This window comes from Archocentrus centrarchus, chromosome 16, assembly GCF_007364275.1.
Source record: "Archocentrus centrarchus isolate MPI-CPG fArcCen1 chromosome 16, fArcCen1, whole genome shotgun sequence".
In the NCBI taxonomy this organism is placed as follows: domain Eukaryota; kingdom Metazoa; phylum Chordata; class Actinopteri; order Cichliformes; family Cichlidae; genus Archocentrus; species Archocentrus centrarchus.
Genome location: NC_044361.1, coordinates 13,920,228 through 14,064,406, shown reverse-complemented (window position 1 = coordinate 14,064,406; position 144,179 = coordinate 13,920,228). Strand labels below are relative to the sequence as shown.

Here is a 144,179-nt window from a genome sequence, read left to right as displayed (position 1 = left end):
ACTGTTTACAGAACTGGACTTTATCACTTTTATCACTGTTCAAACATGAAGAAAGCAACTAAAACTGCTGTTTTCCCTGTTTATACACACGACTTTGGGACAAAAAAGAGTTGGGCATCAGTTATTTCCTGAGGAAGTTCATTGCTTACATTTCAAAAGACTAACATGAGCTCACTGTACCAGGAATGATAAATCAGAGACTCCATATTACAGCTGTGTGGCTTATACCAATACATATAATTACAAAGCTGTCTTTGATGATAAAAACTAGACTTTTTGACACAGACTTAGTCTGACTGACCTTTCTCATGCAGTTATGATTACTTCACTTCTTCTTTTGTTCTCTGCACACACATTCTAATATAACATCTTTATTCAACCAGACCCTAAAAAATAATGGATAAAGAGCCTGTTCAGTGGTATCATTGCCACAGTTCACTTTCATGTTAGTCTTACTAGGAGCATGGTGAAGGACGACTGTAAAATACCTTGTTGTAGATGTAAATGTGGGACAATTAGCATTCTCCATGAGCCTGAGTGAATATAAGGAGGCAGAAGATCATATGAGAAATGGAAAAGAAAAATTAATGATGACAGATGAGGAGGATATACAACAAAAACACTAAAATGCATTCGAAGCGGGTGGTATTAGGGATATAGTGTGTGTTTTAACTATGTTGTAGACGGTGATCTCCTTCCACTGTTCTGCAGGCTTTTGTTTCCACTGCAGGACAAAACTTGTTATTGGAGTTCCTCCACTGGCAGGTGTGGTTTTCAGTGAGAAGCGGACTGAGGCTGGACCTGAAGAGGCTGACAGGTAGAGAGGTGGACCGGGCTGAGCTGATGAAAATAACAAAACATAAATCAGTAACATGCGTCAGAGTGTTTATAAATAAAGAATAAAGACACTTCTTTTTCATTTAATTGTTCATCAGTACAACGCATTTCCAGAAGCATTGATGGCCATGCAGGAATACAATCCACCATCAGAGGGCACTACCTCATCAATCATCAACATCATCCACCACTCGGACACGGCCTGAAGTTGAACCCTGACAGAGAGAAAGACACAAAAGATAAACATAAAAGTTAAAAACTACCCATGCAAATTGCCATATAGTCATATAAAGGTCCATAACTACCACTGTGGCTCCATGGTCAGAGCAGGAACACTAATTTATGATTATACAGTTATATTTGTATCAAATTTTTCAATTTTGCACTTGGTACTAACACATTTCCTTGAATTGAGGTGTACTTTTTCCTGCATGAAACTGAGTGTGCACTGTTGTGAGTATAAGTATATATGTTTACACATTCATACCAGTGTACGTCCATTTCACTTGTTGAGCCAGTGTAATTCAGGTTGAGGATGACCAGTCACCTTACAGGACACAGATGCAGCCTGTCTGTATTTAAGATAAGGTTTAAAACTTTCCTTGTTGATCAAGCTCAAAGTTAGGGCTGAATCAGTTGACCCCAAACCCTCCCTCAGTTACTTTGCAATAGGCTTCGACTGCTGGGGGGCTTCCCATCACACACTGAGTTTTTTCTTCCTCACTTAACTGTTTTCACTCTCTGGGTTTATACGCCACTCTGCATTTAATCATCATTATTAATCTCTTAATCTCTCTTCCACGCTGTGGAAGAGAGATTTCACTGTCGAAGGAGCTGCAGGCAAAGGTTATATTTTAGTAAATTTTCTGCTGAAGTGAGAGAGGAAACAGAAAAAAATAGCAGAAAGTATTCATGTCTTTCCTTCCATTGTCCACATTTTCTTCGCCTGTGGGTTCTGCTTTTCCTGGTCCTATGTCCATTGTTCTCTGGCCTTTAACTGTCCTTCAGTCTTTATGGCAGGCTCACTATTCTTTCCCATGACCTACAACAAGCCCCTAAGCCTTATTGCAGACCAAGTGTTGTCTTTCAAAACCTGCAATACCCCCATAATCGTTATCAAAGGTTTTTCTCTGTCCAGGTTCATCTTTATTTCTCAGCTTCAATCTGAATCCCTCACTCAGCCCCTCTTTCCTTACCATATTTCCTTCGGTTAGTATTAATGTCAATATTCTGAGCCTTTCATATCATGCTGTGGCTAAATTGTCTTTATTTTCACTCGAAGCTAACCTCCTTGCTACGGCAAGACTGTTTTTATTTCTTTTTGTCCTTTTTGTTGGGACTCTGCTGTTTTTGGTCCTAACCGAAAGATCGTCCTCTCCTGTTTTCATCACATGTGGTTTAGATGAATTTGACCCACATATTTGTTCTGATGTGAATCAGATTATACTTGTTTTCCAATTTAGAAAAAAAAAAAAGCTTATAAATAAACTAAACAGCCACTGACATTATGAGCCGAAGGGGAAGTTTTTAATTCCATCCCAGCTTAACAACTCAATTACGAGATTTACCAGAATGGGGTCCTGTTTATTTTGACTTGAAGTTTATTTTGGTTGCCATTATATGAGTGAATGAATTCATGCCCAAACACTGTGCTTTGCCAGCAGCTGATACCAAAGGTTGCAAAACATCTCAGAGAGAGAGAAAAATAAAGTGTGTTTTGAAGAATTTTAACATCTTGATACAGTGGGGAACTTGTGAGTGCAAGGTTTGCTAATGCTAACAGAGATGCAATCCCATTTAGATTGTTGCAAAATCATCACTCAATGCAGACGTGGTGCATTTACATGTAGGAAGTTAGTTAGTCGAAGTGGAAGAGACACAGAGTTTGCAAACCGGCACGTAACATCATGCAGCATTACTGTAAGTTGTTTGCTGGGGTATTTTTGGGGGGTCTTATCTCTGCCACTGCTATTGACAGAAGCCCTTTCTTTTGTTGGGCTGCTGCCTTTGGGACATGATGAAAGGAAAAGAGAGGACTTAACAAATAAACACATTCAGTAAACCAATTTTCTTCACCACGCTCTCACACATAGTAAACATATCAGATCAACTCAGATACAGTAACAAAGTCCATTCCACACAACAACAAATACTGGCCACCATCTGCGGGACTGATAACCTTCTTATTAACAGTGTATTCTCATTGTTCAGTACAAAATATGGATTCACATATAACAGACATATTACCCAAATCATTTCTAGAGCATTTTAAAAAAAATGAAAACAGTCCTTTTTTCCCAATAAAATATAGTTTGACAAAACAAAGTAGTTCAATAAAGTAAAAATTACTCAAAATAAAAGACTTCAATTAAATTACCTGAATGGAAATGAAATGAGGTAAAATAAAGGAGCTGTACAGAGTTAAGAAGTAAGAAAGGCTTTTTGTATCTGTCCTTGTAACACTAGTCAAATCAGCCTGTTATTGAAGGAGCTCTAATATGTTCAGTGAGCTTCAGTGTCAGATGTGTGTAGTTATCAGATAGTCACACAGCCTCACAGATCAGTTTATCCAGTCTGTTGGTGTCACCAGAAAGTCATCAACATTTTACCGCACACATTGTTTCCTAAGCAGATGATTTCACTCAGACCACTCCACAAAATCATCAACTAGTGTAGCGCTGCACTGACAGTCTGAAGTGTACAAGGTGAACAGGAATGGAGACAGCACAGTTCCTTATGGTGCTCCTGTACTACTTACCACCATGTCAAACAAAGCATTGCCCAGTGTAAAAAATCTCTGGCCTGTCTGTTAGATGATGATGATGATGATGATGATGATGATACTTTATTGATCCCACAATGTGGAAATTACAGTTAACAGAACACCCATCCAAGAAGACAAAACAAACAAACATGGGGAGATAGGTGAACTGTGGCCATGCTGCCCCCCCTTCTGGAGGTGCTGCCATTAAAAAGACAGAAACAATAGTGAAAACATTTAGGGATGAGTGAGGAAAAAAATCATCTCATACTTTGTATACATACGCACATACACGGTGTAAGGTTACAAAAACCTCTGCGATAGAGCAGAAACATAAAGCATGGGAGCACTAGGGTGGGGAGGGATGGAAAGGGGAGCCAGCGGAGGCGAGAAGGGGGGGTCGGGCTACTGTGGGGCTGACTCAAACTCCCTCCTCAGCTAACAGTTCTGATAAGATGTAGAGTTCATCAGCAGCTAGGTCAAGGAGATCAGTCCAACACAGGTCAGAAGAAGACAGGACAGCGGGGGCGTAGAGCATCTATTTACAAAACATCCTGGAGACAATTTGATAAGCGGCAGTCCAAGGCCGCCAGGGAGCCAAATTCCTGATTCTACGACTTGTTTTGGTACAGACTGTACTGATTAATTTGTTGACAGCCTTTAGTCTTTCTGGCACCTCTCTGTGGCGAAAAAATCCAATTCATCCGAATCTTCTTGGTTCGTTCCTTCGCCGTGCAGAAACAGATACATACATCTCCAAGATCTTACTCCTCCGAATCAACTCCAGATATACAGAGTCTGAGTTTGAGTCTGTACCTTCCTGTATTCCCGTCATGAGCAGCCTTACCAAGGCCAGACAGCTGCCTAGACTTCCTTAATTGCAACGACAAGCCAGGTATCTCCAGGTCCAATTCGGAGAAATCCCAGTGTCAATAAGCCAAATGTGTGTGTCCTCCATTGACAATATGACCAGGCACATCATCTTCCACACCACACAGGAACCACAATGTAGGCAGCTGGAATGTCAATTAATAAGAGGGAATAGGGTTTTCCTTCCCCCAATGTCCTCGTGGTGAAAATTTGATCAAAACAATGGCATTGAGAGACCAGCTGAACAGATCCATAATTATAAATTCCAGTTTGGAAGTTGTGTGAAGAGAGGCTCTAAAGCAGCAAGCAGCAAAGCAGGGTAAAAAGGAAGGGCTGGGGAGAGAAGAAAAGTGCGACCGTCTCCGCTGAGAACTGAAGAGAAAAAAAAGGTAGTGGGTAATCTGGGAGATGATGGACCAATCTCATATTGTACAGAACAAACTGCGCCATCATACTTTAGCTAGTAGTGGGCATTTTTTCATGCTAATCAAATTTACCACTACACAGCATTGTATCTGCAGTCAAGCTCACAGCTTGAATTTTTTTCTCTTCGTTTTCTTGTCCCGAGGTTTTCTTCAGTAGTATCCAACAGTTTAAATACCTGGAGTTGATCTCTTCCTAAATGTTCAAACACAAAGAAAGCAACTTAAACTACTGTTTAATCAAGTTTAATGGAAAGCTGCATTTTGAGACAAAAAAAAAAAGAGTTTGATATCAGCTACATTTTATTTCCAAAAGAATTCACTCATCTGCCTTCACACACATATGAACTTGATCCCATTCTTAATCCATAGGGTTTAATATGATGTCGGCCCACCCTTTGCAGCTATAACAGCTTCAGTTCTTCTGGGAAGGCTTTCCACAGGGTTTAGGAGTGTTTATAGGAATTTTTAATAATTCTTCCAGAAGCGCATTTGTGAGGTCAGACACTGATGTTGGACGAGAAGGCCTGGCTCACAGTCTCCGCTCTAATTCATCCCAAAGGTGTTCTCTCGGGTTGAGGTCAGGACTCTGTGCAGGCCAGTAAAGTTCTTTCACACCAAACTCGCTCATCCATGTCTTTATGGACCTTGCTTTGTGCACTGGTGTGCAGTCATGTTGGAACAGGAAGGGGCCATCTCCAAACTGTTCCCACAAAGCTGGGAGCGTGAAATTGTCCAAAATGTCTTGGTATGCTGGAGCATTAAGAGTTCCTTTCACTGGAACTAAGGGATTTAGCCCAACTCCTGAAAAGCAGCCACAATCCCCCCTCCACCAAACTTTACACTTGGCACAATGCAGCCACACAAGTATCGTTCTCCTGACAACCATCAAACCCAGACTTATTCATTGGCTTGCCAGACAGAAAAGCATGATTCATCACTCCAGTGAACCCATCTCCACTACCAAATCATGCCTTCAGAGTCCAGTGGTGTTGTGCTTTGTACCACTGCAGCTGACGCTTTGCATTGCACTTGATGTAAGGCTTGGATGCAGCTGCTTGGCCACTGAAACCCATTCCATGAAGCTCTCTATGAACTGTTCTTGAGCTAATCTGAAGGCCACGTGAAGTTTGGAGGTCTGTAGTGACTGACTCTGCAGAAAGGTGAACTCTGTACACTATGCACCTCAGCGCTCGGTGATTTTACTTTGTAGCTGAGTTACTGTTGTTCCCAATTGCTTCCACTTTTTTATAATACAACCAACAGTTGGAATATTAAGTAGCAAGGAAATTTCATTCCTGCACGGTACCATGCTGGAATTCATTGAGCTCCTGAGTACAGTACACAGTAGTTATAGGTAATTCTAAAAGGCTCAGTCAATAAAGAAAAAAATGTTTTTCTCTGTGTTCATAATTTTACTGTATGTGATAAATATGCTAACAAAAGGTGAGCAACATTCATTTGGTGAGTAAAGAGACATAAAACTGCTTTACAAGTCAAAGTTTTTATAAAACACAAAACAGAAGTAACATGTATATACAACCATGCACAGTGGAAAATACATAATCACACCATTTCAAAAACAAACATGCATATCTCTCAACCAGAAGTTACTTCAAAAATGTTATTTGAACAGCTTTTCTGCAAATATTAATTTGGTCATAGATACAAAAATGACTGACATCAGTCCACTTTGCTGCAAGTGACTATGTCATACACATCAGCTATTATTACAGGTACTTTAAAGAGGGGTCTCATTTAAAAAGTTACTTTCATTTAAAAGTCCCCTAAGTGGTCAGTGTTGTAGCTGCAGAGCATTAAAAACCTTTCACAAAAAGTGCTTCAGAACAAAACTGGCTAAAAAGTCCAATTATGCTTTTAATTTTCACAACTGCTCTCATTTGGTTATGATATGGCTGAAAAACAATAAATATCAACACATATTAGCATACTTTAAATTAAGGCCAGGTATGTCTAGGTTTAGTAGGTATTGCCAATTAAATGATCCACATGGTAAAGCTGCAGTAGTCAGTGTTGTATAAATAAGATATCTAGTCATAGACATAAGTTAGTAGAGCTGCCACAGTGTAATAATAAAAAAGTTAGTAACAAAAAAGAAATCTGAAATAATGTGGAAGGTAAACCTCTGTTGTGCCTTTCAGATTTTTTTTTTTTACATAAATCAAGTGGAAAATTACACAGTAACAACAATGATTTTACCCTGTAAACCACAGATATGAGGATTACCCTGTTAAAGAACATTTATTATGAACTAGTCTAAATTAGAGCAGACATAATAACAAAACAAAACAAAACAAAATTCCGACAAAGTTGCCTGCCTGTAGTCAGCCTATGAACCATCAGGTCAGCCACAAGCTTGAGGAGAGGACAGTGCTGTACTCAGAATCACTGTCCTTTGACTGCAACAGTTCAGAGGTTTGGATCAGGCCAAAATCAGCCAGTCTTCTATGGAGCGTAAAGATGTTTGCCCTTTCCCATTGCAGTTATGATTACTTGACTTCTTTTTGTTGTTGTCTGTACATCGGATTTTATCTTCCCTTCTTTATTTTCTTGGCTCACGCATTAACAGTGGACAGGTCTGTATCTGGTTGAATTGTCCTGTGAGACAGAAATAATTAATCGGTGAGATTTTCAACAGGTTTGGTTCCACTCAAATTTATGACATATCCATGTAGATTTACAGTGCATGGGAATAAAAAAACTTACTCATGTTTAGTGAGGGGCGCCTTGTCGCATTTCCCCTCCTTGCTGAGTGTTGGAACCCCCACCTGTTGCATACTGCTTTTCAGGGTGGATAGGCCCTTCAGCTTTACTTCTCTGGAGCCGGAAGACAGAAATATTTCAGTTATGATCATGGAAAAAAAAAAAATATATATATATATATATATATATATATATATATATATATATATATATATATATATATAATAAACTTGCCCCCCTCCGGGTTATTCTAAACACGTACCCGTTTGCGGTTTCACCTCCTTCTTCAAGCATTTTGATTCCTGGAACTTTCTGTCCAAAGAGCTTCACAGCAATGGACATGAGCAGGCCGCAGTGGTTTCTGTAGCAGCAGGTGGCGTCTACTGCCAGGAATACCACCAGGAAGATGACCATGACAATGCCGACCACGCTGCCTTTGGTCATGCTGCTCTTAGCTGGTGGGAGAGAGGAAGAATTGATGAATTCTTGGCAGCTGTAACTGCTGAAACAAATGATTGTCTGAGCCAAACATCTGGCTCAGTGCACGGTGCAGAGTTTATGAGGCCACATACCAGGCTGTTCTGCAATGGTGAAGTTGAATGTGGAAGGTATAGAGGAACCATTGGCATTAACTGCTGCAACTTCCAGTTGATAGGTTGAGCCGAAAGCCAAGTCTTTGAGGGAACGGAGTTGGCATCAGGTGACAGCTGCATTTCCTTCCACTCAGCCTCTTCTTTATCCTGGTTAGAGAGCACAGAGGAACCAAAGGACTTAATCAAGAGAAATGGGCTGATGGAGGCATATACAAAGGCAAGCTCATGCTGTCTCTTACCTGTCTGTATCGAACATTAAACTGCAACACAGCGGTGCCACCATCATCCATCTGTTTGAGTGGGACAGAGAAGGTGTTGCCCTCTATTTTTCTCTCATCAGAGTACAAAACTGGACTGTCAGGTTCACCTGCGAGAAGGAGGCAGGAAAAAAGTTTGCAACAATATTTAAAACCCACCATTTCATGTGACTGTATTTATTTCAGGGCAGCATGGTGGCGCAGTGGTTAGCACTGCTGCCTCACAGTTAGAATAACATCTGGAAGGCCTGGGTTCGATTCCACCTTGGCCCAGGCCTCTCCCTCTCTCTGTGTGGAGTTTGCATTTTCTCCCCATTCTTGTGTGGGTTCCTCCGGGTACTCTGATTTCCTCCCACATTCCAAAGACATGCACTTACTGGGGTTAGGTTAATTGGCTAATCTAAATTGCCCATAGGTGTGACTGTGAATGTGAGTGTGAAAGGTTGTCTGTAACTCTGTGTTGGCCCTGCAACAGGCTGGCGACCTGTTCAGGGTGCACCCTGCCTCTCGCCCTATGACAGCTGGGATAGGCTGCAGCCCCCCCGCGACCCTTAACAGGATGTGCGGAAGCGAATGGATGGATGGATGGATGTATTTATTTCAGCTGCATCAGCTACTTTACCTTCTGAGGATGGATAACAGTTGATGACATGATGTGAGCAGCAGCGTGAGTGAATATCAGGAGGCAGAAGACGATGGCGTGGAAATGTTATGATGATCGTATGAGATATGGAAAAGAAAAAGTAATGATGACAGATGAGGAGGATATACCACGAAAACTCTAACATGCATCCTGCATAGTGTGGACCAATGAATCATTCACACAGACTTCAAGCAGCACATAAGTGGCATGTGTTAGGAATATAGTGTGTGTTTTAACTAATATGTTGTTGGTGTGTGAAAAACTTACGTATTCCTTCAGTGAAGACGGTATTTATGTCTGAGAACTGTCCACGTCCCACTGCATTCAGTGCAGCCAAACGAACTGTGTATGAAGTGTATGGCTTGAGGGTGCTGATAACAAGAGGATCTACAAACACACACAAAAACAAACACATCATCAGATACTATATGTATTTACTAATTCATGAACATTTAAGTTAAAGTATAAATGATGATGATTGAGGCAAATTGACAAGTGGAGAGAGGAGGTGTTTACCTGTAGCTGGGACGGTGATCTCCTTCCACTGTTCTGCAGGCTTTTGTTTCCATTGCAGGACAAAACTTGTTATTGGAGTTCCTCCACTGGCAGGTGTGGTTTTCAGTGTGAAGCGGACTGAGGCTGGACCCGAAGAGGCTGACAGGTAGAGAGGTGGACCGGGCTGAGCTGATGAAAAAAAACAAAATATCAAAACATAAATCAGTAACATGCATCAGAGTGTTTATAAATAAAGAATAAAGACACTTCTTTTTCATTTAATTGTTCATCATTGTTCAACAGACAAACTCTTACTGTATATTGCAACATCTCTCGATGCGTTTCCAGAAGCACTGATGGCCATGCAGGAATACAATCCACCATCAGAGGGCACTACCTCATCAATCATCAACACATCATCCACCACTCGGACACGGCCTGAAGTTGAACCCTGACAGAGAGAAAGACACAAAAGAAAAACATAAAAGTAAAAAAAAACTACCCATGCAAATTGCCATATAGTCATATAAAGGTCCATAACTACCACTGTGGCTCCATGGTCAGAGCAGGAACACTAATCTATGATTATGCAGTTTAAATTTTTATCAAATTTGTCAATTTTGTACTTCGTCTTACACGTTTCCTTGAATTGAGATGTACATTTTCCTGCATGAAACTGAGTGTGCAGTGTTGTGAGCATAAATATATATGTTTACACATTCATACCAGTGTACGTCCATTTTGCTTGTTGAGCCAGTGTAATTCAGGTTGAGGATGACCGGTTACATTACAGGACACAGATGCAGCCTCACCCACTGACACACGCAGCTGCTCAGCCGAAACAAACACCTCCGGGGCCTCTGAAATGAAACATATCAATGACCATGACACGCCTATCCAAGAGTTTAAAAAGAGCTACACTATATTTCCAGTGTGAAATCTCTGTTTCCAAGATGACACAGAATCAAACCAACCAAAGACATGAAGCTTGATGGTAGCGCTGCTCTCAGAAATCTTGTTGGTGGCCGTGCAGACGTACTCCCCAAAGTCCTCCCGGGCAACAGACTTTATAGTCAGCTGGCTGCGGTCTGAGTTGAAGTAATGACGAGAAGGGTTAAACTGCACAGGCCTGGAAAAAAGAAATGAATATATGATAGTGAGATTCGGTTCACATATTGGGAAAGGAGAAAAAACAGGAGAGGGAGGCTGAGACAAAGCTGGAAATCAAAATTAAGTTAATGAGGAAATTTATTTTCCTCACACACACACACACACACACACACCACACACACACACACACACACACACACACACACACACACACACACACACACACACACCCTCCGTCAGGCACACGTGTGCTTTGCTCCCTCCACCCACTGATGCACACTGTAGATGTTACGCTACATTAGTGACACAGAGTCAGGGGGACTAGTCTAAACATCAACACAACGTGACCCAATTTCTTTGCTGACTGTAAATTTTTCCACAGGCAAGCTTGTGATTAAACCCAATAAAGACAACAACAACAATCCTTTTTACATTTTATGACATTCGAGTATTCATATTTACTGAATAAAAAGGAAAGAATGAAGTGTTAAAGCTCTGTGAAAAATTAGATGTTTATCTTCACAGGTTTGGTTTGCTGTTAGAGAGAGGAATGGAATATATTCAGATCAGCTTTTGTGCCCATATTATGTTTGATCTTGTTTATTAGCGCATAACATCTGGTCTTACATGGTCCAGGTGATGTTGGGTTTCGGCAGACCATCCACCAAACACAGCAAAGAGACGTTAGTGTCAGGTCCAGCCAACACTTTCTTCTCCTCTTCTCTCAGTTTCGCCATTGGAGGAGCTGCAGGCAAAGGTTATATTTTAGTAAATTTTCTGCTTCTTTGATTATTATTATTTATAATCCAGTTCTTTAGCCAAATTAAACTAAATGAGAAAGTGATGATATTTCAGTCTCGTGAATGTCTTGTTGCAAAACAGTTACTCACCATTGACAACAACAGAGACAGAGAGTTCCTTGTAGATCATTGGCCTTCCTCTGATCTGAGCTCTACACACATATTTCCCAGCATCCCCTCTCTTCACATTTTCAATTTGGAGTGTGTTATCGGACAGCTTACGCCTATGCATTCCTCCTGGAGTGAGAGAGGGAACACGGAAAAACAAATGTTTTAATTAGAAACTATTTGGATGCAGAAATATTAATTAGAGCAGCTTTAGTTATAACAGTAGCCCACTGACTTCTGCTTATTATAACTTATTATAACAGTATACAGAAGAGTTTACTCTTCATCCTGAATGCAAATTAAATATTTAGTGTGATGCATACCAAATTATAGCGATATATCTAGTAATTAATACACGTATGTACATTTCTGAAACCAGTATACCAGCTTAAATAACCCAATCACAGCAGACTGATACCAGAGAGAGCTGCACTGAGCTGAGCTGTTCAGTCACCACCTGAAGGCATTTCAGCTTTCCCACCAGGATGGGTTTTAGCATTCTTCCCACTTATTGTAAAGTATAAATCAAAACTCAGCAAACTCATAAAATGTTCTTCTTTAAAATCATAAAGCGAGCATTCATGCTGAGATGCAGCCTCAGGGCCTATGTTTTACCCTTACCAGTAGAAGGGATTAGGTGGTTGTCTCTAAACCACTGAACATCCACAGCTGGCTGTCCAGACACCAGGCAGGGCACCATCCCATCTGTACCCTCTAGAAACTCATGGTAGGTTTTAGTGCTTCCAAATGACGGCCCATCTGACACAAGACGAAAAGGTTAACAGTGAAGCAACATGTCCTTATATGCACATTAGCGAGTTTAAGTGGAAAAAATGTTGCAGGTTCAGCAAAAAGAAGCATTCAATATGTGTTCGCAGCCAGCTGTTACTTACCATAAACAAACAGCTGTGCCTGAGTATCATCGTTATGCCCGTTATCAAAATCGCAGTGACAGGTATACCTGCCAGCATCCTCCAGCTTAGCCTTCTTAATGACCAATTTAGAGGAGGTCTCATCCAGCTTAAACACAATGTCTTCATCATCAATGTCCTCTCCATCCTTTCGCCATGTTATTTCTCCCTCTCCTCCAGCTGAAAGAAGAGATGAGAAGAGCAAGAAGAAGAAGGAGAGAGAGTAAAATACAATTTGCAGGCTTATTTTAAAACATTAACAAGAGTATAAAGCTGATTACAGTGGCTATGTTCATATCTTTATTCATGTGAGAAAATTTAAATCGCTCACCTTTGCATAACAGTAAGATCTCTTCTCCAACCTCAATATCTTGCTTACTGGAAATGATGCTCATTTTAGCATCTAGAGGAGAAAACAGGAGAGGAGACTGGTCTTAGTTTTGGATCTGTTTCCTTTCTTTGAAAGAAGAACACAGAGCAACGTTTCACCCAAAACAAACATGATCATGTAATAATACCAATTCTTATACACACACCATGGCTTTTTGGCTCATTGATAAAAATCAAGCAGACATCAGTTGAACCACATTGACAACACATTTCTCCCCAGTAAATCCAGTTTAAAGACTCCAGCATGCTGTGGACATGTTTCATGTAAAAGCTGTCCTGCTTACGCTTCACAGCTTACATAGACCACAGTCTCAATTAACACTTTCATTACAACACTGCATTTCCATTAAAATATCTTTAATAACATCAGCAAATCTTACCTGTGCTGTACATCATCTGCAGGAGCAGCACGGCCAGTGTCAGCATGCAAGCTGATTGATTCATCATGTTCACTTGGCTGCAAGTTACCGACTCTGTAACACTTCAAATTAGAACTGTTCTGTCAGCACAACTAGAAATAATAGTCAGATCAAATAAAACCCACAAAAAAAAATCAACAAAAATCTGCTGTTCAACAAATAAATCTGTCAATCTGAGTTTTAAACCGACACCCAAACACCTGTTTCCTATCCACTGAGCACCACTCACTCTGAGAGAAACAGGGTTTATGTCAGTGGTTATATAGAGGCCCAAGAGCAAAGAGATGAGAGGAAATGAGAAGGAGGTGGGGGGGGGGGGGGGGGGGGGGGGGGGGGGGGTGGTAGGACTTCTAGTCTCTCATCCCTCCTAAAACTTCAGGTTACTTTGGGCCATTCGGGAAGAAAGTGGGATGTGGTGACTGAATGACGTCATTCCTCCTGTCATCTTTTCCTAAATCTCTCTCTTTTTGTTTTGCTCAAAATGGTCCCCAACGTTCTATTATCTTTATCTCTTTTGTTCATTTTTTTTCACCCTGTTCCTTTTTCCTCATCTCCTTTGCTTCCAGTTTCCTCGCCCAGTTCACAATTCAATTCAGTCTGCTTATCAGCACAGTTTTGCCACGAATGACACAATTAAGAAATGGTGTGCGACAAAAGTAAAGTACAATTTAATAAGTACAAATAATTAATGACTGGGCATTGACAGTCGGGAAAATGACAATATAGTAGAAATACTTTTATCCTTTTTAGAATAATAGAATATTTCTCTCTTTATTTTTGCTTGTTTTTCAACTTGCTGTGTTTTACTGGCACAAAGATTTAAATGAACACACCCCAAAAACAATGGCATTTTTCTTTACAATAAACAATACACACACACACAACACTGATTAATATTTAAGTTAAACATTATGATTAGCATAAATTAATTATGTACAGTATTTACAGTACGCAGTATATCCATCTATGTATCCATTTTCTCTATATATATTTATAAAGAGAAAATGGTGTGTGTGTGTGTGTGTGTGAACTTTTTTTATTATGCTTTTTATTGAGATGTTATTAAGTTGTTTAACATCTGCAGTTACAGAATTAAATTTGTTAAAGTTCACGTAGCTCTCTTTCTCTCTTTCTCTCTCACTTTCTCCGCCCTGTTCCCTGGCTCTCCCTTCAGGCTCCCGGATGAAAGCGCAGGGAGGCAGCCCTCAAGGGAAAGAAGAGATGGAGAAAGATATTTTTATCATTCCATCGTTTGTTCCTCTCATTTAAAGAGGGTTGCATTCTTCTCAAGAAAGCGCACCAGACTGCACATACAGTATGGCACCGTTCGCATTCACAGACATTTTACATCCTGCAGGAAGTTGAAATCAACAAACCACAGTGATGCCTATTCTACTCCAAAGAAAACAATTTCTTAACTTGCAATGCAGCTAGTGGTCTTTGATTGCCTTTCATAGTTTTAATTGTTGCTACATTTGATCATATAGTTTAAAAAAAAAAAAAGGTTTGTGCAAGTTGTCAAGTCAACGTCAAATTCAAGGCGTGAAGTGTATACAGTAACAAGGTGACATAAATGTTATGTTTTCACGAGAGAATGTCTTTTTTTCTCGTAACTCTCACAATGAGACATGCCACTGAGCAAGCGTGTCCTACTTACTCACTGTAGATAAACGCAGGAATAAACAATCATCAATAAGCAATAGCGAGCCAGCAATAATGATGGCTCAATTTGATTTAGGTGTTTTGTTTTAATGTATTGTTGTAGATGCTGTAGGAGTCTATCATGGCTTATCGAGATACTGCTGATTCACTGATGAGGTTCTTAACACCTGTGTTTGTGATATGTCAAAATTTAAATGCACGAGAGCTGATGAAAGTTAATAAAGATCATCTGTTCAGTTTTATGAAGACTTCAAACTGTGCATTGTTAAAGGTGCACAAAGGGTCCTGGCCAAGCATCAGCATGTGACAACTTGGGAGTGGCAGTTCCATTGGTGACTTTTGGGTTGTTTTTTTAATGCAGTTATCTGATAACAAGTCTTGCTGTAACTGTTCTAACCTCCTTTTTTCTGCGTTCAGTTTTTTATTTGCTAATTTATTTGAGATTGCTGTAACAATAGTAGACCAAACTGATCAGTCCCGGTTCCAAGAAACAACACGACTGTGGACATCACCGTCAATGTGTCGAATTCAAAGGTTCTAAGCGTTGGTCCATCATCTTATCCCATGCACATGGTTTACATGCAACATATAAAAGCACTGGGCCACCTACATTACACCTAGAGGAGCTGCTCAGCCATAGAAAGCCATGCCACAAAGCTCTCAGTGCAACAGTTTTTGTGCTGATATTGATGTCGGAGGAAGTTTGGAACTCTGCATTGAGTCAGCAGAGAGTTGGAAACTTTTACACAACTGTGTGCCTCAGTGCCTGGAGACCCTCTTGTTCCTTTACATGGGCTTCTACTTTGTGGCTGAGTTGCTGCGGTTCCTAAATGCTTCCACTTTACAATAATATGACTTACAGTGGATCATGGAACATCTAGGAGGGAATTTTCACAAACTGACTTGATGCGATGTAGCAACATGATGAAATTCAGTGAGGTCTTTAGAGCAACCCTTTCTAGAGGCAGACTGCATGGCTAGGTGCTTGATTTTGTACACCTCTGGCAATGGGACTGAAAACTCCTGAACTCAAAAACTGAGAGACCGGTGCAGTCCAGTACTTCTGACCATGGAGTGCAGTAGAGTGTAAAAAGTGATCGGATGAATTGATCTCACCCATCATTAATTTTATTATTTACACCTGTGTTTTCCCACTATGATAAAGCAAAACAAGGCCACAGGAAACAATTGACTTTTGATCACAACCAAAAAGATCATAATGATGAACTATGAACTTAAACATGCCTCAGATTAAAGCGTTAATTAAATGGCCTTCACAGAATAAAGCACACATGCACCCATACGGTTTATGCCACTGTGTTTTCATCTCTGTGATGTTAGTCAAATCATGTTCCTCTGGGTCCTATCTTCCTACTACTGGCCAACCGCCAGCCTGCCCCTCCTACTTTCCCTTGATAGCCTATCAGTGTCTCCACACCAACGTTCAGCCAGCCAGTCAAAGGTCAGAGACCCCAAAGGGGACACCTATCAGGTTGATTATCAGGAGGTGTTATTATGGCTCATTAGAACAGAGTGTGCTCATAATGAGGGCGTTTAACACACACATACACACACACACACAGCGTCAGCGTCACATTTATTTGATCTTTGTTTTGTTTTTTTAAACTTGGTTACTAGCAACATTTATGAAATTGACAGTTCTCTTGTTTTAATTCATGCTGCTGCTAACCGTGGGTTAGCACAGGCCCGGGACTGAAAACACCTTTCTGTTTCTGTGTGCAGTTTGCATGCTCTCTGGTACTCCGGCTTCCTCCCACAGTCCAAAGACATGCTGGGGTAGCTGGTAATGCTAAAGTTTGAAGTCTATAGAATAAGGCAGTGCATGCATGTATGGCTAAAAAATAACTTGTAGTCTAAAACACTTAGAGTAGTCAGTAAAGTACTAAATAAACGCAAATATATTTTATTGTGTGAGCGCATTACTTGGAAGAGGACACATGCTTTCTACTTTTCTAATTATCACACTGCTTTTATTTAGAGATTGTTTTAAATGGAAAACTTCATTATAGCAGCTTTAAATACATAAACGTGACAGTTAACTCAGAGAGACACTAAAACATCACCCAGTAACTTTATTGTTGTTGTGGGTTATTTATTCACCCAAGACAACATTCTTTAACATTGTCTCTAGCATCATCTGCAACTCAGAATTTTCAAAACTCCCTTTTTTTGTCCTTGTGGCAGATAAACAAACAAACTTAGAACAACTGGACCGGCTGCTGTTGTCAAAAACAACACATTAAGATCTGGAAACACCAAGTTAAAATTGGAGTTTGTACTGTACTTGTCTATGTGCCATTATTTACTGAAGACAACATTGTTCGATGAAGACACACCACCCACAACTCACAAATGTGTACACACACAGCATGGTAACAGTGCTCACATCCTCTGTTTTGTCCTTGTAGCAGATAAATAAACAAAATTAGAACAATTGTTCCAGCTGTTGGTGCCAGAACCTCAACATTAAGCTTATTTATAAGAATTATATTTATAACGACAAACTGTCTCAGACATACATGCAAATTCACAACAAATGGCAGGATCAATCCAATGAATAGCTGTGTGTGAAGAGATAAACTAAACACAAAGTCAAGTTAGTCAAATATCAGGGGAAGAAGTATAATAGAACAGATTAAATTATACTTTGGGAAAAAGAGAGGGCGCTAAGTATGCTGATGGTATGAAGCCTTTGCTGGTGTAATCTGTAGGTGTGTTACAACACGCTATTGCTCCCAAGTTGTTTTATGTCAATGTTTGATTGGGTACCTCTTTGCATCATTTTCGAATAGAATAGAATAGAATGCCTTTATTGTCATTATACAGGATGTACAATGAGATTGTACAATGATTTTCAAATCATTTTCAGCATTTGTTGCATAAATACACACACTGCACTAAGCTAAAATATAAACCAGGTTGTTGAAAAACTGGCTCCAAAATATTATATAAAATAGCTCTCGAGAACTCCCCAAAATGGCAACAATTGAAAACTTGGGCAAAGCAGATTGTAAACACTGTTTAAATTAATTTAAGAATTATCTGAAATTGAATGAATATTTAAGTAATTGGTATGAAGGTGACTATCTTTAATTTAAAAGTCAAGAATTTATTAAACAGTGCTCTTAAAATCTACTTATTCAGGTTCTGGAGTATTGGTAACCAAGTGGTGTCAAGCATAGCAAACAGTAAAAAAGTAAGAGGTGGACAAATCAAAGGTCAGTATTTTACATTTTTGAAGCCTGAATTGTCCTCCAAATCTAGAATGACCCAGCTGTCCCCAAACCTAACCAACACAAAAACAAAATGAAAGCTTAAAAAAACGGATTCCAGGATGTAAACTGTCTTTGGCTTTGGGTGCCACACATGATGGCCAGCCTGCCTCCTTTGTAGGTATCTCAGATCAGAAAATGATGCTAAAGGGGTATTCCAGTGGATTCGAAAATAACACTGAGGGGCTACCTCTCACATTAAAATATGATGATACGGTAACTGTGGCCAAGAGTCATCAGTATAGCAATTCTTTACCAATAACCAAAACCTTTTTTTGTTGGAATTTGAAATAAAAGGAAGGAGGAATTAGAAACTTGCTGTTTGTCTTTAAAACATGTTAAATAACATTTATGTGGTTAGGCCCCCAAACCGCTCTGTGTTTCTGTCTGTAATAACAAACAGGTCTAATTATGACTGATTAGCACTGAATTCAGTCTCTACTGTACAGTCATAATTTTCTCACAGCTTATCTTCATGCTGACTCTAGCACAGAATGACTTGAACAGCTTCAGCTTCACTGAAGAACAAAATTTTCAACAGCAAATTTAAAAGCAGACGAGTCTGTCTGCAAAAATGTCTGCGTGTCGTCAGCTGATCCAACATATATCCCAAGATTCTTGTTTCTGTTAACTCAACTATATTTACCCTTATAAGTAAAGTAAATTAAGATTTTATAACGTAAATTTTTATGTATCTTTCCAGATAAATATCACAAAATGTTTCACAACCAAAATGATGACCAAAAGTTTACTTTGTACTAATATATCAACCAAAGTGCCGTTAACTCACATTTGTGAGACAGCAGAGGATCTTGTATGTGTGGACAGATAATGCACATAAAGCTGTATACACAAACATGTACAGACTGACACGAACGAGAACAGCTGAAGACATGAGGACGAGACAGGCAGGAAGGAGTGAGAGACAGACAGACTCTCGTGACTGAAGAGGGCCACCCTCACTCTCCCCTTTGTGTGAACAAAACAGACCTGTGTGTATGTGCTTGTCCTCAAGTGTCTTCGCTATACCGAAACAGACTCCAACTGTTCAAAGTTTATTGTCCCTGTTTGAAGAATGTTAGGTTATGTATTTATGTTGTACTTAAAAATGTTAAGTACAACAAAATAAGATTTGCCATTTGCCAGGTCAGATCATTTGAAAACTGTGAAATGGAGCAAAGCAACAGATAATTTTTTTTCCAAATCCATCAGGACAGTTGTTGAGCCCCAGCACACATTGGTCCATCTGAGTTTGGACTCACCTTGATCTGATCAGACATATTGAGCTTGAAAGATGGACAAACTGCGTAAATGGTTCCAGATTCTTGGGATTCATGCACGTCTCTTCTTTAGAAAAACTTGATTGAAATTCCTCCTGTACACACTTTCAAAGTTACAGACAAAAATTAATAGACAATACGATGAAGTGGAATCCTGTTATCATTGCCAAGAAATCTATTCGTTTGGTCATCGTATTGTTGTTCTCCAACAACACGATACAGGAAGTACTTAGTGCTTGCACACAAGCGAAAACGGATGCTTAGCCAGCGCACGTACAGCACTAGAGGGGTTTGTGTAAATGTCTGTGTGTGCACAATAGTAGACATAAACTACAGACCAGAGCCACCACATGCTGTCTGAGGATGTGTAGCTTTATTGTGTTTATTAGTTGTAAATGTACTGCATGTATATTGAAAGACTTTATTCAAGTTTGTGTTTCATATATCAGACAAAATAACAGTGCAATCTTTTATCTGTAATATTCAACCTGAACTCCAAAAAAGTTGGCACACTGTGTAAAATGTAAATAAAAACAGAATGCAATAATTTGCAGATCTCATAAACTCATATTTTATTCACAATCAAACATAGAAAATATTTCAAACATTTAAACTGAGAAAATTTTAAGAGTAAAGAAGGTAATTTTGAATTTGATGGCTGCAATGTGTCAAGAAAGCTGGGACAGGCCATGTTTCCCACTGAGTAGTATCTCCTCTCCTTGTAACAACAGTCTGTAAACATGTGGGAACTGAGGAGAGCAGCTGCTGGACCTTTGTGAGAGGAATGCTTTCCCACTCTTGTCTGATAGAGGATTCTGCTGCTCAACAGTCCAGGGTCGTCTTTGTTGTATTTTTAATTTAATTATGCTCCAAATGTTTTCAATTGGTGAAAAGGTCTGAACTGCAGGCAGGCCAGTTCAGGCTCTTCTACAAAGCCATGCTGTTCATAACAGCTGAAGCATGTGGTTTAGCATTGTCTTGTTGAAATATGCAAGGCCTTCCCTGAAAAGGATGTCATCTGGGAGCATGTGTTGCTCTAAAACCTGTATTTACCTTTCAGCACTGATGGTGCCTCTCCAGATGTGCAAGCTGCCAATTCAATGGGCACTGATGCACCCTCATACCATCAGAGATGCAGGCTCTTGAACTCAGTGCTTATAAAAAGCTGAGGCCTCCCTTTCCTCTTTAGTCATGTGGTGTCCATGTTTTCCAAAAAGAATGTCACATTTGGATACGTCTGACCACAAAATTTGCCTCAGTTAATTTTAAATGAGCATTGGCCCAGAGAAAATGGTGGTGTTTCTGAAACATGTTCACAAATGGCTTCATCTTCGCATGGTACAGCTTTAACCTGCATTTGTGGAACTGTGTTCACAGGCAGTGATTTCTGGAAGTGTTCCTGGGCCTGTGCAGTGATTTCCATGATAGAATCACATCTGTTATTAATGCAGTGCTGCCTGAGGGCCTAAGATCACAGGCTTCCAACTGATCTTTGGTCTTGTCCTTTGTCCCTTGTCCCTTTTTCCAGTTTCTCAGAATCTTTTGATGATATTATGTACTATAGATGATGAGACAGATCACAAAATTACACTAAGGAAAGTATTCTGCAATTGTTCCACAATTTATAGAGACAGTTTATTGCAGATTGGTGATTCTCTTGATGCACTCTTGAAAAAACTGCTTGCAAAATCAGGACCATAACTCTGACTGACATCATTTTTGAACTGTGGGCTTTCCAAGGAATTGCTCAACACATCACTGTTCTTTTGTGTTCAGAGTGTCACACATCTGGTCTGAAAATTATAATTCAGTCTGACTGTCACACTGCGACAGAGAAGACCGATTATCCTCGTGAAAAATTTATGCCTGCCGCTAGATTGGAGAGTCACTCCACTCTGGCTCTGAACCTTTTGCCCACTGATTTGAACAGGGATGCTTGTGATAAACCATTAACTAGAGCATGCCTGAGCTCATGCAATGTACTGAAAAATCACTGCAAGGATTCAGGGACACTCACACAGCACTGCATCCACAAATGTAAGTTAACACTCAAAGGAAAAGAAATAATCAAACAGATTCAAAAATTTTGTGGTTTGTGTCCATGTGTATAAGTCAGTCATTGTTACTAAAATAATACTGGACCAGGATCCAAACAAAAGAAACTGTTCCCTTCTCCTCTCTTCTGTTTATTGTCATAAGTCCAAAAGTGATAGTAATGCAGCTTCTTGCTATATTTATCCAAAGTGTATTTATACACCTTGGATATATACACAGAAAGAACACACAGAAAGATGCCCGGAGGTCATGAAAAACTGTTTACGCCAGCCATTGTTGTCACATAAATATCTAATAAACAAACACTGCAGTGTACTGTCTCTGTGTGTAGCACTTTTTTACGTGCATTGTGTGTGACTCTTCTGAACTGCTCCAGCATTTGTTCGACCCCGTACCTCCACGGATTTTCACCCCGTAATGGGAGTGACACACCCACACAGTTTCCTGCTCGGTGCTCCTCTCTTCCTGACCTCTTTTCCATACAGGAAACTCATAGTGAATACACAGAGGACAAATACAGGTGATACACATGACCTTCTAATATCTGATTGCTTGGTTTTCTCTGATCAGATGTGATGTCATGAAAGGCCTGGGTCAAAGGCACAGCACTACAGTTATACTCGTGTGACCCCAGGACAAGCCACGGGAAATATTTAGATGTTTTTCCTAAAAGGTATTGACTAAACAAGTACTCCAAGAGATGGTTTTTCAGCCAAAGCCATGTCGCTCATCAAACAGCTGCACAGTCTAAACAATCTTGAATGTCGCCATTAAGTCTCTCATCAGAGCTTTCATCTGAACATCGAGAACATCCAGACCCAGTCTGGCAGATCCAGCTGCAGATGAGCTGTTGATGTTTCCTCGCTGTGATTAAAAACGGTCCGCAACACCAGAGCATTGCGGTTACGTCATTTTGAATTTGTCGGTATTGGCTTAAAAATAGAGCCGTTTCCCGATGAAAACGTCAAGATATATATTTTTTTCCTCTTAAAGATGTCAGCATATCAGGCATTCTTTCTAATAAGTCAGAAGTGTTCAGTATTCTTATTTGTTAGTATTCTTTCTCACTCACACAGTCCATCATCAGTCTGTGATTTGAAGCCACTCTGCTGGATTTAGTTTGACCATAGCCGAGTCTGTCAATGGTACCGTACGTCACTGAAGTCCAAAATACAATTAGTCCCAACAATAGAAGGAAGACAGATGGTAGGCTGCTCTGCAGACAGTTCATCTAAAATTAAACATCTTTAGACTAATCAGCTATTTTTGTACACACTCAGAGGGACATACCTTACCTATCTACAAGCAGCTTCTGCAGCTCACACACAGACTCACTTTGGCCCCAAATGAGCAAACTTTCTCTCCATTGTTTCATTACATGCAGCTTAGATGGATTTGACTCACACATTTGTTCTGACATGATTCAGATTATAATTATTTTGCTGTTTAGAAAAAAAAAGTTTACTTATAAATAAATAAATGTGTGTAAACAGCTGCTGACATTCTGAATTGACAGGAAGTTTTTAATCCCACCACAGTTTGAAAACTCAAATACAAACTTTACCAAAAAATGGAGGCCTGTTTATTTGACTTGTAATTTATTTGGTTTTTGTGATTACATGAGTGAATGGATTCATGTCCAAACACTGCACTTTGCCAGCAGCCGATATTTTACTAGAGCTTCCGTCGAGGATGCTTTCTGACAAACATCCTCTTGTGAAGCTCTGATCTAGTCAGTGTGAGAAAAAAAAATAATACATTTTAAAGAACTGATCTTTATACAGTGGGGAACTGGCTTCACCGAAGGTTTCGGTTGGAAAGTCATCCCATTTAGATTGCTGCGGGGTAGCAACACTCAACAAAAACACTATATATTTATATGTGAGAAGTTAGTCGTAGCGGCAACAGTAACATTCATGTACTTTAGAGACAGCGTTTGCAAACTGGCACGTAACATCATGCGGCATTACGGTAAGCCCTCTGTTGGGGGTATTTTGGGGTCTTATCTCAGCCTCTGCTATTGACAGAGGCCTTTTCTTTTGTTAAAGTGCTGCCTTATTGAGACGATGAAAGGGGAAAAGAGAAGATCTGACAAATAAACACATTCGGTAAACCCATTTTCTCAGATTGCCTCAGAGAGATAACAAAGGCTGCTTCACACAACAGATTTGCGTCCACAACAACAGGCCACTGTATGTAGCATTGATAAACCTTCAGATTAAATCTGTAGTCTCACAGTCGAACGCACAACATGGATTCACACTATGAGGCATATTTTTCAAAACGAGCTTTAGAAGATTTTTCTGTTGTTTTTATGTGCATATTTACCTTTCTTCTGAGCAACAGTCAACTCATATTATCTCATGAATCATATTAACCTGTCCTGTCCAGCAGCTTAAACAAGCAAAACTATGGTCTGCATGCTCTGTTGTTCCCAGCACATTTGCTTTGCCAAGAAGAGCTCTATATAGGCTCTTCTTCTTACACTTTTTTTCTCCTGTCTTTCTCTTTATTTATTTATTTATTCACATTAGTATGATATAGTTTTTTGATCATTCCAGATGTTGACCCAAATCCTGCAGAGCCATAAGTTCACTGTGTGCCTGCCAGTCTGATGATGTGACCTGGAGCTGGTGAACGTGACTGTTTGTTGTGCCTGAGCCTCATTCAGGGATTTCTTTGTTTATTTTGTTTAGTTTTTTTTTTGGGCCTCCCTGACCACATCCTCTTACGCCTTTTCACTCCTACCGTCATCCCTGTCGCCTCCCTGCAACACACACCCGTGCACTCCTAGGCATGTGCACAGTGTCATGCATACAGGAAACGGAGCGTGCTGCTGAAACAATAGTGAGACATCGCAGCTGCAGCCAGGAGCCAGGCTGCAGACGAAGCAGTGGCACATAGACAAGACATTAGGTCATTTTTGTCAAATTTGAGGAATAATTTGTGCTGAGCTCTAAGCTTATTGATATGTGGCGATTTTGAAAGTTATCTTAATAACAGTATTAACAGACTCTTTGGGACAACACCTGGTTTTCTCAAGTGTTATTTCTAATTTATTATACAGCCCAGCAGATGAATAATATAGATGTCCTTTCAGGCCATTTGCCTGAGGGCTTTCTTACTGTTCCACCTCCTCCTCCTCCTTCTGTCCAGGCTCCCTGTCTGACTGTCTGTGTCTCTACGTGACCGGTCCCGGGTCTTTCAGTGCCAGTGGAGGCCGCCGTGGCAGAAGATAACACTAACTAGCTTCCTGCCATTATTCCTAATTGCCCCACGGCCCGGAACTGTGCAGACACCCTGGGTGGGGCGTGACTGAGGAGTATGTGTGTGGCTGTGAAATGTAAGTTTTTATATATCTACAAATGCCAAAAATGCTTATGAGTTTGTGTTTAACACCAGATGCATGAGATAGAAGTGCAGTTTTAGCAGAAAGAAAACAGAGGAACAGAGAAGGACGATAAATGAATTGAATTCAGTCTTATTTATCAACTCAAGGTGCTTTATATCACAAGATAAATACCCTACAATATTAGAGAGAAAACCCCAACAATTAACAAGCACTTGGCGACTGTGGGAAGGGTGAACTCCTTTTCAACATAAAGAGACCTCTGGCAGACTGAGGCTCAGTGACTGACAGGCATCATCTGTGACCAGTGTGGGAATGAAGTAAAAGAGAATAAAAAAGGAGAACACAGAGGGACAAGGATAGAAATGCAAACTAAAGACAGACAGAATCTAAGCCTAACAGAGAAAGTAAGGAAATTTGCATTTAGTCAATTATTTCTTTGTTGTAACAATGCTTATTGGCAATAAATCTTATACTGCTGGAAAGCCTGTTTATTTCCCCTTAAATGGTGCCACATTCGTAAGGAAAATACATTTGTGGGTTGAGCAGTAGAGTTGAGTATGTGGGTTACATCCATTAAAAACATCTTCTCTGTCAATGCCAAACAGCTTATTCTGCTATTCTGGTACCCTGGGTGCTCACAATCAGGTTTTTCATCACTGGAGGCAATCTCAATGCAGGGCTATCAAGATGAGATTCTGCAACCAGTGGCAATCCCATATCTCCACAGTCTGGGCCCAAACTTCATCCTCCAAGATGACAATGCTCCCCCCCACAGAGCAGGCTTATCAGGGACTACCTCCAGAATTTGGGAGTGGAGAGGATGGAAAGGCTTGCCTGCAGTCCTGACCTCAACCCCAATGAACACTTGCAGGATCAGCTTGCGCATGCCATTAGAGTCAGAATGACCAACACTGGACAAAAAGGGCCTGTATCTGAAAAGATCCAGAATGCTCCGGAATGATCCGTAGAAGATCCAACTTTATGGATCTGCCACCTATCCGTAATGTTTCTGGAGAGAATACAGAAAGATCTGATCTGTCACATATGTTTAAATGGATATTATCCGGATATGTAACAGATGTTCATTCAGAGTTAGGATTTTTCAGGGTCGAATCTTGTCCGGTTATGGAGAAATCTCCAAAGTGTATGCGTCAAAGATCCGGTGTGCATTCGTCAGGATATTGTCCGTATCTGTGACGGATAAAGAGGTATCATACCTTGGATAGTACTGTATTATAGGGATTTTATTGCAGTGCAACACAACCACACTGGCTGACTTGCGACAAATGCTGGTTGAAGAATAGGATGCCATCCCACAGCCGTGTGTGACCAACCTGGTGACCAGCATGAGGAGGAAGTGCCAGACTATTGTGGCTGTGTATTTATTAAATTAATAAATTGTTAAATTGCCAGTATTGTTTCTTCAGACTTCAATCATCCAATCCAATAAACAACACCAAACAAGAGTCAATAGCAGAATGAGCTGTTTGGCATTTGCTCAACACACAAATGCATTTTCCTTACAAATGTGGCACCGTTTAAGGAAAAATAAACAGATTTTCCAACAGTTTAAGGTTTATTGCCAAGAAGCATTGTTACAATAAAGAAATAATCAACCAAACACAAATTTCCTTCCTTTTTATGCTAAGTTTATGTATTTATGGCTGTGTCTTTCCCAAAGCAGAAGACAAGTTAATAATCAAAAATTACTAAACAGTTCTGGGTTGCTAAGTCAAAATACAGAAGAGCAGTTGTATGCTGTAAAATAGATTCATGTACTAAGTATAAAAACACTCACAGATCTCAAGAATATCCTCAAGTATTAATACAATTAAGCTCTAAAGTAATAAAAATGGAGCCTCTAATAGTGTGTCTATATACTGATTTGAAATATGATGTATTGTAATGCCTTGTGCCATATATCACACAGCAGTGATACTTCATTGGCTTTTCTGCGACTGGGTCATACAGACTGGGTGGATGTTTAGATGCACTGTATGCTATCACTGGTCTATCTGCAGATGTCTACAGTAGGCTATATGACCCTGGGGAGGGCTGGTGGCATGTGTCTAATAAAGACACCAACGGGAAATTTATGTACAAAACCGCTTGTTAAATGGGAGTTTTTCAAATCAGGTGATTAAAAAAAAGGTCACATTAAACAGTAAGCTGTTTTTATCCTTCGTTTTTTTCTGCAGATAAAAGAAGATAAAATGCATTAATGAGTGAGCTGCTGGTATTATCTCACTTTGTCAGCTTTGCATTACTTTTTAGTCACGTTCACATCTATTCCATCTAATGGTTAGTGCTAGATGTTATGTCAAAGTAACTTCCTCTAAATTATTGTTGCAGGTTGATAGATAGGCTAAGCAAAAAAAGTTTCACTGACACTTGTGCCAGATTGATGTATGAAAAAAAAAGGTTCACCAGAATCAGTTTCATATTTTTAAGCTGGTTCACACACTACGGCTGGTCAAGAACACTTTATCAGATTAGTGTGAGCATTGCTCTGGGTGATGGAAGTCAGCAGACTTAAGACTTTGCTGACTGCTTGTCACAAACTTTATACAGATTACAGGAACTTCTGAGGGACTACTGGTTATCTTGTGTACTGTATGCTGTGTGTCTATGATGAGAAGACAGCATCAAAGCAGGATAGCATCCTGTGGGCAGCCCAGGGCAGGACCAGTGGGCACAAGGCGGCAGCGAGGTGGGTGTCCTGGAGCACATCGTCTGCTTTTAGAGATACACACACATGCACACACACCCAATTCCTCCCCTTGGCACAAAAGGCCACCATGTAATTGAAATAGTGTCAGAACTCTGGGGAGAGGCACTAACATGTACACACACACACACACACACACACACACCACACACACAACACACACACACACACACACACCAAAATGGATACATGGACAGATATATGTACTGTAAATACTGTACATAATTAATTTGTAACCTTAATGTTTAACTTAAATATTAATTAGTGTTGTGTTTGTGTACATTGTTTATTGTAAAGAAAAATATCACTGTTTTTGGAGTGTGTTCATTTAAATCTTTGTGCTAATAAAACACAGTAAGTTAAAAAAAAAAGAAGCAAGAATAAAGAGAGAAGAAGATATAGAATTATTACACAAGCTGTTCCAGAAATGTCAGATTAATGTCGATAGTGATGATGATGATCATCATGAATTTTAATGATCCCACAACGGGAAGATTCACGCATTACAACAGCTCAAGTACAGAGACAAGAATGAGAGCAGCATTTAAGGATAAAATAAAATAAAACTATATACATAAAATACATTAACAGATATCAATGAGAAAAAACTCATTGTTATATAGTACTATGAAATGACAAGAGCAATAATTAAAGAAGGTGCAGCAACATCTCAGTTAAGGTGGCTCAGTGGTTTAAATCAGTGACTACAAAAAGTTATATTTTTTAGGATTTAAAGCTTTTTCTGTTAAAGTCTATATTTGCATTTTGCAGATATAGAGTAAAATGACTATACGGACAAATGTATCATTTTCTAAAAGTTAATTCTATTTAAATGATAGTCACTTTATTTATTAAACGTTCCTTCCACTGGATAATACAGGACATATCTGAAGTGATTCATCTGAAGAACCTGTTTGAATCATTTTGATGTTTTATGCCAACAGAAAAATAAAAATGAATCCAAAACTCAAAGAACATGAATAGATTTTGTGCTACAAATTACAAATGCTAACATACATTATTTTGGGTTTACTCAGTAAGAGGGCCCATCATGTGGTAAAAGTGTTGTGCCTCTCTGTGTGCATGTAGAAATGACAGCGAGCAACCCGTGGGCTGGATAGGACAGTTAGAGTAGCTGTTGGATGGAATGAAGTCATTACGTGAAGAAAATTCAAGCTTACATATTTAAAAACAATAAATTTATGAATATATTAATATCAAAACTCAATATTTGGATTAAAAGCCAAAGAATAAAAATTGATTTGTTACATATATAAGAAAAGAAACCAGAAGAACACTCAGTGTAGTGTTTACCTCCTACATCCAAAATTGTCTATGTGCCGATACTACGCTGCAATAGATACCACCAGTGTTGTCGTACTCCATCATAAATTACTAGATCACAAAGATGAGAAATTAATTTTATTGGCTTTTAAGAATTGTAAAATATTTTGTATTTTCATTTAAAAATGAGATCCACATGAACAGACAAAGGTATATGTAATGGGGATATATTTTATTCAGTTCATGTACCCTAAAAACGTCCTCTAAAAACCAAAAAAATATAATTAAAAAAAAAAATTTTTTTAAAGATTTTGGTGACCTTTGACCTTGAAAATAAATTCATGTATTCTTGGGCCACTAAGGAATATTTCCATAATGTTTGATCATTTTTGGTTTAAAAGTTTTCTTTTTGAGTTGTATTGCTGACAGACAAGGCTGAAAACATAACCTCCTGGGTGAGGTAATAAAGTGTTTTCATGATGACACGTTAGATTGCACTGGATTTGTAGAACCATATGAATATCCAGTGCTGTTTGAATATCCAGTGCTGTTTGAATCTGTTTTAATAATACATGAATTCATAACTGGCAACAACATGGTAACATGTAGGATTTAGAAAAGAATGTGCTCTATCATAAGTAAAAGAGAATTTTTGGTTAAATATTTGAGATACTGAAATATTTTGAGAGTTTGACTCTGCAGGGCAGTGGCAGCCCTTGGCACTAATTTACCCGGCCCTTGAATCAGACGAGTAAATAATTCCCTATTGTAACTACAGTCTAGTGTTGAGGTAACTAGACTAAACCTTCCTAACACTGAGAAATACAGCTTGTGTCAGGTAACTAAAAGGCCCCCTGATAGATAAACAAGCATAAAAAAAGAATAAGACAAATAAATGGCAGAATAACATACCCTATATAGCCTAATAACAGTGTGCTTTTTTCCAGCTCATATCCTGGCTTCATAAATTGGCACTCTGTCATCAAAACTCAAAGAATTGCTGCTTTTACTGAAAGATCAAGTTGCAAAAAAAAAAGTGGATGCAATGAGGGCACTTCATTTTGTTATCTGTGTTACAAGCTAAAAGAAGTTTGCATTGATGTGGATTTTATATATATATATATATATATATATTAGGGGTGGGACTTTAATGCGTTAATTTCGATTAATTAGTTACGGGGAAATTAACGCGTTAAAAATTTTAACGCATTTTAATCGCACTTTGCACCGTGGAACGTTTCTCAGTGCACGAGTTCCCGGCATACAGATTATATCGACGCACAATGTCCAAATTAGGGGCCGCATCCTGCGAAGGACCCGGCCCACGTCTTTCGTAGCCCACGAAGACCACAAAGGCCGGAAGTGAGCGGCTAGCCTTCATATCAGCGTCACCTGCCGTCACCTCTGCATAGCTCATGTCGCCTAGCAACCGTGAGTGCGAAGCACAGCTGTGTAAAAGCAGCTGTTAAACGGAGAACGAACTTTTTCTCCTTTTTGTGGTTTAATTTTAAGTCTTTAATTCAAAATAAGCTGTTAAAACAAGCATAACACATTTCAACATCAAGGAATACAGCTGAGAGAATGATTAATTTCCAACTATAACAAGTGAGACATTAATTATGAATAAAACTATCCAGTTATGATGCTTAACTTTAATTTCAGGTGTTTGCTTATCACAGGAGCACTTCCACCCTTCATTGGTCTGTGTAGTAGACTGGTGGGAAAATGAACAAAATTTTGAAGTTTAAGCTTATGTATATTGATTCATTCATCAACTAAACTTAAATTAATATTTCTCATGTCAAATATTGAAATGCGATTAAAATGCGATTAATTTCGATTAATTAATTACAAAGCTTGTAATTAATTCGATTAATTTTTTTAATCGCTTCCACCCCTAATATATATATATATATATATATATATATATATATATATATATATATATATATATATATATATGCACAATGTTAAGGTCAGCATGTACAAATCAGTAATAAATCAATTTTTGTCAGTTTCAGCTCACTGACAAATTTGGCTTCTTTTCCATTACCTTGCTCATGGAGTCCCCTCAGGTGTAAATCCCAATGACAAACAAAAAATATCCCAAAATAACAGACATACAATGATGTTTTTATAAAATGTGTTTTGTTAAATGTTTTTGTTTTTTTCTGGATTTTGCTGCTGTTTTTCACGCTGTTGTACTGGGCCACAAAAGTATCAAGATGAGTGTGTCTGTATTTTGTGAGGAGCTGGTTGCTATAAATGGAGCATTTCCAGACCCCATAAAGATGTTTGGATGCCATCTACTGGTTGAATCAAATCATTGCCAAGTGAAGACATAAATCGGAACATTTGTTTGATTTGCTTTCTAGTACTGTATGAGAATCTTGACTTAGTTAAACACTAATGGGTTGTTATGAAGTAGCTGAAATATAAAGGCCTTGATTTTTATTTGTTGTTTGCTCTGTGTGTCTTTGTTTCAGCTAGTGAAACAAAGACACACGCTCCATTGCCAAGAGAAACTCATCCTCCAGCTCTGATGTGACCTAACAATAATGAAATTCAGTATCAGTGTATTATATTATTTATATAGCACCAAATCTCAACAAACAGTCACCTCAAGGTACTTTATATTGTAAGGTAAAGACCATACAACAATTTTAGAGAAAACCTAACACTCAAAACGACCCCCTATGAGCAAGCACCTGGCAACAGTGGAAATTAAAAACTCCCTTTTAACAGGAAGAAACCTCCGGCAGAACCAGGCTCGGACCCATGGTTTTAAAAAAAGGAAATGCTCCAAAATAAATGCAAAAAATAATCAAACACATCAACAACCATCGACAAAAAGGAGTGTACAGCGAGAGGAGAAAAAAAAAAAAAGAATGGAACGCGCGGATGGTCTATTTTGCTCGCTCGTAATTCAGATATTCGCTCGCAACATAAAGCAAAATTCGACCAAGCGACCGATCGTATCAAAAAATTTGTTACTTGGGACACTCGTAAATCAAGGCACCACTGTATAGGATGAGCAAGTTAGGGGTAGGAATTAATAAGCATTTGCTTCCTCCTACTTCTTTTCGAACAAAAAAAAAAAAGTCACTGATTGGACTTGTTTTTTATGTGTATTAACGTACATGTTTGAAATAAAGATTGATTGATTGACTGAATGCTGGAAAACGTGTAAAAAGAAATATGTTGTTTACTATTCTGATCGATCTAATATAAAATTCACAGGCCCAATCTCATTGTACATTCTGTATGATGACAACTAGACTGACACTGAGACTGATGTGGTATTAGCTTCTGATTTATGACAGCTATGTTTGGACTTCTTCAATGCATCACATCTTTATTCACTCAGGACTTATGAGACAGATAAAGAATTGTCAAATTCTTTATCTGTCTCATAAAGAATTGTCAAATTGTAACAGTGACTCTTCAAACTCTGTGGTGTTGCAGAGAATGTTCTATTAAGTCTCAGACATAACAAGAAACAGCGCATTTACAGTTATAGTATATATTTATAGTTATAGTATATATGTTGTAATTGTGAACCAAATTATTTAGGTGCAAAAAAATCAATTTCTTGCAGTTAGACACAAAAAAGATTTACCAGTAATTTCACAATCATTATTAGAGATTTGGAAGAGGTAATTACAAAAATAACAGGTTTTATCAAACTACCACGTTAACCCTTGTGCGCCCCGCAAGGGGTCACCCGGACCCGTCCCCCCATCCCACTGAGGCTGGGAGACCTGGGGTCGAGGGGACCCCAGGTCTCCCAGCTCAACGGGACCCCCTGTGGCCGGCGACATTCATTGCATGCGTGTGCTATTGCCCCCGCCCCCCAGTGGCCAGTGATAGTCATTGCACCGCGTGTGATGGGGACACTCGCGCGCACACACAGACGCGCACGCACGCATGCGCACACAGACACACACTCGCACACACTCGCGCGCGCACACACACACACACACACACACACACACACACACACAGACACACACACACAAGCACGCAAGGCTACGCAAAGGCCGCTGCAATCGCAGGTCGAGGACTCGACGACGCGAACCCGGTGGATCGCAATCACGATCGCCATCGTCATCGACTTCAGCTTCGCCAAACAACCACTCGATCGCGATTGCGATAAAAAAAAAAAATCGCACTCGTGGGATTGGCCGGCTTCGTTTATCGGTGAGGCGACACGACGCGAACCTACGATCGCCATCATCATCACCATCATCACCATCATCACCATCGCCAAACAACCACACTCGATAGCGATTGAGATAAAAAAAACAAAAAAAAACCCCAAAACCGCCCAAAAAAACACGCACCACGAGCGCGGACTTCGCAACGCGATAGCCCCAAGCCGAGTTTTGCTTCCGTCACCGCGTAACAAACGACACACTAAAACAAACAAAGCGGTGTCACGTGAATCGTAAAGGACCGTGACCGTCGACACAGCAGGCAGAGGAAAGTCGGGTCATGTCGCGTACGCGAGCGTTCGATTACCGGCGTGCGACGCGACCGCCGCCACCGGATGCCGCGATCCCGTCACCTCGGCTAGCTGAGGCAATCGCGGCGATCGTGTCGTCTCGCGGCCACGCCGCCTCGGACGATCGGGGTTCCTCTGGGGTCGGAGTTGCGGATTGCAGTCTACCGGCGAGGACCGGGCCGGGGACGGAGGGTACTGCGAAGAGGGAGATTACGATACCAAAGAAGAAGAAGAAGAAGAAGAAGGGGGGTAGAGGGTGCCAGAGAGGCAGGATGAGGAGAGATATCGCGACGCGAAGGGAGTTTGCGACAGGAGGATGAGGATGATGACGAGGGAGATTACGATACAGAAGAAGAAGAAGGGGTAGAGGGTGCCAGAGGGCAGGATGAGGAGAGATATCACGACACGAAGGGAGTTTGCGACGCGGAGGATGAGGAGGGAGATTACGATAAGAAGAAGAAGAAGAAGAAGAAGAGAAGAAGAGGGTGCCAGAGGGCAGGATGGGGAGAGATATCGCGACACGAAGGGAGTTTGCGACGCGGAGGATGAGGATGATGACGAGGGAGATTACGATACAGAAGAAGAAGAAGAAAGAAAGAAGAAGAAGAAGAAGAAGAAGAAGAAGAGGAGAGGGTAGAGGGTACCAGAGGTCAGAATGAGGAGAGATCGCGACACGAAGGGAGTTTGCGATGCGGAGGATGAGGATGATGACGAGGGAGATTACGATACAGAAGAAGAAGGAAGAAGAAGAAGAGGTAGAGGGTGCCAGAGGGCAGGATGAGGAGAGATATCGCGACACGGAGGAGGAGGAGGAGGAGGAGGAGGAGGAGGAATTGATGGCGTCGAATCGAGGGACGGTTACGTGGAGATCGACTCCGTTCTCCTCCGATCGCCGGCATCGTTCCTCGCGACGGCAGCGGCGCGTCTCGTCATCTTCGTCGAACCCGGGTCCCACGGAGCGCGCCCGCGACGCCGTGTCGCAAAACTCGCCGGCTTCGGCGTTCCTGGCGTACTTTGAACCCCAGCTCGAGGACCGGGTGATCGCGATGACGAACCTGGAGGCCGGCAGGAGGGCCGGGGCGGGGAGGGGGATGACGGCTGGCGACCCATGGGTCGAGCCGAGTTTCGCGCGTACGTGGGACTGCTGATCCTCGCCGGCGTGTACAGGTCGAGGGGCGAGGCGTGCGAGAGCCTGTGGCACGTGGAGACCGGTCGCTCGATATTTTGCGCGACCATGCCCCTCAAGACGTTCCGCGCATACTCCGCGGCCCTGCGATTTGACGATCGCGACACCAGAGAGGCCAGGCGCCTGGCCGCCGGGCACGACACGCTGGCGCCCATCAGGGAAGTGTGGGACGCGTGGTGCGAGAGGCTGCCTCTCCTGTACGAGCCCGGACCCGAGGTCACGGTGGACGAGAGGCTGGTTCCCTTCAAAGGTGCGTGCCTGTGTGTGTGTGTGTGTGTGTGTGTGTGTGTGGTGTGTGGGTGGTGTGTGTGTGTGTGTGTGTGTGCGTGTGCGGTGTGCGTGTGTACGACGGAGGCGGTGTGCAAGGTTTTACGCGTAATGAAGCGCTACCCAAAAAAAAAAGGAGAAAAAAAAAGAAGAAAAACAAAAACTCCTATTCTACACCCCACCCCCACCCCCCCTCACCCCAGGTCGATGTCCCTTCAGGCAATACATGCCCAGCAAGCCGGCCAGGTACGGGATCAAGCTGTGGGTGGCGTGCGACGCCAAATCCAGCTACGCGTGGAAGATGCTGGCGTACACCGGGAAACACGACAAGCGAGGTCCTCCCGAGAAAAACCTGGCGTCCAGAGTGGTGCTCGAGCTGACCGAGGGACTGGGACCGGGCCGCAACGTCCCCTTCGACAACTTCTTCACGTCGTACGAGCTGGTCAGGAGGCTGTTCGTCCAAAGGGGCCTCACCTCGCTGGGGACCTTGCGCGCGAACAGGGCCGAGATCCCCAGGCGACTGCTCGAAGTCGAGGGCAGACCGGTGCCGTCGTCGCGATTCGCGTTCTCGTCGACCGCGGAGCCTCCCGACGCGGCCGTGGTCTCCTACCTGGCCAAGCGCAACAAGAACGTGCTGATCCTCACCACGCACGAGCAGCACGTGCGCGCCCCAGGGCTGAGCGGGCGGGCAGACGGGAAGCCCCTGGCGGTGCTCCACTACAATCGCACCAAGGGAGGCGTGGACAACCTGGACAAGGTGTTGGGCACGTACAGTTGCAGGAGAAGGACGACTCGCTGGCCCCTGGCCCTCTTTCACAACATGGTGGACGTGTCCGCGTACAACGCCTTCGTGCTGTGGAGGGAGCTGAATCCCGCCTGGATGCCGGGCAAGTGCAACAAACGCAGGCTGTTCCTGGAACGGCTGGGCAAAGAGCTGGCGGCCGCCGCAGCCGCCGCGGAGAGGGAGAGGAGAGGGACGAAGGAGAGGGCGAGGGGTAATGGCGGCAACGGCGACGGCAAAAGCGACAATGCGACAGGGTCGTCGCGCGACGGCAGGTGCGGCGGCGAGTCCGAGGCGAGGAGGAAGAGGTGTCGCGTGTGCCCCAGGAGCAGGGACGCCAAGACCAAGACTCTGTGTCGCGGCTGTCGCATGCACGTGTGCGGCAAGTGCGCCGTGGTCTACTGTCCAAACTGCGCCTCGGCCCCGTGTCAGTGATAAACGCGCGTGCGCGCGCACGCACGCACACACACACACACACACACACACACACACACTTGGCCAGTGCGCCACTGCCCAATACGCCTCGGCCCCGTGTTAGTGATAAACACACACACACGCACACACACTCACACACGCACACACACACGTGGCCAGTGCGCCACTGCCCAATACACCTCGGCCCCGTGTTAGTGATAAACACGCACACACACACACACACACACGTGGCCAGTGCGCCACTGCCCAATACGCCTCGGCCCCGTGTTAGTGATAAACACGCACGCACACACACACACACACACACACACACAGGGTCTAAGCAGCACTATGGAGATTCACTCTGTCAGGGGGTCGGTTCGACCCCACCTGAGACCCACGTATGTATCACGCGTTTGCGAGTCCCCATTGCAGAGGGGGTCCTTCGTGCCCCGGACACATTCTCGTGAATTCAAACGCAGTGGGAGCACAAGGGTTAAATGACCGCAAAAAAACATCTGTATGCAGATGATGGTCAGTCCAGGCTCCATGGCAGAGAGAAGCTCTCACCCTCCAGCTCTTTGGAAATCACTGATATGAATCGGGCCAGTTGCTCTGAGCTGAAGTGGTTTTTCCAGTCTCCAACAGTACCTGATAACACACACCAAGATGGAGTCACACAAACACCAAGAAATTTTAAAATATAATTTTAACATGTCCAGGTTGGTGTACTGCGTTCATTCAAAGTGATTTTTCAACACAGTCAAATGTGTCACAATGGGAGATTTGGAACCTCACCTTTCCTTAGGAAAGGAGACTTGTCACTGTCCATGTACACCTTGGGCATCAGACTGAAGTTAGACATGTTGTTGGTCTTCATTGTCTTGAAAGAGCAATTCTCTGCTATCTTCTGGATGACTTCTTCAGTCAGATTACGGCCCAGGAAATCTGAGATACGCCTGAGAGATGCAGGCAGGTCCTGGAAGAAACATGGTTGTTAATTATTTGAAACGTGGGTGTTTCTTAAATTAGCTTTTAATGAAAGCTCACTCTGGATTGATTTCTGGCAATACAAAAGTCTAGGCTTTGTTATTTGGAGCCTGATAGAAAATCAGCAGGTAAATAGTAAGTCTCAAAATAAAATATTAACGCAGGTAAATACAACTGGTGACTGGAGACTCCATCCTTTCAGTGGAAATAATGAAATACAATGTTTACACAAAATCACTTTAATGTTTTACCTGAACCATTTCTTCATATGTAATATACATGATTCTGTCTGCTAGTTCACTGCTTCTCCAGCTCTTCACGTGGTCTGTCCATTTTCCAAACATAACTGCAAATAAAACAGATGTTGGTTATACAGCCAACCACTGTTCTTCTAGAACATAAATCACAAATGCTGATTTCATTGTACACATTCAGCTGTGGGTAATAAAAGACTTAATGTGCAGATAAGATGTCTGACCTTCACCCTCGAGAAATTTATCCATAAACTCATCAAAGGTTCCTGGATCCTCAAGGAAACCGGCCATCTGATGGAAGTAGTATGAAGACACCATGATGTCCTTTGGGTTCCTCATGATGTAGATCACCTACAGCACAAATACAACAGACAGAGTACAAAAACATAACATTTACTTTATGTAAAATGTCACAAATAGCAATATTGCACAGTCATTACCTTGGCTTTGGAGGTGTAGAAGGAAGGGGGCATGAGGTTGTAGGGAAAATGTGTGCCCAGCATCCGTGGAGATGCCAGCTTATTGACAAACAATGCAAATCTTTTGGTCTGAATCAATGGGACTCTCTCCCAGTTAGGAATGGTATGGATGACGGTGAGATCCCCCCCATTCAGCACCAGCGGGAGGATCTCCTGCATCCAGATTGTACCTAAAGAAATAATAATAAAAAAATAAATGAATGGAAACTGATGCCTAGGCTCAGCAACACTTCTAAAAAACATTTCAGTCATTGTGAACACAGTTTGTTGCTGTATCACAACTGCAAGTTAAATCACATGGGGGAAAAAAAAACATGGGAAAAAAAATAAAAAAAAAAGAAGAGGCGCCTTTGCGAGATCTCGCAAAAGTTTTGTGATATCCCGAGTTATTTTTGCGATATCTTGCAAAAGTTTTGCATGTACAGTTTTAGCGTGGTTACGGCCAACAGTAACAAAACTGAATTATTATAAATAAAGGCGACTTTTGCTGGCAGTCTCTCACCAAACCTTTCAATCTCATTGACACTGCCACCTCAAGATTAACGCCGTCCTAATATTAAAAAGTTTTGCGAGATCTCGCAAAAGTAACTCAGGATCTCGCAAAACTTTTGTGAGATATCGCAAAAGTGCCACTTTTTTTTTTCTGTTTTTTTTTTCCCCATGTCCCTTGCGGGGTTCCATAAAATGTCCAACCTGCAAGGAAAAAAACACATGAAATCCAAAAAACTGTTGCCTTCTTTGGGTCTGACTTCATCTAACAAGGACTGAAGTGAGAAACTGTACATCAACTAATAAATAATAAATAATCTGTCTCACTGATGGTTACAGCACTGTGTAAGATAATTATAAGTGTACAACATGACACAAAAAACTTATCTGCTTTCAGCTGCTCCCTATTTTACATGGGCTGGCCATCATGAGCACCAGGACAATTTCCAGTGGTCATATAGTCATTTTGGCCTGCTGTGAACTTTCAACTTTATCAGCAAACACTTAACAGACCGCATAGAATTCACTCTTTAACTTGAACATTTGCCATCAGCTGCAGACTGTGTGCTCTGTCTCTCATACCAATTCCACACATAAATGTTCTCATGCACTCTCTCTCTCTCAGCAAGAAAGGCAGCATTTATGAGGCCATGTTAGACACATAAGGTTAGCATGTAAAATTAACAGCCCGCTGGTCTACATGAACAGAGTAGCCTGTGATGATAGCCCAGCATGCATTATTGTCCATTTTCACTCCAACCAATGTCCATGAGCCTCAGACATTATCTGTGTGTAGGAACTGGTGTTACCTCAGACCACCAGTCAAAGTATATTGTCACCAAACAGAGCTGTGGAATAAGAAAAAAAATTTGTCACCATAATTTTTTCATAGTGGTTGATTTCAATATATAAATCAAGCCAGTCTGTCAAGGTTAAAGGTTAATTTTTTACTCCTAAATGAAGATGTAAAGTTCACTTTTTTTCCCACTTTAATTTTTATTAACATTTTCATTTTACACCAACATGTAAAGATACACCACAGACATTGTACAGTGTTGTAGCCTATAAAGACCCCCCCTCCCCGTATCCATAAATAGAACATAAAGGAAAGAGGGGTCATTTGATAATGATGTTAGATTTCCTTAAGTCTCTTCTTGGGTGTCGTATAGTGTCCATTTTTCCCACTTATTCATAAAAAATGTTTTTTTAGTCTGAGGAGGTCATTCCTTCCATCACATAAACCTTAACAATATTCTGTCATGGTCCTGTAAACATAACAAACAAAACATTAGATTAATGATTTTCTGAAATTGAAACAAATATACTAAATATGGTACAGCTCAGACTTACTCTTTAGTTAAGAAAAAATATAGAGAAGTGCACTGAAGGGAAGAAATTCCTTATTTTTGTATTATTTTATTTTATTGTTCGATTTGAAAAACCGAATAAGTTTTAAACTGTTTACAGTATTTGTTGTGGTGTGTTCATTTTGTTGTATTGTGGTTTGTCAGCCCTCCACCTCAGGAGATTTTGTTTTAAGTTGTGTTGATTTTTTTTTTTACACTCTGTTTAAGAACAAACTGGATTGCACTAAAAGGAAGAAAATTCTTTATTTTTTATTGTTTTTCCTAAGAACAATTCTATTTGAAAAAAGAAACAACGAAAGAAGGAACTAGAAAAGATGTCTGGTGAGGGGAGAATTTTTATTTTATTTTTGTATTGTGGTTTCTCCTTTTCTACCTCAAAAAAGATTTATTTTCACGGGATGCTATTCCCACACTGCAGGACTATTTTGAGACAATAGTGTAGGACATCTTCAAGGAGGCAGCCACAAATGACAGGGGACTTGGAGGAATATACTGAATCAGTCATCAGCTACATCAGGCCTGGACTGGGACAAAAAATTGGCCCTGGCCTTTTTGGCATCCTGGTTTTCTTCATTTTTCACACTGTCTTGCTCTTATTCAATGTGAGCATACCTTTTGCTAATAACACTTTTATGCATTTTTACACTTACTTCAGTAATGCTTGAATTGCAAAGCTTTTACTTATCATTTATCAGTTTTAAAATCTGTTATTTCACTTGTTTGAGTGCTTTTTAAAACATGTTTAATTAACAGCATAGAGGCTACAAATTCAAACTAATATGCAGCCTTTCAACACACCTTTAACCTAAATATCTAAAATGCTATGATGTAGCCTAAAATGGACACTTGTTGCTCATCCAACACTTCTGGCCTTGACCATTTGCTATTTTACCAGATAAAGGGGCTATGGCTGCCAGATTTTGGGAAGTATGCAAATACCAATAAATATTGATACTAATCAATCACCATTGCTCATCATTCTCATGTAATAGAGCTAACGTTACCGCTGCTGCTATCTTTACCTACAGCCTGCTGTTGCTGGAGCATTGCTGTTACAGAGGACGTGGAGGCTACAACAGCAAACACATCTGTGATCTTTACACATTTTGTAGCATCTACAGTGACACTCTTCAATTTCTTCGCACATAGCGTCTCCACACCCCCTTTCTGCTGCGTTGGTTTCTCCATGTTGCCTCCGTGTGACCTGCCGGAGCGCCGGTGCTCCTGACTGCCAACTGCTTTTGAATGCCAGTAAAATTGAAAAGAAGGCAGTAGTGATGGGTCGGTCGCGAACGATCCGGCTCTAAGAGCCGGCTCCTGATAGTGAGCCGTTTCTTTATTTTTTCGTTCCGTTTTTGTAGAAGCCGCACATGATTGGTTAAGAAGCTGTAGTGCCTAACAACATTCCTGGGCACGTCCTGAAGTACTGTGCTGAGCAACTAAAAGATGTGGTCGCAAACATCAACTCTGGCATCTGCAACTGGGTCCTCAGCTTCCTGATACAGCGGCAGCAGACAGTCAGGGTAGGCAAAACCCATTAAACCCATTAAAAACCCATTAAACCCTATTCTGTTCCACTTGGCAACCAATGAGCATTCAACATTCAACAAAATAAAATAAGATGTGTAGATGAACTGTTAACTTAGTCTGATACAATGGTTAAATTAGGCAGCTTTCTGAAGGCTGATGCCAGCTGTCCTGCTTTCTGTTGCAGTGATACCTGCAGTAAGGAGGGGTGAGTCTAAAGGGTGGTGTATGAGACCATATTTATTTAAAAGTGTTAGCAACATTATTTAACAGATTTAGACTAATATATAAATAAATAAATTATATTAATATTTAAAATATAAAGTTCTGTTTAGTGGCTGATAGTTTGTGCATGTTGTTATAACTTTCAAATGATGTAAGTCGAATCATATTTGACTTTCAAAATAAAAGCTAAAAAAAATATTAAGCTGCTTTTCTGGAGTTTAGAAAAATGATAACAATCAAGCATAACATTATGGCCACCTATCTAATATTGCCTTGATCACCAGTAGTATATATATATATATATATGTGGCACCATAAAACCGTCAATCATGATTGATGTTGACAGATGTGTGGCAGCGATAATTTAAAAAAGCAATGCGCGTACATGAGCGTCCTCATGCGCGTGCGTGTGTCCGTGCGTGATCGATTGATTTATGATTATCAGGTGCGTGTGTGTGTGTAAGTGGAGGAGTGTCCTAACAAATGATTCCCACAGTCTCTCCCATTATCTCTCAAGAAGGGCAATCCCATCCACACTGTTTGTGAAGATGCTTAAATAAACTCTTTAACAGGTGGATATCCAAGCATAAAAGGGTAATTCTCCACACGCAATTACACCATCTGTTTTTACTAAGCTTAAGCTGACTGGCGTAAAAACAGACCCACCACCTGTTGAAATCCTGCCGAATTCTGTTTCCCACACAACACCATATCTCTCATTACAAAAAGACTTCAATCAAAGGAAAAGGGCAATCCCCATCCATACTGTTTGGGACGATGCATAAATAAACTCGTTGTTAAACAGGTGGATATCTGAGCATCAAAGGGTAATTCTCACACGCAATTACACCATCTGTTTTTTACTCAAAGTCGATGCAGCGCAAAAATAAATAAATAAAAAAAAATACAGATATCACTACAATTCCCATCAGCCATATAGCAATGTGTCGCATTTACATCACAATCAGCGACAGGGGGTCGAGGTGACTCCAGGCCTAGCAATGGCGGCGGTGGTGGGGGGTCAAGGTGACCCCAGGCCTAACAATGGCGGCGGCGGGGTCGGAGGGACCCCAGTCGTCCCAGTGGCGGAGTCGGCGCCGGGGGTCACTGGGACCCCACGCCTCCCGGCTCACTGACACGGGGCCCCTGCGGTGGGGGGGGGGGGGTCGAGGTGACCCCAGGCCTGTCAATGGTGGTGGCGGCGGCGGCGGTGGGGTGGGGTCAAGGAGACCCCAGGTCTCCCAATGGCGGTGGCGGTGGAGGTGGCGGCGGCGGCGGTGGGGTGGGGGTCAAGGAGACCCCAGGTCTCCCAATGGCGGCGGGGTGGGGGTCAAGGTGACCCCAGGCCTCCTGGCTCAACGGGACCTCCCCTGCGGTGGGGTCGAGGTGACCCCAGGCCTCTCAATGGGGGGGGGGGGTTGGGGGGGTGTCAAGGAGACCCCAGGCCTAACAATGGCGGTGGTGGTGGCGGCGGGGGGGGGGCGGGGGGGACCCCAGGGCTCCCAGCTCAACGGGACCCCCTGTGGCCGGCGACATTCATTGCATGCGTGCTATTGCCCCCGCCCCCCAGTGGCCCAGTGATAGTCATTGCACCGCGTGTGACAGGGACACTCGCGCGCACACACAGACACGCACGCACGCGCACACAGACACACTCGCACACCAAACGCACAACACAGACACACACACACACACACGGACACTCACACACACAGACACAGACACACTCAAGCACACGAGACCGGACCAGACCGGAGCGAAAGCGAGGCTACGCAAAGGCCGCTGCAATCGCAGGTCGAGGACTCGACGCGAACCCAGGGATCGCGATCACGATCACCATCATCATCATCATCATCACCATCGCCAAACAACCACACTCGATCGCAATTGCGATAAAAAAAAAAAAAAAAAAAAAAAAAATCGCATTCGTGGGGTTGCTGGCTTCGTTTATCGATGAGGCAACACGACGCGAACCTACGATCGCATCATCATCATCATCATCATCATCATCACCATCGCCAAACAACCACACTCGCAATTTGCGATAAAAAAAAAAAAAATCGCACTCGTGGGGTTGGCCGGCTTCGTTTATCGATGAGGCGACACGACGCAAACCTACGATCGCCATCATCATCACCATCATCATCACCATCATCATCATCATCATCATCATCACCATTGCCAAACAACCACACTCGATAGCGATTGAGATAAAAAAAACCCCAAAAAACCCCAACCGCCCAAAAACCCGGCGCCCCCCGAGCGCGGGACTTTTGCCACGCGATGGCCCCAAGCCCAGTTTTGCTTCGTCCACTGCGTAACCAACACACTAACAAACGCGGGTTGTCATGCGAATCGTAAAGGACCGTGACCGTCGACACGCAGGCAGAGGAAAGTCGGGTCATGTCGCGTACGAGTGTTCGATTACCGGCGTGCGACGCGACCGCCGCCGCCGGATGCTGCGATCCCGTCGCCTTGGCTAGCTGAGGCAATCGCGGCGATCATGTCGTCTCACAGCCACGCCGCCTCGGACAATCGGGGTTCCTCCTCGGGTCGGAGTTGCGGACCGCAGTCTACCGGTGAGGACCGGGCCGGGGACGGAGGGTACTATGAAGAGGGAGATTACGATACCGAAGAAGAAGAAGAAGAGAGCCTGTGGCACGACGGAGACCGGTCGCTCGATATTTCGCGACCATGCCCCTCAAGACGTTCCGCGCGTACTCCGCGGCCCTGCGATTTGACGATCGCGACACCAGAGAGGCCAGGTGCCTGGCCGCCGGGCACGACAAGCTGGCGCCCATCAGGGAAGTGTGGGACGCGTGGTGCGAGAGGCTGCCTCTCCTGTACGAGCCCGGACCCGAGGTCACGGTGGACGAGAGGCTGGTTCCCTTCAAAGGTGCGTTGTGTGGCGTTGTGGTGTGTGTGTGTGCGTGTGTATGTGTGCGTGCGTGTGTGTGTGTGTGCGTTGTGTGTGTTTATGAAAAAGGTGGTGTGCAAGGTTTACGCGTAATGAAGCGCTACCCCAAAAAAAAGGAGGAAAAAAAAAGAAGAAAAACAAAAACTCCTATTCTACACCCCACCCCCTCACCCCAGGTTGATGTCCCTTCAAGCAATACATGCCCAGCAAGCCGGCCAGGTACGGGATCAAGCTGTGGGTGGCGTGCGACGCCAAGTCCAGCTATGCGTGGAAGATGCTGGCGTACACCGGGAAACGCGACAAGCGAGGTCCTCCCGAGAAAAACCTGGCATCCAGAGTGGTGCTCGAGCTGACAGAGGGACTGGGACCGGGCCGCAACGTCACCTTCGACAACTTCTTCACGTCGTACGAGCTGGTCAGGAGGCTGTTCGTCCAAAGGGGCCTCACCTCGCTGGGGACCTTGCGCGCGAACAGGGCCGAGATCCCCAGGCGACTGCTCGAAGTCAAGGGCAGACCGGTGCCGTCGTCGCGATTCGCATTCTCGTCGACCGCGGAGCCTCCCGCCGCCGCCGTGGTCTCCTACCTGGCCAAGCGCAACAAGAACGTGCTGATCCTCACCACGCACAAGCAGCACGTGCGTGCCCCGGGGCTGAGCGGGCGAGCGGACAGGAAGCCCCTGGCAGTGCTCCACTACAATCGCACCAAGGGAGGCGTGGACAACCTGGACAAGGTGTTGGGCACGTGAAGTTGCAGGAGAAGGACGACTCGCTGGCCCCTGGCCCTCTTTCACAACATGGTGGACGTGTCCGCGTACAACGCCTTCGTGCTGTGGGGGAGCTGAATCCCGCCTGGATGCCGGGCAAGGGCAACAAACGCAGGCTGTTCCTGGAACGGCTGGGCAAAGAGCTGGCGGCCGACGCAGCCGCCGCCAGATAGGGGACGAAGGAGAGGGCGAGGGGTAACGGCGGCAACAGCGACGGCAAAAGCAACAACGCGACAGGGCGTGGCGGCGAGTCCGAGGCATCGTCCGAGGCGTGGAGGAAGAGGTGTCGCGTGTGTCCCAGGAGCAGGGACGCCAAGACCAAGACTCTGTGTCGCGGCTGTCGCGTGCACGTGTGCGGCAAGTGCGCCGTGGTCTACTGTCCAAACTGCGCCTTGGCCCCGTGTAAGTGATAAACGCACACGCACACACACACACACACACACACACACACACACACACACACACACACACAACACACACACACGTGGCCAGTGCACCATTGCCCAATACGCCTCGGCCCCGTGTTAGTGATAAACACGCACACGCACACGCACACACACGTGGCCAGTGCGCCACTGCCCAATACGCCTCGGCCCCGTGTTAGTGATAAACACGCACACACGCACACACACTCACCCGTGGCCAGTGCGCCACTGCCCAATACGCCTCGGCCCCGTGTTAGTGATAAACACGCACACACACACGCACACACACACACACACACACACACACAGGGTCTAAGCAGCACTATGGGGATTCACTCTGTCAGGGGGTCGGTTCGACCCCACCTGAGACCCGTATGTATCACGCGTTTGCGAGTCCCCATTGCAGAGGGGTCCTTCGTGCCACGGACACATTCTCGTGAATTCAAACGCAGTGGGAGCACAAGGTTAAAAGGGTTCCGGTTGCATCCTCCACTCCCCTGCCTGTCCTGTAGGCAAACTGAAGTGGGTCCAGATGTTCTCTAACTCTAGATAAAAGAATTCCGTTAATAATCTTTTCAAATGTCTTCATTGCTAATGAGGTGAGGGTAACAGGCTTAAAATCATTCAAGGACCGAGTGTCCTTACTTTTGGGAACAGGAACAATGGTTGTGGCTTTCCAAACCTGAGGGACCCTGTGAGTATTAAGAGACATGTTTAAAAGAAAACTAAAGATATCTGCCAGCTGCAGGGCACAGTTTTTAAGAATACGGCCTCCAATGCCATCAGGACCTGAGCTTTTTCTCTCCTTAGTCTTCCGAAAGAGATTAAAAACAGTTCCACTATCAATGTGTACTGTGTTTGTGACATCTGAGGGCACACTCTTAAAACCAGAACCAGAACCAGGCACAAGCCTCCACCGAGTGATTTACCTGTCACCGCGGAGTCTCTGTCCAACCGAATGGGCTCTCCAAACCACCCAATCTCTAAGTCCGACTGCAAGTCATGATCCTTTAGCCATGTTTCTGTCAGTGCCAAGACACAAGCACTTTTGTATTCTGCCAGATACCTGACATTTGCCTGAAGCTCCTCAATTTTCCCACACAGTGACTGGACATTTGCCAACATGATAGTGGGAAGTGGCATCCGACGATGGCCCTGCCACTTCAGCCTCTGACGCACACCACCGCGTCTCCCCCGTTTTCTGACCCCAGACAACCTGTGCTCCCAACGTCGGTTCTCCGTGGAGTTTCCAATCCGGAGAATATCCGTGGGAAAAACTGCAGAGGGTTCCACAAAGCCCACACCTGAGTCCCGCAGGAAGAGAGGAAATCCCGGCTATAATGCCGACGTTCTTGGTTCACACAGAGTCCGCCCAAAAAGTGACACAAAAGTGTCAAAACGATAAAAAAAAAAAAAAGTGCACTAAGCCAGCGTAAGTCATCATGATTGTTGCTTTTCTAACATTTGCCCTATAACAAAAATAAGAAATAGTATAAAATACGAATACACAACGCGCTCAACTACTGCTGCCTGTCGCCATTACCTGCAGCTTTTTCACCAGGGCCTCCATTTCCTCTGAGAAACTCATCATTGATATTTTCAGGGATGTTTCTCATAGGTTTAAGGCAATAGAAGACATTTGGAAATCCAAACTTCGAGCTCTGACTTTCGCTGTGCACTCACAATAGAAAGACAGTGAAATGACTTCTGCTTTGGAAGTGTCAGCTTTATAATGAGAAAAGTCCTGTGATCTTTAGAATGTTCTTTCCTTTCATACATTATCATTCTATGGAACTCTCAGCATGCAGATTGATGAGGTCATAATGAAACACAGTTTGTTTCCTTTTGCTTTTGTTACTTTTGTTACAAAATACTCGTGTATTGTATTAAACTTGTAGCACCAAGACTGAAAGGGACAATTCCAGGGCTTTTTCCTATTACAAAAAATGTTGCCACAATACAAAGAAATTCAGCAAAAGAATAAATATAGTCAAGCAGTATTTAGGTATTGTGATTCTAAATTGCCCATAGGTGTGAATGTGAGTGTAAATGGTTCTCTCTCTCTCTCTCTCTCTGTGTGTTAGCCATTCATTTTGCCAGACATCCAGGATATGTATAAAAACACACATAGTTATGCTGCTATAGGCCTAGGCTGCTGGGGGGGGTTCTTGTAATGCACTGTTTTCTTTCATTGACCTTATATACTTGTTATACTCCACTCTGCATTTAATCATAAATTATTTTAATCTCTGGCTCTCTCCACAGCATGTCTTTTTTCTCTCACCTCAGCCCAACCCGTCGCGGCAGAATGACTTGCCCCTCCCTGAGCCTGGTTCTGCTGGAGTTTTCTTCCTATTAAAGGGAGTTTTTCCTTCCCACTGTCACCAAGTGCTGCTCATAGGGGGTCGTTTTGTTACAATCTTTTTTTGTAGCCTTGATTATGTGTACAGCCAGGTTGCCTCTCTTTGTGGTCAGTTTGCAACATATTAGGATCATTTCAGGTCTCATATTTGGATTGACATCTCGTTATCAAGCACGTCACAGGGACCACGTGGATAGCATTACTTACTGTAGTCTAACAGGGAACTAGAATATTGTCTTGTCTGGTCAGGCACTTAATAAACTGTCTATATTTGGGGCACTTCCAGTCTGAGGTTTCCTCTGTACAGTCACCAAGTACAATAACTAAGGAGTGCCACTTTATCTGCTCCAACCTTGCCAGGGTTTTTGTGCCCTCCAGATGTCTTAAAATCATGTTTAAAAGGGTTCCCGTTGCATCCTCCACTCCCCTGCCTGTCCTGTAAGCAAACTGAAGTGGGTCCAGATGTTCTCTAACTCTAGATAAAAGAATTCCCTTAATAATCTTTTCAAATGTCTTCATTGCTAATGAGGTGAGGGTAACAGGCTTAAAATCATTCAAGGCTGAGTGTCCTTACTTTTGGGAACAGGAACAATGGTTGAGGCTTTCCAAAGCTGAGGGACCCTGTGAGTATTAAGAGACATGTTTAAAAGAAAACTAAAGATATCTGCCAGCTGCAGGGCACAGTTTTTAAGAATACGGCCTCCAATGCCATCAGGACCTGAGCTTTTTCTCTCCTTAGTCTTCCGAAAGAGATTAAAAACAGTTCCACTATCAATGTGTACTGTGTTTGTGACATCTGAGGGCACACTCTTAAAACCAGAAAGCTCCTCGGTAAAATCATGAATATTAAAACAATTGTAAAAACTATTAAAATCATTAGACAACTTAAAAGCAGGCAAAGAATTAAAATTAATCCAAGTCCTTTTGGTTGGCATCCCCATCATAGATTTAAGCCATCCCAAGCCAGTCGAGAATTATTGGACCTAAACATATTCTCCACCCTCTCCTTATAATTCTCCCTGCTATTTTCAGTTCCTTCCTCACTTGTTTTTTGACTAACTGATATCGAGCCATATCCCCATTATTAAAACTTATATTTCGCAAGTTATTAACTTTTTACTGATTTGGAAATCCATGGTTTATTATTGGGAAATATAGTGATGGATTTCCTGGGGATGACTGATTCTTCGCAGAAGGAGACATAAGATGAGACGGTGTCTGTGAGCTCATCAAGGTCAGTGCATGCACTTTTAAACATTCCCAGTCAGTGCAGCTCAAACAGTCCTGAAGACAGCGGATAGACTCCTCCGACCACACCGGAAACAAACGTCGCTCCGGCTTGTGTTTCTTCAGGGCAGGTTTGTAGGACGGAACCAAATAAACAACACTGTGGTCCGATGAGCCGAGCGGGGCTCTGCTTAAGGATTTATAAGCGTCCTTCACCGTCCCATAACACAAATCCAAGGACTTCGTAAGTCGAGTGGGGCACGTCACATACTGATAAAAGTTGCCGAGTGACTTCCCGACCCTGCAAACGATTAAAATCCCCCATAATAAAGTTCGGAGCGTCTGGGGAAATACCCTGAAGGCGATGCATGGTCTTTCCAATAGCCTGAGAAGCTAAATCCACATTGGCCTTAGGATGAATGTAAACAAGAGTAATAAAAAGCTGTGGAAATTCCCTGGGCAGATAAAAAGGGCGCAGTGACACAGCAAGAAGTTCAATATCGGGAGTACAGTGCGTCTCCCTGATGACAATTGTGCTGCACCATTTTTTATTCACATAAAGGCACAAGCCTCCACCGAGTGATTTACCTGTCACCGTGGAGTCTCTGTCCAACCGAATGGGCTCTCCGCACCCCTCAATCTCTAAGTCCGACTGCAAGTCATGGTCCTTTAGCCATGTTTCTGTCAGTGCCAAGACACAAGCACTTTTGTATTCTGCCAGATACCTGACATTTGCCTGAAGCTTCTCAATTTTCCCACGCAGTGACTGGACATTTGCCAACATGATAGTGGGAAGTGGCATCCGACGATGGCCCTGCCACTTCAGCCTCTGACGCACACCACGCGTCTCCCCGTTTTCTGACCCCAGACAACCTGTGCTCCCAACGTCGGTTCTCCGTGGAGTTTCCAATCCGGAGAATATCCGTGGGAAAAACTGCAGAGGGTTCCACAAAGCCCACACCTGAGTCCCGCAGGAAGAGGAGGAAATCCCGGCTATAATGCCGACGTTCTTGGTTCACACAGAGTCCGCCCAAAAAGTGACACAAAAGTGTCAAAACGATAAAAAAAAAAGTGCACTAAGCCAGCGTAAGTCATCATGATTGTTGCTTTTCTAACATTTGCCCTATAACAAAAATAAGAAATAGTATAAATACGAATACACAACGCACTCAACTACTGCTGCCTGTCGCCATTACCTGCAGCTTTATCACCAGGGCCTCCATTTCCTCTGAGAAACTCATCATCTTGTTAAAATTTTTAGGGATGTTTCTCATAGGTTTAAGGCAATAGAAGACGTTTGGAAATCCAAACTTCGAGCTCTGACTTTCGCTGTGCACTCACAATAGAAAGACAGTGAAATGACTTCTGCTTGGAAGTGTCAGCTTTATAATGAGAAAAGTCCTGTGATCTTTAGAATGTTCTTTCCTTTCATACATTATCATTCTATGGAACTCTCAGCATGCAGATTGATGAGGTCATAATGAAACACAGTTTGTTTTCTTTTGCTTTTGTTACTTTTGTTACAAAATACTCGTGTATTGTATTAAACTTGTAGCACCAAGACTGAAAGGGACAATTCCAGGGCTTTTTTCCTATTACAAAAAATGTTGCCACAATACAAAGAAATTCAGCAAAAGAATAAATATAGTCAAGCAGTATTTAGGTATTGTGATTCTAAATTGCCCATAGGTGTGAATGTGAGTGTAAATGGTTCTCTCTCTCTCTGTGTGTGTTAGCCATTCTTTTGCCAGACATCCAGGATATGTATAAAAACACAACATTAGTTATGCTGCTATAGGCCTAGGCTGCTGGGGGGGGTTCTTGTAATGCACTGTTTCTTTTCATTGACCTTATATACTTTGTTATACTCCACTCTGCATTTACTCATAAATTATTTTAATCTCTGGCTCTCTTCCACAGCATGTCTTTTTTCTCTCACCTCAGCCCAACCCGTCGCGGCAGATGACTGCCCCTCCCTGAGCCTGGTTCTGCTGGAGGTTTCTTCCTGTTTAAAGGGAGTTTTTCCTTCCCACTGTCACCAAGTGCTGCTCATAGGGGGTCGTTTTGTTACAATCTTTTTTTTGTAGTCTGTTGTGTATGATATTGGGATCCCATAAACACTTTTCAAGCAGACAACTGGAAGTTTCACACAGCAACCCTGATTTATTGTTTTTTTCACACAGGCGGTTCTCTACCCCAAAGCGCCCTCCCGTGGCGACTCGTTATTTTCTTCCAACTACAACTTAACAATACAACCAACCTCCACCACACAGGAGCACCGTCACTACAACATTAACTCAAAACCCTCTTTACTCTATGGGTTCAATGCTTCTGTCTGGAACACCACAGCTCTTCCCCTGTAAAATCAATACTTCTCCATCCATTGAACATTTTCAGTTATTGATTTTTTTTTTTGTCTTTTCTTTTGTTTTTTTTTTTAACACAAACAGGAAAAAAACTTATTTTTACTCTTCCTTTCTTTCTCACATTTACAATCTCAATTCCAAGTTCAGTCTTTCAGGAGGCCGCCGGTTTCTCACTGGGCGAGTGTTCCCTTCGACTGTAGGTGATGGCAACTCAGTTGGCTGTGTTCCCACAGTGCTTTCTTCCCTTTGTTGATCCACATCTTCGTTTGTATCGAGATCATCACAATCCCAAAAAGTTCCACCACAAGAGTCTGTTTTGGTCAGCTGAGCTGCGTTTCCATTTACCCCCAACATCTGATTTACATGCTTTTTACACATTTCCCATTCAGTTCAACACTGTAAGTTACAGGACCCAGAATTTCTTGTACAACTCCATTCAACCACTTCTCTCCCCTCCCCTGTAATTCTTTACCAAGACAGGTTGACCTACAGCGAAGACCCTGACACGGGGCAAAAGTGGGTCTGTTTTGTTTTGCATTCTCTGGGAAAACTGAGGTCTTATTAGTGACAGTCGCGTTCGAACTTGTCTTTTCAGAAACACTCCGCTGGAGTTTTCCTGTTGTTGTGTGGGGCATGTTTCTGTACCCTAAGAGAAAATTTGCAACACAGTGCTCCAGTGTCATGCCACCAACAGCTCGATTCTTTGCCAGTGACTTCTTAAGATTTTGGACTAATCGCTCAGCTAATCCATTACTGGCAGGGTGGTATGCAGGCGATTTAATGTGCTGCACTCCATTTTTTTTTGGAAATGACTCAAACTCTTGCGACACAAACTGAGGCTCGTTATCTGTTACAACTTCTTTGGTAACCCGTAAGCTGCAACAACGTTCTCATGTTTCAATGGTTTTAGCAGATGTAGTAGTATGCATAGGAATAACCTCTGGCCATCTAGCATAGGCATCTATCAGTACCAGGAACATCTGCTTGCGGTCCTCTGCAAAATCAAGATGTATCCTTTCCCACGGACTGGAAGCCCATTTCCATGAATGTACTGGTGCAGTACAAGGCACACTACGTTGCTTTTGGCAAATGGCACACTCACTGACTTCCCTTTCAATGCACTCATCTACTGCTGGCCACCAAAACAAACTTCTGGCAAGGGATTTCATCTTAACTATTCCCCAGTGGTGTTCATGCAGTTCAGCGAGCAACTGGTTTCTGAATCTTTCAGGAACTACGACACGTAGCCCCCACAGCAGACAATCATCCTCAACTGTAAGCTCAAATCTTCTCTGAAATAAGGCTTCAGCAAATCATCCTGTACATGTTTAGGCCAGCCAGTCAACACCAACTGTTTCAACCACTTTCAATACAGAATCTCTGTCTGTTTCTTTCGCTATCTCCCTTTCAGTGAGAGGTAACTCTTCAAGGTAAGATACTTTGTAAATGGGGTTTGACACCACATCTACATTCAGTTTCATTGGTAGCCTTGATAAGGCATCTGCATTACTATGCTGTTCAGATCTCTTGTACTGAATCTCGTACTTGTATGCAGCCAGGATTAGAGCCCACCTTTGCAACCTAGCAGCAGCTAGTGTAGGTACACCTGTTTTTGGTCCTAAAATTTTCAGTAATGGTTTGTGGTCTGTCACCAAAGTGAATTTCCTTCCAAAAAGGTAGTCATGGAACTTCATAACACCAAACACCAACCCAAGTGCTTCTTTTTCAATCTGAGAGTAGTTCTGTTCAGTCTTGGTTAACATTCTTGATGCAAATGCAATCGGTCTTTCACTTCCATCTTTCATTTGGTGACTGATTACAGCACCAACTCCATAAGGAGATGCATCACATGCTAAGATAATTGGCAACTCTGAGTCAAAATGCACCAAAACTTTGTCAGATTGCAGTGCCTTCTTTGCATTCTCAAATGCATCTTGACAGTTTTTCTGACCAAATCCAGTCTGCATCTTTGTGCAGCAATGCTGACATCGGCTGGATCAGGGTGGATAAGTTTGGAATAAACTTCCCATAATAGTTTAACAGAGCCAAGAACGACCTAAGTTCAGTTACATTTCTTGGGACTGGGGCCTTCTGAATGGCAGTTGTCTTTTCCTTCATAGGATGAATACCTGTGGCATCAATGACATGTCCTAAGTAGGATACACTGTCTTGCATGAACTCACATTTTTCTTGCTTTACTCTGAGATTGTAGCCTTCTAGCCTCTTAAGAACTTCCTTTAAGTTAGCCAGGTGGCTTTCTGCATCTTTACCAGTTATCAAAATATCATCAAGATAGCAGATAACTCCATCCATGCCCTGAAGCACCTGATCCATTATTTTCTGGAAAATTGCAGGGGCACTTGCAACACCATAGGGCAACCTGTTGTATCGATACAACCCCTTGTGAGTGTTTATTGTCAGGTAATGCCTAGAGCTTTCCTCCAACTCGACTTGCTGTAGGCCTGGGATAAGTCTAGTTTGGTGAATTTCTGACCTCCTGCTAATTTTGCAAACAGATCTTGAGTTCTTGGGAGTGGATACTGATCCACTTTTAACCAGGGATTTATGGTGACCTTGTAGTCTCCACATAATCTTGCACTGTCATCCTTTTTAGGTATACACACTATTGGAGCGGCCCACTCACTGTAATTAGTAGGTGAAATAACCCCTTCCGCCTCCAATTTAGTCAGTTCCCTTTCCACAGCTTCTCTCAGTGCATAAGGCACATTTCTGGGCTTGTGGAACTTTGGTACTGCTTCGGGTGCTACATACAACTTGGCTTTAATACCATTCAACTTGCCAAGCTCAGGTTTGAACACTGATGCATACTTGGTGCATACGTCTTCCACTGTTTCTGGAGCCACTCTATTCACTTGTGACCAGTCCAGCTGCAACTGGCTAATCCAGTCTCTACCCTCAAAGTGGGGCCGCTTCCTTTTACAACTAGCAGTTCTAGTTTTTTAGTGGTCTCTTGACATTTTACTTTTGCCATAAATTTACCCATCAGTTGCAATGATTCTTGGCTGTACGTTTTAAGTACACAATTTGCTGCACTAAGTTTAACTGACTTAAATCTGCGCTTGTACAGCTTTTCGGATATCACTGACACTGCCGCACCAGTGTCTAGTTCCATTTTCACTCTTGAACCATTTATACTGACATACACGTAATAAGGTTTTACAACATCACCATTACCTGTGTTAATTTCAAACAGACCAAAATCGGGACTGTCTAATGTCACAACTGGATCATTGTCAGAGTTCGGTGCAGCCTCCATTTTATCCTGCACCAAAACATCGCTGGCCACTCTGTCTTCTCTGTTGTGGTGTGACAGGAGTTGCATGCCATCTCGATCTCCCTGAAACTTGTGAGCGCTGCCTCGATCTGCACTCTGGGGCGGCTTAAGATCACTGACACCAAGGCAGGACTGGTGCGTGAAAACGCTGGGACGCCTTTTCTCCATATCCAGATGCATGGCTCCCTTGGTCGTCGTGGAATAGCCTCCTTCCTTGCGTGAGCGACAGGCTTTGGCTATGTGTCCTTTCTTTTTACACTCATGACACTCGCTTGCCTTAAACCTGCAGTCGTTCGGGCTGTGACTCTTTCCACCGCAACGATAACAGGGCTTCCCGACAGCTGCACATTTCTCCGTAGCTTCACGGTACCTTGCCTTAGCTTTCTTGTCCACTACGTGAGCCTTGAAAGCTTTCTGTGCAAATTGCTGTGCACTGTCCTTGGTTACCTCAAAAGAGAGCGCCATTTCTACAGCAAGCGGGAGTGTCAAGTCTTTGGTGTGCGCGGTGCTGAGCAGCCGATCTCTCAGCTCACTGCTCTTGACCCCACAGACAAATCTATCACGCAGTGCTTCATCTAAGAAGGTCCCAAACTTACATGTAGCCGCTAACTTTCTTAAGCTGGCCACACACTCACTGATCGTCTCGTTGTCTTTTTGGTTTCTCCCGTGAAACTTGCACCTTTCTGCAATGAAATTGGTCTTCGGTACGTAGTGCCGCTGAAGCAAATTCACCAACTCCTCGTAGGTTTTTTCCGACGGTTTATTTGGTGCACATAAATCCATCAACAAGCTATGTGCTCGTTTCCCTACCACTGTGAGAAACACCGACTTAGTTTTCACCTCTTTAGTGTCCAAGCTGTTTGCTGCAAAATACTGCTCGAGACGTGCACGGTAGTTGTCAAAACTTTCCTCACTTTCCTCGAAGTGAAAGTCTTCTGGCTTTCCAAACGCCATTTTCTTAGCTCCGGTTCGGCGGTCCTTTCACTCACCAAAGCTCGGCTTTTCGTTTTACAGTCCTGGGTTGCCTCGATGGAGTCGCTCCGTCCGCGGACTCTGTGTCTTCCAACTTGAAAATCCATCCTCGTCGCCAAAAGTCTGTTGTGTATGATATTGGATCCCATAAACACTTTTCAAGCAGACAACTGGAAGTTTCACACAGCAACCCTGATTTATTGTTTTTTTCACACAGGCGGTTCTCTACCCCAAAGCGCCCTCCCGTGGCGACTCGTTATTTTCTTCCAACTACAACTTAACAATACAACCAACCTCCACCACACAGGAGCACCGTCACTACAACATTAACTCAAAACCCTCTTTACTCTATGGGTTCAATGCTTCTGTCTGGAACACCACAGCCTTGATTATGTATACAGCCAGGTTGCCTCTCTTTGTGGTCAGTTTGCAACATATTAGGATCATTTCAGGTCTCATATTTGGATTGACAGCTCGTTATCAAGCACGTCACAGGGACCACGTGATAGCATTGCTTACTGTAGTCTAACAGGGAACTAGAATATTGTCTTGTCTGGTCAGGCACTTAATAAACTGTCTATATTTGGGCACTTCCAGGCTGAGGTTTCCTCTGTTACAGTCACCAAGTACAATAACTAAGGAGTGCCACTTTATCTGCTCCAACCTTGCAAGGGTTTTTGTGCCCTCCAGATGTCTTAAAATCATGTTTAAAAGGGTTCCTGTTGCATCCTCCACTCCCCTGCCTGTCGTGTAAGCAAACTGAAGTGGGTCCAGATGTTCTCTAACTCTAGATAAAGAATTCCCTTAATAATCTTTTCAAATGTCTTCATTGCTAATGAGGTGAGGGTAACAGGCTTAAAATCATTCAAGGACCGAGTGTCCTTACTTTTGGGAACAGGAACAATGGTTGAGGCTTTCCAAAGCTGAGGGACCCTGTGAGTATTAAGAGACATGTTTAAAAGAAAACTAAAGATATCTGCCAGCTGCAGGGCACAGTTTTTAAGAATACGGCCTCCAATGCCATCAGGACCTGAGCTTTTTCTCTCCTTAGTCTTCCGAAAGAGATTAAAAACAGTTCCACTATCAATGTGTACTGTGTTTGTGACATCTGAGGGCACACTCTTAAAACCAGAAAGCTCCTCGGTAAAATCATGAATATTAAAACAATTGTAAAAACTATTAAAATCATTAGACAACTTAAGAGCAGGCAAAGAATTAAAATTAATCCAAGTCCTTTTGGTTGGCATCCCCATCATAGATTTAAGCCCATCCCAAGCCAGTCGAGAATTATTGGACCTAAACATATTCTCCACCCTCTCCTTATAATTCTCCCTGGCTATTTTCAGTTCCTTCCTCACTTGTTTTTTGACTAACTGATATCGAGCCATATCCCCATTATTAAAACTTATATTTCGCAAGTTAATTAAACTTTTTACTGATTTGGAAATCCATGGTTTATTATTGGGAAATATAGTGATGGATTTCCTGGGGATGACTGATTCTTCGCAGAAGGAGACATAAGATGAGACGGTGTCTGTGAGCTCATCAAGGTCAGTGCATGCACTTTTAAACATTTCCCAGTCAGTGCAGCTCAAACAGTCCTGAAGACAGCGGATAGACTCCTCCGACCACACCGGAAACAAACGTCGCTCCGGCTTGTGTTTCTTCAGGGCAGGTTTGTAGGACGGAACCAAATAAACAACACTGTGGTCCGATGAGCCGAGCGGGGCTCTGCTTAAGGATTTATAAGCGTCCTTCACCGTCCCATAACACAAATCCAAGGACTTCGTAAGTCGAGTGGGGCACGTCATATACTGATAAAAGTTGCCGAGTGACTTCCCGACCCTGCAACGATTAAAATCCCCCATAATAAAGTTTGGAGCGTCTGGGGAAATACCCTGAAGGCGATGCACGGTCTTCCCAATAGCCTGAGAAGCTAAATCCACATTGGCCTTAGGATGAATGTAAACAAGAGTAATAAAAAGCTGTGGAAATTCCCTGGGCAGATAAAAAGGGCGCAATGACACAGCAAGAAGTTCAATATCGGGAGTACAGTGCGTCTCCCTGATGACAATTGTGTTGCACCATTTTTTATTCACATAAAGGCACAAGCCTCCACCGAGTGATTTACCTGTCACCGTGGAGTCTCTGTCCAACCGAATGGGCTCTCCGAACCCCTCAATCTCTAAGTCCCACTGCAAGTCATGGTCCTTTAACCATGTTTCTGTCAGTGCCAAGACACAAGCACTTTTGTATTCTACCAGATACCTGACATTTGCCTGAAGCTCCTCAATTTTCCCACGCAGTGACTGGACATTTGCCAACATGATAGTGGGAAGTGCATCCGACGGTGGCCCTGCTCTTCAGCCTCTGACGCACACCACCGCGTCTCCCCCATTTTCTGACCCCAGACAACCTGTGCTCCCAACGTCGGTTCTCCGTGGAGTTTCCAATCCGGAGAATATCCGTGGGAAAAACTGCAGAGGGTTCCACAAAGCCCACACCTGAGTCCCGCAGGAAGAGAAGGAAATCCCGGCTATAATGCCGACGTTCTTGGTTCACACAGAGTCCGCCCAAAAAGTGACACAAAAGTGTCAAAACGATAAAAAAAAAAAGTGCACTAAGCCAGCGTAAGTCATCATGATTGTTGCTTTTCTAACATTTGCCCTATAACAAAAATAAGAAATAGTATAAAATACGAATACACAACGCGCTCAACTACTGCTGCCTGTCGCCATTACCTGCAGCTTTTTCACCAGGGCCTCCATTTCCTCTGAGAAACTCATCATCTTGTTGATATTTTCAGGGATGTTTCTCATAGGTTTAAGGCAATAGAAGACATTTGGAAATCCAAACTTCGAGCTCTGACTTTCGCTGTGCACTCACAATAGAAAGACAGTGAAATGACTTCTGCTTTGGAAGTGTCAGCTTTATAATGAGAAAAGTCCTGTGATCTTTAGAATGTTCTTTCCTTTCATACATTATCATTCTATGGAACTCTCAGCATGCAGATTGATGAGGTCATAATGAAACACAGTTTGTTTTCTTTTGCTTTTGTTACTTTTGTTACAAAATACTCGTGTATTGTATTAAACTTGTAGCACCAAGACTGAAAGGGACAATTCCAGGGCTTTTTCCTATTACAAAAATGTTGCCACAATACAAAGAAATTCAGCAAAAGAATAAATATAGTCAAGCAGTATTTAGGTATTGTGATTCTAAATTGCCCATAGGTGTGAATGTGAGTGTAAATGGTTCTCTCTCTCTCTGTGTGTGTTAGCCATTCTTTTTGCCAGACATCCAGGATATGTATAAAAACACAACATTAGTTATGCTGCTATAGGCCTAGGCTGCTGGGGGGGGTTCTTGTAATGCACTGTTTCTTTTCATTGACCTTATATACTTTGTTATACTCCACTCTGCATTTACTCATAAATTATTTTTAATCTCTGGCTCTCTTCCACAGCATGTCTTTTTTCTCTCACCTCAGCCCAACCCGTCGCGGCAGATGACTGCCCCTCCCTGAGCCTGGTTCTGCTGGAGGTTTCTTCCTGTTTAAAGGGAGTTTTTCCTTCCCACTGTCACCAAGTGCTGCTCATAGGGGTCGTTTTGTTACATCTTTTTTTGTAGTCTGTTGTGTATGATATTGGATCCCATAAACACTTTTCAAGCAGACAACTGGAAGTTTCACACAGCAACCCTGATTTATTGTTTTTTTCACACAGGCGGTTCTCTACCCCAAAGCGCCCTCCCGTGGCGACTCGTTATTTTCTTCCAACTACAACTTAACAATACAACCAACCTCCACCACACAGGAGCACCGTCACTACAACATTAACTCAAAACCCTCTTTACTCTATGGGTTCAATGCTTCTGTCTGGAACACCACAGCTCTTCCCCTGTAAAATCAATACTTCTCCATCCATTGAACATTTTCAGTTATTGATTTTTTTTTTTTGTCTTTTCTTTTGTTTTTTTTTTAACACAAACAGGAAAAAAAACTTATTTTTACTCTTCCTTTCTTTTCTCACATTTACAATCTCAATTCCAAGTTCAGTCTTTCAGGAGGCCGCCGGTTTCTCACTGGGCGAGTGTTCCCTTCGACTGTAGGTGATGGCAACTCAGTTGGCTGTGTTCCCACAGTGCTTTCTTCCCTTTGTTGATCCACATCTTCGTTTGTATCGAGATCATCACAATCCCAAAAAGTTCCACCACAAGAGTCTGTTTTGGTCAGCTGAGCTGCGTTTCCATTTACCCCCAACATCTGATTTACATGCTTTTTTACACATTTCCCATTCAGTTCAACACTGTAAGTTACAGGACCCAGAATTTCTTGTACAACTCCATTCAACCACTTCTCCCCTCCCCTGTAATTCTTTACCAAGACAGGTTGACCTACAGCGAAGACCCTGACACGGGGCAAAAGTGGGTCTGTTTTGTTTTGCATTCTCTGGGAAAACTGAGGTCTTATTAGTGACAGTCGCGTTCGAACTTGTCTTTTCAGAAACAACTCCGCTGGAGTTTTTCCTGTTGTTGTGTGGGGCATGTTTCTGTACCCTAAGAGAAAATTTGCAACACAGTGCTCCAGTGTCATGCCACCAACAGCTCGATTCTTTGCCAGTGACTTCTTAAGATTTTGGACTAATCGCTCAGCTAATCCATTACTGGCAGGGTGGTATGCAGGCGATTTAATGTGCTGCACTCCATTTTTTTTTAGAAATGACTCAAACTCTTGCGACACAAACTGAGGCTCGTTATCTGTTACAACTTCTTTTGGTAACCCGTAAGCTGCAAACAACGTTCTCAATGTTTCAATGGTTTTAGCAGATGTAGTAGTATGCATAGGAATAACCTCTGGCCATCTAGCATAGGCATCTATCAGTACCAGGAACATCTGCTTGCGGTCCTCTGCAAAATCAAGATGTATCCTTTCCCACGGACTGGAAGCCCATTTCCATGAATGTACTGGTGCAGTACAAGGCACACTACGTTGCTTTTGGCAAATGGCACACTCACTGACTTCCCTTTCAATGCACTCATCTACTGCTGGCCACCAAAACAAACTTCTGGCAAGGGATTTCATCTTAACTATTCCCCAGTGGTGTTCATGCAGTTCAGCGAGCAACTGGTTTCTGAATCTTTCAGGAACTACGACACGTAGCCCCCACAGCAGACAATCATCCTCAACTGTAAGCTCAAATCTTCTCTGAAAATAAGGCTTCAGCAAATCATCCTGTACATGTTTAGGCCAGCCAGTCAACACCAACTGTTTCACCACTTTCAATACAGAATCTCTGTCTGTTTCTTTCGCTATCTCCCTTTCAGTGAGAGGTAACTCTTCAAGGTAAGATACTTTGTAAATGGGGTTTGACACCACATCTACATTCAGTTTCATTGGTAGCCTTGATAAGGCATCTGCATTACTATGCTGTTCAGATCTCTTGTACTGAATCTCGTACTTGTATGCAGCCAGGATTAGAGCCCACCTTTGCAACCTAGCAGCAGCTAGTGTAGGTACACCTGTTTTTGGTCCTAAAATTTTCAGTAATGGTTTGTGGTCTGTCACCAAAGTGAATTTCCTTCCAAAAAGGTAGTCATGGAACTTCATAACACCAAACACCAACCCAAGTGCTTCTTTTTCAATCTGAGAGTAGTTCTGTTCAGTCTTGGTTAACATTCTTGATGCAAATGCAATCGGTCTTTCACTTCCATCTTTCATTTGGTGACTGATTACAGCACCAACTCCATAAGGAGATGCATCACATGCTAAGATAATTGGCAACTCTGAGTCAAAATGCACCAAAACTTTGTCAGATTGCAGTGCCTTCTTTGCATTCTCAAATGCATCTTGACAGTTTTCTGACCAAATCCAGTCTGCATCTTTGTGCAGCAATGCTGACATCGGCTGGATCAGGGTGGATAAGTTTGGAATAAACTTCCCATAATAGTTTAACAGAGCCAAGAACGACCTAAGTTCAGTTACATTTCTTGGGACTGGGGCCTTCTGAATGGCAGTTGTCTTTTCCTTCATAGGATGAATACCTGTGGCATCAATGACATGTCCTAAGTAGGATACACTGTCTTGCATGAACTCACATTTTTCTTGCTTTACTCTGAGATTGTAGCCTTCTAGCCTCTTAAGAACTTCCTTTAAGTTAGCCAGGTGGCTTTCTGCATCTTTACCAGTTATCAAAATATCATCAAGATAGCAGATAACTCCATCCATGCCCTGAAGCACCTGATCCATTATTTTCTGGAAAATTGCAGGGGCACTTGCAACACCATAGGGCAACCTGTTGTATCGATACAACCCCTTGTGAGTGTTTATTGTCAGGTAATGCCTAGAGCTTTCCTCCAACTCGACTTGCTGGTAGGCCTGGGATAAGTCTAGTTTGGTGAATTTCTGACCTCCTGCTAATTTTGCAAACAGATCTTGAGTTCTTGGGAGTGGATACTGATCCACTTTTAACCAGGGATTTATGGTGACCTTGTAGTCTCCACATAATCTTGCACTGTCATCCTTTTTAGGTATACACACTATTGGAGCGGCCCACTCACTGTAATTAGTAGGTGAAATAACCCCTTCCGCCTCCAATTTAGTCAGTTCCCTTTCCACAGCTTCTCTCAGTGCATAAGGCACATTTCTGGGCTTGTGGAACTTTGGTACTGCTTCGGGTGCTACATACAACTTGGCTTTAATACCATTCAACTTGCCAAGCTCAGGTTTGAACACTGATGCATACTTGGTGCATACGTCTTCCACTGTTTCTGGAGCCACTCTATTCACTTGTGACCAGTCCAGCTGCAACTGGCTAATCCAGTCTCTACCCATCAAAGTGGGGCCGCTTCCTTTTACAACTAGCAGTTCTAGTTTTTTAGTGGTCTCTTGACATTTTACTTTTGCCATAAATTTACCCATCAGTTGCAATGATTCTTGGCTGTACGTTTTAAGTACACAATTTGCTGCACTAAGTTTAACTGACTTAAATCTGCGCTTGTACAGCTTTTCGGATATCACTGACACTGCCGCACCAGTGTCTAGTTCCATTTTCACTCTTGAACCATTTATACTGACATACACGTAATAAGGTTTTACAACATCACCATTACCTGTGTTAATTTCAAACAGACCAAAATCGGGACTGTCTAATGTCACAACTGGATCATTGTCAGAGTTCGGTGCAGCCTCCATTTTATCCTGCACCAAAACATCGCTGGCCACTCTGTCTTCTCTGTTGTGGTGTGACAGGAGTTGCATGCCATCTCGATCTCCCTGAAACTTGTGAGCGCTGCCTCGATCTGCACTCTGGGGCGGCTTAAGATCACTGACACCAAGGCAGGACTGGTGCGTGAAAACGCTGGGACGCCTTTTCTCCATATCCAGATGCATGGCTCCCTTGGTCGTCGTGGAATAGCCTCCTTCCTTGCGTGAGCGACAGGCTTTGGCTATGTGTCCTTTCTTTTTACACTCATGACACTCGCTTGCCTTAAACCTGCAGTCGTTCGGGCTGTGACTCTTTCCACCGCAACGATAACAGGGCTTCCCGACAGCTGCACATTTCTCCGTAGCTTCACGGTACCTTGCCTTAGCTTTCTTGTCCACTACGTGAGCCTTGAAAGCTTTCTGTGAAAATTGCTGTGCACTGTCCTTGGTTACCTCAAAAGAGAGCGCCATTTCTACAGCAAGCGGGAGTGTCAAGTCTTTGGTGTGCGCGGTGCTGAGCAGCCGATCTCTCAGCTCACTGCTCTTGACCCCACAGACAAATCTATCACGCAGTGCTTCATCTAAGAAGGTCCCAAACTTACATGTAGCCGCTAACTTTCTTAAGCTGGCCACATACTCACTGATCGTCTCGTTGTCTTTTTGGTTTCTCCCGTGAAACTTGCACCTTTCTGCAATGAAATTGGTCTTCGGTACGTAGTGCCGCTGAAGCAAATTCACCAACTCCTCGTAGGTTTTTTCCGACGGTTTATTTGGTGCACATAAATCCATCAACAAGCTATGTGCTCATTTCCCTACCACTGTGAGAAACACCGACTTAGTTTTCACCTCTTTAGTGTCCAAGCTGTTTGCTGCAAAATACTGCTCGAGACGTGCACGGTAGTTGTCAAAACTTTCCTCACTTTCCTCGAAGTGAAAGTCTTCTGGCTTTCCAAACGCCATTTTCTTAGCTCCGGTTCGGCGGTCCTTTCACTCACCAAAGCTCGGCTTTTCGTTTTACAGTCCTGGGTTGCCTCGATGGAGTCGCTCCGTCCGCGGACTCTGTGTCTTCCAACTTGAAAATCCCATCCTCGTCGCCAAAAGTCTGTTGTGTATGATATTGGATCCCATAAACACTTTTCAAGCAGACAACTGGAAGTTTCACACAGCAACCCTGATTTATTGTTTTTTTCACACAGGCGGTTCTCTACCCCAAAGCGCCCTCCCGTGGCGACTCGTTATTTTCTTCCAACTACAACTTAACAATACAACCAACCTCCACCACACAGGAGCACCGTCACTACAACATTAACTCAAAACCCTCTTTACTCTATGGGTTCAATGCTTCTGTCTGGAACACCACAGCCTTGATTATGTATACAGCCAGGTTGCCTCTCTTTGTGGTCAGTTTGCAACATATTAGGATCATTTCAGGTCTCATATTTGGATTGACATCTCGTTATCAAGCACGTCACAGGGACCACGTGATAGCATTGCTTACTGTAGTCTAACAGGGAACTAGAATATTGTCTTGTCTGGTCAGGCACTTAATAAACTGTCTATATTTGGGCACTTCCAGGCTGAGGTTTCCTCTGTTACAGTCACCAAGTACAATAACTAAGGAGTGCCACTTTATCTGCTCCAACCTTGCAAGGGTTTTTGTGCCCTCCAGATGTCTTAAAATCATGTTTAAAAGGGTTCCTGTTGCATCCTCCACTCCCCTGCCTGTCGTGTAAGCAAACTGAAGTGGGTCCAGATGTTCTCTAACTCTAGATAAAAGAATTCCCTTAATAATCTTTTCAAATGTCTTCATTGCTAATGAGGTGAGGGTAACAGGCTTAAAATCATTCAAGGACCGAGTGTCCTTACTTTTGGGAACAGGAACAATGGTTGAGGCTTTCCAAAGCTGAGGGACCCTGTGAGTATTAAGAGACATGTTTAAAAGAAAACTAAAGATATCTGCCAGCTGCAGGGCACAGTTTTTAAGAATACGGCCTCCAATGCCATCAGGACCTGAGCTTTTTCTCTCCTTAGTCTTTCGAAAGAGATTAAAAACAGTTCCACTATCAATGTGTACTGTGTTTGTGACATCTGAGGGCACACTCTTAAAACCAGAAAGCTCCTCGGTAAAATCATGAATATTAAAACAATTGTAAAAACTATTAAAATCATTAGACAACTTAAGAGCAGGCAAAGAATTAAAATTAATCCAAGTCCTTTTGGTTGGCATCCCCATCATAGATTTAAGCCCATCCCAAGCCAGTCGAAAATTATTGGACCTAAACATATTCTCCACCCTCTCCTTATAATTCTCCCTGGCTATTTTCAGTTCCTTCCTCACTTGTTTTTTGACTAACTGATATCGAGCCATATCCCCATTATTAAAACTTATATTTCGCAAGTTAATTAAACTTTTTACTGATTTGGAAATCCATGGTTTATTATTGGGAAATATAGTGATGGATTTCCTGGGGATGACTGATTCTTCGCAGAAGGAGACATAAGATGAGACGGTGTCTGTGAGCTCATCAAGGTCAGTGCATGCACTTTTAAACATTTCCCAGTCAGTGCAGCTCAAACAGTCCTGAAGACAGCGGATAGACTCCTCCGACCACACCGGAAACAAACGTCGCTCCGGCTTGTGTTTCTTCAGGGCAGGTTTGTAGGACGGAACCAAATAAACAACACTGTGGTCCGATGAGCCGAGCGGGGCTCTGCTTAAGGATTTATAAGCGTCCTTCACCGTCCCATAACACAAATCCAAGGACTTCGTAAGTCGAGTGGGGCACGTCATATACTGATAAAAGTTGCCGAGTGACTTCCCGACCCTGCAACGATTAAAATCCCCCATAATAAAGTTTGGAGCGTCTGGGGAAATACCCTGAAGGCGATGCACGGTCTTCCCAATAGCCTGAGAAGCTAAATCCACATTGGCCTTAGGATGAATGTAAACAAGAGTAATAAAAAGCTGTGGAAATTCCCTGGGCAGATAAAAAGGGCGCAATGACACAGCAAGAAGTTCAATATCGGGAGTACAGTGCGTCTCCCTGATGACAATTGTGTTGCACCATTTTTTATTCACATAAAGGCACAAGCCTCCACCGAGTGATTTACCTGTCACCGTGGAGTCTCTGTCCAACCGAATGGGCTCTCCGAACCCCTCAATCTCTAAGTCCCACTGCAAGTCATGGTCCTTTAACCATGTTTCTGTCAGTGCCAAGACACAAGCACTTTTGTATTCTACCAGATACCTGACATTTGCCTGAAGCTCCTCAATTTTCCCACGCAGTGACTGGACATTTGCCAACATGATAGTGGGAAGTGGCATCCGACGGTGGCCCTGCCTCTTCAGCCTCTGACGCACACCACCGCGTCTCCCCCATTTTCTGACCCCAGACAACCTGTGCTCCCAACGTCGGTTCTCCGTGGAGTTTCCAATCCGGAGAATATCCGTGGGAAAAACTGCAGAGGGTTCCACAAAGCCCACACCTGAGTCCCGCAGGAAGAGAAGGAAATCCCGGCTATAATGCCGACGTTCTTGGTTCACACAGAGTCCGCCCAAAAAGTGACACAAAAGTGTCAAAACGATAAAAAAAAAAAGTGCACTAAGCCAGCGTAAGTCATCATGATTGTTGCTTTTCTAACATTTGCCCTATAACAAAAATAAGAAATAGTATAAAATACGAATACACAACGCGCTCAACTACTGCTGCCTGTCGCCATTACCTGCAGCTTTTTCACCAGGGCCTCCATTTCCTCTGAGAAACTCATCATCTTGTTGATATTTTCAGGGATGTTTCTCATAGGTTTAAGGCAATAGAAGACGTTTGGAAATCCAAACTTCGAGCTCTGACTTTCGCTGTGCACTCACAATAGAAAGACAGTGAAATGACTTCTGCTTTGGAAGTGTCAGCTTTATAATGAGAAAAGTCCTGTGATCTTTAGAATGTTCTTTCCTTTCATACATTATCATTCTATGGAACTCTCAGCATGCAGATTGATGAGGTCATAATGAAACACAGTTTGTTTTCTTTTGCTTTTGTTACTTTTGTTACAAAATACTCGTGTATTGTATTAAACTTGTAGCACCAAGACTGAAAGGGACAATTCCAGGGCTTTTTCCTATTACAAAAATGTTGCCACAATACAAAGAAATTCAGCAAAAGAATATATATAGTCAAGCAGTATTTAGGTATTGTGATTCTAAATTGCCCATAGGTGTGAATGTGAGTGTAAATGGTTCTCTCTCTCTCTGTGTGTGTTAGCCATTCTTTTTGCCAGACATCCAGGATATGTATAAAAACACAACATTAGTTATGCTGCTATAGGCCTAGGCTGCTGGGGGGGGTTCTTGTAATGCACTGTTTCTTTTCATTGACCTTATATACTTTGTTATACTCCACTCTGCATTTACTCATAAATTATTTTAATCTCTGGCTCTCTTCCACAGCATGTCTTTTTTCTCTCACCTCAGCCCAACCCGTCGCGGCAGATGACTGCCCCTCCCTGAGCCTGGTTCTGCTGGAGGTTTCTTCCTGTTTAAAGGGAGTTTTTCCTTCCCACTGTCACCAAGTGCTGCTCATAGGGGGTCGTTTTGTTACATCTTTTTTGTAGTCTGTTGTGTATGATATTGGATCCCATAAACACTTTTCAAGCAGACAACTGGAAGTTTCACACAGCAACCCTGATTTATTGTTTTTTTCACACAGGCGGTTCTCTACCCCAAAGCGCCCTCCCGTGGCGACTCGTTATTTTCTTCCAACTACAACTTAACAATACAACCAACCTCCACCACACAGGAGCACCGTCACTACAACATTAACTCAAAACCCTCTTTACTCTATGGGTTCAATGCTTCTGTCTGGAACACCACAGCTCTTCCCCTGTAAAATCAATACTTCTCCATCCATTGAACATTTTCAGTTATTGATTTTTTTTTTTGTCTTTTCTTTTGGTTTTTTTTTAACACAAACAGGAAAAAAAACTTATTTTTACTCTTCCTTTCTTTTCTCACATTTACAATCTCAATTCCAAGTTCAGTCTTTCAGGAGGCCGCCGGTTTCTCACTGGGCGAGTGTTCCCTTCGACTGTAGGTGATGGCAACTCAGTTGGCTGTGTTCCCACAGTGCTTTCTTCCCTTTGTTGATCCACATCTTCGTTTGTATCGAGATCATCACAATCCCAAAAAGTTCCACCACAAGAGTCTGTTTTGGTCAGCTGAGCTGCGTTTCCATTTACCCCCAACATCTGATTTACATGCTTTTTACACATTTCCCATTCAGTTCAACACTGTAAGTTACAGGACCCAGAATTTCTTGTACAACTCCATTCAACCACTTCTCCCCTCCCCTGTAATTCTTTACCAAGACAGGTTGACCTACAGCGAAGACCCTGACACGGGGCAAAAGTGGGTCTGTTTTGTTTTGCATTCTCTGGGAAAACTGAGGTCTTATTAGTGACAGTCGCGTTCGAACTTGTCTTTTCAGAAACAACTCCGCTGGAGTTTTTCCTGTTGTTGTGTGGGGCATGTTTCTGTACCCTAAGAGAAAATTTGCAACACAGTGCTCCAGTGTCATGCCACCAACAGCTCGATTCTTTGCCAGTGACTTCTTAAGATTTTGGACTAATCGCTCAGCTAATCCATTACTGGCAGGGTGGTATGCAGGCGATTTAATGTGCTGCACTCCATTTTTTTTTAGAAATGACTCAAACTCTTGCGACACAAACTGAGGCTCGTTATCTGTTACAACTTCTTTTGGTAACCCGTAAGCTGCAAACAACGTTCTCAATGTTTCAATGGTTTTAGCAGATGTAGTAGTATGCATAGGAATAACCTCTGGCCATCTAGCATAGGCATCTATCAGTACCAGGAACATCTGCTTGCGGTCCTCTGCAAAATCAAGATGTATCCTTTCCCACGGACTGGAAGCCCATTTCCATGAATGTACTGGTGCAGTACAAGGCACACTACGTTGCTTTTGGCAAATGGCACACTCACTGACTTCCCTTTCAATGCACTCATCTACTGCTGGCCACCAAAACAAACTTCTGGCAAGGGATTTCATCTTAACTATTCCCCAGTGGTGTTCATGCAGTTCAGCGAGCAACTGGTTTCTGAATCTTTCAGGAACTACGACACGTAGCCCCCACAGCAGACAATCATCCTCAACTGTAAGCTCAAATCTTCTCTGAAAATAAGGCTTCAGCAAATCATCCTGTACATGTTTAGGCCAGCCAGTCAACACCAACTGTTTCACCACTTTCAATACAGAATCTCTGTCTGTTTCTTTCGCTATCTCCCTTTCAGTGAGAGGTAACTCTTCAAGGTAAGATACTTTGTAAATGGGGTTTGACACCACATCTACATTCAGTTTCATTGGTAGCCTTGATAAGGCATCTGCATTACTATGCTGTTCAGATCTCTTGTACTGAATCTCGTACTTGTATGCAGCCAGGATTAGAGCCCACCTTTGCAACCTAGCAGCAGCTAGTGTAGGTACACCTGTTTTTGGTCCTAAAATTTTCAGTAATGGTTTGTGGTCTGTCACCAAAGTGAATTTCCTTCCAAAAAGGTAGTCATGGAACTTCATAACACCAAACACCAACCCAAGTGCTTCTTTTTCAATCTGAGAGTAGTTCTGTTCAGTCTTGGTTAACATTCTTGATGCAAATGCAATCGGTCTTTCACTTCCATCTTTCATTTGGTGACTGATTACAGCACCAACTCCATAAGGAGATGCATCACATGCTAAGATAATTGGCAACTCTGAGTCAAAATGCACCAAAACTTTGTCAGATTGCAGTGCCTTCTTTGCATTCTCAAATGCATCTTGACAGTTTTCTGACCAAATCCAGTCTGCATCTTTGTGCAGCAATGCTGACATCGGCTGGATCAGGGTGGATAAGTTTGGAATAAACTTCCCATAATAGTTTAACAGAGCCAAGAACGACCTAAGTTCAGTTACATTTCTTGGGACTGGGGCCTTCTGAATGGCAGTTGTCTTTTCCTTCATAGGATGAATACCTGTGGCATCAATGACATGTCCTAAGTAGGATACACTGTCTTGCATGAACTCACATTTTTCTTGCTTTACTCTGAGATTGTAGCCTTCTAGCCTCTTAAGAACTTCCTTTAAGTTAGCCAGGTGGCTTTCTGCATCTTTACCAGTTATCAAAATATCATCAAGATAGCAGATAACTCCATCCATGCCCTGAAGCACCTGATCCATTATTTTCTGGAAAATTGCAGGGGCACTTGCAACACCATAGGGCAACCTGTTGTATCGATACAACCCCTTGTGAGTGTTTATTGTCAGGTAATGCCTAGAGCTTTCCTCCAACTCGACTTGCTGGTAGGCCTGGGATAAGTCTAGTTTGGTGAATTTCTGACCTCCTGCTAATTTTGCAAACAGATCTTGAGTTCTTGGGAGTGGATACTGATCCACTTTTAACCAGGGATTTATGGTGACCTTGTAGTCTCCACATAATCTTGCACTGTCATCCTTTTTAGGTATACACACTATTGGAGCGGCCCACTCACTGTAATTAGTAGGTGAAATAACCCCTTCCGCCTCCAATTTAGTCAGTTCCCTTTCCACAGCTTCTCTCAGTGCATAAGGCACATTTCTGGGCTTGTGGAACTTTGGTACTGCTTCGGGTGCTACATACAACTTGGCTTTAATACCATTCAACTTGCCAAGCTCAGGTTTGAACACTGATGCATACTTGGTGCATACGTCTTCCACTGTTTCTGGAGCCACTCTATTCACTTGTGACCAGTCCAGCTGCAACTGGCTAATCCAGTCTCTACCCATCAAAGTGGGGCCGCTTCCTTTTACAACTAGCAGTTCTAGTTTTTTAGTGGTCTCTTGACATTTTACTTTTGCCATAAATTTACCCATCAGTTGCAATGATTCTTGGCTGTACGTTTTAAGTACACAATTTGCTGCACTAAGTTTAACTGACTTAAATCTGCGCTTGTACAGCTTTTCGGATATCACTGACACTGCCGCACCAGTGTCTAGTTCCATTTTCACTCTTGAACCATTTATACTGACATACACGTAATAAGGTTTTACAACATCACCATTACCTGTGTTAATTTCAAACAGACCAAAATCGGGACTGTCTAATGTCACAACTGGATCATTGTCAGAGTTCGGTGCAGCCTCCATTTTATCCTGCACCAAAACATCGCTGGCCACTCTGTCTTCTCTGTTGTGGTGTGACAGGAGTTGCATGCCATCTCGATCTCCCTGAAACTTGTGAGCGCTGCCTCGATCTGCACTCTGGGGCGGCTTAAGATCACTGACACCAAGGCAGGACTGGTGCGTGAAAACGCTGGGACGCCTTTTCTCCATATCCAGATGCATGGCTCCCTTGGTCGTCGTGGAATAGCCTCCTTCCTTGCGTGAGCGACAGGCTTTGGCTATGTGTCCTTTCTTTTTACACTCATGACACTCGCTTGCCTTAAACCTGCAGTCGTTCGGGCTGTGACTCTTTCCACCGCAACGATAACAGGGCTTCCCGACAGCTGCACATTTCTCCGTAGCTTCACGGTACCTTGCCTTAGCTTTCTTGTCCACTACGTGAGCCTTGAAAGCTTTCTGTGAAAATTGCTGTGCACTGTCCTTGGTTACCTCAAAAGAGAGCGCCATTTCTACAGCAAGCGGGAGTGTCAAGTCTTTGGTGTGCGCGGTGCTGAGCAGCCGATCTCTCAGCTCACTGCTCTTGACCCCACAGACAAATCTATCACGCAGTGCTTCATCTAAGAAGGTCCCAAACTTACATGTAGCCGCTAACTTTCTTAAGCTGGCCACATACTCACTGATCGTCTCGTTGTCTTTTTGGTTTCTCCCGTGAAACTTGCACCTTTCTGCAATGAAATTGGTCTTCGGTACGTAGTGCCGCTGAAGCAAATTCACCAACTCCTCGTAGGTTTTTTCCGACGGTTTATTTGGTGCACATAAATCCATCAACAAGCTATGTGCTCATTTCCCTACCACTGTGAGAAACACCGACTTAGTTTTCACCTCTTTAGTGTCCAAGCTGTTTGCTGCAAAATACTGCTCGAGACGTGCACGGTAGTTGTCAAAACTTTCCTCACTTTCCTCGAAGTGAAAGTCTTCTGGCTTTCCAAACGCCATTTTCTTAGCTCCGGTTCGGCGGTCCTTTCACTCACCAAAGCTCGGCTTTTCGTTTTACAGTCCTGGGTTGCCTCGATGGAGTCGCTCCGTCCGCGGACTCTGTGTCTTCCAACTTGAAAATCCCATCCTCGTCGCCAAAAGTCTGTTGTGTATGATATTGGATCCCATAAACACTTTTCAAGCAGACAACTGGAAGTTTCACACAGCAACCCTGATTTATTGTTTTTTTCACACAGGCGGTTCTCTACCCCAAAGCGCCCTCCCGTGGCGACTCGTTATTTTCTTCCAACTACAACTTAACAATACAACCAACCTCCACCACACAGGAGCACCGTCACTACAACATTAACTCAAAACCCTCTTTACTCTATGGGTTCAATGCTTCTGTCTGGAACACCACAGCCTTGATTATGTATACAGCCAGGTTGCCTCTCTTTGTGGTCAGTTTGCAACATATTAGGATCATTTCAGGTCTCATATTTGGATTGACATCTCGTTATCAAGCACGTCACAGGGACCACGTGATAGCATTGCTTACTGTAGTCTAACAGGGAACTAGAATATTGTCTTGTCTGGTCAGGCACTTAATAAACTGTCTATATTTGGGCACTTCCAGGCTGAGGTTTCCTCTGTTACAGTCACCAAGTACAATAACTAAGGAGTGCCACTTTATCTGCTCCAACCTTGCAAGGGTTTTTGTGCCCTCCAGATGTCTTAAAATCATGTTTAAAAGGGTTCCTGTTGCATCCTCCACTCCCCTGCCTGTCGTGTAAGCAAACTGAAGTGGGTCCAGATGTTCTCTAACTCTAGATAAAAGAATTCCCTTAATAATCTTTTCAAATGTCTTCATTGCTAATGAGGTGAGGGTAACAGGCTTAAAATCATTCAAGGACCGAGTGTCCTTACTTTTGGGAACAGGAACAATGGTTGAGGCTTTCCAAAGCTGAGGGACCCTGTGAGTATTAAGAGACATGTTTAAAAGAAAACTAAAGATATCTGCCAGCTGCAGGGCACAGTTTTTAAGAATACGGCCTCCAATGCCATCAGGACCTGAGCTTTTTCTCTCCTTAGTCTTTCGAAAGAGATTAAAAACAGTTCCACTATCAATGTGTACTGTGTTTGTGACATCTGAGGGCACACTCTTAAAACCAGAAAGCTCCTCGGTAAAATCATGAATATTAAAACAATTGTAAAAACTATTAAAATCATTAGACAACTTAAGAGCAGGCAAAGAATTAAAATTAATCCAAGTCCTTTTGGTTGGCATCCCCATCATAGATTTAAGCCCATCCCAAGCCAGTCGAAAATTATTGGACCTAAACATATTCTCCACCCTCTCCTTATAATTCTCCCTGGCTATTTTCAGTTCCTTCCTCACTTGTTTTTTGACTAACTGATATCGAGCCATATCCCCATTATTAAAACTTATATTTCGCAAGTTAATTAAACTTTTTACTGATTTGGAAATCCATGGTTTATTATTGGGAAATATAGTGATGGATTTCCTGGGGATGACTGATTCTTCGCAGAAGGAGACATAAGATGAGACGGTGTCTGTGAGCTCATCAAGGTCAGTGCATGCACTTTTAAACATTTCCCAGTCAGTGCAGCTCAAACAGTCCTGAAGACAGCGGATAGACTCCTCCGACCACACCGGAAACAAACGTCGCTCCGGCTTGTGTTTCTTCAGGGCAGGTTTGTAGGACGGAACCAAATAAACAACACTGTGGTCCGATGAGCCGAGCGGGGCTCTGCTTAAGGATTTATAAGCGTCCTTCACCGTCCCATAACACAAATCCAAGGACTTCGTAAGTCGAGTGGGGCACGTCATATACTGATAAAAGTTGCCGAGTGACTTCCCGACCCTGCAACGATTAAAATCCCCCATAATAAAGTTTGGAGCGTCTGGGGAAATACCCTGAAGGCGATGCACGGTCTTCCCAATAGCCTGAGAAGCTAAATCCACATTGGCCTTAGGATGAATGTAAACAAGAGTAATAAAAAGCTGTGGAAATTCCCTGGGCAGATAAAAAGGGCGCAATGACACAGCAAGAAGTTCAATATCGGGAGTACAGTGCGTCTCCCTGATGACAATTGTGTTGCACCATTTTTTATTCACATAAAGGCACAAGCCTCCACCGAGTGATTTACCTGTCACCGTGGAGTCTCTGTCCAACCGAATGGGCTCTCCGAACCCCTCAATCTCTAAGTCCCACTGCAAGTCATGGTCCTTTAACCATGTTTCTGTCAGTGCCAAGACACAAGCACTTTTGTATTCTACCAGATACCTGACATTTGCCTGAAGCTCCTCAATTTTCCCACGCAGTGACTGGACATTTGCCAACATGATAGTGGGAAGTGGCATCCGACGGTGGCCCTGCCTCTTCAGCCTCTGACGCACACCACCGCGTCTCCCCCGTTTTCTGACCCCAGACAACCTGTGCTCCCAACGTCGGTTCTCCGTGGAGTTTCCAATCCGGAGAATATCCGTGGGAAAAACTGCAGAGGGTTCCACAAAGCCCACCCCTGAGTCCCGCAGGAAGAGGAGGAAATCCCGGCTATAATGCCGACGTTCTTGGTTCACACAGAGTCTGCCCAAAAAGTGACACAAAAGTGTCAAAACGATAAAAAAAAAAAGTGCACTAAGCAACCGTAAGTCATCGTGATTGTTGCTTTTCTAACATTTGCCCTATAACAAAAATAAGAAATAGTATAAAATACGAATACACAACGCGCTCAACTACTGCTGCCTGTCGCCATTACCTGCAGCTTTATCACCAGGGCCTCCATTTCCTCTGAGAAACTCATCATCTTGTTGATATTTTCAGGGATGTTTCTCATAGGTTTAAGGCAATAGAAGACGTTTGGAAATCCAAACTTCGAGCTCTGACTTTCGCTGTGCACTCACAATAGAAAGACAGTGAAATGACTTCTGCTTTGGAAGTGTCAGCTTTATAATGAGAAAAGTCCTGTGATCTTTAGAATGTTCTTTCCTTTCATACATTATCATTCTATGGAACTCTCAGCATGCAGATTGATGAGGTCATAATGAAACACAGTTTGTTTTCTTTTGCTTTTGTTACTTTTGTTACAAAATACTCATGTATTGTATTAAACTTGTAGCACCAAGACTGAAAGGGACAATTCCAGGGCTTTTTCCTATTACAAAAAATGTTGCCACAATACAAAGAAATTCAGCAAAAGAATAAATATAGTCAAGCAGTATTTAGGTATTGTGATTCTAAATTGCCCATAGGTGTGAATGTGAGTGTAAATGGTTCTCTCTCTCTCTCTGTGTGTTAGCCATTCTTTTTGCCAGACATCCAGGATATGTATAAAAACACAACATTAGTTATGCTGCTATAGGCCTAGGCTGCTGGGGGGGGTTCTTGTAATGCACTGTTTCTTTTCATTGACCTTATATACTTTGTTATACTCCACTCTGCATTTAATCATAAATTATTTTTAATCTCTGGCTCTCTTCCACAGCATGTCTTTTTTCTCTCACCTCAGCCCAACCCGTCGCGGCAGATGACTGCCCCTCCCTGAGCCCCTGTAGCGGGTGCGGACCATGGTAGCTTAGCCGCCGTTAGCTCCCCCCCCAGCAGATCCCGAGCAGCAGGGAAAACAGGCCGGCTGGGTGACGGTGAGGAGGAAGCGTAGTCCTAAGCAGAAGCCCCGGGTCCACCACCAACCTGTTCACGTCTCTAATCGTTTTTCTCCACTCGGCGACACACCCGCCGAGAAACAAACTCTGGTTATTGGTGAGTCTGTTTTGAGAAACGTGAAGCTAGAGACACCGGCGACCATAGTCAAATGTCTTCCAGGGGCCAGAGCAGGCGACATTCATGGAAATTTGAAACTGCTGGCTAAGGCTAATCGTAGATTTGGTAAGATCGTTATTCACGTCGGCAGTAATGACACCCGGTTACGCCAATCGGAGGTCACTAAAATTAATATTGACTCGGTGTGTAACTTTGCAAAAACGATGTCGGACTCTGTAGTTTTCTCTGGGCCCCTCCCCAATCAGACCAGGAGCGACATGTTTAGCCGCATGTTCTCCTTGAATCGCTGGCTGTCTGAGTGGTGTCCAAAAAATGACGTGGGCTTCATAGATAATTGGCAAAGTTTCTGGGGAAAACCTGGTCTTGTTAGGAGAGACGGCATCCATCCCACTTTGGATGGAGCAGCTCTCATTTCTAGAAATCTGGCCAAATTTATTAACCCTCCTAAAAACTGACTACCCAGGGTTGAGACCAGGAAGCAGAGTTGCAGTCTTACACGCCTCTCTGCAGCTTCTCTCCTCCTGCCATCCCCCCAAAACCCCATCCCCATAGAGTCGGTGCCTGCTCCCAGACCACCAAAAACCAAAGCTAAAATCAGCAAAAAGCTATTTAAGCATAAAAATTCAAAAACAATAAATAATACAGCTTCATCAACTGCACCAAAGAATAAAACAATTAAATGTGGATTGTTAAACATTAGGTCTCTCTCTTCCAAGTCCCTATTAGTAAATGATTTAATAATTGATCAACGTATTGATTTATTCTGCCTTACAGAAACCTGGTTACAGCAGGATGAATATGTTAGTTTAAATGAATCAACACCCCCGAGTCACAGTAACTGTCAGAATGCTCGAAGCACAGGTCGAGGAGGAGGATTAGCTGCAATCTTCAATTCCAGCTTATTAATTAATCAAAGACCCAGACAAAGTTTTCATTCTTTTGAAAGCCTGACTCTTAGTCTTGTCCATCCTAATTGGGAAAATCAAAAACCTGTTTTATTTGTTATTATCTATCGTCCACCTGGTCCCTACTCAGAGTTTCTGTCTGATTTCTCAGACTTTTTATCTGATTTAGTGCTCAGTTCAGATAAAATAATTATAGTGGGTGATTTCAACATCCATGTAGATGTTGAGAATGACAGCCTCAACACTGCATTTAATCTATTGTTAGATTCAATTGGCTTCTCTCAAAATGTAAAGGAGCCCACCCACCACTTTAATCATACTCTGGATCTTGTCCTAACATATGGCATAGAAACTGAAGACTTAACAGTATTCCCTGAAAGCCCCCTCCTGTCTGATCATTTCTTAGTAACATTTACATTTACTTTAATGGATTACACAGCAGTGGGGAATAAGTTTTATTACAGTAGAAGTCTTTCTGAAAGTGCTGTAACTAAGTTTAAGGATCTAATTCCTTCATTGTTATGCTCTTCAGTGCCATGTGCCAACACAGTGCAGAGCAGCTACCTAAACTCTGCTCCCAGTGAGGTCGATTATCTCGTCAATAGTTTTACATCCTCACTGCGTATAACTTTGGATACTGTGGCTCCTCTGAAAAGGAAAGCTTCAAATCAGAAGTGCCTGACTCCGTGGTATAATTCACAAACGCACAGCTTAAAGCAGATAACCCGAAAGCTGGAGAGGGAATGGCGTCTCACTAAATTAGAAGATGCTCATTTAGCCTGGAAAAAGAGTTTGTTGCTCTATAAAAAAGCCCTCCGTAAAGCTAGGACATCTTACTATTCATCATTAATTGAAGAAAATAAGAACAACCCCAGGTTTCTTTTCAGCACTGTAGCCAGGCTGACAAAGAGTCAGAGCTCTGTAGAGCCGAGTATTCCTTTCACGTTAACTAGTAGTGACTTCATGGATTTCTTTACAAATAAAATTTTAGACATTCGAGAAAAAATTATTCATAACCATCTCAAAGATTATTCTTCATGTTCGGCTGCTTTCAGCACTGCTGGTATTTGTTTTGACTCTTTTGCTCCAGTTGATCTTTCAGAGTTAACTTCAATAGTTACTTCCTCCAAACCAGCAACATGTTTGTTAGATCCCATTCCTACTAGACTGTTCAAAGAAGTCTTTCCAATTATTGATGCTTCAATCTTAAAAATGATCAATCAGTCTTTATTAGTTGGCTATGTACCACAGACCTTCAAGGTGGCTGTAATTAAACCTCTGCTTAAAAAGCCATCACTTGACCCAGCTGTCTTAGCTAATTATAGGCCAATCTCCAACCTTCCTTTTCTCTCAAAGATTCTTGAAAGAGTAGTTGTAAAACAGCTAACTGATCATCTGCAGAGGAACGGTTTATTTGAAGAGTTTCAGTCAGGTTTCAGAATTCATCACAGTACAGAAACAGCATTAGTGAAGGTTACAAATGATCTTCTTAGAGCCTCTGACAGTGGACTCATCTCTGTTCTTGTCCTGTTGGACCTCAGTGCAGCTTTTGATACTGTTGACCATAACATTTTATTACAGAGATTAGAGCTTGCTATAGGTATTAAAGGTACTGCACTGCAGTGGTTTGAATCATATTTATCACATAGACTCCAGTTTGTTCATGTAAATGGGGAGTCTTCTTCACACACTAAGGTTAATTATGGAGTTCCACAGGGTTCTGTGCTAGGACCAGTTTTATTTACATTATACATGCTTCCCTTAGGCAGTATTATTAGAAAGCACTGCATCAATTTTCATTGTTATGCAGATGATACTCAGCTTTACCTATCAATGAAGCCAGATGACACACATCAATTAGTTAAACTGCAGGAATGTCTTAAAGACATTAAGGCCTGGATGACCTCTAATTTCCTGCTTCTAAATTCAGATCAAACTGAAGTTCTTGTTCTCGGCCCCACAAATCTTAGAAACATGGTGTCTAACCAGATACTTACTCTGGATGGCATTACTTTGGCCTCCAGTAACACTGTGAGAAATCTTGGAGTCATTTTTGACCAGGATATGTCCTTCAATGCACATATTAAACAAATATGTAGGACCGCTTTTTTGCATTTGCGCAATATTTCTAAAATTAGAAACATCCTTTCTCAGAGTGATGCTGAAAAGCTCATTCATGCATTTATTACTTCTAGGCTGGATTATTGTAATTCATTATTATCAGGCTGTCCTAAAAGCTCCATGAAAAGCCTTCAGCTGATCCAAAATGCTGCAGCTAGAGTACTGACAGGGACTAGAAAGAGAGAGCATATTTCTCCCATATTGGCTTCTCTTCATTGGCTCCCTGTTAAATCTAGAATAGAATTTAAAATTCTTCTCCTCACATACAAGGTCTTGAATAATCAAGCACCATCTTATCTCAAAGACCTCATAGTACCATATCACCCCAACAGAGCACTTCGCTCTCAGACTGCTGGCTTACTTGTGGTTCCTAGGATACTTAAGAGTAGAATGGGAGGCAGAGCCTTCAGCTTTCAGGCGCCTCTTCTGTGGAACCAGCTTCCAGCTTGGATTCGGGAGACAGACACCCTCTCTATTTTTAAGATTAGGCTTAAAACTTTCCTTTATGATAAAGCTTATAGTTAGGGCTGGATCAGGTGACCCTGAACCATCCATTAGTTATGCTGCTATAGGCCTAGTCTGCTGGGGGGTTCACATAATGCACTGTTTCTCATTCACCTTATTTACTTTGTTTATACTCCACTCTGCATTTAATCATTAATTGATATTAATCTCTGGCTCTCTTCCACAGCATGTCTTTCTCTCCCCTCAGCCCAACCGGTCGCGGCAGATGACTGCCCCTCCCTGAGCCTGGTTCTGCTGGAGGTTTCTTCCTGTTAAAAGGGAGTTTTTCCTTTCCACTGTCGCCAAGTGCTTGCTCATAGGGGGTCGTTTTGACTGTTGGGTTTTCTCTGTATTATTGTAGGGTCTTTACCCACAATACAAAGCGCCTTGAGGCGACAGTTTATTGTGATTTTGCGCTATATAAATAAAATTGAATTGAATTAAATATGATTCAAACCACTGCAGTGCAGTACCTTTAATACCTATAGCAAGCTCTAATCTCTGTAATAAAATGTTATGGTCAACAGTATCAAAAGCTGCACTGAGGTCCAACAGGACAAGAACAGAGATGAGTCCACTGTCAGAGGCTCTAAGAAGATCATTTGTAACCTTCACTAATGCTGTTTCTGTACTGTGATGAATTCTGAAACCTGACTGAAACTCTTCAAATAAACCGTTCCTCTGCAGATGATCAGTTAGCTGTTTTACAACTACTCTTTCAAGAATCTTTGAGAGAAAAGGAAGGTTGGAGATTGGCCTATAATTAGCTAAGACAGCTGGGTCAAGTGATGGCTTTTTAAGTAGAGGTTTAATTACAGCCACCTTGAAGGTCTGTGGTACATAGCCAAGTAATAAAGACTGATTGATCATTTTTAAGATTGAAGCATCAATAATTGGAAAGACTTCTTTGAACAGTCTAGTAGGAATGGGATCTAATAAACATGTTGCTGGTTTGGAGGAAGTAACTATTGAAGATAACTCAGAAAGATCAACTGGAGCAAAAGAGTCTAAACAAATACCAGCAGTGCTGAAAGCAGCCGAACATGAAGAATAATCTTTGAGATGGTTATGAATAATTCTTTCTCTAATGTCTAAAATTTTATTTGTAAAGAAATCCATGAAGTCACTACTAGTTAACGTGAAAGGAATACTCGGCTCTACAGAGCTCTGACTCTTTGTCAGCCTGGCTACAGTGCTGAAAAGAAACCTGGGGTTGTTCTTATTTTCTTCAATTAATGATGAATAGTAAGATGTCCTAGCTTTACGGAGGGCTTTTTTATAGAGCAACAAACTCTTTTTCCAGGCTAAATGAGCATCTTCTAATTTAGTGAGACGCCATTCCCTCTCCAGCTTTCGAGTTATCTGCTTTAAGCTGTGCGTTTGTGAATTATACCACGGAGTCAGGCACTTCTGATTTGAAGCTTTCCTTTTCAGAGGAGCCACAGTATCCAAAGTTATACGCAGTGAGGATGTAAAACTATTGACGAGATAATCGACCTCACTGGGAGCAGAGTTTAGGTAGCTGCTCTGCACTGTGTTGGCACATGGCACTGAAGAGCATAACAATGAAGGAATTAGATCCTTAAACTTAGTTACAGCACTTTCAGAAAGACTTCTACTGTAATAAAACTTATTCCCCACTGCTGTGTAATCCATTAAAGTAAATGTAAATGTTACTAAGAAATGATCAGACAGGAGGGGGCTTTCAGGGAATACTGGCAAGTCTTCAGTTTCTATGCCATATGTTAGGACAAGATCCAGAGTATGATTAAAGTGGTGGGTGGGCTCCTTTACATTTTGAGAGAAGCCAATTGAATCTAACAATAGATTAAATGCAGTGTTGAGGCTGTCATTCTCAGCATCTACATGGATGTTGAAATCACCCACTATAATTATTTTATCTGAACTGAGCACTAAATCAGATAAAAAGTCTGAGAAATCAGACAGAAACTCTGAGTAGGGACCAGGTGGACGATAGATAATAACAAATAAAACAGGTTTTTGATTTTCCCAATTAGGATGGACAAGACTAAGAGTCAGGCTTTCAAAAGAATGAAAACTTTGTCTGGGTCTTTGATTAATTAATAAGCTGGAATTGAAGACTGCAGCTAATCCTCCTCCTCGACCTGTGCTTCGAGCATTCTGACAGTTACTGTGACTCGGGGGTGTTGATTCATTTAAACTAACATATTCATCCTGCTGTAACCAGGTTTCTGTAAGGCAGAATAAATCAATATGTTGATCAATTATTAAATCATTTACTAATAGGGACTTGGAAGAGAGAGACCTAATGTTTAACAATCCACATTTAATTGTTTTATTCTTTGGTGCAGTTGATGAAGCTGTATTATTTATTGTTTTTGAATTTTTATGCTTAAATAGCTTTTTGCTGATTTTAGCTTTGGTTTTTGGTGGTCTGGGAGCAGGCACCGACTCTATGGGGATGGGGTTTTGGGGGGATGGCAGGAGGAGAGAAGCTGCAGAGAGGCGTGTAAGACTGCAACTCTGCTTCCTGGTCTCAACCCTGGGTAGTCAGTTTTTAGGAGGGTTAATAAATTTGGCCAGATTTCTAGAAATGAGAGCTGCTCCATCCAAAGTGGGATGGATGCTGTCTCTCCTAACAAGACCAGGTTTTCCCCAGAAACTTTGCCAATTATCTATGAAGCCCACGTCGTTTTTTGGACACCACTCAGACAGCCAGCGATTCAAGGAGAACATGCGGCTAAACATGTCGCTCCTGGTCTGATTGGGGAGGGGCCCAGAGAAAACTACAGAGTCCGACATCGTTTTTGCAAAGTTACACACCGAGTCAATATTAATTTTAGTGACCTCTGATTGGCGTAACTGGGTGTCATTACTGCCGACGTGAATAACGATCTTACCAAATCTACGATTAGCCTTAGCCAGCAGTTTCAAATTTCCATGAATGTCGCCTGCTCTGGCCCCTGGAAGACATTTGACTATGGTCGCCGGTGTCTCTAGCTTCACGTTTCTCAAAACAGAGTCACCAATAAACAGAGTTTGTTCCTCGGCGGGTGTGTCGCCGAGTGGAGAAAAACGGTTAGAGACGTGAACAGGTTGGTGGTGTACCCGGGGCTTCTGCTTAGGACTACGCTTCCTCCTCACCGTCACCCAGCCGGCCTGTTTTCCCTGCTGCTCGGGATCTGCTGGGGGGGAGCTAACGGCGGCTAAGCTACCATGGTCCGCACCCGCTACAGGGGCCTGGCTAGATACAGGATTTTCCAGGGTGCGGAGCCGAGTCTCCAATTCAGAAAGCCTGGCCTCCAGAGGTACAAACAGACTACATTTATTACAAGTACCGTTACTGCTAAAGGAGGCCGAGGAGTAACTAAACATGTGACACCCAGAGCAGGAAAGTGCAGGAGAGACAGGAGAAGAAGCCATGCTGGTAGTGAGTCGGCTAAGGGCTAAGCTACTACCTGCGCTAAGCTAGCGAATTTCTAAAAACAAATAACGTGAGTAATGTGAATACAGGTGATTCAGCAAAGAGTATGCTATTTAAAGTAGGTGAAGATTACACTAAAATATGTTATTATCCAGATAAATCGAGTTATACAGATATAACAGCTAACAGACAGCAAAACACTGTGCTCCGAAACAGGAACAGGAAGTGATACAATACCGCAGTGAGAGCCAACACCAAGTGACAGTGAAGCACATATCACAAAAAAAAAAAAAAAAAACGTGAGACGTCAAATGATTTATACACACAAGCGTATCAAACAATCAATTTTTCTCGTAAAATGTTACAAGTTGTCTCAGTCTTAGTTTTAGTTCTGGCATCTGTCCAGCGCAGTTTATTTGTATGAGTTGTAATCTTTTCAATAAACCACCGTTTAAGTTCGGTTCACTGTCTGAGTCCCGCATTTGGGGTCCAACCTCATCGTCTTTTTTTACAGATGGTTCATGTAACCTTGAGCAAACATTTGTTGAACATTTTCCTGTTTACCTGCATTCAGCTCAGAGAGCAGAGTTCCTGCCTGATGGCTTTGTGTGTGCGCGTTGTTGAATTTACAAGAGAAATTGGCAATTAACCTACACGTGATATGAAATATAATGAGACACACACACACAAAGTCTATCATCATCAAGGTTAAATCGTTAGCTTTCTGTGAGGTAAAAAAACTCCTTGAGTCTTTGACAGAAACACTGACCTGACTTTGGGTAGGTAACGACCAGGATGTCGTCGTCTTCAAACTTGAATTCCTGCGCAAATTTCAAACTCTCATAGGAGTTATTTTCTCTGGGAAGCAGAAGTCCATGATAGCGCAGGTACATCGCCTCAGGAAGCGACATTTTTTTGCGAGGATTAAAAGCAAAGTACCGTACTCAGGAACCAACGTGAAATCACAAATGACACAGAAATACTGTTTAAAAAGTGAACACTAACTTTTCCTGAGTCCCCCAAACCATGTGATATGTTACTTATTAATGCAGATAAAGTGACCACAGGCTTTGGATCAGAGTCCACCTGATCAGGACTAGGGTTTAATATTTTTCCTGAAAATGGCATGAATCAAATCCCGGGAAAAGACGAGCAATTTCCCGGGAATCCCGGGAAAAAGTGGGTTTTATTTATTTTTATTTTAATTAGGCCTTCTGTAGCCTGTGTCGGGCTTAACCTATTTTGATATTGTAGATATTTTACTCAACTCCATTTTAAAAGCGAAATATGTTTAAGTAATCTATTTCATGATACCTTCTTCACATATTAGGCCCGTATTCTAATTCATGATTGTTAGTAAGTGGCTGCAAACGAGGAAAAGAAACACTCGAAGTTAAACAGATATTTCTTTATTGTTCAGGCATATATTATAGGCTATATAATGCAAGATAACAATATATAATAATATAAAATTAACAACAAATTAAAGAGGAAAAAAGTACAACTGTGTATTAAAACGCTTGAAACGGAGGCTGAACGTGCCTGAAATGAAAAGTAATGCTTTTCGCATTAAACGAACCCTTCTGTCAATATTTCCTTAACTTTAACATTCGGAAGCTTTCTTTTTTTTCTGAAAGTGTGCTTTTAAGAAGCAGAGAGCATAGAGAGATTCTGCGCTTAAGCGATTTCGGAGTTTAGTGACAAATTGGCCGCAGATAGAAAATGCTCTCTCCGCCTCCACGGATGTAGCCTGAACAGAACGCAGGGCATCAAACAACTGCTGCAGGTGGGGTGGTCTCCTGTTTGTAGCTTCGAACAGAGAAAACTCTTTGGTCAGAACTTTCGTGAGGTCACCCTCTTTGATTTCATCTGATGCCGGCGTAGTGGTCATTGAAATGGCCTGCTGCAGATCCAATGCTAGGTTGAGGTTCCCTTCAGTTGAGACGTCTTCAGTCGATGATGTAGGTCTGGCATCTGCATCACCCTCGCTCGCGCTCTCCTCGGAGAAACGGCCGAGGAAAAGACGCTCCGCAAGTCCCTTAGCCGTTTTGAACATGATGGCCTTTCTTCGTGTTTGTCATGTTTGGACTCTAAATGTCTGCGTAGTCCGCTTGTTGATCCACCAGAACATTTGACGACTCGGTCACACAACATACATTTGGTGCTGTCATTATCTATTTTTGTAAAATGCCCCCACACAAAACTGTTCGTAGACATCATTGCCTGTATGTGCCTCGCTTCTGCTGAGTTACCGCAATACCGTAAGTACTGTTGACTCATCACCCCATCAATGTTACCGTATGACAACAAATCGACGTGTGCGACTTTTTTCCCGGTTTCCCGTCTTACGTTTCCCGGGAAACGGGAAATGGTTCTGATCGCATTTCCCGGGAATCCCGGATCCCGGAATTAAACCCTAATCAGGACTGCATCCAATTTGGATCTGATTTGGACCTGTTAATAGTGGCCTTTTTTCACCTGATAATATCTGATAATATCTCTTTTCCTCCATCAAAATCTAGTTGACTAACATGTAGATGGTTCTATAAAAGCTTAGACATTTCTTAAAGCACATTTGTCTTTCATGATACATCCTTACATTCCTTAAAGACTTGGAAATCTGCCCTGCATTTTATTTTATTTTAGATCAGATTATAAATGCTTAAACTGAGGAACATTAAAGCAATTTTTTCTTTAAATCCTATAAAGCATTTCTATAATAATCAAATCCTCTCTCTCTTTTTTTTTTTTTTTTTTTTTTAAAGGAAAAGAGAGCTTGTTACTGTCATGTGGGCTGTGTCGCAGGCAGGATTTGGGCCCAAATGCAGAACACGAGAGAAAACTTAGCTCAACTCCACAACTCCAATTAAACAAATACTGACCATGAACTAAGACTAAAAAAAAAAAATAGGGAAAGAAAAGCTGAACTCAAATCAGTCTTGAAAGATAAAACACTCCTTAGTGTGATAAAGCATTCAGTGGATGACATTGCTAAATTTCTGTCATTTAATGTGCTTAGAAATTAAAGAGGAAAAAGACTAATTCAAAGCTTTCTGGGGAATCAAATTTTTACAATTTTTTTTAAACATCGAGTAATTTAAAGGAAACTGCTGTCTAGCAAAACTGGGGCTCAGACTCAGACACCAACAATAACATCAGCTATTGGGTGTTTGCTGAGCAGCCCGCTGTGGGGCTGCAGTGACTTTGTTGTTTGATGGTGCGCTGCCTGTAAACAGGCCGAGTCCTGCCCACACTGGGACGGATCTGCTGACTTGAGGGCAAAATCACTATATCAGACTAAAAGCAACTGATAGCACCATAAACATGACTTATCAAGTAATAGGCTAAAAATTTTCCAGTGGCTTGAAGACAGCAGATAATTTGCTGTTTAGGCTTAGTTTATAAGTAGCTGTATTAACAATACTGTGGCAAAAGCTGAAGTACTGATTAAACGTCTTTGCTCAAGTAAAGGTGAAAAGGTACATGCTCTGAAATGCATTCAACATATGAAAGTAAAAAGGAGGACTTTTCTACCAGTAAGTTACCAAATATGGTTCCTCTCCAACTAATTCAGCTCTTAACCTGAATTTCTCCCTAATCATATTCATAATCATGATTGAGCCAGAGTGCCTTTCAATGTAATTTTATTTACGTAGCACCAATTCACAACACAAGGCGGTTTATATTGCAAGGTAAAGAGTCTACAATATTAAAAAGAAACCCTAATAAGAAGACACACACACACACACACACACACACAATGAGCAAGAACAAGAGTCAGTAGAAGACATGATTTGGCAAGTTTTTCATGAGTACCACCCACATACTCAACTCTGCTCTTCAACCCACAATTGCAAATTTTCCTTACAAATGTGGTACCATGTAAGGGGAAATAAACAGGATAGGATTCATTGACAAGAAGCATTGTTACAACAAAGAAATAATCGACCAAACACAAATTTGCATATCAGACCTGAGAACTTTAATGGGCTCTGTGGTGCTCCTGAATCCTGGTTGAAATTGATTAGAAGACAGATTAATAAGCTTAATTAAATGCTATTAGTAATGTTATTAATATGAAAACCATGAGCAAGTCTGAGAATCTTGGCTCAGTTAGCATTAATTACTTGGTCTGGAATCACTTACATACAGGTCCAGAAAATCTGAGAGATGCCTGTGAAATGCAGGCAGATCCTGGAAGAATTATGGTTGTTATATAATATGAAACAGGGGGTGTTTCTTAAATTTAGCTTTTAATAAAAGCTCACTCTGAACCCATTTTATGAGCATACTTTGAAAGGTCAGGAGTTTGAGTAGTTTAAGTAAACCCTTTGACTTTCTGGCAAGACAAAAGTCTGGGCTTTGTTAGCTGGAGTCTGAAAGAAAATCAGCAGGTAAATATTAAGTCTCAAAATAAAATATTAACGCAGGTAAATAACAATACAACTGGTGACTGGAGACTCCATCCTTTCAGTGGAAATAATGAAATACAATGTTTACACAAAATCACTTTAATGTTTTACCTGAAACATTGCAAGAATTCCTCCATTCAACCTCACTGTTCAAGAAAAGAAGGCCATCACAGTAAGGATCAAAACATCACATTATTACCACCTGACAAGGGGAGGCGCACCGTTGCTCTGAATTCAACTGATTACCACACCAAAATTACTACACTCCTCAGTGACAACAATACTTATGAGGTCTTAAGACGAGACCCCACAAGCAACTACGAGAAAACAGTGATCTGTTACCTACAACAAGTCAAAAAGGAAAAAGACACTGATCGCCCCACTTACTACCGTCTGTGCCCCAGAGAAACTACTCCATGCATTTTTGGACTGTTGAAGATCCACAAAGGAGGAGTCCCACTCAGACCCATTATCAGCAGTATAAACTTGGTCTCCTACAACATTTCCAAGCACCTCACCACCATCTTATCTCTGCTTGTAGGCAACACACCCCATCACATTGAAAACTCCACAGATTTTACCAATAAGGTCTGTAATCTTAAACTGAATCCAGATGAAACCATGTTGTCCTTTGATGTTTCACTTTTCACTTGTCTAGGAATACTGTGTTCTTTTTCCGCCATGCATACTGCCCCTTGTTACGTCCAGATAACTCAATTTTAGTTTCATCAGTCCAGAGCACCTTATTCCAAAATGAAGCTGGCTTGTACAAATGTGCTTTACCATACCTCAAGCGACTCTGTTTGTGGCGTGTGCGCAGAAAAGTCTTCTTCTGCATTACTCTCCCATACAGCCTCTCCTTGTGCAAAGTGTGCTGAATAGTTGAACGATACACAGTGACACCATCTGCAGCAAGATGATGTTGTAGGTCTTTGGAGCTGCTCTGTGGGTTCAATATGACTGTTCTCACCATCCTTCTCCTCTGCCTATCTATCTGGCATCAGCAGCATCTAACACGAGTCATGACTTTTCTTCCACAGAAAATGATCCCTATGCCACCAACACCAGATACATTATGAAATGGTGATTAAAAATACATGACAACAGATGAATGTTTCAGAAAATCACTAATCTGGTAATTTAGCACATAGAGCGGTAAAATAAACATTGTATTTCCAGTTAATTTTTTTTTGCTGGGTGTGCTCTCAGTACTGCTGTTTTTTTCTAAGGTGACGGCTGCAGATTAAAGCTCAGAAACTTTAAACTGGATCCATTTAAGTTTACTGTCTCACAGCCTGATAAAGGAGATGTGGAAATCAGAGATCAAAGTGAAATGAATGTGCAACTCAGCAGCAGATTCAAGTATTCAACATTCATGCATTTTGTAAATCACCAAATTAATACATGCACATCCCCGTGAAAATGTGGCACACAGATGTGCTTCATTCAGTGTTTTTAGTAAGGTATGACTTAATAAGGTGCACATTTAAAATGTATTCCCCAAGTAGAGAAGCTATATTGCACTTTAAACATGTTATAAATAAAAAAGTGAAAATGTGGCACTTCCAGCTGATTTTAAACTGACACTGAACTTAACCTGCTCCCGACACTTAAACTTGTTATTCTCTCAGCTGCAGACTCAGTGCTGTTTAAGGGTTTGAGATACTGCCATTCAAAAATGGCAGTATTACAAATACAGTACAGTACCATTAATTAATTTCTGTAATTACAGTCTGAAATAACAAATAAACACTTTGATCATCTAAATAATCCAAGTTGATACATCACAGTATTTAGAGGCTTGACATTTAGTTTTTGTGAAATATGCAGCAATATTACAGAAATTTGTGTGCAGAGTTGGGAGTCAATCCATTACAAATTTGGTCGCTTCTTCAAGAATATGATTTGATTGGATTTATAGTGTGTAATGTAAGGATGATAATGTATTATAATTTTCAATATAGCAAAACCTCTACTGTACTGTGCAGTAAAATGGTCAAAATTTGCAGGATAAGATGATTTCTGATGCGTTTGTAGGTCACTCGGCACCCGTACTGTATTATCTCGAATAAAAAATTCTGCATTCTGCTGGCCTGAGGGCTCGGTTGACCACAGTATCTTGATGCAATTGCAAGTGTGTTTGAGGCAGATTATTAAAATGTGCATTTTTTTTTATGTTAATCAGTTCAGTGATTGTTGGCCTGATTGTCGACTAAAATATTAATGAGACGGTTTGTGGAGAAGTCCAGCCAGGTATTGTAGGGTTATAAATAGGTCATTAAATAGGTCAATAGCCTGAGCAAACCTGATGAAGTGATCAATGACTACCAAAATGTCATAGCCTCCCCCTGCTTGACCTCCAGATGCATGTAGTCTATAGACACGAGTTCGAGTGGCGCAGAATTAGTAATATATCTCACTGGGCCTCTGATGTGTTTAATTGGTTTCTTTTGCTTAATGCAGAGGCATTTTCTGGTCACAATAGCCTCAGTGTCCCTCTTTATAAAAGGCCAGTAGAAACGGTCTTGTCCCAAGTGAATGACCCTCTCTGCCCCAACACGGCCCATGTCATCATGGAGCTGTTTGGTGGCCCAGTGTGAAATACGAAGTACAATGAATGATGAATGACTATTTTGTGAGGAGCTGGTTCGTATACATGATCGGAGTCTGCAGATCCTGTGAAGACGTTTGGCTGCCACCCAGGGGTGAAAGTAAGCCGGTACGGTCCGGTACTGCGTACTACGCAGACTTTTTTACATATATATATATATATATGATGTATATATAATATATATACATCATATATATATATTATATATATATGATGTATATATATATATGTGTGTGTGTGTGTGTGTGTGCGCGCTTGTCATAGTACCGGCAAGAATTTAAAACTACTTTCACCCCTGCTGCCACCTAACAAATTCCCAACAAATTTCAAATGAAGATGAAGACGTGATTTGGAGCAACAGTTGCTTGACTTGCTTAATTTAATAGACAATGACTCTGATGGATCAGTCTATCCCAGGGGTCGGCAACCTGTAATGGGGAAAGAGCCATTTGAACCCGGTTTCCACAGAAAACAAAACAGTGAGAACCGCAAATACTAGCGAAAGCCGGTAGCCGCTACCGGCTACTGCGAGTGAGGCATATATTATATAAACGAAAATAAATAAACAGATAAATAAAATGATTTTATTTTAATATTTCAAGATCACAATAATGTTCCAACTTAAAATTACAACAAAAACCGAACTGACAAAATTAAAATGCACTTCAATTGGATACTTATAATTTACTTCCGCGAGCCGCACAGAGCCGCAGATTAAGTGTGAATGAGCCCCATGCGGCTCCAGAGACGTGGGTTGCGGACCCCTGGTCTATCCAATGTGGGGCTGACTCAAACTCCTCAGCTAACAGTTCTGATAAGATGTGTTCATCAGCAGCTAGGTCAGGGAGATCAGTCCATAACTGTAATTTTTTTCAAGCACGCCTAAAAATGCTAAAAGCTTCAAATCTGCATTGCCATTATATAAATAGGGGGTGAAAGAGGATGCATATCAGTTTAAAATGTTTTCAATACATTTTCTACAACCGACTACAAACGTTATTTTTTATACATTTAAGGTGAATGTGTGAATGCAAAAAACAGCCTTTTTTAAAAAGTAGATAAAGGACATTTTTAGCTTTGATTTGCTCCATAAAGTTAGTAAAACATTTTTATCTCTAATAAAATCTATCATTGCAATATGCCAGCAACCTTCTAAAAACTGTACCAGTAGTTTTAATGCAGAGCCAGAATATAAACTGATGTGATTCAAATGGTGCGCAAGCTGTTTTATATGACATCAGGGATCATTTCTCTTGAACGCGGTTGGCTAGAATGACATCTAGAAGGTCTGGGTTCGATTCCACCTTGGCCCAGGCCTCTCTCTCGCTGTGTGGAGTTTCCATGTTCTCCCTGTGTCTGCGTGGGTTTCCTCCGGGTACTCCAGTTTCCTCCCACTGCCCCCCTCCCCCTATGACCCTGAACAGGATAAGCAGAAGACGATGGATGGATGGATGGATGGATGGATGGATGGATGGATGGATGGATGAAGTAAACCCAAACCTTCAGGTAAACATAACCATGCTTTCAAAAAGAACAGGAGAGTTTTTCAGCCTTATTACTTAAAAACAAAGGAAAAATAAATAAAAGTGCTGATGAAAAATTACATGGAAGCAAAATAAAACATCAGTACGCAGATGAAAAAGTCTTATTTAAAGCTTTGTGGAATTCAAATGTTGTAGCAGCATTTCCTTGTGGGCCTATCTTTAATGTCCAGGGGCCTATTCCAGGAAGCAGGTTTTGCCAACAGCTCTGGGTTTGTTAACCCTAAAATGAGGGAAACTCGTGTTTTCATTTTCAGAAAGAGAGCTAACTGCAACTCTGAGTCAGTTACCAGGGTAACAGACTGTGTGAACCTAACCTGCTCGCTGGCAGGTTTTATCCAACAAACTCTGAGTGTCTCTCTGACTCCTCCCCTCCTGCTGCACCTGAACCACCTGTATGACACTGATTCATTTCCTCATTCATAAAGTGGCTGCAAAGCGATCAGAGGAGCCAATTCATCTGCAGACGTTTATGTTTCTACAAGCACTGAAATCCCAGTTAGACGTTAGTTCATTATTTTTGTACATAAGATGAAGCCTTTACAGTCATTCACTTGTCAACAGGCAGTGAGACAGTGATGATGTCGCGGACTTATAATGAGCGCAGCTGCAGCTGTCAGACTGTCAGTCCGTTCCTCTGAAACATTTAATGTAGTTACTGTAGCATCACTGTTACATCACACTGATCTGGATGAAGCTTTAGACACAGAACACACTTTGGATGTAAAAACGTCTGGATCAGAAGATGTGAATGTTTGAGTGAAGATGTCTGTAATTCAGAGTACTATCTCGACATATTTTCCATTGAAAATCACCTAAATCAGTGATCATCAACTCTATAACGGATCTGCAAACCGTGTCCAAGTCCACCTGAATTCTCCATTAAAAGAATGAATAAAGTGAGGGTGCTATTCCATCAATAGATTCCATTTTTACTATATGATTATTTAAACGGTCATAAACTGAACTGTCAGAAACTGCAGCAAAACCATTGAGTTCAGCTTCCCCCCAGGGTCTGCTGCTGTCGCAGTCTCTGACACACAGGTCAGTCAGTAAACTCCGTCTGAGCTGTTTCTCCACATTTTAATCTTCACTTTCTGTCTTCTGCATTTTTTCTGTCAGGCTGCAGCTGAATAATTTAATTTTATAAATTAAATTTGAAATTAGGATTCAGCTTCATCTGATGGAGTTTCAAGTTGTGTAAATGATGAGAGCAGATATTATAAAAGAAACAATATATTTTATAACAAACTTTTATTCTGTCTATGATGATCATGACAGAGTGGGTCAGACTGATTAAAGTGACTCATCATGCTCAACACTGACACATGCGATCCTCCATCCATCGGATTAAAATGGAGGCTCCGCTCTTTATTTACCCATTGCCATGGTGAATCCTGGTATCAGAGCTCCATTGATGATGGCTTTCTTTCTTTACTCACGCACACTCTAACTCAGGATCATACTCAGAGTTGATTGAACTAGCTCTGATCAGATGTTCTGGAACAGGAAACTCAGAGTTGATCAACTCAGAGTATGTTTTAAAACTCAGAGTTTGTTGAACATGCTTCCTGGAATAGTTCCCAGCTCTCGTGGATGCAGTATTTACATCTGAAAACGCTAAATATTTTTATCCAATCAGTAGCTTTAAAGCTTTAAAGCTGCTCTTTTTAATTTAGAGCATATCAGACATGAGAACTTCAATGGGCTCAGTGGTGCTCCTGAATCTTGGTTGAAATTGATTAGAAGGCAAATTAATTAGCTTAATCAAAATGCTATTAATAATATTATTAATAGGAAAACCATAAGCAAGTCTGAGAATCTTGGCTCAGTTAGCACTAATTACTTGGTCTGGGATGACTGACATATACAGGCCTTGATTTAATCTTTGCCACTCTGGATCTCTGTGTCTTTGTTTCAGATGGTGGTCAGTCCAGGCTCCATGGCAGAGAGAAGCTCTCATCCTCCAGCTCTTTGGAAATCACTGATATGAATCGGGCCAGTTGCTCTGAGCTGAAGTGGTTTTTCCAGTCTCCAACAATTCCTGACACAAAAACACACACCAAGCTGGAATCAAATAAGCAAAATAATTCCTGATATGAACAGAAAAACTACTATGGGAAGAGTATTTATCACAACAGTCTCCTCAATGTGCTTTATGTTATATTATGTTTATGTAAGACAAAGACCATACAATAATTAGAGAGAAAATTCAACAATCAAAATGACCCCCTATTAGCAAGCAAAATTTTAATTTTGGAGAAAGAACCTAAGTAAATACAAAATGCAGTTTTTAAATTACAATTTCATTCAAGGAAACAAAGCTACACAAACTTTCCTGGCTGTATGTGAAAAAGTAATTGCCCCCTAAACCTAATAACTGGTTGTGCCGCGAGAACTACTAAGTAGTTCTATTTGCAATAATAAGTATTTACAATAACTGCCAATGAGTCTTTCACATCACAGTGGAGGAATTTTGGCCCACTCTTTTTTGCAGAATTGTTGTTGCATGAATGCTTGTTTGAGGTCATGCCAAAGCAACTCAATTAGCTTTAAGTCCAGAGTTTGACTAGGCCACTCTTTTTTTTCTGTGTGTGTGTTTTGATTTTAGAAATTCAGAGGTGGACTTGGTGGTGTGCTTTGGATCATTTGAATGCTGCATAACCCAAGTGTGCTTGAGCTTCAGAGCAAAACTGATGGCCGGACATTCTCTTTGAGGATTTTCTGGGAGAGAGCACAATTGATTACAGCAAGTCATCCAGGTCCTGAAGCCACAAAGGAGCCCCAGACCATCACACTACCACCGCCATGTTTGACTCTTGGTATGATGCTCTTTTTACAAAATGCTGTGTTAGTTTTACACCAGATGTAACAGGACTCAGACCTTCCAGGAAGTTCAATGTTTTGTCTCATCAGTCCACAGAATATTTTCTAAAAGTCTTAGAGATCAGCCAAGATGTTTTTTGACAAATATGAGATGAGCTTTTGTGTTTTTATGGGTCAGCAGTGGTTTTCTCCTTGGAACTCTCCCTTGGATGCCCACTCTCTTTCCTATTGTTGAACTATGAACACTTAACTGAACACTTAAGTGAGGCTTTCGGTTCTTTAGATTTAATTCAGTTTTATCGATCTATCTCTATCCATGATAAATTTTGACATAAGACATGCTGTGGAAGAGAGCTAGAGATTAATAATAACTAATGATTAAATGCAGAGTGGTGTATAAACAGAATGAAAAGAGGCGAATGAAAAATAAATTACGGGAACTCCCCAGCAGCCTAGGCCTATTGCAGCATAACTAAGGCTCACCTAATCCAGCCTTAACTATAATCTTGATCAAAAAGGAAAGTTTTAAGCCTAAACTTAAAAATAGAGAGGGAAAAACTAAAATTAAATTGAAGCTTTATTGGCAAGCATAATACATAAAGCAGGGTTGGACAGATGCCAGCAGTACCCAATACTGAACTCGATTGAAACTTAATCATGAACTAAGAACTTAACATGAATTAAAGGCAGACAGCAGGGGAGTCAATAACAACAACTATACTGATGGTAATGTTGGGGTTTTATTTTTACCCAAAGAATAAAATGATGAATGTTTAAAAGTAAACTCCAGGAAATTAATAAATAAACAGTAGCTGAAGCAAACAACAGACAATTTAATAAATAAATAAATACATTAGACATTGGAATGTGCCAGACTAACTTCCCAGTCTCAGTTTATCTTATCCTTGAAGGTTCGGCCACAGTATGTACAATTAAAACTTCACCATGTTCTGTTATTAATCTGGACAAAATTGCTCTGTATTGATTAAGGAGAGAAGATGTGCTTTTTGTATAGGATTTTATCGCTGATAGAAGAAATCTGAGTCATGAGAGCCAGACTGGAGAAGACCAATGATGAAGGCCAAACCGCAGCACACAGACTCTGTTTACGTGCAGATAGTGGCAGTATAAAAATATTATGTTAGTGAGGAACATGGGCTCAGAGAAGGAGGAAGACAGAGCACACACGGGCCTGTCTCTTCTTGAACTGAGTCCTGCATGTACATGTGTGATATCTTATGATTCTTTAATAGATTAAATGTCTTAATTTTTTAATTAAAGTGTTTCGGGTGTCTTCCTTCTCAAATAAGAAACACACCCTGACAATTTGGTGACCCCAACATGATAACAGGTGATAACAGGTGATTTGTGAAGGAGGATGATTGGTATAAGAGGATGAAGGGGAATATTTTCTCCACGACTCACCTTGGGACTTTAACTCCTCAAACAGTCACAGTGAGGGTAAAATTGGGTAAAACTAAAACCCCAACAGTAACAATGACGAGGTCGCAATGAGGAACAAGGGAAAAACACAGACAACATATACACACAAAGGGATAATGAGGGAAGTGGAAACATCAGGGGAGAACAGGTAACAGAACACACTAACGAGACACAGGAAGACAAACCCAAACATAAAGCACACAGGACTACTACTACTACTTTATAAAGCACTTTAAAAACAACAGTAGCTGCAACAAAGTGCTGTACAGGTAAAAATCAAACAGCCTATACACATCACAATGACAACAACAACAATACAGAACACCAACACAAATAAAACAAGTCTCAGCATGTATTAAAAGCCAGGGAATAAAAATGTGTCTTAAGAGCAGTTTTAAAAGTCAATAATAAAGGAGCACTTCTAATATGCAATGGCAAATCGTTCCATAATTTGGGAGAAGCAACGCTAAAAGCTCTGTCACCCCCGAGCTTCAACTTCAACCTCAGCACCTCCAGGAGCAGCTGATCAGCTGACCTGAGGCAACGAGCTGGTGCAAAAACACAGCAGCATTTTGAACTAGCTGAAGATGCTTCAGGGAGGATTGACTAATTCCACGGTAAAGAGCATTACAGTAGTCGAGCCGAGATGTAATAAAGCCATGGATCACTGTTTCAAAATGTGGTTTTGAAAGGATTGGTTTAATCTTTGCCAACTGCCTAAGATGGTAAAAACAGGACTTGACCACTGCCCTGACCTGGAAATTCAATTTAAGGTCACTATCAGTTTTAACACCTAAATTTGAGACGGTCTGCCTTAAATAAGATGCCAAGGGCCCCAAGTCAACGGAAGATGTTGCGTAGGAGCCACTAGGACAAAACACCATTACCTCAGTCTTCTTATCATTAGAATTTAGGAAATTTAAAGCCATCCATGCCTTAATCTCTTCAAGACACAGCAATAGGGGCTTAATCAAGTATGTACCTTTTTTTAAAGGCATGTATATAATAATAATAATAATAATAATAATAATAATAATACCTTTAATTTATAACGCACTTTACATTTTAAAAAAAACCTCAAAGAGCTACAAAACAAAAAACATAACAAACAGTAAAAGTATAAAACACACTAAATAACAAACCATGGTGTAAATTAAAATACACCAGGGTGTAGATAAAATAGCTAAAAATTATGGACGAAGATTAAAAGCTCATAAAAGCATAATAGTGAAAGGAGATCCCATATTTTCTAAGTACTGAGCCCAATGGGAGCAAGTAAAGTGAGAAAAGCAGGGGGCCGAGGATTGAGCCTTGTAGGACCCCATAAAGTAGCGGAGTGGATAAGAATTCAAAATCGGTTAACCTTACAGACATGGTTCTGTCTGCCAGATAAGACCTAAACCATTCTAATACGGTGCCACTGAAGCTAAACTGGGTCTGTAAATGATCTAATAAAATACTGTGGTCCACCGTGTTGAATGCTGCAGTTAGGTCGAGGAGAACAAGAACAACATATTCCCCAGCATCATTTGCCCTAAATATATCATTAAAAACTCTCACTAACGCAGACTCCATACTGTGCAGGGCCTTAAAACCTGACTGAAAAACTTCCTTAATGTTATGTTCATCTAAATAGGACATAAGCTGAGAGGAAACAACTTTCTCTAAAACTTTTGAGATAAAAGGCAAGAAATAGGCCTAAAATTAGCTAAAACTGTTTGATCAAGGCCGGGTTTCTTAAGAAGAGATTGCACCTCAGCGTGCTTAAAACTCACAGGAACTGTACCTGGCAGCAGGCTGTTTTAACAATGGCAAGAATAATCTGTCCTATGCTGGGAAAGGCCTCCTTAAGAAACTGAGGGGGAGCAGGGTCACAAAGAGAACTCGATGGCTTGATATGTTTGACTACATCCTTTAAAAAGGTCAGATTCACTGTTTCAAATTTTTCAAACATGGCTGGATATGGACCCATACAAGAAGGATCATAACTAGGTGGTAAAATAAGGGCTCTTGCAGCAGCTACCCTATCTATAAAAAAGTGCAGAAAATCATGAGGGAAACGGGAACTAAATACAAATAATTATAACACAAAACTATGACAAACTAATAGCCCTCATCCTAAGCAAACTAGCAAACACCTCACAGATGAAAACACAAAACACACCGGGTGAATGGCCGAGGATCATGACACTTTTAGGGTGAAATGGTACTGTGAGTTCTTTAAGATAAGATTTGGCCTGATCATTCAAGACCTTGTTTGTGAGGAGTAGGATTTTAAATTCAGTTCAGCAGGGAGCCAATGAAGAGAAGCCAATATGGAAGAAATATGTTCTCTTTCCTGTCCCTGTCAGTATTCTAGCTGCAGCATTTTGGAGCAGCTGAAGGCTTTTCAGGGAACTTTTAGGACAGCCTGATAATAATGAATTACAAATCTAGAAGTTATAAATGCATGAATTAGCATTAACATTTTTTTAATATTGCACAAATGCAAGAAAGCAGCCATACATATTTGTTTAGTATGTGCACTGAGAGACATATTCCCCATAGTGTTACTCAAGGTCAAGGTAATACCATCCAGACTAAATATCTGATTATGCACTGTGTTTCTAAAGCAGGGGTGTCCAAACTTGCAGCCCGCAGCCCGGTTCTGGCCCCACACACTTCCGGTCCACGAATTGATGTCAAAAATAACATACAATTTGGCCCTTTAAGTTACTTTTTTGACATTTTGCTTAACCCACTTAATTGGAGGGGAAGGCGAAATGTCAAAAAAGTAACTTAAAGGGCCAAATTGTATGTTATTTTTGACATCAATTTGTGGACCGGAAGTGGGCGGGGGCGGAAGCAGCCCATGGGCCGCAAGTTTGGACACCCCTGTTCTAAAGTTTGTGAGGTCAAGTACAATAACTTCAGTTTTATCTGAATTTAGAAGAAGGAAATTAGAGGTCATCCAGGCCGTTATGTCTTTAAGTCATTCCTGCTGTTTAACTAATTGATGTGTGTCATCTGGCTCCATGGATAGGTATCAGGGGCCATGACAAGATCATTTGTAACCTTCACTAATGCCGTTTCTGTACTGTGATTAATTCTGAATCCTGACTGAAATTCTTCAAATAAACTGTTCCTCTGCAGATGATCAGTTAGCTGTTTTACAACTACTCTTTCAAGAATTTTTGAGAGAAAATGAAGGCTGGAGATTGGCCTATAATTAGTACGGTTTAATTACTGCCACCTTAAAAGCCTGTAGTACATAGCCAATTAATAAAGAAAGATTGATCATTTTTAAGATTGAACCATCAAATAATGGAAGGACTTCTTTGAGCAGTCTAGGAATAGAGTCTAATAGACCTGTTGATGGTTTGGAGGAAGGAACTACTGAACTTAACTCAGAAAGATCAATTCAGCCAGACTTCTAGAAATGACAGTTGCTCCATCCAAAGTGGGATGGATACCATCTCTCCTTTGCCTAGAAAATTTCCCAATTATCTACAAAGTCCACAGGGAGCTGTTTTAGAACAATCTGAAAAAAATAATAATTTAATAGCAAATATGTAATATGTCGATGTTGGTGTACTGTGTTTAGTCAAACTGATTTTTCAACCCAGTCAAATGTGTCATAACGGGAGATATGGAACTTTACCTTTCCTTAGGAAAGGAGACTTGTCACTGTCCATGTACACCTTGGGCATCAGACTGAAGTTGGACATGTTGTTGGTCTTCATTGTCGTGAAAGAGCAATGCTCTGCTATCTTCTGGATGACTTCTTCAGTCTGATTGCAGCCCAGGAAATTTGAGATACGCCTGAGAGATGCAGGCAGGTCCTGGAAGAAACATGGTTGTTATATTATATGAAACAGTGGGTTTTTCTTAGATTTTACTGAAAGCTCATCTGAACCCATTTTATGAGCATACTTTGAAAGGTCAGGAGTTTGAGCAGTTTAAGAAACACCTTTTTATTTCTGGCTAGACAAAAAGTCTGGGTTTTGTTACTTGGTGCCTGATAGAAAATCAGCAGGTAAATATTAAGTCTCAAAACAAAATATTAACACAGGTAAATAACAATAATACAATGTGTCTGTAAATTCTTAGAGACTCTGTTCTTTCAATAGAAATAATGGAATACAATGTTTATACAAAATCACTTTAACTGTTTTACCTGAACCATTTCTTCATACGTAATGTACATGATTCTGTCTCCTAGTTCTATGCTTCTCCAGCTCTTCACGTGATCTGTCCATTTTCCAAACAACACTGCAAATAAAACAAACAGTTTCACAGCCAACCACAGTTCTTCTATAACATAACTTGAAAATATTGATTTTCTTGTACGCCCTCAGTTGGAGATAATAAAAGTCTTAATGTGCAGATAAGATGTCTGTGTCATATATGAGCGGTGTGGCAAGCAGTGTGGACCCAAACACAGAACTCTAACAGCAAAACTGAATGTAGATGTTGACTTTATTACTGAATAATTCAAAATATAAACACAAAGGCAAGGAGCACCTAAATAAAACTTAAACAGACAGGAAAACTGGAACAAAACCACAGCTCCACAAGGGAGGATGCAACAAAGAACAGAGGGAAATGCAGACAATATATACACAGGGAATGACGAGGGATAATAGGAAACCACTGGGGAGAGCAGGTGGAAGGAATCATATTAATGAAAACTCAGGAAGCAAAACTCAACACAACACACAGGGAACACAGGACTGTCAGACTAAAACAGGAAGTAACCAAACAAGACACAAGAAACAAGACTAAACACAACACATGGAATAAAATAGACAAGAAACCAGGGACAAACAGACACTGGAACACAAAGACATGGGAAGACAAGAACAGGAAACAATAACTAAGCTAACCACAAAACGATAACAAATTGAGAATCTACACAATAAGAAAACTAATAAACACCATCAGAGATATAAAAAAACTTAACCAAAAGAACACAAAACACTGGGCCACTGTCCCAGGACCATGACAGTCTGACCTTCACCCTCGAGAAATTTATCCATAAACTCATCAAAGGTTCCTGGATCCTCAAGGAAACCGGCCATCTGATGGAAGTAGTATGAAGACACCATGATGTCCTTTGGGTTCCTCATGACATAGATCACCTACAGCACAAATACAAGAGACATAGTGCAAAAATAATGAGTCTATCTCGTATAGATAAAGTCAGAAATAGGGATATTACACAGTCAGTACCTTGGCTTTAGAGGTGTAAAAGGAAGGGGGCATGAGGTTGTAGGGAAAATGTGTGACCAGTGCCCGTGGATATGACAGCTTATGCACCACTCGAGCCAATCTTTTCTCTTCCAGCCATGGGACTCTGTCCCAGTTAGGAATGGTATGGATGGGGGTCAGATCCCCCCCATTCAGCACCAATGGGAGGATCTCCTGCATCCAAATTGTACCTAAATAAATAATAATAAATTAGTTTAAACTTCTGTCATGACCCTGAGTTTGTGTGGCAGGATGTTTGTTGGCCCACTCCCTTGGGTGTTTAATATGTGCACTGAAAGATGTATCCTAGTCAAAAATGACTCCAAGATTCCCTACAGTGTTACTGGAGTGTAATCCATTAATGTAAATTTAAATGTTATTATGAAATGATCAGGGTTTTCAGGGAATACCGTTAAATGTTCAGTTTCTATTCTATTTGTCAGGACAGTGTGTTTGGGTGAATGAGATTTATAATAGAAAGTGCTTTTAGGCACAATGGAACTACTACTCTATTTACTCCTCTGGTAGCTGGAAGTACCATAAACACAACTAACTGACATCTGCACCAAAAGTGCCATTCAGATCATTCCAGTCCACTTTAGCCCATAATATAGTACAATGGACACTGCATCAATTCCTCTCTTGTGATGGACACACCAATACGACTGTCTTGCATACGTTACTGTTCGCACTCTTTAGATTCAAATTGGTTTGATGGTGGGAAGGCATGCAGTGACGTGAAATAAGTCCCGTCAGATGTGTTAAATCTAAAGTAATGAGACTGTTTTGAAAATGTAAGGAGTAAAATGTAGACATATTTGAGAAAAAACGCGGGAGTAAAAGTGAAAGTTGTTGGAAAAATAAATACTGCAGTAAACTACAGATACCTGAAAGTTCTACCTAAGCACAGTAATAAAGTATTTGTACTTTGTTACATCCCTGCTCTGCAGTTAAACCATCATCTGATCTAATGAAGCATGCTGTGACACACTTTCCTTTTGTGTTTCATTAAGTTGTTTTCAGAGTAGGGCTGCAATGATTAGTCGACATTGTCGACAATAAAAATAGTTGATGACGAATTTAATTGTCAATTACTGATGATTATTTTTTTTAATGCACTGAGATGTCTTCCTGTCTGTCTATCTCTGGCGAGCTTCACACAGGCGCAATAGCATTCAGCAGCATGTTTAGTCATGGCGGCTACTGGTGAAACCGTGCCAACTTTCTTTTACAGGGAAGAGAAAGTATATATATATATATATATATATATATATATATATATATATATATATATATATATATATATGGTTGGAAAAATGGACCGTTAAATTTATATCAGCAGCAAACCTGATTAAAATTTTTGAATGAAGTATCCATTTTCCGTGTGTTTACTCCCACATTTTAAATAACCTTATGCTAAATGTAAAAGCTGTTAGCTAAATAAGTGCCATTTCATAATTATGTGATTCATAATCCGACTAGTTGACTAATTGTTTTAATAGTCGATGACTAATCGACTATCAAAATAGTCATTAGTTGCAGCCCTATTTCAGAGAGGTATGAACAAGCAACAAGTACACATCTTTAAATAAAAGTCTAGCATCACAGCATCAAACTATTCAGATGAGCATCATGCAGATTATTTCCCTGGGAAACACCTGTTGCATCTTCATAACTTGGTGCTCTAAAATACTTGATCCATATTTCTGGTTCCCCCCAGCACCAAAAACATGACCTCTGAATTATCACCTCACTTCTGAAATAGTTGCTGTGCAAAATGTCAAAAAAAAACCCAGAATCCAATCATTTCCAAATCTAATAAACCCATGTTTTATTACCTCACCCACTGAAAGGTGGAGAGGTTCTATTTGCACTTGCACTTGTCCGTCTGCCTGTTAACAGGAGAATTCACAAAGTTATGAAACATATTTAAATAAAATTTTCTGGAGTTGCGGGGGTGGTATGAGAAACAATTTAATAAATTTTGGTGGTGATCCAGATCATGATTTGGATCCAGGAATTTTTGACTCTTTATTGTCGTTAAACGTTAGATCCCTTTCAAATAAAACTTTTATTCTTAAGGATTTCTTCACCTCAAATGGACTGGACTTTCTCTGTGTGACAGAGACTTGGGTGAATGTTGGGGATTTCAGTGTCTTATCTGAACTTTTACCGCCTGAGTGTGACTATATAAATTGTCCCCGGACGTCAGACGGTGGAGGTGGAATAGCGGCGTTTTATCGGAATATGTATAAATGTAAATCGCTGCTCCCATCGTCACCTTTCTCCAGCTTTGAAGTAAGTTTATTTGAATTGGGTCGTTCTCACCCTGTGATGTGTGTTATTATTTACAGGCCACCTGGATATAATAAGGACTTTTTAAATGAATTTTCTGGACTGTTGGCAGAAATTTTGCCCAAATATGACCAAGTCCTTATTATTGGTGATTTTAACATACATGTTTGTTGTCCTGATAAACCGTTGGTTAAGGACTTTTTAAATTTGATGACTTCTTTTAATTTTATGCAATGGGTATCTGGGCCCACTCAAGAACGTGGGCATACTCTGGACCTTGTTTTATCCTATGGTCTGTCTATTTCTAACTTGTCGTTAAATGATGCTATTTTTTCAGATCATAAGCCCGTGCTTTTTGACATTGCTGTGCCTTGTGGCCGTATGAAATCTTGTGTTTCTGCATGTAGTCGTCGTGTTGTAAACCAGCTCACTGCTGCCCGTTTTTCCGCCATTATCGAACAGAACTGCGGAATTCCGGATTCTGTATGTTTAGATACAGAGATGCTTATTCCTGGTTTCTCTCTATTTGCCAGAGTGCTTTAGATGAAGTGGCCCCATTGAAGCTCAGGAAACCTAAAATTAAGCTACAGCCTTGGTTAAATGACACAACTCGTGCTGCCAGATGTGAATGTCGGAAAGCTGAACGTAAATGGAAAAAAGACAGATTACAGGTGTCTTTTCAAATGTTAAGGGACTGTTGGCATCTTTACCAGGTAGTTGTGAAACATGCCAAACAAGAGCACCTATCAAGGATAATTTTGTCAAATTGCCACAAGCCTCATATTTTATTTAATACTATTGATAAAGTTTTAAATGCCCCCCAGGTATAATACAGGTATTGAGCCTTCACCTGAGGTATGTGAGGAATTTTGTAGGTTCTTTGTGGATAAAGTAAACAATGTTAGGGCCCTCATATCACCTCCAACCTTTGACCCTTCAGTCTCTGTTCCTTGCTCGACTGCCTTGTACCAGTTTGAGCCGGTTACTTTGTCTTTGCTGTATGAGACTGTTAGTCATCTGAAGCCCTCAGGATCTCCTAAAGATACCATTCCACCCCGACTTTTTAAAGAGGCTATTGCTGCCTTAGGCCCATTAGTCCTGGCTCTTATCAACAGTAGTTTATCCTTAGGCATTGTTCCTAAATCTTTTAAACATGCCTCAATTCAACCACTGATCAAAAAACCTGGAGTGGACCCCACTGTGTTATCTAATTTTAGGCCTATTTCTAAACTCCCTTTTTTATCTAAAATACTTGAGAAAGTCGTCTATAACCAGTTGAAAGCCTTTTTAGATGAAAATAATATTCTCGAGATCTTTCAATCTGGTTTTAAACCTCTCCACAGCACAGAATCTGTATTGTTGAGGGTGTTTAATGACATTCTTTTGACTACAGATACAGGAGATCATGTGATTTTAATGCTTTTAGATTTAATGGCTGCTTTTGACACAGTGGACCATGATATTTTAATTTCTCATTTAGAGCATTGTGCTGGTTTTCATGGCACTGTTTTGAAATGGCTTAAGTCTTACTTGACCCAAAGGTCTTTTTGCGTAAATCTAAATGAGTTTGAATCATCCCCTGTTCCGTTAACATGTGGAGTTCCACAGGGTTCAATTTTAGGACCTCTGTTATTTTCATTGTATCTGCTCCCCCTCGGAAGCATTCTCAGAAAGCATAAAATTGCTTTCCATTGTATGCTGATGATACTCAGATTTATATGCCTTTGAAACTCAAGGAAGCAAACTCTTTACAGACCCTGATTGAGTTTCTTGATGATATTAAAGCATGGATGGCTCTAAATTTCTTGAATTTTAATGAGAAAAAGACAGAGGTGATTGTTTTTGGCCCTAGCGTCCCGGGTGGATCTTCCCCTGTGGACGTGGGGTCATTATCACAATATGTAAAGCCATCTGTCACAAATTTGGGTTTTATTATGGACGAGAATTTTAAATTGGAGGATCAGATCAGTGCAGTGGTGAGATCTAGCTTCTTTCATTTGAGGCAGCTGGCGAAAATAAAAAATATACTATCGAAGAAGCATTTTGAAGTGTGATCCATGCTTTTATTACCACTAGACTGGATTACTGCAATGCTTTATATGTTGGTGTTAGCCAGTCTGCTCTAGCCCGTCTGCAACTGGTTCAAAATGCTGCTGCACGCCTATTGACGGGATCGCGAAAGAGAGAGCATATTAGCCCTGTTCTATCCTCACTGCACTGGCTGCCGGTGTCTTTTAGAGTTCATTTTAAAATCCTTTTATTTGTTTTTAAGTCACTTCATGGCCTTGTCCCACCTTATCTTTCCGAGTTGCTGCACGTACATACTCCTTCCTGGTCACTCAGCTCAGCTGATCAGCTTTTCGTGGATGTGCCAAGGACACAGCGGAGGTTCAGAGGAGACAGAGCCTTTGCTGTGGCAGCTCCAAAACTCTGGAACGCTTTGCCAATAGAGATTAAACAGGCCTCTTCATTGGCCACGTTTAAGTCTGCTCTTAAGACCCACTTATTTCGTTTGGCCTTTGATTAATAGGAGCGGCTGTCTATTGAAATTTGTAATTTATTTATTTCTAGGATAAATTATGCTTTTTATTATTGGTTTTATTTGTGTGTATTATGTTATTGATTTATTGTTAGGATAAATTATGCATTTTATAGTTGTTTATTTGTGTGTAAATTTTAAATTTTAAATCTTTTATTTTTGTAAATTTTAATTTTCTCTTGTCCAAATGTGTCTTATGTACAGCACTTTGGTCAGTGGTTGCTGTTTTTAAAGTGCTTTATAAATAAACTTGGCTTGGCTTGGCTTGGCTAAATAGGAACAATATTCACACATCTGCCCTTTCTTGAAAAGGTTTGAACTAAAATTGATGAAACTTTGTGGAAATAATCTGCAGAAATCCAAAAACATATGATTTCATTTTCAAGGTCAAAGATCAAGGTCACCAAAATATTTCAAAATTTATTAGAAGTTACAGTTTTTAAAATCCAATAATTTTCTATTTTTGTGACCCAGTAATTTTTGATGGAGTACTGGGTGGTATCTACAGTATGGGTGGGTGAGATATACGCTCTTCTGAGGGCCCTTCTAGTTCACAATAGAACAAAGAAAAAATATAAATAAAAAGTACCATTTAAAGAAAAGTCAGTTCAAATTTGATTTTGACATCTCAAAACAGCTGAGACAGTTTCCATGTTTCCCTACTCTTTTGTAAACATCTGGTAACAGAGCAGCTGCAGGACTGCCAGAGGAATGTTGTCCCATTCTTGTCTGATAGATGATTCTAGCTGCTCAACAGTCCTGCATCTTCTTTGTCAAAGTTTTTAGTTGGTGAAAAGTCTGCAGTTCAGCACTCAGAGTCTAATACTACAAAGCCATGCTGTTGTAATACCTGTTTGTACTGATGGTGCCTTTCCAAATGAGCAAGCTGTTTCCTGTTACTACCACTTTCTTTTCCGGACATTTGTTGCCCCATCCCAACTCTTTTTCAGATGTCCTGGTGCCATCAAATTCGAAATAAGCAAATGTTCTCAGTTTAAACACTTGATGTTTTCTATGTTCTATTATGAATAAAATATGGGTTTATGAGATTTGCAAGGTCTTGCATTGTGTTTTTATTTATATTCTACACACTGTCCCTCTTTTTGGGAATTGGTGTTGTACTTAAAACAGTTTATAAAGACTTTATTATTATATCTTCATAAAGGTACCAATAGTAGGTTATATGCTTCTTATATGTAAGAAACTTGGAAAATTAAGTTGATCAACAAAAGTAACCCAGTAAAAACCATCAGAGGCAACTAGAACAGCTAAAAAGTGAAAACAGAAATGAGAACAAACACATACCTGACTTGGGATAAGTGACAGCAAACACATCAGTGTCTTCCACACTGAAATTTTGGGCATACTCCAAACTCTCCATGGTGTGGGCCTCAGGGGGCAAGAGGAGACCATGGTAATTAATGTACTCAGTGGTGGACATGACTGTTCCCTGGGTTAGTGGTTCTCCTATACTTTGCTCCTGTCCTCAAACAGAGACTTTCTCCTGTTACTTAGTTAGTGCCCTTTCCCTGAGCTCCTCCTTATTTAATAACCTAGCTGGAAATAGTGGGACCATTTTTCCCTAGTACGTATACCTTTATGAAAGGGAACTTTGTCCTCTAAACTGCTTTTCTAATTTAGAGGTTGGAGCCAAGACCTGGTGACTACAAGTTGTCTGTCCTTGGTTTTTAGTAAAACTCACTTGAATTAAAAAAATGAACAGTGTTATGCTGTAGACATTGTATCTCTGCCACTAATTGGACTAAAGCTGGTCATGCTCTTTTTAATTTTGTAGGGTTGTAACCATCAAATTTCCTCCTTGTTTCTGGGAACGTATCCTTACATTATTCCTTATTTATTAAATAAAGTTGGTGTTATTCCTTGTTAATAAAATGCTGGGCTTGATATGGTGGTGGCTCTAGGTGACCACTACAGAGTTAATTCCACCATGATCCGAGAGTCACCCTCTAATTCCCATTGGAATTTGCAAAAGCACCAAACTAACACCACTGTGTCAGCAAGCTCATACAAGTGTGTGTGTGTGTGTTTGTGTAATAGGAAACAGCAAAGGCCATTGTGACTTTTATACAGTGAGAGCTTTATTGCACTCTAAGGGCAGCAGTTGAGAGAGGGAGAAAACACTGAGACAGTATGAGCTGAACTAGCAAAAACAGGGGTGACAGAGACAGATATGGGGTATAATGACAGCAAGGGCGTAGGAAGGAGTTTACTACTGGGGGGGACACATATCGGAAACCTGACAGATCCGTAAATACTCGGAGCAAAGCATAAAAAATGCCATTTGATCTTTTACTTTCTCCTTTTTCAAATGTATATATGTAAATGTATAATATATATATATATATATATATATATATATATATATATGTTTTATAATCATAAGATGTGGACAAACCACCAAACAAAATGGCTTGAGTCTTTTATGAAGCATAATGACCATGTCATTCCAGGCTGTAGGGCTTACTTTATCAGCTGGCCGCACTGGTACTAGTACAAAGGAGTATTAGGGCCACATTGAGGAAAAAATAAATTGTGCATTTTGAGAATAAATTCAAAATTTTGAGAAAAAAGTCTAAATGTGCAGATTAAAGTCGTTTCAAGTCAAACAACTGCCACGACACGTCTGTTATACCCTCCAGAATGTCTTGTATTAAGAGTTAGTGAAACTATACTTTAGAATTGGTTTTAGTAACAAGGAAATTTCTCTTTTAGTACATAAACACGATGTAGTGATAAGTATGAGGATGTTAAAGAGAGAGTGCAGAAAGCTGCATCTGCTCAGAAGGAAAAACCACACAAACTGGCAATGGTTAGATGCAAGGATGGCTGCACCTTCGTACAGTACAGAGGGGACATATAAAACCACAAGACACAATAACACAGCTGATCAAGTTGTTTCTACCCAAGGCATTTTGTAGAGAGTGTAGCAGCTGTGGCCGTTATTTGACTTGAAATGACGACTTCAACGATTTTGACTTTATTTTCAAAATGATTTATTTTTTTCTCAATGTGGCCCTCACACTCCTTCATATACTAGCAAGCTAAATATTTCACTAGCACAAAAATAATTTAGTAACGCACAGAAGTGCAAAGTTTGATATGTTTTGTTGGTCAAAAACATTTAATAATGGTCAAAAATGCATTTATGTAGGCTGACTGGCAACAGAACTGGTTCTTTAATTTAACAACATTCTGACATGAAAGAATCATCACAGATAATGTAATGAACAAATTATTCACTTTTTAATATCAACTTTAAGTTAAAAAAAACAGCTATTAAATTATGCCTATTCAGTTTGAAACTCCAATCTAATAAATCAAAATAAATATCAATAAAAATAATAATAACCAAAAGAAATAAATAAAAGTGATACCTCTCACATTTAATAGACAACCTGTGTGCCTCTTTACAGCCCTGCATTTAGCCAAACAAAAGATTAAAAACATTGGCGTAAGCAGAAGAGCCAAAATGATTTTTCCGCCTCTCATTTGAAATTCATTGCAAATTGACTTCTTGTCCAGTAAGTAAACTTTATCCTATGTATGAAAGTAAACTGAGAAACAAGCCATATTCATGGTAACATTCCCGACAGACCGTTTTACCTCATTCAACGAGTTTCTGATTTCTGCCGCTGTCTCCGGCTCCCAAACACTGTTCAGAGGGGGGCGGGGGGAGCGCAGTGGCATGACGCTATGTTGCGCCTTCAAAATAAAAGCACGTGAATTAAAAAATTTTCTCCTCCTCGGTGTAATTTTTGGGTGGGAGAAATGCGCCTGTCCCCAATATTGGGGGGGGGGGGGGGGGGGGGGGGGGGTACTACACCTATGCCTACAGTAAAATGTAAGTTAACCTCCTGCCTGCAGTTCACACAAACATGAAGAGTGATTTCTTCCATCTGACTTAAGTCTTTGCTGTAATCTCTTCAAAGATGAACCCTGTTATAGATATGAAGCAGGCTGGGAGCATCATGGAGGAAAGTGCTATCATTTCTCCATCAGTAAAAACTCCTGGGAGGAGAGCAGAGCTGACTGTAGAGCTAAAGGAGGAGACTTGGTTAAGATAGAGAGTATGAAGGAGCAGGTACGAAATACTCATGTTCTCCCATTTTTATCTCTCCTTTATGTTTCACCATCTTATAATGGAAACATCTCAGAATAATTTTTGACACATTTTCCTCTTCAGAAATTCCTGGAGAAAAGATTGAGAAAAATGAACTGAAGTTCTGGATTGGACTGAAACACTCTGCAGAAGAGGACAGATGGATTTGGACAGATGGATCACCACTGAACAAAAGGTTTGATTGTTGATGTTTTACTTGTACATTATGTGATGTATTGGAACAGAAACTAAATTGGCTCTACGTCAACCAGCTAACTTTTTATTTTTTAGATTTGGAAAACTTAGAAAAAAAACAAAGTAAAAAATTGAAAATCTGTCTGCAACATTCTGTAGCCCTTTGCCCAATGGATAATCATACCAAGTTTCAGAAGACTTGGCCAGCAAAATAAGGGAGGAGTAGCGATTGAAGTCAAACATCAATCTACAGTATTTTTTTAAAAAGTTGAAAATTTGTAAATATATATATATATATATATATATATATATATATATATATATATATATATATATATATATATATATGATCAGCCTAAATCCCACAGAAGTGGATCGGATCGGATGCAGGAGGAGAAACTTCATGTGGATGATATGTGCAGCAAACTCCAAGTGGCAGAGAGAAAACTCCAAGGGCTGCAATCCAAGCTCCAAGACATGGAGGAAAAACAGGAAAACCTACAAGTAAAGTTGAATGAAGCCATGGAAAGAAATAGAGACATGGTGAAAGAGAAGGAAGAGCAGTATGCAGTATGCACAGAGCTGCAATCCAAGCTCGAAGACATGAAAAAGAAAATGATGGCTTGCGAGAAAAGTTTAATGAAGGTGTCTCAAGAAACACACACGTGCTTATACCGCAGGAACAACAGCATGCAAAATGTACAAAGCTGAAAACAAAGCTGGAAGAAATGAAGGAAAGAAACAAAAGCTTGCAGGAAATGCTTGATCAAGCATTGGAAAAAAAGTAACAATTCTAAAAGAGAAGAAAGAACTGAAAATGAAACACACAGAGGTCAAATCAAAGCTGGAAGACACTGAAAAGAAGCACAGGGTGGTGCAGGCCAAATTGGAGGACATGCAGAAACAAAATAAAGCCCTGCAAAGCAATGCAGATGTCTTCAAAGAAAAAGAAGCAAAGCACAGAGAAATGCTCCACAAGATGGAAGAAAGGCACAAAAACATCAAGTGCAAACTCCATGAAATGGAGGGAAAAAACACACAAGTGCTGAAGGAGAACGAGCAACTGGGCAAATTGCAGAGACAGCTGCAAGATGTTCTCCAAGAATCTAAAAAGAGGAACAGAGAACTTGTGGAGAAATGCAAAACACTGGAGCAACACAAGGATGATCTGGAGAAAATGTATGCAGAGCTGCAGAACAGGATGGAGGGTATGGTGAGCAAAAATGCTGAAATGGAAGAGCTGTAAAAAAAATGCTGAATGCAAAATAACAGAACTGCACGAGGAGGAGCAAGAACAACAGAAAATGCACAAAGACATCCAGTGCAGGCTTCAACAAGTGCAGAGTCAATGTGAGGACATGCAGGAAGCACAAAAAATACAGCAGCAGAAATATAACCGTCTGGAAGAAAGGCATGCAGAAAAGCATGACAGAGTTAAAGAACTTGAGATAAGGTGCACAAAGCTTGAAGCTGAGAATGCAGAAACTCTCAATGATCTGCACACCATCATCCTGCAGCACAAAGATCTGCACGAGCGCTGCCTCAAAAAGAAAAAGCGCTTCAAGAACCTCTGCTGCTTCTTCAGCTGAAACAAAGCTCGCCTCGTCTGCCACCACCTTTGAGCCATCTCCTGGACCTTGACCTCTCCTCTGTGCCTTTCTTTCTTCGAGCCATCTTCTCTATCCCTTTCTTCTCTCTCCCTCCTTATTCTTTTCCTTTCACCCCCCCAACCAGTCTCGGCAGATGGCTGCCCCTCCCTGAGCCTGGTTCTGCCGGAGGTTTGTTCCTGCTTAAAGGGAGTTTTTCCTCCCCACCGTCGCCGAGTGCTTGCTCACAGGGGATTGTTGGGTTGTTTTTTTTTTCTCTTCCCTCTCTCTCTCCTTTTTTTTGTATTTGATTTAATTGGAGACTCAAATTTTGAAAATAATAAAGGCAATCATATGCCATCTAAAATTACTTCTGTTTGTGGATGTTCACTTATTTCTTTTTGCTTACAGTTTCTGTGCAAGATTAGCCTAAATGTTTATCACACAAATATGAAAGTTGCATAAAACTTGGGGTTACCTTTTGACCAGAAAGCCAATATACCAAAACATTAGTGGGGTCAGGTTAATGATGATTAATTGGGAATTAATATAATGTGCAGTGTTCCCACTGCACATTATATTCTAAATCAAAACATGAAGAAAAATGTATAATTTTTCCAATTACTTTACAGGAAATGAAGAAAAATGAATGTTGGGCTGTTCAAAAAAAATAGCAGTGTCTGCATTTTTCTTTATAGCTGCTTCTGTTTTGGAGCTAGCTCGTCTACTATTGGTCAATAAACAGGAAGGAGCAGGATCCATGTCTGTCGCAGGGACCTGGAAGCTTGGATGGGGGCTCTGAGGGACCTGGGTGAGGCAGAGTTGGAGAGAGTCACAAATGAGAGTCTGAAAGACAGAAACATGCAGAGTGGAGGCTGATTGGCTCACACAAAGCAGAAAAGAATATGACTGGACTAGAGTAATGATGTCAGCACTGAGTTTGAAAGCCTGGAAAAATGAGGAAGTCATGTAAATAACAGACTATCAGCTGAGCAGCCAGGAAGCAGGCAGATGAGTGATTAGAGATCTTTGTTGAACTTACACATAAGCTTCATTTTCTGTCACCTGAATAAATTTGGTTCACAGCTACAGTTTTAGTCTTTGTATTAAAACAGGGATTGTAGACGTCCCAGTGTCTGTGCTGTAACGCCTGGTTCAGATGTTCTTGAGTCTTGCCTGACAAATACTTCCACATTACTATAACACAAAAACAATTCAAATGTACATGAACTAAAACTGATTATCTTTAGAAAAATAACTAAAAGGAGTAAACCCTGTCTGGAAACTATCTGGAACTTGTTTTAAAATAAAAACAAAACTAACTGATGACAAATGGAGGACTTTAATATCTCTGGTATATAGTTTATTCTTCTTTATGTACTTAGTGAAAGTATAGGTACATACTGCAGAAAATAGCTCAGAGGACTGTAACAGATTATAAGTAAAAAAAACAAACAAAGTGAATAATAAAACAGTATCCACATTAACTGAATAAAAATATAAGTATTTATCTTGCAACATAACCTTTGTCCACACCAGGACTCAACTGTGCTCAGATGATCACAAAAGCTGCTATTTGATCGGCTGTTGCTGCGATGGACCAACCAGAGTACCCGGAGAAAACATGCAACCTCCACACAGAAAGGCCTGGGCCCAAGGTGGATTTGAACCCAGAACTTCTAGCTGTGAAGCAACAGTGCTAAACACCACGCCACCCATCCAGAGAACAATGTGAAATAAACTAACACATCAACAATTTTACTGCCAATTTTACTACTAATCAAAATTGTAAAGAAGAACACAAATAAGAGTCATAAGGCAATGAGTCATGATAATTCTCAACAGCAGCCAATAAAATACAACATTGTATCCATATTATCATATTATATATTATTGCATTAGCAGTATCAGCTGGGCTGTTCAGTGAATGTGCTATGTTCAGCAACCTTTGAAAAACTGTACCAATTATTTTAATGACATTGCAAAACCAGAATATGGAGGTTCTAATGTGTTAGAGGCAGGTCAAGTTCAAGGAAAACATGCAATAAGTAATACAAACTGTAAACCATATATAGTAGTACCTCAGTAATCCCAGGCCATAACAACATAATAATATTCCAGTATAAAAATCTGGGTAATAAGTGAAATGTGCAATCATAAAATAGTGTGATTCAAATGAAAGGCAGGCTGTTTCACATGACATGAGGGGTATTCTTGTTTGGTACTGTGAGTCTATTATTGCCAGTTTGTCGGTCATGAGACCTTTAATGGGTGCTGTGGGTCTCCTGAATCTAAATTAATTTAATGGTCTGCACACTGCAGGAGTCAAATTTCCTTAATTACTGCATCCAATGGGGTGCAACGTTTGGAGCACCTTTGCTCTTCATCAGACAAGGAAATGCAGGGTGGTGCCATCTTAAATCACCTGTGATCTGTCATATGACCATGACCAATAAGAACTACTTCTTACACGAGACAAACAGCTGATAGATAATCTATAAGTAATACATATTGCCTTGGCATGAGTCTGAAAAATCAGTGGCTAGAAAGACAAAAAGGAAACAGGAACTAGTAAAACAGATATGAAACCTACTCACCCAAGTAACCACACTGTCACAAAAAAAAACAAACTGAAAATACATCCACAAAAACAAGCCCTCAATACACTCAGTCTTACACTGCCATCAGGTTATTCCATCATTAGGTGAAATAAAACTCCTAAAGAGCATTGCATTGTTAGAGCTGTTAAAGGGGCAACATTATGCACCACTTTATAGGAAACCCACAGATAGAAATCCACTTTCTATATGGACACTTATCCTATACCTTTAAAGAGAAGCCTCCCTTTGTCACAGCTCCACCACATGTTGCATATGTTGCTCTAATAGTGATTCTAAAAAGCAAATAAGAGTTAGAACAAGATTTTTTAAAAAGAGGATACAAATATGAGTGGGTGAAACAAATATGGATAGTAAGATCACATGTTCCATTCAATATTCACCTCTGGCTAAAGATGTGGCTACCATTATTCACAAATACTGGCACATTGTAGCTTCTGATCCTATTCTTAAGGGACACTTGACCAACCCACCATGGATTGTGTTTAAAAAAGACCCCCAATCTTAGAAACTCCTGGAGAGTGGCTGGACTCTATTCCAGTGTGGAGTTGCCCTTGGTCAAAGTTATCCCTTTGTATCCCCTTGGCTTGCTGCCTGTACGTTAGTTTTCATTAGTAGACAAGAGGGCTATGATGTCGACAAGTGCACGTGGCACCAGGACACCCTAGGTCGCAGGTCGATGATTGACTTTGTAATTGTATCACCAGAAATGCGTCCATATATTCTGGACACTTGGGTGAAGACAGGAGCTGAGCTGTCCACTGATCACCACCTGGTGGTGAGTTGGATCAGGTGCCGGGGAGGATGCTGGACAGACTCGGCACGCCTAAACTTATTGTGAGGGTGCTCTGGGAACACCTGGCAGAGGCCCCAGTCTGCGAGATCTTGAGCTCCCACCTCCAGCAGAACTTTGACAGCATTCTGAGGCAGGCTGAGGACATTGAGTCCAAATGGACCATGATCTGCACCTCCATTGTTGAGGCTGCTTCTCAGAGCTGTGGCTGCAAGGTGGTTGGTATTTGACCGCATCCCTCGAGGTATCCTGTGGGAGATGCTGCAGGAGTATGGGGTGTCTGGTCCGTTGTTGCAGGCCATTCAGTCCCTGTACAACCGCAGTGAGAGCTTGGTCCATACTGCTGGCAATACGTCAGACTTGGAGGCGGCTGGGGAGAGGGAGGCCTGGGCTTTTCTCGTTAGGCTGCTACCCCTGCAACCCGGCCCAGGATAAGCATAAGAAAATGGATGGATGGAATGATGGATAGTAATATGAAAACCCTGTGCAAGTCTAAGAATCTGTGCTCTGGCCTCAGAAATGACTGCTATACAGTACTGTGCAAAAGACTTAGTCACCCTTCATTTATTTTATCTTTTGCTTTGAAGCAGCCAATCTTTTGGGGATTAAGTGGTCATAAACAGTAGTTCTTGAGGCTTTCTGAAAGCCTTCTACAGTTTGTCTTAAAAACTTGAAGCTTTTTCGCTCATTTTCAGTCAAGTCAATATAATTGATCATTTTCAGAGGAATGTTTTTCACTTAACACTGACCTATGATTCATTCAATCATTTAAAGGCATCTAACTCAATGAATGAACATGTGTTGTGTCAATTCGTAACAGGCAACCAATTTTAAATTGTCTTTAGATACATTGTTACTGGCAGCCTGTCACAAAAACATATCATTTGTTCCTATTTCTTTAGCTAAATCTATTAAGAATGCCAACGATAACACAGTTTGACAGGCATAAAATAGTATTTTGCACCAATAATTTGATTCCCAAACAGCTATTAGTGGAAAACTTGGCATATCTCGGCATGATGTGCAGTGTGTTCTCCCATCTGAACTCGGACCCATTCTGTAAGTGCGCTCTCTTTCTCCCACTCTTTATTATATGTTTTCTATATTTTCCCCACTTACTGGAGCTCATTCTGATCCTTCCTCCTCACTCTGGGCTGTTACGAGTGTTTGTTTGGGTGTGCGCCCGGTCAACTTGGGCAGGAGCAATAAACAGGAAATGGGGGCTTGGAAGGGACAAACTACCTACCACTCGCCGAGAGATATTCAACGAGTTTCACTTGGAAAGAAAGTCAAGCCCAAATAAGCAACTTAACATTCAAAAACAAGCCCAAAAAACCGCAACCCACAACTCACGAGATTTGCAAGCAACTTTAGAAAAAAACAAGCCCAAAGCCGCTTATAATAAGCGGACTTGGCAACACTGAATGGAACCCTATCATTCGGGACGTGTCCTTCCCAGAATCTGAGCCTCAACTAGAGATTGGCCACATACATAGTCATTTTGTTGTCTGGTACACTGACTACAGATGAATGGTGATTTACAAAAATATAAAATACTGCAAAATATTTAATTGATATTTAAATATTTAATTAAAAATATTGTCATGTTTCAATAAATCACTGCATCTATTTCCCAGTTTCCTAGAAAAATATAAAGAAATGAAGGGTGGCTCAAGTCTGTGGCACAGTGCTGTATACAGGCCTTGATTTTGTATTTGCTACTCCAGATCTCTGTGTCTTTGTTTCAGATGGTGGTCAGTCCAGGCTCCATGGCAGAGAGAAGCTCTCACCCTCCAGCTCTTTGGAAATCACCGATATGAATCGGGCCAGTTGCTCTGAGCTGAAGTGGTTTTTCCAGTCTCCAACAGTACCTGACACAAAAACACCAAGATGGAGTCACATAAACAAAACAACAACTCCTGATGTGAACCGAAATCTACTCTGGGAAAAAATCTGACTATACAATTTTAATAACAAGCATATCCAGATTACCATACTATATTTGATTACAGTAGCTTTTCAACCGTGTCATAATGTAAGATATAAAACCCCACCTTTCCTTAGGAAAGGAGACTTGTCGCTGTCCATGTACACATTGGGGACCAGACTGAAGTTGGACATGTTGTTAGTCTTCATTGTCGTGAAAGAGCAATGCTCTGCTATCTTCTGGATGACTTCTTCAGTCAGATTACGCCCCAGGAAATCTGAGATACGCCTGAGAGATGCAGGCAGGTCCTGGAAGAAACACAGTTGTTAAATTATATGAAACTGTGGGTGTTTCTAAAGTTTAGCTTTTAATGAAAGCTCATGAACCCATTTTATGAGAATATTTTGAAAGTATGATGCCTATGGAAGGGAAAAGAAGAGGGGAGCAGGAGATTAACAGACGGATTAAGACTGCGGTCATGATAAAGAGCAAGCTGAAAAAAAGCTGCCCATTTACCAGTTATCTATGTCCATACGCTGACCTATGATCAGGAGTTTTGGGTACTAACCAAAAGAATGAGATTGCGGATACAAGTAGCGGAAATGAACTTTGTCCAAAGGGGGGCTAGCTTCTCCCTTAGAGATTGGGTGAAGACTACAATTATTCAGGAGAGGCTCCGAGTAGAGATGCTACTCCTCCACATTGAAAGGAGTCAGCTGAGGTGGTTTGGGCATCTAACAAGGATATCTCCTTGGTCCCTCCTGGGTGTGGTGTTCTGGGCATGTCCTGCTCTGGGGAAGATCCAAGATAAGGTGAAGGGATTATATCTCTTGGTTGGCCTGGGAACACCTCAGTGTTCCCCTGGATAAGCTGAAGAAGTTGGCTGAGGACAGGAAGGTCTGTGTTTCTCTGTCTCAGATAAGTTGGAGTGAATGAATGGATGGATGGATGGATGGGCATTGAAAGGTGAGATGTTTGAGTGGCTGAAGCAACATCTTTGAATTTCTGGCAAGACAAAAGTCTGGGCTTTGTTAGTTGGAGCCCTGTAGAGAAACAGTGGGCAAATAGTGTGTCCTAAAACACAATATTAACACAGGTAAATAACAATATTTAAACAACCCTTTCTGTCTGGAATGCAGCAGATATAGTGACAATGCAATGTTATAACATACAGTGTGTCTGGCGATTTAGTCACATAGACATGTAATATTTAGAGCCTACTGGAGCCTCTGTCCTTTCAGTGAAAATAATGAAAAACGATGTTCACACAAAATCTGTGTTTTACCTGAACCATTTCTTCATACGTAATGTACATGATTCTGTCTCCTAATGCACTGTTTCTCCAGCTCTTCATGTGGTCGGTCCATTTTCCACACAACACTGAAAATAAAAGTGACAGTTACACAGGCAACCACTGTTCTACTCTAATATAAATTGCAAATATTGATTTTCTTGTATGCCCTCAGCTGGGAATAATAAAAGCCTTAAAGCCCAGATAAGATGTCTGACCTTCACCCTCTAGAAATTTATCCATGAACTCATCAAACGTTCCTGGATCCTCAAGGAAACCGGCCATCTGATGGAAGTAGTATGAAGACACCATGATGTCCTTTGGGTTCCTCATGACATAGATCACCTACAGCACAAATACAAGACACAAAAACATACTGAGTCTAAGTCTTTCATAAATAAAGTTACAAATAGGGATATTACACAGTTATTGCCTTGGCTTTAGAGGTGTAGAAGGAAGGGGGCATGAGGCTGTAGGGAAAATGTGTGACCAGCGCCCTTGGAGATGCCAGCTTATCCACCACTAGAGCCAATCTTTTCTCTTCCAGCCATGGGACTCTGTCCCAGTTAGGAATGGTATGGATGGGGGTCAGATCCCCCCCATTTAGCACCAGTGGGAGTATCTCCTGCATCCAGATTGTACCTAAAGAAATAATAAAATAATAAATCAGTATGAGCTTCAGGCCCTCAAGTGTAACTGAATTAAAAACAAACACAATTCTGTAATGGTAATCCAATGCTGCATGCTAGCTACATTCTCCCCTGACACCACCTTGCAGTCTCATATCTCTTTCAGATTGGACCGTAAGCATAAGATGTAGTCCACCTCTGTGCACCTTCCTCCACTCTTATACATCCCCTGTGCTCCTCCCTGTTCTTGAAATACTTGTTCACTGCAAATCATTTCCATCATTTTGCAAAATCTTCTACCATCTGTATTTTTCTCCTTAACATCATACCTACCCGACACTTCCTTGTCACCCCTGCCCAACAAAGACATAAAGCACAATAAGTAGAATTAAGTAAAACTGTATTTTACATGTTGCATTTTATATATAGTAAATAGCCTATATAATACTGTAGCGATTCTCTTAGTTAGAGAGCGTGTTGATGTTGTGGGATTTCGGACTGTTCGGGAGGTTCGTGAAGGCAGCATGGAGAGAGAAAAAAGACCGAGAGCTTGCCTGTGTGTGTGTTGCTGTTCCGCTGTTGTAGTTGTGGTTGGCGTGGCTGTGGCCTACAGCAGCCGTTTTTCTGCTGCTGAATATCGCCGACTGTGGAAGTGTGTTTACAACGTTACAATACTAAATTAAAGCCGCAAGCGGCGTTAAAGGCCCTCGCCGCCTGTGCGCCCCCAAACCCCGCGCAAGCCGCCTGTGAGCCCCCACAAACCCCCAGCAACCCACCTACAAGCTCCGCAAACCCCCAGCCAGCCGCCTGCGAGCCATGCAAACCCCCAGCGAGCCACATGCAAGCCTCACAAACCCCCAGCGAGCCCTTTCTTTTGTAAAAACCGAGTTACAGCTGTTATTGCACGCCTTTCCAGTAGGTGGCGCTGTAACTGGCATTCAATAATGTCGTGCGTGTGTTCAGGAGTCGATCCTTATCACACTTGTGAAGTTTGGTGCAGTTTGGACAATGAGTGTTTAAATTACAGGAACTTCCAGTTTCCACTAGGTGGCGCTGTCACCGTCATTAATGGAGGTGTGCAGGGGTGGGTCCTTATCACAGTTGTGAAGTTTGGTGCAGATTGGACAATCAGTGTTTGAATTAGAGCAACTTCCTTGTTCCACTAGGGGCGCTATAGCTGCATTCAATAATGTGACATGGATGTGTGCAGAGGTGGGTCCTTATCACACTTGTGAAGTTTGGTGCCAATTGGACAATGAGTGTTTGAATTAGAGCAATTTTCTGTTTCCACTAGGTGGCGCTATATCTGCATTCAATAATGTCATATGGATGTGTTCAGGGATGGGTCCTTATCACACGTGAAGTTTGAGGGCAATCCGACAAAGTATATGAGAATGAGAGGCAATCGAAATGTCATGGCGAAGGATGGAAGCACCAGGCCACCAGGGCCACGCCCCTCTGCAGCGTAACATCATCATGGACTTTACTGGAAATGTTTGTGGTCAAGATACAGCTCAAAAGACGTGAATAAAGTGTGTAATGCAGAAATGTTAGGTTTTCCATTGAAAATGAATGGGGAATTGGGGGCGTGGTTATGGGGGCGGGGGTTGCAAAATGAGGCATGGGTCTGAATGAGTTTTTTGATCGGGGTCATATACAGAACGTGTAATCCAAATTTCATAATTCTAGGAGTAACTAAAATCTTGGAGCTCCATGTAAATTTTAGTTTGATTATGTAGGGGGCGCTATTGCAGGAATTGCCATTGTTTCTCCATTTATGGATTCATGGTGGGTCTGTACATAAGTTATTAAAGTTTGGGAGAAATCGGGCAAAGCACGCAGGAGTGATGACAGAAAAGGTGGGCCTGAAAAATGAAATCTCCGGGGGGCGCCGTGGAGCCCCCTTTGAGAGTTTGCTCTTGGTGATAGTAAAAAACAAAATTTTTCACCAGACCTGACCACTGTAGGGAAAATGGTGACTTTTCGTGCATGTTCAGGGGGTCAAATTTGAGGTCAAAGTGGCAGAAAGAAAAAGAAGAATAAAGAATAATGAATAACGCTAACAATTCCAATATTCCGCGTTTCCAGTCACCCTCATATATACCTTTTCGGAAACGTCTCGACATGACGCACGTCCCCATGAGGTCCGGGGTCACTTGCGACCGCGTCCTATGCGACCGCACCCCTTTTTGCACCCCCCCCTTACAATTCCAATAGGCTCCTCGCCGACCCTTCGGTTGGCTCGGGCCTAATAAGAATAAAGAAAAAGAATAATGACGAACTCTAACAAAACAATTAGGCGCGTTTCCAGTCACCCTCATATATCCCTTTTCGGAATCGTCTCGACATGACGCACGTCCCCATGAGGTCCGGGGTCACTTGCGACCGCCCCCATTTATGCACCCCCCTTACAATCACTATAGGCTCCTCGCCGACCCTTCGGTTGGCTCGGGCCTAATAAATAGCTCTCACAACAGTTGAGACACGGGTCTGAATGACATGGTTAAAACCCCCATTGCCTCTTGAATTTTACCCAGGCTTACTTAACCAGACAAATTAGTTAAGGATTCAGGGGCAGATAGACCACCGTTTTTCCAGTGGCCCGAGGGTCATACAGTACATGAGCATTCAGGCTGATGGCAGACTGCTTCTCCGCCTCCCACACTAATTACATATAAATGCTCGCGTGCACCCTCTCTCTTACACACACACACACACACACACCATGACCAAAGTCTATCAACCATGAGGTTTAGTCATGATTTTTCTGTTTAGTAAAAACTCCCTGAGTCTTGGACAGAAACACTGACCTGACTTCGGGTAGGTGACGGCCATGACGTCGTCGTCTTCAAACTTGAATTCTTGCGCAAACTCCAAAACTCTCGTCAGAGTGAGTCTCTCTGGGAAGCAGAAGTCCGTGATAGCGTAGGTACATCTCCTCGGTAGCGACATTTTTGCGAGGATTAAAACAAGGAGCCGTTTCTCAATACCCAGTTTGTACGAAGTGCCGCAAAACACCCGGGACAGAAACGCGATCTTTGTAGTTTAGTGAAGTGAACGACGGGAGCCGGCTCCCGATAGTGAGCCGTTTCTTTCTTTTCGTTCGTTTCCTTTTTGTGTGTGTGTGTGTGTGTGTGTGTGTGTGTGTGTGGTGTGTGTGTGTGGTGTGTGTGTGTGTGTGTGTGTGTGTAAGCCTGTGGTGGAGCTGTTTAAGTAAAACTGAATTAAGTTCTTAAATACATCTGATTATTAAAAGTTACAACTCAGAAATAGAGGAAAGGCAATACAAATAAATTTATTTCAAAATCAGAGAACTGATCAATCTTACAACAGGCATGTTCAGATTTTATTTATTATTATTTTTTAATTTAAACATCAGGCCTTTTCAATCATTAGAAAAAATGTACTAAATGTATGTTTTTCACTACTTTTAGATAAACAAAAAGGTAAATTTGTGGGCGTAAACTATCAATGGACTGTCATTTATTTGTTATATATTAAACTACTTTGAGCATTAATGCTGGAAAACCTGTAAAAAGAAAAATGCTGTTTACGAAGTTTCACTTTATTTGTGGTTGATCTGATACAAAAGCCACATTTTCATAAAACCAACACCAGCTTAGGTAAGCCAATCATATTACAGCTGTCTGATGTCACCACCACAGCTCTGCAGCTTCAGCTGATGGACTGAAACCACACAAGCTTCACCCTGAGAACAAGTTTTTAACGACGGGTTCAAACACTCATCACAACAAACTAGGAGAACCAGTACATGTTCCAGGCAGACCACCCAACTTCTGCTCAGTATCAACAATCATTTTCAGCCATCTTGAATGTTGTATGGTGACACAGAGACTGATGTGATATCAGCTTCTGATTCAGGACAACCCCGGTCCTATCTGGACCAAAAGACCGTCAGAGGCTTCTGCTTGGGGGCTGAGGTTTAGTTAATTGCTGTGAACCCAGAGTGACAAAGAGGAACAGTGAGCACAGAGAGATGGCCCCAGTCAGCACAGCTTCCACCAGCAACACCGTCCAACTGCCCAGCAGGAAGACGTGGACAAACAACCTGAAAACAAAACGCAGAGAAACGTGACGTTTAAATAAACAAAGCAACCATTCATTCAGAGCCCATTCATCACACAAACAGAGGAATAGTGAGTTTATTCAAAATATTTCACATATTTCTTCAAACTCTGACCCATTTTCAGCTCTGTATACTCACACCAACAAAACAAGAAACTTTTCCTTGCAAGAGTTCCTAAAGATGGCACGTTATGAAGTCATTCTTTGGAGAATTTATTTTACACTTGTACAACATACAAATTTGTGTCCAGTGTTATACTGCCATCATGTGGTATACAAAGTGAAGTGTAGCCACAACACAGTCGGTTGACCTCAGACTTGCCTGCATTTTCCCTTAAGGCACCTACTGCTTGTGAAACTTTAGCAAATTCTTTTAAGTTTATTACAAACCACACTGGATCTAATAGACTTGTACTGGTGGACTGTTGCCAGCTGAATAGCTGCTGCATCTGAGTCCATACTATGTCCTCCCTGGTGAGGTCACGATAAAGGTTGAAGGACATGTCATACAAACAAGGCTTCTGCTGCCACATTTCAAATTCATTTTTTAAAGGTAAATTTAAATCCACAAACCCGCATAACTGCATAAGATATTTTTTTACCAAATAAAAAAAATATGGAAACAGTTTATTTTGATTTTGGGATCATGTTTCCTTAGTAATTATGTTTACAATAGAAAAGGAAAAGATATTGCTAAACCATTTTTGGTTCCTTCTAAGGGGGAAAAGTGGCATATAAAATAGGAAGCTATGTTTAGATTGACAGTGAAGCCCCATTCTGCCACTACAACACCAAAATCCTCTGTTTTCTATTCTTTCAAAAATGTATAATTACTATATTAAGTTAAGACATTAAATCAACAGCAGATCACTCATTAAAACAAATTGAATAATTTAAAAATAAAGCAACATTATTTTTTTCCCCAAAAGCTATTTCAGGTATTTTATGTGGTTACTAATCTTGCGACTTAATGAGATTTTATGATTTTAAGAAGGTTTTTTTCTTTGTAAATTGATAAATATAACAGGCTTTGTGTGGACACCCTTTTGGACCCCTACACCTGGTTCAGTGTTTGAAGATTCCTACTGTGGAACATTAACGGTGGAATATTCCACTCTCACCTCAGGTGGAAGTTTGGCATTGATATAAAATGAGAGTTTTCAAATGTAGTTTAAGGTTCTGTGAATACTGGATGACAGCCACAGATGAAATGCCTGGACAGTCATTGTGCATATGCGCAGATGTTGAGCCACAATACTAACAGCCACACGTGACCTGGGTAAAGGGGTCTGGGACCCAGCAATTGATTCCTGCAGAATCTTGTCAACACTGAGTGACAGTAAACTCTGGTGGTCTGGTGAAGACCGGTATCAGCTATGCAGCCTCCGGAGGATAAAACATAGCTCCAGCTGAAGGTTACAAAGCTACTGGCACAGGCGTTAAGCACTGATGCTAACGAACGTACCAACATACACGACCTGTGCTTAAAGGCAAGGTGAAAAGGAGGCTACTGCTTGGTGCCCTTCTCCTTTATCAGGTTGCTTGTGTCACCCAGATCACACGTGTGACTTTGCTGCTTTGTGTCTCTCCTCTGCGCATGCACATGATGGATATCCAGACATTTCATTTTGTCCCTGGCGATCAGGAAGAACGAATTAGAACCTCTAGAAAAGCTCCACTGTTTTTATGTAATCTATTTAACTCCCTGATGAGGCCTTGTTCACTGAAAAGAGAGCAACTGTAAGTTCTTTTATGTTTTTGATTCCCTTCTATGTTGGAATCCCAAACATTATATTTGGATGTTTTCTGTCGATCTATATTTTTCCACAATAGCACCAATCTTCCTCTTGGTTTAATAATAGATATAGAAGTACAGATGAGGGCACACTTATTTGCCCCCTTTAAAAAAAATTTTATATCAATCTCGAGCTTTAGCAGCTCTTTTTCTCAAGTCTAAACTGATTTCTGTTGTTTTTGGCTTGCTGCTTTTCTCAAGTGACAGTTCAAGTCCTTGCTGCAGTTTTTATCCTGTGTGTAAATTGGAAGGCAACCCTCAGCTTTGACTTGATTTTACAAGCTTTGCACATATGGCTGTCCATTAAGCATGAAGCTAAAGCCAGCATGTGGTCATAAAGGCAGGAAAAGGGGAGACTGGCTCTGTGGGAAGTGTAATTTCTCTGTGCTGTATTGTGGTTGTTTGATTTTACTCCAGATACTGTGTTAAATAAAACAAAACTTAAAAACTGTAAGGTCAGTGTTATATCCTTGATATGCCCCCACAGGGTAGTTTAAATATAATATATATATTCTTGCAAGTAAAATAACAATTTTAACTTGGTTTTCACATATATCTGTGTTAAGAATGGCAACATAAAACATCCAAGACTTACTCCATTAAGAAGGCCTTGTAGACACAGAGAGCCAGCAGCACAGTTACAGGCAGCCTGAAGCTCTTTGGAAGGTCGTAGCGTGTAAACATCCACACCACTGATGCCGTAGCAATGTAATGGACCTTTATGCAGAAATAACCTCAAGTTAAAGTTTATATGTTTCTTTTACATATACGGTACTGAGCATATTCACATTCACATTATAACAATAGAGATAATGGTAATGTTAAACAGAGAAAGGGGAGAGGGAATTAAGTAGTTTAAAGTTCACATCCATCTGAACATGCAGAGAAGAACAACTGTTTTTACTGTGATACTTTCTGCAAAACTGCTATAAAGATGATTTAGTGAACAGTATGAAATGTTAATTTCACCAATGGTGAGATGGGAGTGGAAAAACAAGCACAGTCAAGGGCATGAGATACGTGAAATAAACAAGAGAGAAGAGCAGTTACTCACCAAACTAATGTTTGAGTCAAAGCTCATCTGGACGTATTTCCAATCAAACTCAATCCCTCGGGCTCCGACCCACAGTGGAAGACATCTGAGAAACCACAGCAGGATATTAACAGTGAGATATGGGACCCGTTTTCCATTCATCATTTAAAGGATCCAAAATGAAGTCAGTGATCCTGGATCAGCAGATCTAGGTTACAGCAATCTGGTTTGTTCAATTCTTTAAACCATAACAAAATTACATTACCCAGGCTGATCTATCTATCGATCGATCGATCGATCGATCGTAGATAGATATAGATAGATAGATAGATAGATAGATAATAGATAGAAAGATCCTCGATAGCTCGCATGTGTCGTGTGTGTCTATTCCTCCTTTCCCCTGTCACCACCTGTTTCCCCTTCCCCCTTCTCTGTGCCTTTCTTTGCCGTCCCCTTCACCTTCATGTTTTTCTACCCAACTTTGAGCCGGCACACTGGACTTCTCTGAGAAGTCAGACATTAATCAGGTATCGCACTCAACCACTAAAACCAATTTCTCTATTTAGGAATGTAAGTAAATAATTGTAACTCGGCATCTTAATAAAAAATGAATATGCTCTTTACAATTTTTTTCAGCTTTTTTTGTAAAAATGTAAATTTGAAAATTTGTGGATCACAAAAATAATTGTATTTTAGCATTAAAAATATAATTTCACATAAAGAGCTTGTACATGGTGGTAGATTACCCATTACAGAACACTGAACACTTTATCTTTGGCGGAGCTTTTAAGGCCGTCCTTTACCACCGTGTGACTGTATCAATCATTTCCATCCACCATGTGCTCTTCCTGTCACAGAGTTCTGCCTTGTACTGCCCTCATTTCTACTGCTGTCTGACTTTTCAAAATAAACAAAATGAGGGCAGTACAAGGACGATTGGTTAAGCAACACTGTTTAAGTTTGTCATATAATGCTGTTTACATTGATTAAAACTTCTCCGGAGCATGTTTGACCCACGGATATGTCGCCGTGACAGCATATTAAATTATTTGATTGTGCTACAACGAAAATTGGTGCACAGAAAATGGGACACTGGTGTTTAGGTGTGTAGGACATGTTGATAAAGTGAAGCGTCAGTGCTGACCTCGACATCACAAGTTCTGCCGTTGCCCAGCCCATGGCAGCCACCATGATCTTGTACTCTCCTTTTCCGGCATTACGAGACATAACGAGATGGAGACCCAAAAGGTCTGCCAGGTCCACTGTGGCTTTCATAAATTCCTGAAACACAAACAAGCACATTAGAGTCTAATGCACAAGCTAGTATTCTGTATGCTTTCTTTTCTCATGTCATTACTGTGATTAAATGCTCACCCCTATAAAGTCATATGCTCCTGCTCCTCCTTCCCATGTGGGAAAAAATGTAGCTAGAAAGAGCATCTGAAACCCAAAAGATAAGGAAACTTTACATAAAGAAGCACATAGCATTTAAAGTTTGTACTTTTTCTGCCACAGCTTAGCCTCTACAACTATGACGGTCTCACCTTACAAAGTTGGACAAACAGGTACGTTGCTCCAGCTTGGACGCATCTCCAGAAGGCATTGTACTCTGAGCTAAACAGTGAACACACATTTAATGACCGGCAGAACTCTAAACACAGAATGTCAGCAATAATGGAGAGAGGAAAGCTCTGTGTATGCCTTTAATGCACATACTGCCAAATTTAAGAGCACACTAGACAGGTCTAAGAGGATTATGTGGACCCTCTCCCAGACCGCCAGCATTTCTAAGAAGATTATTAACATTGACTTCCCCGTCTGGCAGCATTTGTTACCATAAAGAAGGAGTACATGAAAGAGGTGTTGTGAGCCCATGTTAAGTGTTGTAATCATATTAAAATATTATACTATAAAGCATTATTGACCATTATTGTTGCAGCTAACAGATTCAGACAGACACTTACAGGCCGCTGCACTTGTAGGTTATAAAGTAAGGAAAATAAGCCAGAGCAAAACAGTTCCCAAAGTGAAAAAGTGTCATGATGTCTTGCCACGAAATGCAGCTTCCTGCAAAGAAAGAAAGACAGAGGCAATTATAAAAGACTGGGTCTCACTGGGGGGAAACAACTGGATTAGTTTAAGTTAATCAAATCAACTCGTGTTATAAACCAAGCCAATCCCAAGTTCCTAGAGTCAGAGGCTGCCTTTAAATTTACAAATGAATGTCTTCAATTATATTTCATATTACAGTGACTTAACACAGAGAAGCTGCACATACCCACATCAGACAGAATGTTTGAATGAGCTTGCTCGCTGCCTTAAATTATTATCGGTTACTGTTTATTCACAGGAGCTTTATTTCCTGTGACTGAGTTTTTTGGTTCATTCAGCACCATTTCAAATCTAAACCCGTTACTTAATTTTATACTGCAAACGCATTTTACATATCTGTGTTAATAACTGCTGCGCTGACACTGCAGAGCTGCGGGGTCCTGTCATAGGGAGTGAGTACACGGTAGGTTAGCCGGCGAAGCTACATTCCCGTTCACACGGTGCGGACACGCCGCTACATCTAGCAAACAAAGCCACCGGTACCTTCTTTCCGTATGTGATAATTACTCATCCAATTCAGTTTTTCCTTTTTCCGTGACAACAGCTTTTAAAAAAGAAAACTTACTGCGTTTTAAAGAGCCCGTCGGGCGACCTCTCCAACTGAAAGAAAAACGGAAGCACGCTTAGCACCACCTCGAAATGCATCCGATAGTGTAATACCTTCCTGTAGGAACGCGACAATTTGTTCCGGGTGACTTCTGTTTTAGCAGAGGCGCAGCACAGAACTGTCTGTGCCCCCACGGCCACTACAGAGAAAAAGAGAGAGACAGCCGTGCTTTTGGTAGCAAATGTAAACTTTTTAAATATAAAGCTGCCTAATGTTTGAGGCACCTTCATCAAAAATCAACTGTAAGAAGAGAGGGTGATCTACTGTCCTAGAAGGACCCTGCTGTTATGTTATTAAGAGGACTAGAGTTGATATCAGAGCAAAATTAACTAAATAAAAATTACTCATATAATGCTAAAAGTGCCTTCATATTGTCAAGGGAAAATGAATTGAGGAAAGAAAATAGACTTTAACCTATTTCTTTAACCTGGAAAGACATCAAGGAAAGCTTAATTTAATCCAACACTGATTTTCCAGTGATGTAAAAGATGATCCAAGTAGAACAGCTCTGGCTTTTAGAGAGATCTATACAAAACCAAATACTGTCATCAGATAGCAACTCTGTTTTTCAATTCTCTGAAAATTTTATATCAATGCCAATTCTCTGAGCAATGTTACTGAAATTAAAAAAGCAAAATTTTTTGTTTGCTAAATAATTTCATGTATTTCTTCATAGTTTGGACGACTTTACTACAATGCAGAACATTTTTAGATAATGAAAAAACACTGATTTAGAAGGTGTGTCCAAACCTTTGACTGGTACTGTATGTGTATGTGAACCGTTCTGTGTGAATCTGAACCTGAATGAAAAATGAAAACTGACTCAGATTTTTCCCTAGGTTGGGATGATGTACTGTTTGGTATACACAATGTCAAGAGTAAAACAACGGAAATATATGTCAGAAATCTGATAATAATTTAAGGGAAATACCACATAGACAAAGCTAAATTTACTCACTCAAACCCTGCTTTTTTTAAATTTCAAAAGGAAACTGAACAATTCCTTAATGTTAATGTTGTATGAAGCCTAAAAGTACAGTATTTTATTTTAAACTTTTTTTTCTTTTTAACACATTCACTTATCAAGCAAAAGGTCACTGATTAAATTCCAGCCAGAGACCCAACCCCTTTGGTGTCGTGTGTGTTAAGGTGTTAAGTCATGCTGGATCATTTTGTCACATCTGACACTAGCTCATGATTTTAACAACTGCTGACAGCTAAGTGATTCTTAGCCTGTTAGTTGTGCTCTGCTTCCATTTCCTTTAAAACATTTATCAGCAGCTGATATTCCTCAGTTTAATTTATCTTCTTCTCCTTCCCTTTCCCTTGTCGATGCTGCAATTGAGCTTTCATTGGGAAAGACATTACTCACAGTGCATATTAGCAATCACCTGGATAGAATAAATTATTGGTTCTCTAAATGTCCAGTGTGAGATGGATTACACTGTTTTCTTAATTTTCCAGGGATGAAAGTGGCTTCAACAAGCCTCAACTATTTTTTGGAATCAAAGTTCAGGCATCAACTGATTTATTCAGGTGATTTAGTCAAGAGCTTAATTACTTAGAGAGGAAAAATTCCAAACACGAACAAACTTTCCATTCCAGGCTTGCAAGGTCCCCTCCTGCCACTGGGTAGCAAATCTTTAAATTGAGGTGGTTATTGAATTTAAATGTTTTACAATAAACTCAATAAAGCCAAATACAAACAAATCTCTCATTGTTACTGCTAATGATAAGGTAAACTATGACTGAATATTGACTGTTTATTATTAGAACAGCATTTCAGCAACAAAACTAACAACTCACACAGTGGGGAAAGAGAGAGAAAGGCACACACAATTCAGCAGGTGCCTCCCGCTTGGGTCTCATACTAGCCCAAAATACAGAACATTAATGATTCAATTTACATGAAAAGCAGGGCAAACGTGGAGTATTTATATGTCTATGATACATCCTGTTTGTTTAACTTTCTAAGGGACAGATCACACAAGCTGAATGCAGGGACTTGTACAAGTCAAACAGCATCTTCAGTCTTCACTTCTCATTTCAAAGTCTCAGAGCATACTGCTGTTCTCTGAATCATAAGATACGTATATGACAAAGTGTGTTACAGTGAAAGGATTAATATATGAGCATGAAACTGTACTTGCAGTTATCTACTGATCAAATCTGTGTTAACATACAGATAAAACAAGCATTATTGTAGAATTTTACATTAAGCTTCAGTTTCATTCACTATTGATTTATTTGAATGCACACAAAGTTTCTTGTTTCTGCACAGTCTCTGGTGATCCAGGTGGTGTTCGTGTCATATTTGGACATAGTCCCACAGTGATTCCAGTGGGATGGACAGTCTGGCAGTCCATCTTGTTGATCCGGTTTGTCTCCATTTAACCAAATCCACTCACCTCCCAGGAAGCGTAGACCAATCCAAACCTGAAAAACACAAAACAAAACCTGGAGAGTCAGTCCTGCTTGTGGAAGTCTCTGTGTGCGGTGGTTTTCTGAGAAGGCTGAAAAAAATGCAACTAAATAGTGGGGATGGCAAATGAGTCAGTTACTGACAAAAGGATTTGTTGGAATGAAATATAATAACTAGAACTAACAAAATTCAGAAAACTATAACAAACTAATAATCTAAACCAGGGATCCTCACATCCAGGCCTCGAGAGCCGGTGTCCTGAAGGTTTTAGACATGTCCCTGATCCAACACACCTGAATCAAATGGCTCAATTACCTCCTCAGTATGCGGTCAAGTTTTCCAGAGTCCTGCTAATGACTTCTATATTTGACTCAGGCATGTTGAAGCTTCCCTGATCTAAACTGTGAGCAAAGTTAGAAACACGGCAGAGATACAACAAAAACCAGAACCTCACAGAAAAAACACAAAAGACTGGGCAAATGTCCCAGGACCATGAGTGTATTTGCAAATTAAGCCAGACACAAATACCTTGATCACAGAGATTATAGTAAAGCTGACTCTGAACTGAATATTGATCTTTTTTAAATGCACTCCTTAATCTTTTCTAGAGTATCATTTTAAACACATTGGAAAAGAAAAGACATTTCCACAGCACAGCCTGGAATTTTTGCCTTTAAGAACTGAACTAGAGAAAAGATTCAAGCCACTGTGTCCAGTTTAAAATGTGAAGTTGTCCAAAAAAAGAGCATGCCCTCTTCCTGTGTTTAATGCAGAATATACCAACCAGTGATACATTTAAGAATAAAATACTCAAACCTCATCAGTGGTTGCTCTGTAGATCCTGTCTCTGACATAGTTGTGGTATTCAGAGACCTGTGTCAGGCTCAGGAGGTCGTATTTGCAGCCAGCACACGATGCTTTCATGGCCCTGCAGTGCATCAGGGCGTCCTCCCATGTCTTGTTCTCTTTTACCACCACCAGGTTGTCACCAAAGCATAAAAACTGAAACTGTTCAGAGCATGGATAGCCTACCCATTCTTCAGCAAATGCATCAAAAGAGCCGCAGGCTGCAGTGAGTGGCTGTCCTGGCGCCCACTTTCTGTAGCTGGATGGTAAACTACCAGTCCAGTTCCAGACCCCCCCCCCAACTCGATACAGTCCAATCCAGCCGACTTTGTCAATATGAGCTGAGTTCAACTGGGTGACAGTGGCTAGTTGACTATTGTGTTCCATACAGTACTTTACAGCTTCATTCCAGCTAAGCATAACATTGTAGTACTGGATAACATCACCTTGAGAACAGTAGACATTAGTTTTCCTTGAACATGGTACACTGTACCACATGAGATCATTTCCTACAACTGCACAGTGATTCTGTCCAGAGGCCCACTTGCTGGTCTGTGAGAGGTCATCACCTGAGACACCTTCACCAGTTCTGAAACAAGCACAACAATGATCTCAAGCTTGGCAACTCCATTTTACCGTGTTTATATAGAAAGATATGGATATTCACTTGAAGATCATTTCAAACAGGACGCTCACCTTAGATTTATAGACTTCCAGACTGAGTCATCTTCAGGATCTCTGAGTAGACCAATCCAAACCTGTGTGGTATTTTGTCCCATCAAAAATGGAATCAGAATTTTCACATTTACCTTGTCCCAAGTAACTAAGTCAACGAAACTTCTCTGGCAAACTAGTTTTGCTTTTGTCCAGCTCAATTTCGAAAAAATCATAATTTGAAACTTTGTAATTTGTCCTTCTAAGCTATGGGCAGCAATAAGTAGGAGGCACAGTGCCAGTTCAAGGCTGCACTTCGTCCCCATTTTGACAAAAAGCCGCACAGGTCAGTTTCCAGAGATCATGTTTGCTATCAGTCAGTTCATGATGTGGTCAGTGGTTGGTGAGCGGCAGTCACCCTGCTTTTATAGCAACCAGCTACCTGATCAGCATCACCTACACACACCTCACCACACCCAGCTGACCAATGGCACCTCTCCACACATTTTATTACAATTCAAATGGAGCTGTTGTCATACTCAGTCACCTTTGAGTTTGTTCTTAAAGATGCTCCCCCAAACTTTAAATCTACTGTGACACTACAAGGTTGTTTTTTTTTTTGGCCACAGCTGCTTTCATCCACAGTGGGCAAACTGATGACAGACTGGGACTCAAACCTGTGCCGCCCGCACCGCAACACAGCATATGTATCCACCACAAGTTTTTAGTTACACGATAAATAATACAGTTTTTATTCCTACTTGTGCCATTCGTGCAGACGAAGTAGTTGTAATTCTTGACTCAGGGTACTCCTGCACCTATAAGGAAAGACTGTGGAGTGGCCTACACGTGCATGGGTTTTCTGTGGGCGCTCCTGTTTCCCTCACAGTACCAAGGCAGACATGTTAGGTTGACTGGAGATTCTAAATTAGACTCATCTGTGGTTGTGAGAGTGATATTTTTGTCTGTCTCTCTGTGTTGGCCCTGTGGTGGATCAGTGATCATCTCTTTGTATTTACTTTCTTCTTGTTCCCACATTAATTGAAATCTGTGTTGCTAGTTCCTTAAAATGTTCATAAAATGGTGAAGTATCTAATAAACGATCAGACCAACTACATAAAAACCCGTGACTAACACGTGACCTGATCTCATTGTAAGTAATGGGAATCATAAAAAAACAAACAAATGCTAAGTAAATAGGGGAAGTAGAACCAGTACAGCAAAAGGCTCTGTTCTTCTGTGTTTCAAAACTTTAAGAGATTTTCTGCATTCAAATCCACCCAGTCTCTGTGCTTAGATGGCAAATCAAGCTAAGGTAAACGTCTGAATTTGAATCTTATTTAATAAGGCATGACCACATCCTTGCCCTGACCTCTGTCTCCCTGACAAGTCCATAATTTTGTTTTTTAACTACAAAAGTTCAAAAGCTAAATGACGATATCACCAGAAAGTAAAAGAGCAAAGACGTGGATCCACAGTCTCATGGGTCCATAGATTTAGCAGAACAGTTCAGGTGTTACTATGTGTGAAAAATACTTTTTCTTTATTTTCTGAACACTTTTAAACTGCATCCTGTTAAAATAAAACGATGCCTTTGGTGTGGCCAGTGGTTTTGAAATAGTGACTAGACAAAGACAACAGCCAAATATGGCGTGTGGAGGGAAAATCCACACGAATAATCATCATAAAGCTTCAGGTTTGATTTAGTTTATAAAACTTTAAAGGTCTAAAAAGTCTTGATGGTAGAATATTACACTATCAAGCTTTAGAAATGACAATCGATGGGATCACATAGACTTAGCTGTAGACAGCTGTTCTTAATTTTGATTGTCATCAGAGAAGGGAAGGCAGGACATACTCTAATGCTCTAAAACAGGGGTGGGCAATCCCAGGCCTCGAGGGCCGGTGTCCTGCAGGTTTTAGATGTGTCCCTGATCCAACACACCTGAGTCAAATGGCTGAATTACCTCCTCAGTATGCAGTCAAGTTCTCCAGAGTCCTGCTAATGACTTCTATATTTCTGGTTTCTTAGACCCTGTTTACATGAGAATGATCTGCTGTAACTATGTTGTTTTTCTGTTTCTTTTCGAAAAGTAACGCGTACAGATGGCAACGTTTCAAAAATGATCTCCTTTCACACTGAGGAGATACTGAATTCGCTGTAGTTTCCATGCCAGGCCCCAAGCTGGCGCTGTGTTCCTAGATAAATCAGGGTAGAGGTACTTTAGTGCTCAAGCCTCCCAACAAGTGGGTTCGCCCACTCAGCACTGAAGGGGTTAATCTTAAAATTCAGTTTTAATTCCATTTCATTTATATAGAGCCAAATCACAACAGACAGTTGCCTCAAGGCACTTTATATTGTAAGATAAAGAACTTACAATAATACAGAGAAAACAATCGAGACAATTTCCTATGAGGAAGCACTTGGCAACAGTGGGAAGGAAAAACTCCCTTTTAACAGGACAAAAGAGACAGTAGGAGAGAAGCTGCAGAGATGTTATAAAGACTGCATCTCTGCGTCCTGGTCTCAACCCTGGATAGTCATGTTTTGGTGGGGTTTAATAAATTTGGCCAGATTTATAGAAATGAAAACTGTTCCATTCACCGCCTGTACCAACTACAGGGGCCTGGCTAGCTACAGGATTTTCCAGGGTGTCTCCAATTCACTGAGGCCAGGCCAGATTGTTACAAGTACAGTTAGTGCTAAAGGAAGCTGAGGAATAACTAAACATCTGACAGACCAGGAATGTGCAGGAGGGACAGGAGAAGAAGCTACGCTACCGATTACTTGGCAGCGAGCTAAGCTAATATCTATGCTAAGGTAGTGAATCTCTGAAAACACACTAAGTGAATAATGTGAATATAATTTAAAAGCGATTCAGGGATTTGGTTAAAGCACCTGAAGATTACATTATGAAATAAATTGCAATAAAAAGCATAACATTTTATTTTTCCTATCGCCTATCACCATTATCCTGTAATACAATCAGATTTGCAGATGGAGATTTCCAAATTGTGCTGATTTCATGCTCTTGTTATCTGTAACTACTCTTAAAGGACAACAGCATCAGAACACATCTACCAGAGTGGAGGAGAAGGTAAGAAAAAAGTAGGAAAAAAGGGAAAAAGTCAGTACACTATACTGCTGCTGGTCTTTGAACTCATGAGTGCCTCTACCAAGAGACGCCTGCTGATTTTGCTGACACACACCTGAAGATAATCCTGTGGATCCAAACATTGCTGCTTTTGCAAGAACATCATAAGAATGAAGTTAGAGAATTAAAAATTCAAAGCAGATCCTTACAATTTTTAGTCTGGACCCTAAAAATATTTGCCTGGATTGTACACCTTTTTCTTTGCCTTCTCCCCCCAAAAAACTATTTAGAATAAGTGATTTAGAGTAGTTGGTCTTTTGTTATTAGCGCATACAAAATAAAAAATTGCATCTTCTTTCGGCTTCTCCTTGTAGGGAGCGGATCATTGGCCTCCATCTCAGGCCAGCCCAAGCATCCTCCTCTGTCACACCACCTCTCTGCATGTCCTCCTCCACTACATCCATTAATCTTCTCTGTGGAATTCCTCTTTTCCTCCTGCCTGGCAGCTCCATATTCAGCATCCTTTGTCCAATATATCCACTATTTCTCCTCTGCACACGTCCAAACAACAGCTAATTAAACATGCAGTCATAACCTTAAGTAGTGGTTGTGTCATGGTTTTACTGTACTTTACTTTTATCTGTACTAGAGAGCATTTGTAGTTTTAGATGTTTCTTCTTATATTAATGCCATTCATCAGTCTGCTACAGCTGAAAAATCTGCCAGTGTGGCTAAAATTGCCATCTCCCTCTCACTCATGCACATGCACACACACACAATCATTTGTTTTTAACCTTTAGCTTGTTTTGTTATAATGCATATTTTAAGTTACTGTGTGTCCAGGTTGCTATTAAACAAGTATTTCAGTGAAATTAGTTGCATTTTGGTTAATAAAAAGATAAAGCAGGATAACGTGAGGTTTTTCAACTTTTATTTGTCTCATATATTCTTAAGCAGAGTTACAGTAGGTCTGCCTCTCAGCTTCCTCCTTTCACTGGTGATAAAGCCTTTAAACACACCAACAGGGAGATGGATACAGTAGTTACCATAGTACTGAGCCATAACGACACATCTAAAGTGGGAGGTGGAGAGGGGCACACGGACACAAACAGTTTCACCAAACGGTCGCCTCGTAATTATAAGGAAAAAAAAACAGAACAACTCATAAACACTCAAACACACTGCTGCTGCCTACATATACTGTAGTAGAGCTAATGGTCGTGATGCTATGACTTGGCTATGGGTTGGGCTTGTGTGTAAAAGAGAAGGGTGGAAGTAAAACATGGTTAGGGGTGGTCCCTTTGCTGATTTCCTTTGTGGACAGGAAGTGTCTACTCCTTGGAGTGCATGTACACCAGCAAGTCGGCAACGCGGTTGCTGTAGCCATACTCATTATCATACCTGGATGGAGAGGGAGAAAAAAAGGAAAGGAAAATGGATTGCTCAGTGTGTTTTCTTTTCCCACAAACTTCCTGTTTTATATGTGGAGCTGGACAGGACTTGAAAACTCACCAGGAAATGAGCTTGACAAAGTTGTCATTGAGGGAGATGCCAGCACCAGCATCAAAGATGGAGGAATGAGTATCACCGATAAAGTCAGAGGACACCACCTGCCAAACACAAAGCACACCACAAGTGTGTAAAGTCAAGCAAATCACAAACCATTAATAACAACATTAAACCGGCTGTGTTGTTGTTCTGCTGTGTATATAGAATACCTGGTCCTCAGTGTAACCCAGCACTCCTTTCAAGGGTCCCTGTGCGGCCTTCTTGACAGCTTCCTTAATCTCAGCGTATGAAGCAGACTTGGAAAGGCGGCATGTCAGATCCACCACTGACACATCGGCCACTGGCACCCTGAATGCCATGCCTGTCAGCTTACTGCAGAAAGACAGCAACAGAGGACGAAAAAGTGATTTCTGCACTTCTTATCTCGTCTTCATGTTTTCAGCAATTGGCTAAAATGTATGTGTGTGTGTCTTTACCCATTGAGTTCAGGAATGACTTTGCCCACTGCCTTGGCAGCACCAGTGGAAGCTGGAATGATGTTTGTATGGGCACCACGGCCATCACGCCAGGCCTTGGCACTGGGACCATCTACTGTCTTCTGCGTGGCTGTGTAAGCGTGGACTGTTGTCTAGAGATATCACATGACACATTAATAAACTTTAAGGCTTAAATAGAAGACCACAAATACTGAATTTTCATATTACACTTAGACACTGTATAGATTTACTGTTACTAACCATGAGAGCCTCCTCAATGCCAAAGTTATCGTGGATGACTTTGGCCAGGGGGGCCAGGCAGTTGGTGGTGCAGGAGGCATTACTGTAAACAGAATGACAGACAATGTTTAGTTCAGTGTTTAGGTTAAAATATATAATGCATATATAATATATAGGTTTTCTGGTGAGTTTGTGGCATTAAATTTAGGAAGATGCAAAAAAAAAAAAAAAAAAAAAGCTTTAAATACATGATGTTACCTGACAATGGTCATGGAGGAGGGGTCATATTTGTCCTCGTTAACTCCCATGACAAACATTGGAGCATCAGGTGAGGGGGCCGACACAACCACACGCTGCGCACCACCCTGGATATGAGCCTGAGATTGGAAAAGAGTGAGAGGGCAGGCTAGAAACAGGGCTTTGTTCAAATCTGTCTATATTTTTCTGTGCATGTGTTTATGTGTGCACTTACAGAGGCCTTCTCAATACTGAGGAAGACTCCAGTGGATTCAACCACATATTTGGCTCCAGAGCTGCCCCAAGGGATTTCAGCTGGCTTCATACTAGAGTTACAGAAGAAAAGGCATCAGTCTAAAATGAGCCTAAACTTGATAAGTCTCTGTATCTCACAAATGGACACTGTGCTCACAAGACACTGTGCTACTATTACCACCTTTTCTTGCTTTTTCCTTACTAATGTTACTACATTTAACCCTAAAATAACCCTAGAAACATTGAGTCTTTCCACATACTTAATCTGGACTTGCACATAAAACAAGTCTCTAGCACAGCTGTCTAAAGTAAGCACATCCTGTCTCACCCCCTTGAGTTTAGGCTGCAGTGAGAGTACTAACAGGGACTAGGGACATCATATTTCACCCAACGCTTTCACCCTCTCTACTTTAAGATTAGGGTTAAAACTTTCCTCTTTGAAAAGCTCATAGTTTGGACTGGATCAGGTGACCCTGAACCACCCCTTAGTTGTTACAGTCAATATAGGCTTAGGCTCAAGGGGACTTCACATCTCTGTACAGTCTTCTCGCTCCCTGTTTCTTTACATGTCACTGTTGCAGTGCAATAACTTTATTTTTCTCACAGCCACAGTTTGAGCTTCGTCTCCTTCTGTCTATGCTCTTCGTCACTATCGCCACATGCTCGTACAGGACCGTTGAGGTTCTTTCTGCAATATCATTGGATCTTTAATTTAAAATATATAGAGCCTTGAGATGACTGTTGTTGTGAACTGTCATCACAGGGCTGTTAATATTATCATTACTTACCACTGGAAGACAGAGATGGCCTGGCCATCGACAATAAGCTTGCCATTTTCTGCAGAGACTTCACCACGGTAACGGCCATGGGTGGAGTCATACTTGAACATGTAAATCTAGAAGGAGGCCGGATGACAACAATGAGGTTACAATGGGGGAGGTACAAAGCTGCTTCACAAGGAATATAAAAGTGATCACTTCATTTCTTCATTACAGTAACATATACATTTCACTGTGCATTGTGTAATTGTGTATGTGACAAATAAACCTTATCCTGATCTGATCTTACATATTTTATACAGTCCTGTAGTTTTAGCAATTTTCAGCAAAAGAATAAAAACCCACAGTGAGGTTAAGTCTTCTATTAACACCCAAACTACATACATGAATGTATACTGAACAATGTGAATCATTTAGCAAGTAGCAGTTTTTCTCACCATGTACTGCAGGTCAATGAAGGGGTCATTGATGGCCACAACCTTAATGCCCTTCGCAAGGCAAGCCCTCAGGACCAGGCGGCCAATGCGACCAAAGCTGCAGAGACAGAGATAGAGAGATTTGTAATAGCTGCCATGGGAAACTTCCTCAGGATGTCACAGCACCCTTAGGATCTCCCATGAATCTTCCTCCAGACTTAGGCCAAGTCCACTGCAACGCTTTATTGTTTTAAAGCGGGTAACTTCTGTTACACTCTTATGTCCACATTAAGTTTTATGACCCTTAAAACAGAAACTTTTTGGAAACATTTGCGTTTTCATTTCTCTAAACAGCCAGTTTGTGTCCTCAAGTCCTCATTACATGATGGTTTGTGAATGGTTATGTGATATTCCAGGAATATTAGTAATGCCTGGAGTTCATTTCTAAACATAAAATGATCATATTTCTAGATTTTTTATTTTTTTTTCCCCCTAGATCTGAAAACAAATGTAAAGGTAGCCTCAAACTGCAGCCACCACCTATTATCGGACAGTAGCTTGAAGGCTAGCTACAAGAAGAGTTGCCTTTTTCACGGATCACTTTTTTTAGTGCTGCTGTCCTTAATGACAGATGACAGTCAGCGGAGTTGATACGATACCGGGCCAACCACAATCCGACTGTCCGTCTACTTTTTGCTATATTCGTTACTTCTCAGTCATTTATATTTGAAATCTTCTTCATGGCACGAGTATTCAATGTGCAAAGCTCTAAAAAATGGTTCAGACACATTGTTTTGTTTTTTTCAATTACATTTTTTTTTTTACTGTAGATTGATATTTGACTTAATCGCTACTCCTCCCTTATTTTGCTGGCCAAGGCTTCTGAAACTTGGTATGATTATCCATTGGGCAAAAGGCTACAGAATGTTGCAGACAGATTTTCAATTTTTACTTTGTTTTTTCTAAGTTTTCCAAATCTAAAAAATAAAAAGTTAGCTGGTTTGACCTAGAGCCAATTTAGTTTCTGTTCCAATACATCACATAATGTACAAGTAAAACATTTGAGAGCGGAGCTCTATGGGCCAACAGGTTTCTTGTTTTCTAATAATTTCAATGTCTTGCAAAGAAATAATGAAAGAGAACACACTATCACAGTAAGCTTTTCAGATAAGGAGGCAATAAAGCAGGCTTTAGTGTTGTTAGTAATAAATGTATGCATTTGCTTTTGACCCTCTGTAAGATTTACTAACCACCAATGCTTACCCAACCTCAGTGTTTGCTTCACATTCTACTGTAATCATCCTGTCTTACCCATCTTTATAATGTGTGTGTGTGTGTGTGTGTGTGTGTGTGTGTGTGTGTGTGTGTGTGTGTGTGTGTGTGTGTGTGTGTGTGTGTGTGTGTGTGGTGTGTGTCTGTGTGTGTCTGTGTGTTTCAAACTGACCCATTGATTCCAACAGAGAGGTCTGACATGGTGGCTTCTGCTTAGGGAGTGTGGAGTTGTCTGGAAGAAAAAAAATGGAAACAATAAATTAAAAAATATCCACAACTGAAGGACATGAAATAGAAGAAAGCTTGTACCCCTAACTGGTTATATTTGCTTGTGAAATAATTGCAATATAAAGTTTAAAAACCTAAGTGGGGTAACTTGGCAACAAGATATATGTGAGAGCTTAGAGTTAGGCAAGCTGTTTCCCCAACAAAAGGAAGTAGCTTTGGTCAGATCAGATAAAATTATTTTATTTTCTACAATGTATCAAAATGAATATAATATACCAGAAGTCAGACAAAAGTTTGTGGCAAGTTTATACACAATGTAATACTCATACAACCACAGGAAACCACATACAAAGCCAAAAGGAAGCACATCTGCAATACATCAGAAATCTGTTTATGCATGTTAAGCTACCCACTAACATCCATTTTTAAAAAAAAAAAAAACCCTTCTGCTCCTTCGTTCCTCCAGTTGTCATACTCATCATCACACTGTTTCCGTCCTCTCTACTCAAGCAGAGGGCATGCAGGGTCAAATGAAGGTACAAGCTGTCATGCAACATCTTGAAAAGGTTTGAAATGTTCTTTAGTACAAATTTCAACATCTGTGGTTTCAGCATTGAGGCAACACAATAAAAACTTGTTAACGGTCACCTTACAATACATGGAAACCCACTGTGATGCATTAGCACTAAAGACAGACAAAAACACCAAGGTGGCACGCTGCTGTAAGGACTGCTCATGGAGCTTCAAACAATTTTGAGCCAGGTACAGCAGCTGAAGGCTGAGCGGAAGCTAGAGAGTGTGCAAAAGTGTGACTGTGTTTAATGTCAGCAGGGGAACAGAAACCCTGTTTTATAGGCAACTGCTGCAGGAGTTGGGAGGTGTTACATCATGCAGGAACATGTTTCGACAACAATGGAATTTCAGGGAAGGGAAAAGGTGATATATATGTAGAACAAGCACAGACTTGAATAGAGAGGAAATGTGGCCTTGGCTTAATTATATGACCTCCATTTCCCTCTGCCTTCCTCTCCCTGTCATACTGGTACGCTCTGGTTTCTCCTCACTACACCTCCTCCTCTTTTTCCTATCCCAGTCTTTTCTACTAGCTCTGCTTCCTCGCTCCACCCGCTTCATCTCCTTGCCATCCTTGATCTCTCTCTAAATAAGAAATGTTGACTCCTGACATCTAGATATGATACTTAGCTTCCCAAGTCAACACTAAGTCATGCAATCTCATGTGGGGGGTTAATCTTGGTTTCTGGCTGCAGCTTGTCACCAAACAATTACATGTTACTGCAACAACATTAACCAGGCACTACACTGACCAATTCAATTCAATTTTATTTATATGGCACCAAATCATAGCAGTCTCTTCAAGGCAGCTAGCGTGTGTGTGAGTGAGTGGCAGAACAGGTAGAATAAGTAAGGGCAATGCGGATTGTCCTTGGAACTGGCTATTCATCATTTTAGACTACCGTAATCTCCTAATCTGTTCTGTGCATGTGTGTGTGTGTGTGTCTCTGTGAGAACCAAGTAGGGCAGGATGTGGATCTGGTGAAATGCATTGTGGGAGCACTTTAAATAGAATAAAGGGACTACCAGATTGTAATAAATGGTTTCTCTCTCTCTTTCATACCAAAACAAGTGTATTTGAGACTCTGGATTATTTTTAACCTGGATTTATCCACCGTAATCATTAATGTGCAGAGGAGCAGCCTTGATCAAAGAGCAGCACCATTTGTTTCCAGTCAGAATCAATTTATTGAACGGCCTGCCAGTAGTGACCCATTACGGCCTCAGTGGTGTCTCCATGTTTGCAGTACCATCTTTTCAAGGCAGAGCAGCCATTTTGTGTTCTGCTGCCTGCATCCGTATACAAGGTCACCAAGAAAAAAAAAAAAAAAACGATGGAGAGGAGTGAGGGAGGGAGAAAGTCCACTATGCTGTTCTCATGTTTCACCTATTGTGCATTCACAAAATACTGCAGTAATGTCCCCCCCTCCGTGTGTTTGTGTGTGCGTGGGCCTTTGTTGCCTGTTTCACTGTTGATTTCCCTCCTCAATTTTCTCTGTAGTAGTTCAGTTAAAGATCCTCATCCTTCATCAGGTTCCACATTACATTACACCTTCTAAGGATTTTATGCAACACTTACAAAATCTTGGTTTCACTGGTTGCCTAAATTGCACCCGGCTGATATTACACACATCTACTGAGGACACAGCTTTTCAATTTTCCATCAGCCAAACACCACTGGTCCGTTATTCAACCAACCCCAACCCCCAACCCCCACCCCACCCCACTCGCGGCCACGACCCGAGAGCACTCATAAGGACACGGCACAGCTCACAAAGACAGCCCTGTGCAGGGAAGAGAGGTGAAGCGCTGCTAACTGCCACTTGCATTCTGCTGATGCTCATTAAAATGTTCAAAGAAGAGGCAGTCCAGCTGTCAGAAATATAACCCTTTACGGCTTTTCTCACCATGCAACACAGATTCAGATTCACTAAACTGTGTGTGGTTAGTATTCACAGAAAGAAAGCCTGACCTGAAGAGTCAACGCAAGACTAACAATGTATGTGAGCTAGCTTGCTCCAAAAGTTAGTTCCCTTTAAGGAATAAAAAGAAAGACTGGTATAAAAGCTTAGATCACACTGAATAGCTGGATGTATGGTGCATCCATTTCCTCTGCTGGGTGCTTGCCGTCCCTCCCTTTTGACCTGCACCTTCAGCTGTTATTATTTTTGGCTCCATGAGTACCACACATTTGCCCTCAGCTTATTCCCACCACCCAAACTAATCATTAAAATTCAGCAGACTGCCTCCATCTCTCTATTTGTCACCACTCTTTTGTCTGTGTAACCCCACCACCACCACAACCTCCCCTCCTCCAGGCTACGACCTATTTTCCTCTCTCAGTTTATCCAGAGGGGGTGCAGAATAGGGGTCCCTCCAATGGTAGTTGTACGTGCACCAAAGGGACTGCTGACGGGGAAAGATGACTCATAACTATTCAACCAGAAAAAGACAAAGATGAACGGCTCCATCACGTGGGAAAAAAATCTCAAAATTGTGAGTGAAAGTGCAAGAGAAAGGAGAGGAGAGGAGCATAGCAAAATGACACAGCATTTTTCTTTCTGTCCACATTCCTTAAGGCATCACGCACCTATGATTTGCAAAAACAAAAACAAAA

The 144,179-nt window shown here is 41.5% G+C and overlaps 7 protein-coding genes across 8 annotated transcripts in view; 1 reads left to right on the top strand and 6 right to left on the bottom strand.

Annotated features, from left to right (window-relative positions):
• Positions 1-6,378: 6,378 nt before the first annotated feature.
• LOC115795116 (neural cell adhesion molecule 1) lies at positions 6,379-13,567 on the bottom strand. Its single transcript, XM_075074434.1, is given in 18 exon segments — positions 6,379-7,509; positions 7,618-7,728; positions 7,877-8,069; positions 8,187-8,300; positions 8,303-8,354; positions 8,447-8,574; positions 9,087-9,089; positions 9,375-9,494; positions 9,624-9,791; positions 9,918-10,053; positions 10,329-10,462; positions 10,577-10,731; positions 11,340-11,457; positions 11,603-11,749; positions 12,242-12,379; positions 12,514-12,711; positions 12,863-12,934; positions 13,302-13,567. Coding segments are annotated over 18 exon segments (2,097 nt in total). The 5' UTR covers positions 13,369-13,567; the 3' UTR covers positions 6,379-7,466.
• A 19,921-nt stretch (positions 13,568-33,488) lies between these two features.
• Positions 33,489-36,167, top strand: LOC115793995 (piggyBac transposable element-derived protein 4-like). The gene is made up of 3 exons (XM_030749217.1): positions 33,489-33,747; positions 34,524-34,934; positions 35,155-36,167. Exons 1-3 carry the CDS (start codon positions 33,489-33,491, stop codon positions 36,165-36,167), a joined length of 1,683 nt encoding a protein of 560 aa, XP_030605077.1.
• Positions 36,168-36,445: 278 nt separating this feature from the next.
• On the bottom strand, positions 36,446-83,843 carry LOC115793833 (sulfotransferase 2B1-like). Its single transcript, XM_030748971.1, has 6 exons — positions 83,642-83,843; positions 37,831-38,039; positions 37,615-37,741; positions 37,388-37,482; positions 36,945-37,125; positions 36,446-36,797 (listed from the first exon to the last, which is right to left on the bottom strand). Exons 1-6 carry the CDS (start codon positions 83,781-83,783, stop codon positions 36,682-36,684), a joined length of 870 nt encoding a protein of 289 aa, XP_030604831.1. The 5' UTR covers positions 83,784-83,843; the 3' UTR covers positions 36,446-36,681.
• An 8,884-nt stretch (positions 83,844-92,727) lies between these two features.
• Positions 92,728-109,454, bottom strand: LOC115794872 (sulfotransferase 2B1-like). 2 transcript variants are annotated; one of them, XM_030750554.1, is made up of 6 exons: positions 109,393-109,454; positions 100,917-101,125; positions 100,699-100,825; positions 99,862-99,956; positions 99,346-99,526; positions 92,728-93,480 (listed from the first exon to the last, which is right to left on the bottom strand). In XM_030750554.1, the coding sequence occupies exons 2-6, from the start codon at positions 101,112-101,114 to the stop codon at positions 93,365-93,367; spliced, it is 717 nt and encodes a 238-aa protein (XP_030606414.1). In that variant the 5' UTR covers positions 101,115-101,125; positions 109,393-109,454; the 3' UTR covers positions 92,728-93,364. The 2 variants fall into 2 exon arrangements, with proteins under 2 accessions (XP_030606414.1, XP_030606412.1); XM_030750552.1 differs by lacking the exon at positions 109,393-109,454 and adding an exon at positions 107,074-107,209.
• Positions 109,455-116,413: 6,959 nt separating this feature from the next.
• LOC115794871 (sulfotransferase 2B1-like) lies at positions 116,414-122,013 on the bottom strand. The gene is made up of 6 exons (XM_030750551.1): positions 121,738-122,013; positions 118,732-118,940; positions 118,517-118,643; positions 118,293-118,387; positions 117,135-117,315; positions 116,414-116,951 (listed from the first exon to the last, which is right to left on the bottom strand). The coding sequence occupies exons 1-6, from the start codon at positions 121,877-121,879 to the stop codon at positions 116,836-116,838; spliced, it is 870 nt and encodes a 289-aa protein (XP_030606411.1). The 5' UTR covers positions 121,880-122,013; the 3' UTR covers positions 116,414-116,835.
• Positions 122,014-122,476: 463 nt separating this feature from the next.
• On the bottom strand, positions 122,477-128,618 carry tmem147 (transmembrane protein 147). Its single transcript, XM_030749820.1, has 8 exons — positions 128,519-128,618; positions 127,806-127,908; positions 127,386-127,455; positions 127,216-127,281; positions 126,986-127,122; positions 125,863-125,947; positions 125,404-125,525; positions 122,477-122,996 (listed from the first exon to the last, which is right to left on the bottom strand). Exons 2-8 carry the CDS (start codon positions 127,880-127,882, stop codon positions 122,843-122,845), a joined length of 711 nt encoding a protein of 236 aa, XP_030605680.1. The 5' UTR covers positions 127,883-127,908; positions 128,519-128,618; the 3' UTR covers positions 122,477-122,842.
• Positions 128,619-136,491: 7,873 nt separating this feature from the next.
• gapdhs (glyceraldehyde-3-phosphate dehydrogenase, spermatogenic) overlaps positions 136,492-144,179 on the bottom strand; it is an 11,071-nt gene continuing 3,383 nt past the window's right edge. The window contains exons 2-11 of the mRNA XM_030748980.1: positions 140,934-140,993; positions 139,511-139,607; positions 139,083-139,189; positions 138,275-138,365; positions 138,061-138,179; positions 137,824-137,905; positions 137,563-137,714; positions 137,296-137,458; positions 137,090-137,187; positions 136,492-136,978 (exon numbers count right to left, since the gene is read on the bottom strand). Coding sequence (XP_030604840.1) covers positions 136,909-136,978; positions 137,090-137,187; positions 137,296-137,458; positions 137,563-137,714; positions 137,824-137,905; positions 138,061-138,179; positions 138,275-138,365; positions 139,083-139,189; positions 139,511-139,607; positions 140,934-140,962 — 1,008 coding nt within the window. The 5' untranslated portion in view covers positions 140,963-140,993 and the 3' untranslated portion in view covers positions 136,492-136,908. The remainder of the gene's footprint in view (positions 136,979-137,089; positions 137,188-137,295; positions 137,459-137,562; positions 137,715-137,823; positions 137,906-138,060; positions 138,180-138,274; positions 138,366-139,082; positions 139,190-139,510; positions 139,608-140,933; positions 140,994-144,179) is intronic.

Excerpts from the sequence above, each read along its gene's own strand:
- tmem147 (XM_030749820.1), bottom strand. The coding sequence starts at position 127,882 with ATGACACTTTTTCACTTTGGGAACTGTTTTGCTCTGGCTTATTTTCCT. Across the intron at positions 127,123-127,215 it reads GAGCATATGACTTTATAGGG|GAATTTATGAAAGCCACAGT; the intron begins GTGAGCATTTAA and ends TTTGTGTTTCAG. Across the intron at positions 122,997-125,403 it reads TACAAGGCCTTCTTAATGGA|GTTGTTTGTCCACGTCTTCC; the intron begins GTAAGTCTTGGA and ends TTTTGTTTTCAG.
- LOC115794871 (XM_030750551.1), bottom strand. The coding sequence starts at position 121,879 with ATGTCGCTACCGAGGAGATGTACCTACGCTATCACGGACTTCTGCTTC. Across the intron at positions 118,388-118,516 it reads TAAATTTCTAGAGGGTGAAG|TGTTGTGTGGAAAATGGACC; the intron begins GTCAGACATCTT and ends TTTTATTTTCAG. Across the intron at positions 117,316-118,292 it reads CGTATGAAGAAATGGTTCAG|GACCTGCCTGCATCTCTCAG; the intron begins GTAAAACACAGA and ends TGTTTCTTCCAG.
- LOC115793833 (XM_030748971.1), bottom strand. The coding sequence starts at position 83,783 with ATGTCGCTTCCTGAGGCGATGTACCTGCGCTATCATGGACTTCTGCTT. Across the intron at positions 37,126-37,387 it reads CATATGAAGAAATGGTTCAG|GACCTGCCTGCATCTCTCAG; the intron begins GTAAAACATTAA and ends TGTTTCTTCCAG. Across the intron at positions 36,798-36,944 it reads GTCTCCTTTCCTAAGGAAAG|GTACTGTTGGAGACTGGAAA; the intron begins GTGAGGTTCCAA and ends GTGTGTTATCAG.
- LOC115793995 (XM_030749217.1), top strand. The coding sequence starts at position 33,489 with ATGTCGCGTACGCGAGCGTTCGATTACCGGCGTGCGACGCGACCGCCG. Across the intron at positions 33,748-34,523 it reads GAAGAAGAAGAAGAAGGGGG|CTCGAGGACCGGGTGATCGC; the intron begins GTAGAGGGTGCC and ends TTTGAACCCCAG. Across the intron at positions 34,935-35,154 it reads GAGGCTGGTTCCCTTCAAAG|GTCGATGTCCCTTCAGGCAA; the intron begins GTGCGTGCCTGT and ends CCCTCACCCCAG.
- LOC115794872 (XM_030750552.1), bottom strand. The coding sequence starts at position 107,209 with ATGTCCACCACTGAGTACATTAATTACCATGGTCTCCTCTTGCCCCCT. Across the intron at positions 101,126-107,073 it reads TGTCACTTATCCCAAGTCAG|GTACAATTTGGATGCAGGAG; the intron begins GTATGTGTTTGT and ends TTATTTATTTAG. Across the intron at positions 99,527-99,861 it reads CGTATGAAGAAATGGTTCAG|GACCTGCCTGCATCTCTCAG; the intron begins GTAAAACAGTTA and ends TGTTTCTTCCAG.